This window comes from Narcine bancroftii, chromosome 7 (genome assembly GCF_036971445.1).
Source record: "Narcine bancroftii isolate sNarBan1 chromosome 7, sNarBan1.hap1, whole genome shotgun sequence".
Classification (NCBI taxonomy): domain Eukaryota; kingdom Metazoa; phylum Chordata; class Chondrichthyes; order Torpediniformes; family Narcinidae; genus Narcine; species Narcine bancroftii.
Window position 1 is genome coordinate 196,026,476 of NC_091475.1, and position 144,179 is coordinate 196,170,654.

The 144,179-nt window shown below is 41.8% G+C and overlaps 1 protein-coding gene across 1 annotated transcript; it reads left to right on the top strand.

The window, feature by feature from the left end:
* The first annotated feature begins 1,204 nt into the window (after positions 1 to 1,204).
* Positions 1,205 to 102,209, top strand: gabra5 (gamma-aminobutyric acid type A receptor subunit alpha5). The gene is made up of 11 exons (XM_069892501.1): positions 1,205 to 1,211; positions 1,530 to 1,696; positions 3,485 to 3,759; positions 4,390 to 4,511; positions 4,866 to 4,933; positions 5,017 to 5,237; positions 46,350 to 46,432; positions 64,085 to 64,228; positions 78,987 to 79,139; positions 93,168 to 93,379; positions 101,607 to 102,209. Exons 1-11 carry the CDS (start codon positions 1,205 to 1,207, stop codon positions 101,898 to 101,900), a joined length of 1,746 nt encoding a protein of 581 aa, XP_069748602.1. The 3' UTR covers positions 101,901 to 102,209.
* The last annotated feature ends 41,970 nt before the right edge of the window (positions 102,210 to 144,179 follow it).

The following is a 144,179-nucleotide window of genomic DNA, read 5'->3' on the forward strand; positions in this document are numbered from 1 at the left end:
AATTCTCTTACTATATAAAAATCTATTCAACTTTGTCTTAAATATATTTACTGAGGAAGCCTCCATTACTTCAATGGGCAGCAAATTCCACAGATTCACCACCCTCTGGGAACAGCAGTTCCTCCTCATCTCTGTCCTAAATCTATTACCCTGCATCTTGTTCTGGTCTCCCCCACCAATGGAAAGAACCTCTCTCCCTCTAGCTTATCCATGCCTTTCATTATTTTATGTTTCCATAAGATAGCCTCTCATTCTACGAAATTCCAGTGAGTACAGTCCCAGGCAACTCGATCTCTCCTCCTAGGCTAACCTCTTCATTTCTGGCATCAAGTTAGTGAACCTCCTCTGCGCTATAAACGCAGCAGATCTCGAAAATTGAAATCCAAAAGAAGAAATGCTGGAATGAATCCGGATGCAGGAAAGGAGAAAGAGAGAGTAAATGTGCCCCAGACACTCCTTATTTTACTACTAATGGTGCTCCAACCTTGTGCTCTTGAATTGGTTCTTTCTCACTCTAGATTCAATGAATAGTTAGTCTATAGTCCTCTTGAGGGAAAGTTACTGCCAAATTCATGTTGGGTTTTAAGGAAACGTATTGTGGGGAGGTTGAATATTGTGGCCTCACCCTGACCTCTAACTTCCCGTCCTCAGTCATGGAGAGATGCACAAGGCCTGCTTGCCTTCCTCGAGTTCAGTGCATCATTGCACCGTGCAGCCTACGCCATGCGGCTGACTCCCACCCCATCTCCTCGCAACCCCAGCCCCCTCTTCTTTCTTTGCCACTGGGGACGGTCCAGACACTTGAGCACTGGAGCACGCGGCGCGCCGGGGTGAGCACGGGCACGCGCGCCCGCGCTCCCGGCCTCCAAGCAGAACAGCAGATCCCGAGGAGGAGGCGAAAGCAATATCAGCAGTAGGCTCTCTCTCTCTCTCGCTATCGGCGTGCAGGAGACTCAGCGGGTCCCCCTGCGAGGCGCCCAGCCCCGTTCCAGCGAGCTCTCGCCTCCGCGCCGCAATGAGGCAGGCAGGTGGGGCACCGAAGCTGCCCACCAGCCACTGACTGAGGAAGAACCCGGCGAGGACTTGAGGCATATCTCCCTCCTCTCTGGCCGGGGCAGGGCGGGTTTTTCAACTGGTGCTGAAAGGACAGCGCAAAGTGACGGTCTCCTTGCCTGAAGGTATTTAAAGTTGGACGGCAATCGGAATGCATGGTCTGTTTGAGTGATTGGAAAGATCTGAGTATTGATTGAAAGCCTCGTCCTCTAGCGCACTGTACACACACACACACACACAAATCTGCAAAGAGAGGAGTTGGCCAACATGATATCCGGCTCTAATGTTGCCCTTAATTATGTTCCAGTTGCAGGTTTTGAACAAAGGCTCGGATCTCCAACATCTTTTGTGTGTGTGAGAAGTCTGGTGCTGGTGCCCGAATTGTTGGTCGTTTGCGTAACGGAGCCTTGTCCAACTCTTGTTACACAAGTCGTAGTTGACTGATCCACATTAATCACTGCGTTTATTGGTCTCAGATCTATTGAACGCTGCCTCCCTGTCGGATTCAGCGAGGGACGGAGACGTGTCAAGCCTTGGTCTGGAGTGGAATCATTTGAGGTCAACGCGCCGTGGACATGGGCGGTGGCAAGTGGTGTGGACCGAGCATGTGGCTCCTTGTGTCAAGTCTAACCTGGCGGCAGAGGTAAGCTCCGGCGTCTCCCCAACCGATGCAAAGTTCGAGGCGGGGATCGATCGGTGTAAAACCCGATGAGCGACGTTGGTAGCAGCACATGGTTAACATAAAGAGCACGGGGACAGTTCAATTTGTGGTGTCCTTTTGAGCATAGATGGAAAATAAATCTTATCCGTTCAAGATCATCAGCTTGTTCGAATCCTTTGTTTGCATCCATTTTATAACAACCTTAAGCATTCATGTCATCTTAGGAGTGAAACTCGGCCCTTGAGCCCTATATTTAACGCTCAGCTAACCCCCAACTAACCCAAAATAGTGCCCTTGCTCGAAGCATTTCTTTCGAGAGACAACTGCATCTTTAGTCAATCGTCTCGGGTCAAGCTAACTGCATCTTTAGTCAATCGTCTCGGGTCAAGCTAACTGCATCTTTAGTCAATTGTCTCGGGTCAAGCTAACTGCATCTTTAATCAATTGTCTCGGGTCAAGCTAACTGCATCTTTAGTCAATCGTCTCGGGTCAAGCTAACTGCATCTTTAGTCAATCGTCTCGCGTCAAGCTAACTGCATCTTTAGTCAATCGTCTCGGGTCAAGCTAACTGCATCTTTAGTCAATTGTCTCGGGTCAAGCTAACTGCATCTTTAGTCAATTGTCTCGGGTCAAGCTAACTGCATCTTTAGTCAATCGTCTCGGGTCAAGCTAACTGCATCTTTAGTCAATCGTCTCGGGTCAAGCTAACTGCATCTTTAGTCAATTGTCTCAGGTCAAGCTAACTGCATCTTTAGTCAATTGTCTCGGGTCAAGCTAACTGCATCTTTAGTCAATCGTCTCGGGTCAAGCTAACTGCATCTTTAGTCAATTGTCTCGGGTCAAGCTAACTGCATCTTTAGTCAATCGTCTCAGGTCAAGCTAACTGCATCTTTAGTCAATTGTCTCGGGTCAAGCTAACTGCATCTTTAGTCAATTGTCTCGGGTCAAGCTAACTGCATCTTTAGTCAATCGTCTCGCGTCAAGCTAACTGCATCTTTAGTCAATCGTCTCGGGTCAAGCTAACTGCATCTTTAGTCAATCGTCTCGCGTCAAGCTAACTGCATCTTTAGTCAATCGTCTCAGGTCAAGCTAACTGCATCTTTAGTCAATTGTCTCAGGTCAAGCTAACTGCATCTTTAGTCAATTGTCTCGGGTCAAGCTAACTGCATCTTTAGTCAATTGTCTCGGGTCAAGTTAACTGCATCTTTAGTCAATTGTCTCGGGCCAAGCTAACTGCATCTTTAATCAATTGTCTCGGATCAAGCTAACTGCATCTTTAGTCAATTGTCTCGGGTCAAGCTAACTGCATCTTTAGTCAATTGTCTCGGGTCAAGCTAACTGCATCTTTAGTCAATTGTCTCGGGTCAAGCTAACTGCATCTTTAGTCAATTGTCTCGGGTCAAGCTAACTGCATCTTTAGTCAATTGTCTCGGGCCAAGCTAACTGCATCTTTAATCAATTGTCTCGGGTTAAGCTAACTGCATCTTTAGTCAATTGTCTCAGGTCAAGCTAACTGCATCTTTAGTCAATTGTCTCGGGTCAAGCTAACTGCATCTTTAGTCAATTGTCTCAGGTCAAGCTAACTGCATCTTTAGTCAATTGTCTCGGGTCAAGCTAACTGCATCTTTAGTCAGTTGTCACGGGTCAAGCTAACTGCATCTTTAGTCAATTATCTCGGGCCAAGCTAACTGCATCTTTAGTCAGTTGTCACGGGTCAAGCTAACTGCATCTTTAGTCAATTGTCTCGGGCCAAGCTAACTGCATCTTTAGTCAATTGTCTCGGGCCAAGCTAACCGCTACAACGAGGAAGGATTAATGCCCCCATTTGGTCTGTCCTGCCACGGTCAAGGTCTGATCTTTCAATTGCTGCACCATCCCTCGTCCAAGTCCAATAGCCAAACCCATCTGAACTGCAGATGCCGGAATCTCGAACGAACAGAGGTCGAATTCAGAGTCTCGACAAAAGGGTCCCAACCCAAATCGTTGAACGTTCATTTCTCTCTCATGGATGTGGCCTCGAGTCTTTCCAGCTTCTCGCCGCTCGCGTAAAGAGTTGGTTTAAGAGGGGACGGGTCAATTGCAATATATTGATAATGAGTCTCAACATAGCACAAGCTGCGATTTATTGTTAACCAAGGGTTAGGGTTTGGATTCGTGTTAGGGTGAGGGTTCGGGTTTGTGTTAGGGTTTGGGTTCGGGTTAGGGTTTGGGTTTGGATTCGTGTTAGGGTTAGGGTTCGGGTTAGGGTTTGGGTTCGTGTTAGGGTTAGGGTTTGGGTTCGGGTTAGGGTTTGGATTCGTGTTAGGGTGAGGGTTCGGGTTTGTGTTAGGGTTTGGGTTCGGGTTAGGGTTTGGGTTTGGATTCGTGTTAGGGTTAGGGTTCGGGTTAGGGTTTGGGTTCGTGTTAGGGTTAGGGTTTGGGTTCGGGTTAGGGTTTGGATTCGTGTTAGGGTGAGGGTTCGGGTTTGTGTTAGGGTTTGGGTTCGGGTTAGGGTTTGGGTTTGGATTCGTGTTAGGGTTAGGGTTCGGGTTAGGGTTTGGGTTCGTGTTAGGGTTTGGGTTCGGGTTAGGGTTTGGGTTCGTGTTAGGGTTTGGGTTCGGGTTAGGGTTAGGGTTTGGGTTTAATTGGGAACACATGGAGAGATAGGAACCTTGACATCTATATTCGTTCCACAGTTTTTCGCAGAGCGTCGCTCCCATTAGGAATCTGCACAACAACGACAACATCACCATCTTCACTCGAATATTGGACGGGCTCCTGGACGGATATGACAACAGGCTCAGACCAGGTCTGGGAGGTGAGTTCACTTACTTATTATTGCCCCACAAACTCTAGCCGACGGCCCAGGATCGGATCGGATGATGCTGAAGCGTGTCCCCTCCGTGGGCGGGTTGGAATCGCTGCCCTCAAGCTGAGGGATCGCCACAAGGGAAGGGCACACTGACAGGACCGTTGGGTTGGGGGGGGGGGTGGTGCGAGAACAGTACATGTTCCATCAACCTAGGTGGAGCAGGCATGTTGGGTCAATGCGGGGATCTCCAGTGCTCCTGTGGCTAAGTGCTGAAGTTGGGGGTTAGCAATGTGGAAAGGGCATGAACGAGATGGATGGGTCGAACGACAAAGATTTACTTTATGGTTTTGTACTTTGTAGAAAGAATAACCGAGGTTAAAACTGATATCTACGTCACCAGCTTCGGCCCAGTATCAGACACTGAAATGGTAAGTCATCAGATGTTATACTGTAGCTTCTTTCAGCCTGCGTTTGACATTTCCAATAGTCACCAATTCCTCCATCCCAACAGGAATACACCATCGATGTATTCTTCCGCCAAAGTTGGAAGGACGAGCGATTGAAGTTTAAAGGGCCGATGCATCGACTGTCTTTGAATAACATGCTGGCCAGTAAGATCTGGACTCCAGACACATTCTTTCACAATGGCAAGAAGTCCATAGCTCACAACATGACCACTCCAAACAAATTGCTCAGGCTGGTGGAAGATGGTACACTGCTCTACACCATGAGGTAATTACTGAGGGGGGTTTCAGGAGTTCTGGTGGGTTCTCAATGTGAAAACAAATTCGATGATTCAACCATAATCATCTTGGCTACATAGGGCGATTATGTCAGTCTACTCCAGAATAATAATGAATGACAATAGACTAGCACCATATAACATTGGGGTTTTGAGGAAATAAATATTACATTAGGCAAATGTCATGAAAACCCTCCTTTAAGCTGACTGGATGTTGTTTTTAGTAGATCGTTTTTTTTTAAATTGTCTGAATGTTGGGTCTGCATGCAGAGAAAGTCATTCAAAATTTATTCCAATGTACTTATCATGTCTCAATTGCTGCAATATAAACAAAAGTAAATAAGGTTAATTGTATGATATAAAATCCAAAATAGCCCATGTCTTTGTTAATTAATAGCTCAGTTCTAACCAACAACTAGTCGTTTCCATATAATTTGAAATAGTGATTTTTAAGATGAAATCCAATATGACAAATTAAATCGTAAGCACTTCTGCACAGGTGCTATTAGTGAAGGAATGCTTTGTCAATAGATGTTGAAGTGCCTGCTAGTTAAAGAAAGATGCATACACTGAGATTTTCTTTGTCTGAAGTACTGGTGCCCTACACATTAGTTGCCACAGGATGGCCCCCTGTTTTCAAAAATGAAAATAACTTTACTCAGTAGTGCTATGTGTCACTAACACAATTTCCAGTAATGTGTTTTCGTGAAAAGAAATGAGAGTAATTCAGGGCAATTTACCAACTTAAGAAGAATTCCTGCTCTGCCTTTTCAAAGATGATAACATCCTGTCCCATTCAATTCTCATCAGCGGTTAGTGTTTGATTGCCAGCTACATTAACTTGTCTCTATTATTTGGATGTTCGGCAAATTCTCTTTTTTTTGAGAAATCACTACATACATTAAACCGACAATGATGGAATATTCTGACTCATCCACGGTTTTAGTTCAGACTAGAAGATCAGCAATCTCTAATGTATCCCTGAGCATGTATTGTTTACATCTTCCATTTCCTCGTTTGCAAGACACGCCCCAGGCACATTGATTTGCTATTAATTCTTTCATGATATCTGCCTTTACTACTCCCCAACAACAAGGAATTCTAAATTACTCTCTTGTTAAGGAAAGATGATTTGTTGTGTTCAAGGGACAGGATTCAAGGCAGTTGGTGAGGAAGGAGGATGGTGTCTTTATTGCAGGATATGTAATAACACCTGTTTATCAAACCCAATGAAAGTATTTACAATGCAGTTTTACAAAATGCAGTTGAAATAATTGGTAACAATGTGGGCAATTTGCCCAGAGTGAGATCGAGTCATAGAGTGTGGAAACCTGCCTTTCAGCCCAACTTACTCTCACTGACCAAAATATTCCATTCACTCTGGTCCTACCAGCCTACGTTTAGCACATTGCATTCTTAACCTATCTTATCTAATGTATTCATCCATTTGTTTTTGTAAACGATCTTCATGTAAAATGCCAAGATAATCTGTGGCATGCTATTGATTAGGGATAAATATTGGCTTGGACACGGAGAATTCCTCTGGTAAATGATGCCACCAACCCTGTGCAATTACAACACATTGGAATGTCAGCCTTAAACTTTGTCTGCAAGTTTCAGTTGTGGGCTTGGAACTCACAACTTTCTTACTCAAGGCAAATGCTTTTAAAGCTCCAAATTAACCAAATACCCTTTGGAATTCATGCCTCAGATTGTGTTTAGCCTACATATTCATTTTCCTGCAGGTGTTCACCAGAGGCTAAGCTGATGGGGAACTCAGTGGGCCAATCAACATCTGTGGAGGCAAAAGTAGCCTCTGTATCAGATTATAAAATGTTGACCATCCCTCTGCCTCCACAGATGCTGCTTGATCTGCTGAGTTCTTCCAGAAGTTCTTCTGGAATTAAGTTCTTAATTTTTTGCTGCATTATAAAATCCAGATGGGTGTTGTTTATTGTCTTTCTTATCCACTGATGAGATTTGTGGATATCGCTGGCAGGGTCTGCATTTATTTGCCCTGAACGTTGTGAACTTCTTGACCAATGGTTCGCAACCTTTCTATATCCTTTCACATACCATTTTAAGTAATACTAAGCATCTATGGCATCCTTAAGGTGGTATGTGAGTGGGGGGGGGGGGGGGGGGGGGGTTGGGGGATAAAAAGGTTGAGAACATACTGCACTAGATTTTTCCAGAGGGCAATTTAGAGTCAACCACATTCAATAATCTGAAGCTAAATCCAACCGAAAACTGCTCAAAATGCTCTAAGTATGCCTTACAAATCCTCAGCATAATATCCTTAATTTTATATTTTAGTCCTCTGCCTTTATTGCAATCTGTAAGGTCACCTTTAGGGAATCCTGCACAAGGATTCCCAAGTCCCTTTTGACCACCCCTCTTTGAATTCTCTCCCCATTTAGAAAATAATCTGTGCTTTTATATCTTCCAGCAAAGTGCATGACCATGAACTTCCCTTATGTCACTTCTTTGCCCAACCTTTGCAGTCTCTCTACTTTCTCAATACTACCTGCCCCTCTACCTATTTTCATGTCATTTGTAAATTTGGCCATGAAGCTATTAATCCCATCAATGATGCTATTAACATGTAATGTAAAAAGTAGCAAACCCAACACCGATCCCTGATCAACACCACTAGTCACTGGCAACCAGTAACTGGCTTTCTGCCAGTTAGCCAACCGTCCATTGTGTCCCATAATTCCAAAATTATTCCCATAATATCTTCTTCAGTAGCCTCATGTGCGATGTGTTGTCAGTGGCTTCTGAAAATGTAAGTATGCAATATCCAAGGATTCTCCTTTGTCTAGCCTGCTTGGAATTCAAACCCATATCTCCGAATATCAGTTCAGCTGTCCAGGAAGCCAGTTCAGTCAGTTAACCATGGAACTTCCACATGCAAAATGATGCAATTTGATTAGATGATAAAACTCAAGCTGCAAAGTCAGGAGTGAGCTATATGGTCAGTGTCATGAGTGCTTTATAAATAGAACCCATCTCTATGTATATCTGGCTGGTCATGTTGGCCCCAGGAGGCCTAATATAATTAGTACAGGTGTGAATTGTATGGTGCAACTGCCTTTGAGTGTGACCTCATTCTATTTGTAGTAACTGTCAAGCAAAGTCATTTAAAGTCACCTCTCTTGAAACCAAACCATGTGTCAGGGAAAGAGAATAGTACTGGAGAAAAAATGAGATAGATACAACTTCCCATATATTAAATGCATCACAAAGAGTAGAAACTCGGACTTGGCTGCAATCAGATTCGAAGGTGACTACAGGAAAATCAGGTGATATGAACAAGAAAAACATAATCTGCTGGAGGAACTCAGTGAGTCACACAGCATTAGTAGGAGAGAAAGAATGGTCAAGACTGATGAGGGGTTTTGATGTAATGTCGACAATTCTTTTTCTCCCAGTGATTCTGCTCAACCCACTGATTTTTTGTTGTTGTTGCAATCTGCATGTTTCAAGATTCCAGTTCTATTTTCTAGGTTCAAAAGCTGGGGGGACATGATTAGCGTAGCGGTTAGCAGAATGATGTTAAGGTGCCAGCGATCGGGACCGGGGTTCAAATCCTGCACTGTCTGTAAGGAGTCTGTACGTTCTCCCTGTGTCTGCGGTTTCATCCCACTATTTGAAGCGTACCAGGGGTGCAGGTTAATTGGGTGTAACTGGGCGGCATGGACTCGTGGGCTGAAATGGCCTGTTACCATGCTGTATGTCTAAATTTAAAATGTAACTGATCTCAGGGTCTTGAAACTCCCTTAACTATTGTACTACTCCACAACCTCCCGCGCGATCTGTCTGCACTATTGAATCAGCTTTTTTCATTTTAATGACTGCTACAGTGAACATTTAACTATCCTTTTATACCTAGTACTTTCTTTTCTCTTGTGGATTGTGTTAATTTAATTTATACTTATTATTTGTTTGGATGTTTTACATAACTGTGTAGCTGAAGTAAGCAAGAATTTAATTGCATCTGTACCTTGCACACATTTGACAATAAACTCATCTCAACCTGAGAAGGAGCAGGCAGGTGTCAGAGTGCACATAAGTGGAAATGAGATGGAACAAAGCAATCATGAGAGCATGGATATGAACCTGGATGTAGATTTGATGGGAGATTTACAAAGAAAAGGCAGCAAAATAGACTGGATCTGAAATAATGGCGCAAGTTGCTCAGAGGGTTTGGATGTATCTGTGGAGAAAGATAAGAGTTAGTATTTCAGGTCAATGACCTTTCAGACTCAGGAATGGTGGAGCTGTAACACTTCTAAAGATACAGAGAATTAGAGATTGGTGGGGGGGGGAGGTGGGGGAAGCAGAGTAGGCAAAATGTCGACAAAATTAGGGCAGCAAGGTTAGCGTAGCAGTTTGCGCAATGCTATTTCACTGGCAGTGACCATGGTTTGAATTGTGCACTGTCTGTAAGGTGTTTGCACGTTCTCCCAGTGTCTGCATGGGTTTTCCCAATGTGCTCCAGTTTCCTCTCGCCCTTCAAATTGTACTAATTGGGTGTAATAGGCAGCACGGGCTTCTTCTTATGCTATATGTCTATGTCTAAAAGCTTCAATGTATTGCACAATAGTGTATTAGTTAAGTAGATTGAAAATTGATGGTGTAGAAAGAGTTCAAGGATAACCATAACAACTGGAGAATTTAAAGTCCAGCAATCAAACAAACAGGGTGCAATAAAACAAATATCACCAATACTCATAATGATTCTGCTAGATTGTTATGAAGGCACACCTAGTTCACTACCATCTGTAGGGATGGAAAATTTTCCATTTGTTGTATTGCGACTTTAAACAACCATGTGGTTGACACCCAGTTGTCTTTTGAGATGGTGCAGGTAGGTGTTAAGCTCAGGGTCTGTGGCGGGCAATACACACTGAACTCGCCACAGCTGTCAAACAATTTTAAAATATCTCACCATTAAAAAGATGAACTGAAGAATAAAGATATCTAGATAAGGGACAATGTGAAATCATGGCTCTTTACTGCTTCATAAATACTTAATGTGCTTCTCTCAAACCTTTCTTTGCCTTCTACCTTAATGGGTTTGAAACAAACAAGTAAAGATCTCCATCAAAGTGCAGGGCGGTGAATTTCATTACAAATGCATTAAGTGTTTGCATGTTTAACGCTCAGAGCCCAATTTTATCCAATAGAGAAAATCAGAGCTAAAAGCTAGTAATAAAAGAGAGAGTGACCTTAAATATCAGCGTGGGAACTAATGGGTCAGATGAAATTAATTTATAAAATACTGGAACGAGAATAATAACAGACCCAATAGCAGAACCCCAGCACATAGTTGCAGAGAGGCAATTTAACTTGTGGGTGACACATGACTATTTCAAGTCTCAGCAATTGAGGGTTGTTCTGCAAACCAGGTGGATGTTGTTATGACTTAACACATTCAACAAAACAAAATCTTTCTGTTAAACCTCACTTCCATTGCATAAGGAGGAATAAAAGAAAGGATTTTACTTGTACATCCCTTTTCACAATGTCACGCTTCCCAAGGCAATTCAAAGTCAAGAAAGTACAAAGCCACTGTTGTACCTTAGAGAATGTCGCTGCTCGCTCGTGCGCACAAGAACTTTGCAAAAATGGCTTTACATTAATGACCAACTCCTACTGGATACAAAACACCCAAATACAAAGGAATGATATTTCACTCTCCTTTTCTGGAGTACACTGAAAAGTGACCTCACAAAAGTGATTCATATTTTTTGACCAAAATCTTCTGACCTAAGCATTCATTGTAAATGACAGGAAAATGGATAGATTAACTTGGCCAATAGATCAGTAGATGAAATAATAGATTTAAATTGCTTAAAGAAATAACGAACTCCAAAAACAGATCGAAAGTTGAAGTGAGAAATCTTTCCAAAGTTTCCTAAAGCAAGGCCCCCCCCCCACTTCAAAAAATTAAAAGTTTATTAAATTGTTTGGATAATGAAGAGAAACGCAGAGACCCAGAAACCGGATCACTGACGTCGCTGATCGTTATCCATTTGCCGAGTTTTGAGAGCTCATGTTGTAGGGCGTTATTTGAACTCAGAATTTCCTGACTAAGGGGCAATTGGCTTTTATAGCTTCCAAATAAGATTTGCACAGGTATAAAATCAAATTCCAACTTAACCACAGCCGATCTGAGCCTGAGGATACCTAAGCCAAATCAAACCCAACATCTATTTTGTAGGGTTCTATCGGGTGTGCGCCAAGGAGCCAAACTCTAAAACTAAAGATTACAGTTGAAAAATAATAATCATACTTGGAAAAACTCAAAAACCTCTTTTGTATAATAGAGTGGTCCTGTAGATACATATTCTACCTTTGTATTTACTATGCAGAAGTCGAAGTTATGCAGTTCTTACAAAAATGCAATTTGAAAAAAAGGCCAATGAATTTGTAAATATTAGCAGATTGATGAGATTAAATCACCACCTTAATCCTCACTACTGTTCTCAAGGCAACCTATCAACAGTATTCACTTCACACACAGATCCTGAAGTACATCTTAAAATAATAAACGGGGTGGCATAGTTAGCGTAGATGGGTGGGATGGTTAGGGTAGATGGGTGGGATGGTTAGCGTAGCAGTTAGGGCATCACTACCAGGGTTTGAATCCAGCACTATCTGTAAGGAGTTTGTACTTTCTCCCTATGACTGTGTGGGTTTCCTCCAGGTGTTCTGGTTTCCTTCCACCCTTAAAAAATTACCAAGTTGTAAGTTAATTGGGTGTAATTAGGTGGCACAGAGATGTGGGCTGAAAGGGCCTACAGCATGCTGTATGTCTAAATTAAAAATGGCTCTCAAATAACTTCATTACTATAAAATGCAACTCCACCTCACTAAAATAAATACTTTTAAAGATAAAATTTAGCTGTTCTTTCCCTCCAGTCAACAACTCCCGATACAAAATGTTGATTTTCTATCTTCCATTATTCATTTACTTACAGCGAAGAATGATTCTGAAATCTTTTAACCACTTTCCTCCTTGTGAATTTATGATGCCTGTCATGGAGGAGAAATCCTAGAGTCAATCCTAGATGAATTTGACAAGAGCAGGGTACACTATAAATGACAATTGGGGACATCAGACATTGAGGAAGCATTACTCAAAATGAACTCTCGCCTCTCTACACACTAATGTGAGTGAATTGTGGCCATTCTAGTAGGTGCTGTTTAGTTAACTTTGCAAACCCCAAGCAAGCAAGGATCAGTATGCATGAAGGGGAATGATGTTACGTGGTGTCAGTTTCCAATTAGTGAGAGTATTCCCACTGTGAAATTTTGATTGTTCCAAGTCCAATACCAAGATATGAGTCAAACTTTTGGTTGACTCAAAAGTGCCACAAAGCATTCTATTCCTTTCTCTTAATTTCTCCATCTCCATTGCATCTGTTCCCAAGATGAGGTCTTCCAGCCTTCTGTAGGGACTGCTCCCTCCGTGACTCCCTCGAACAGTCATCCCTTCCAATGAATTCCCTCCCACCAGAACCTTCCCCTGCTGCCACAGGACATGCCGCACTTGCACCCACACCTCCTCCCTTGTCACCACTAAACAGACCTTCCAAGTGAAGCAACACTTTACTTGTGCATCCGCGGGAGTCCGCTACTGCGTCCAGTGCTCCCATAGTGGCCCTCTATACATTGGAGAGATGAGATGCAGATTGGGAGATCACTTCACTGAGGACCTCTTCTCTGTCTGCATCAATGAGGGATCTCTCAGTGGCCAACCATTTCAATTCTGCACCCCACTCTCGCACTGACACGTCTGTCCATGTACTGTCGAACCAAGGCCACCTGTAAAATTAGAAGCAACATCTAATTTTCCAGCTCTGCACTCTCCAGCTGGATGGCATTAATGTCGACTTCTCTGGTTTCTGCTTGCCTGCTTCCTGTTATTCCTTTCTTTTCTATCCCTCTTCTTCTTTCCTTCAGCTCTCCATGCCTTTCCATCTCCTTTCAGAGCCATTGCCCTCCCCTTGTTTGTTGGCATGCTCTCCCTCCTTATCTACCTCTTGCCTCCTGCCCGTGGGACTGTGCTCCTCCACTGTACTCTTCCCCACCACCATTTTGTTCGGGCACCTGTCTACATTTTGTCCATACCTTGATGAAGAGATCGCCCAAAACATTGGTTATGTATTTTTATCTTTGCTATATAAAATACACTGTTTGACTGCTGAGTTTCTCCATTATTGTGTTTTTCATCTTAATGACAGAAATACATTTGAGATGTGTTTTTTAAAAAAAAGACAGATTTTGAAAGACAGAGTGGAGTTTCAAGATGATACGAAACTTGGAGCTGAAGTAAGAACTGACGATGATGGCAGTCAACCACTGGGGGACATTGATAGGTTAGCAGAAGGCAAGAGATGGATAGATTTTAATGTGTGCTGCTTCATTTTAGCAGAGGTTAGGCTTAATTGGTTTAATAAACAGGATGTAGGAACAAAGGAACCTCAGATACATTTGCACAGATTTTAAAGATAGCAAGACACATTAAGAAAGGAGCTGGCAAAGGATATAGGAGCTTGAGCTTCATAAAGCTTGATAACCCACGTCAAGAAGTCCTTATAAACCTCTAATTAGTTCATAACCAGTGCGTTGCACCCACTTCTCGTCATCACACTCAAACTTCTCTAACTAAGGCTGACATAGGCCTACTCTGTTAACAGTAACCATTATCTAGATGCACTGTGCCTCTGCACCTGAACACATTATGGACTTTCCAATCCTGCTTCAGAGCTGGCTGCCTGCTGGTATTTAAGATTTAAAATGATCTGAGCTCATAGGTTGTTCAGTGGCTGGAAGACAGATCGCAAAGCTTTTCTTTGTCAGTAGTAAGGCTGCGGAGGTGCAATACCATCTCACACTGCTTCGTTAAGTTGGATTTAATACATAGAACGTGTCTGTAAGGAATTTGTATGTTCTCCCCCTGTTTGCATGGTTTCCTCCATGTGCTCCGGTTTCCTCCCACCATTCAAAATGTACTGGGTTTGTAGGTTAATTGGGGTATTTGAGCAGCACGAGCTCGTGAGCCAAAAGTGTCTGTTACTGTGCTGTTTGTCTCGAATTTTTAAAAATTAAATGTTACAGCACAGTTCAGCCCCTTTGGACCACAATGTGCTGATGTATGTAAGCCTACTCAACAATCGAGGGTTTAGATTCTAAACATTCCCTACCTCACACAGTAACCCTGTATTTTTTCTTGCATCCACATGCCTCTCTAAGAGTCTTTTAGAAGTCCCTATTGTACCAACCTCCACCACAAATCCTGGCAATGCATTCCAGTCACCTACTAATGTCTGTGTAAATATTTTTTTTTAAAATCCCCTGAACTCTCCTTCCCTCACTTTGTACAGATGTCCTCTGGTTTTTGCTACTCTCACCCAGGGGGAAAAAAAAAGAGCTCAATATCTACCTTTCACAATTATGACCTCATAATCTTGTAAACCTCTATTAGACACCAATTTGTGACAATTTTCTGCCGACATCTGTACAACCCGACAAAACAGTGTTCTCTGGTCCTCGATGTAAAACGTGCTGACATACAACCAGACATGAAACATCTGCATAACACAAATAATACATCTGCAGGACATGTATTTTATCCATAAAAAATTATAAATAAATCATATTATATTTAATAAATAATTTTCCATCTGCTCCCCATCCAAATCCAGAGAGAAGTTTTTGGCTGGCCAGTAAATGGATGGATTTTGGAGTAATGGGTGTCCTTTGTTGAGGAGTAATGTTTGTTAGTTGCTAAAGAAGTTCAAGTTCATTACTATCATCGAATTGTATAAGTTTAACTGGACGAAACAGCGTTCTTCAGTCCTCAGTGTAAAAACACATGCAAACATGTATATAGACATTGCACATAGATTTACAGGCGAATTATATGCAGTACATATAAAAATAAATAAATATTGTTAAATTAATGGTAGAGTCTTGGAGGGATTGTATGAGCAGTTCATCAGTCATTCAGCAATCTCACTACCCATTGGAAAATGCTGTTCCTCAGCCTGGTGGTTCTGGGTCTGATACTCCTGTATCACTTTCTGGATGCGAGTAGATGAAAGATGCTATGTACAAGGTGGAAAGGGTCCTTAACATTTTTGTATGTCCTCTTCAGACAACGATCCAGGTAGATCACATCAAATGGGTTGGGGGGGGGGGTGCGAGAGAGACTCCAACGATCCTCTCTGCTGCTCTTATGGTCCTGTGGATTGACCACTGATCCAATGCCCTACAGCAACCGTACCACATTGTGGGGCAGCCGGCCAGGACGCTCTTGATAGAGCTCCTGTAGAAAGTTGACAAGATGGTGGTTGGTAGCCTTGCCCACCTCAGTCTTCTCAGGAAGCCCAGTCACTGTCGCACCTTCCTGACCTATGGCCTCTTATCTGTGAGCCTTTGCTCCTCCCCCTGCCCCTTCCCCCACCGGTTTATTCAGGTGCTTGCCTACTTTCTCCTCATACCTTCATGAAGGGCTCAGGCCCAAAACATCAGTATGTATCTTAGCCATAAAGAACGCTGTGTGACCTGCTGATTTTCTCAAGGATATTTTTAAAAAATGACAGTTGTATGTCAATGTATAATTAATACAGACCCCAATGTTGGTGTGTGTAGGCTAACATGAGAAATGAAGAGAAGCTAGGGTAATTATAAAGAATTAGACACAAAAAGAAATAAAATGTTCAAACTCCCTCCAGTGTTAAGTAAATTGAAAGTGACCTCTCAGATCTGCGTAGGTTTTTCCTTAAGCCAAATTGATTTAGATTGTCAATTTTTGTGAATTTCTAGTTTCACAGTGGTTATAGATTATTCAGCTACAACTAAAAATATTTATGTGTCCTTGAACTTGACTTGGGCATTAAATCTTGTCAACTTTCTACAGGAGCTCTATCAAGAGTGTCCTGGCCAGATGCCCCACAATGTGGTACGGTTGCTGTAGGGCATTGGATTGGTGGTCAATCCACAGGACCATAAGAGCAGCAGTAAGGATCGTTAGAGTCTCCCTCGCATCCCCCCCCCCCCCCCCGCCCATTTGATGTGATGTACCTGGATCGTTGTCTGAAGAGGGCATGCAAAACTGTTAAGAACCCTTTCCACCTTGTACACAGCATCTTTCATCTACTCCCATCCAGAAAGTGATACAGGAGCATCAGTGCCAGAACCACCAGAAGATAGAGGAGCAAAAGTAGGCCACTTGGCCCAGTGAATTGCAAAGTGTAGAAGAAATGTTCCCGTACATCATTGGTTACATTACATAAGATCTAATGCTTCATTCAATAGCCCATGAAGTAAAGGACATTACATTATCAGCCTCTTGTTTGTTCCCTGTGTACATTCCCATTTCTCAAGATGGTACCGATTGTATCAATGGAGAAATCCAAAAGTAACAAACATTGGGAAGTGATAGGATGGCATGGTTAGCACAATGCTGTTACAGTGCCAACAACCAGGATTCAGATCTGTAAGGAGTTTTCACATTCTCCCCATGTCTGTGGGGGGTTACCACCGGGTGCCCCGGCTTCCTCCCACTATTCAAAACATATCGGGGTTGTAGGTCAATTGGGTGGCACAAGCTTGTGGGGCAAAAGGGCCAGTTACCATGCTGTATGTCTAAATTAAAGAAAATTAAACATTTCACTTTCATCCAAGACTGTGGATAGGGCCTCAGTTTAGCATTTCATCCAGACGACAGGACCTCAGATTGTGCAGACATCCCTCAGAGTCACACCACAGTCTGAGCCTCAATATTTATGTCAGAGATTGGAAGGGGCTTGAGACATTTGGAAATCCTGGAGCAAGGGTAGGAAGTTATTGCTCTTGCAGACTTTTGCTGCTGTCAGTTTCAGTTACGCTAACAAATGCAGTGAGAAATGCTTTATTCGCCACCAGGGTATAAAATTCAGCTTGAAAGTAGTGGCTTCAAAAATAGTTGTTACCTGACCTGTTACAACTTTAGCAGATCCTTTTAAAACTGATGCTATCACCTTTTGCACACCTTGTAGATATAATGTGCCATTGAGCTAGTATATTTCAACCAGCCATTTCCTCAGTGCAATTATTTGTTGATAGTAGTTATCTTGTATCACAGTTGTGCATTCTGTGCATTTCCATGCCAAATTTCTTCCAATACTTATTCCTGACCTCTTCCCTCAACTGCTTTTTCCCTGCAATAACTCTATTCTTTGAACCAATTCCCTCCAAGCTCTGCTGAGGATTTTTATTTTACAGCACGAGAAACGCCTGAGGCAGGTGAGGCAGGATCTGAGAAGAGGCTTCTATCAAAGATGCCATCAATCCAAAATTGTTGACCTCTCCTCCCTTGATCTGCTGCACCAGCATTTTTTCATTTTCATTTTGGATTTCCAACATCTGCAATATGTTGTTTAAAAAAAAAATTCCACAGTCTGCCAGGCAGCAAAATAGACTGCCTGAGCTGCACTTCTGAAAGGTCTCAGAGCCAAAACACAATTTGTAAAGATTAAAACCAGAAAATCTTCACAAACTAAACTTCAAACAAGCTCATTTGAATTAATTCACTGGTCCAGTTAGAACCATAGAACGCTAAAGCACAGAAAAAGGCCTTGCGGCCCATTTAGTCAGTGCCAAGTGATTATTGTGGATTGTCCCATTGACCTGCACCTGGACAATATTTCTCCATACACCTCCCAGTCATGTAACTAACCTCTTTTTAATCGAGCCTGCATCCAACACTTCAGCTCGTAGCTTGTTCCACACTACTACCACTCTGTATGAAGAAGTTCCATCTCACGTTGCCTCTAAACTGGGCCATTTTGGGTCCAGTAAGGTCATTAGCTTCAAGTTAATTATGGAAAATGATCAGTCTGGTCCTCATGTTGAGATTCTAAATTAGAGGAAGGAAAATTTTGTGTAAATGAGAAAGGATCTAGGAAGAGTGGATTGGCATCTGGCAAGGGTGTGTTAAGTAAGCTGACTTTTTGAGAGTGTTCCTGTTAGGATTAAAGGCAAAGTTAACAGGCATAGGGAACCCTGGTTTTCAAGGGATATTGGTGATCTAGTTAAGAAGAAGAGGGAGGTGTGTAGCAAGTATTGGCAACAAGAAGCTTATGAGGTACTTGAAGGGCACAGAAAATGTAAAAAAAACCTCAAGAACGAAATCAGGAAGGCAAAAAGAAGACATGAGATTGCTTTGGCAGATAATGTGAAGGTAAACCCGAAGGGTTTCTTCAAGTATATTAAGAGCAAAAGGATAGTAAGGGACAAAATTAGTTCCCCTAGAGGAAATGGTGGCGAATAAAGCATTTCTCACTGCATTTCTCACTATATGTGGAGCCTCACGTATTGGGGGAGATCTTAAATATATTTTTTTTTGCATCAGTATTTATTCGAGAAACTTGCATAATGTATAAGGAAGGAAAGGAAACAAACAGAGCAGTCATGGGCCATATGGAGAATGAGGGGACTCACAGTGAATAAAGGTAGATAAAGACCCTGGGCCAGATGTAATATTCTGGATGAGGAAGACTAGTGTAGAAATTTCAGGAGCCCTGGCAGATATATTAAAAATGTCTTTACCATGGGAGAGGTGCCAAAGGATTGAAGGGTAGCTCATGTTGTCCCATTGTGTGAAAAAGGCTCTAAAAATAAGTCAGATAATTATAGCCTGGTGAGCCTGATGTCAGTAATAGGTGAATTACTGGAAAAAAGATCTGAGAAATAGTATTTGACAGCGATGGGCTTAGTGCATGGTAGGTCGTGTTTAATGAACCTTATAGAGTTTTTCGAGGAGGTTACCAAGAAGGTAGATGAAGGAAAGGCTGCGGATGTTGTCAACATGGACCTTTGTAAAGCCTTAGACAAGGCCTCACATGAGAACTTAGTTCAGAAGGTTAAGACTCTAGGTATTCAAGGAGAGGTTGTAAATTGGATTCGAAATTGGCTGAATGGGAGAAAACTGAGAGTGATGGTGATGGTTGCTTCTCAGACTGGAGGCCTGTGATGAGTGATGTGCCTCAGGGATCTACATTAGGACCATTGTTGTTTGTTGTCTCTATCAATGATCTGGATGATAATTTGGTAAATTGGATCAGCAGGTTTGCTGATGACACAAAGATAGGAGGCGCTGTGGACAGTGAGGACATTTTTCAAAGCTTGCAGAGTGATCAGGGCCAACTGAGAGAATGGGCCAAAAAATGGTGAATGGAGTTTAAGGCAGACAAGTGTGAGGTGTTCCACTTTAGAAGAGCAAACCAAGGTAGGACATGCCCTGAAAAAGAGTGTGAAGGAGCCAGGAAATCTTGGAATACAGATACATTGTTCCCTGAAGGGAGTGTCGCAGGTGGACAGGATCTAAAGAAAGCTATTGTCATCTTAACCTTAATAAATCAAAGCATTGAGTACAGGAGTTGGGATGTTATACTGAAGTTGTTTAAGACATTAGTGAGGCCAAATTTGGAATATTGGGTGCAGTTCTGGGTGCTAACTATAGAAAGGATATTAATAAGATTGGAAGAGTGCAGAGAAGGTGTACTAGAATGTTGCTGGGTCTTCAGGAATTGAGTTACAGGGAAAGATTAAACAGGTTAGGACTTTATTCCTTGGAGCAAAGAAGAATAAGGGGAGATTATGAGAGGTAGAGACAGGATGGATGCAAGTCGCCTTTTACCACTTCAACTGGGGGAGATAAATACGAGAGGTCACAGTTTTATGCAGAAAGGGGAATGGTTTAGGGGGAACATTAAGGGAAAGTTTTTCACTCAGAGTGGTGGGAGTGTGGAATGAGCTGCTATCTGATGTGGTGAATGCAGTTTTATAAATTGGATAGCTACATGGATGGGAGGTCTGGAGTATTATGGAATGGGAGCAGGTCAATGGGGCTAGTGCAAAAATGATTGGCACAGTCTAGAAGGGCCAAGGCACAGACTAGAAGGGCTGAATGGCCTGTTTTCTGTGCTGTAGCATTCTATGGTTCTAAACATCTCTCCTTTCACCAAAACATTCGTTATAATATCATTATCTTTGCTATATAATGGATACTGTTTGACCTGCTGAATTTCTCCAGTGTTGTGTTTAACTTCAATCATGGAGTCTGCAGACTTGCGTGATTTCCTCTTTTTCTTGTTCCTTCCACACCCAACCTCAGTGGAAAAAGCCTGCCTCCATTTACCCTATCTGTAGCCCTCATAATTTTACCTAGCTCTATCAAATCTTCCCTCATTCGTCAATGGTAAAGATGCCTGTTTTATGACCTTATTATTTCCCTCAGATGGGCTTAAAAGCAAAAATTAAATAGAAGCAGATTGCATCTTGCCCAAGCTCTGAACACAGCAAATGTGGGCATGTTGGTGAAGAAACACAAGACCTGCAGATGTAGATGAGACGTTGAAGGGAGTCAGCAGGTCAGGAGCACTTATGAATAGAAATGAACAGTCAGCATTTCAGGGCACTTGAGAAAGGAGGCTGATCTGAAATGTTGACTGTTCATTTCTCTCCATGGACATCACCGGACCTGCTGACCCTTCTGCTTCATTTTTTTGTTCCTGCATAAGAAGTGGGTAAGCAGGGAATGTGCCTCATGTCATCCTTTTATGGATGTGCATACATATATTTTCCCCTATACCAGCCTTAATATATGTGTAAAGTCAGGGGGTGAGGCAGCACAGAAACAATTCCTCTTTCCAACTGCACTTCATACTGTTACGAGCCCAGAGGACCCCCAAACCCAGCAGCAATAGATATTCACTAAGACAAATGGGTACTTAAACAAAGGTTGCTTTTAATTATCTTTAAATATGAAAACAGAATCAAACTTTAACTTATCCCTATTGACTTACTTCACCTAACTTAACCCCCTTCTAATTCTAAGCGCACATGTATGTCATGTGTGTGTTAAGTTCAGAAAGGTTCTTTGGCTCACAGTCCAATCTCATTTCCCATTCCTCCAAGTTCACTGGTTGCAGGCTATTCTTATACTGTGCTCAGAATTTAACATTTATAAAGTTCACCAGGCTTTGGTGCTTGAAAAGTGAATGGTTACCACTTACTTTTTGTCAGTTTTCAGAGAGAGATTTGTTGTACGATGGACACCCAGCCACTTCAGTGTCTTGCTGATGAAACTTGCCCCATCAGGGTTCTCCAGATGACAACCTCTTTCTTTCAGGGTGCCTTTTTGTTTCTCTTAGTCCAAGTGAAACATTAGACAGCTGGTCCTCTCCTCTTGCATGAACCACAAGCACTTACAACCCATCTTCCACATAGGGGTTTCCACAAGCTTTCCAGCTTGTCCTGTTCCAGTCCCAACTGCTGTTTCTGGCTGTAACACTGTAGAAGTGATCTCTCTCCCGCTCTCTCTCTCTCTCTGAGAGAAAGCCTGTTTGACTCTCTCTGCTTACAAAACGACATGACCCTCTTAGAACAGCTCCAGACAATCTGCGGCTCCAACAATATCTTTCATCTGTTGCCTTTTTGTAAACAACAATCCATTAGTGAAGTCTCTTGGTCACTCGCCAAAACTCTTGCAAAGACTGTTGACACCAATGTGTCTAGCATGGGGCAGAGCTCCAGTCTTTTAAATAAGATCTGCTTAAAACTGTTTGCATGTGACCTACTCTAACAAACCTTTCCCAATTTATCTCCCAAAAACATATCTATATACATATCATACAATAACCCTGTTTTTATTCTCCCTTCATTCTGCCGACTCACCTCTAGATTCTTCAACTCAATTACATTTCAGGGGCATTTTACAAGAGCCAATTAACCCAACAATCTGTAGGTATTTGCGAGATAACTCGTGTACCTGGAAAAACCCGAAACCGAGACAGGGACAATGTGCAAACTCCACACAGACAGCCTGTACTCTTGGATCTGTGAGGCAACTGTTAAACTCGCAGTGCCACTGCAGCATGTAAAATGTACACCTGTTACAATGTCCATCAAAAACTAAGCAATTTTCCAGTCATGAGAATGCCATGAGTCTGAAAACAGAGGCCGGTGCAAGAACTTAAAGTGACCACCCTTGACATTTTAGACATACATGCATAGGTCCTTAATGATAACCAAGATTAGAATGATTATGGCCATCCTGCTGGCTGATTCCTGCACATGCCCTCCCTCTCTCCCCCCCCCCCTCCCCGCCCCACCCCTGACCCCACTCAGGTGTTAAAGGATGTGCTTGCTCTGGGCAAACTGTGAAAGAGACTTTTGTCTTGATTGGAGCATCTTAATTATAAGGAGGGATTGGATAGGCTGGGTTTATTTTCTCTGGATGGGTCATATTACAAAATTCTGAGGCGAATAGAGAGGGCAGGTAGTAAGAATTTTATATCCCATGGTTTGACGTGCAAAAGTAGAAGAAATGGGGTTAAAGAGAGAATGCTTAGAGGAAATGTGGAGGGGATTTTTATTTTCACCCAGAGAATGTTGGAATCTGAAATGTGCTAGGTGAGGCGAGGTGGAAGCTAGTACTCTCACAATATCTGCAAGCATTTGGTCAAGCACTTGGATCATCAAGGCATAGAGGGCCACAGGTAAATGGGAGTAGCATAAAGAAGGACAATGGTTAGCGTGAGCAAGATGGCCCAATGGACTATATATATATGTGTTATATAACTCCATGAATCTTCAACTCTCTTCAGATAATTTCATTGTGGTTGTTGTAGAGAGAAATGACAAGCATTTTATGCATAACATTTAGTGCACAGAAACCATTATTTGTATCAATCGGTTTTTATCAACCCTTGTTAAGGGATAAATATTGAGGGAGGTTCTATTCCTCCAAATCAGTAATGCTTCTATCAGAGAAGCATGGTTTCAACCATTCCTTCTTCCCTAAACAGCGGAGAAGGCATAATTGTATCAACGTATTCAAGCACAAACCTGAATGCCACCGATTAAATCTATTCAACTATATCGTTGAACATTCAAAAAGATATCTCTGTATGGTTTATACAAAATTTTCTACGCCTACCCTCTTTCTTAATGGCATGACTTATGAAAAAAGTCCTTTTGCAAACTCACTGTGTTTTATCTGTTCTGCTGACTAATCTTGAGGATTAACTTGTTTGTGTGAGTACAAAATAGGTAGTATTTTAAAGTGTAATGTATCTGACATTAAGGAGAAGTTCTCAGATGTATTCGTTTGAACAATTATTATTTGGGACATTGAATAATCAACTCGTGTTGGCGAAATACAGTTGCATACTGAGAATCCAGTAGGTGGCAGCACAGCCATATAATATGAAGAGTTCATCAGCTGCACTAACTTTGATTGCTCAGGTCCTCATATGGGAAGTTTGACTTCACCGAGCTGTTAATCTTAACAATGCTACATGATAGAAGGCATTCCAGTCCACAGCACCCGTGCCCGTGCCGCTCAGTTACCCAACCAACCCTGTACTTTTGGGAGGATGGGGGGAAACTGAAGCCAATCGAGAAAAAACCCACATAGGTCATGGGGGTAACGTGCACACTCCTTACAGACAGCTGTGGATGAACCCGGGTGGCTGGCACTGACATAGTACTGCACTACAGTGCTCCCCTCATCTTGTAATTTTATAGATTCACCTTGTGTTTAGAGTAAAGTTCTCTCTACTGTTATTGCAAGTATGCATCAAGGAAGTGCAAACAGGAATGTGCACACATTCTGCAATCAACTCATTAACAGTCTCTTGGATATTTGGGCCCATGTATATTTTACATTCATTCTGGAAAGTTGCAACGATTGCAAAAACTGCCGCTTGGGTTTTATATCGTATACGAGGCAAATTTTGGAAATGGCAGTAATCAGACTGAAGTTTGTGATAAATTGTTTACACGATACTGACCTAGAGTATATATGTAAGAGATTGAAGTCTATTTGAGGAAAACTTTTAAGTCACCCCTTTCAGTTGCATGATGCTTGGGTAATCAGCCGTTGTCAGTGTCATGGCTCACACACGAGTAAAATGCCACGTTAACCTTTACTCCAAAGCGATCCATTAATGCCAGGGCCACCAGGGGAGATGGAAGAGTGAATTTAAGCATTGAACAAAGGTCAATAAAAATAATTCCCATCAATTGTCTTTCTTTTAATCATAGTTGATTTGACGGGCGACAAAAATAATTATGGTGCATGACAAGAACACAAGGAAATTTGTTGCATAAATGCAGGCATTTCCATATTTTATCCAAATATAAGCAATGTTTTGGATCTTCCTTGCATAGTCCACCCAGAAGATCTTGGCTTTATGCTTTAGGCTAAGGGTGACTTGTCTATCAGTAACTCTATGGTCCATAGGATTAAGATCACAAAGTAAAGGTAAAATAATGCTATTGAGTTCTCAATAATTGACCAGGCCCCTCACACCTTCCCTGTCTCTGCTTCCCTCTCTTCCTTGTGGATGTGAACAGGGCGCGGACCACTGGCTTCTCAAAGACCATTCCTTTGCATTTTAGGTTGGAATATCCAAAGTGATATTTTTTTTAGATTGGGTGATGAATACCTCTCAGCCTTGCTTCCTGTGATTGCTGGACAAAGGTTCATAATATGGTCACTGTTAATTGGAAATTGTAATAATTCTCTTTCCATATATTTGAGAATTGTTCAATTTCTCTACAAATAAACTGTTGCCTTGGGTGAGAGTTAGACAATAGACAATAGACAATAGACAATAGGAGCTGGAGTAGGCCCTTCGGCCCGTCGAGCCAGCACCGCCATTTTACAGATCATGGCTGATCACTACTATCAGTACCCCTTTCCAGCCTTATCCCCATAATCCTTAACTCCTTTGCCCACTAGAGTCTTATCTAACTCTCTTTTGAACATAGTCAGCGAATCCGCCTCTACCACACTCTGTGGCAGAGCATTCCACAGATTCACACTTCTCTGGGTAAAAAAATGTTTTCTCATCTCCGTCCTAAAGGGCCTACCCTGTATTCTTAAACTATGCCCTCTAGTCCTCGTCTCCCCCACCATTGGGAACAAGAAATCCGACTTCACCCTGTCTATCCCCCTGATCATTTTGTATACCTCAATCATGTCCCCCCTCATCCTTCTAAACTCCATCGGATACAAGTCCAGTTTTTCTAGCCTTTCAGCATATGTCAACCCCGCCATCCCTGGAACTAACCTTGTAAATCTGCGCTGCACAGCCTCTATAGCTAGTATGTCCTTCCTCAAAATTGGAGACCAGAGTTAAGATGCCTGTAGTGCCCTAAAATGCCATTAGGTGGTGGATTGTACCAACATTCTGCATCAATACTGAGCTTGACGACTGACAACAAGTACAGAAGTCTATGAACACCTACTAACAGGTGGAGCAGGCTGGAAGGGTAAAATGGCTCCTATTTTCTTTGTTTCTCTTGTTCCCAAAATAAGGGCATGGTAAGCAATTTCAGGACAGGACAAATCTGTTGTGCAATAATCTGAAAGTTGGTTGAATTTCATTACTGTGCAACTGGTGTCTGAAAAAGGCTCTCTATTTTATTGATAATATGCAGAGAATAATCTCAAATTATTGCATTTGCTTTGTATATGCAAATATATCTCTTCGCAAAAGTTAACTATATTTGAAAATAATCAACATTATTTACAATCAATGTCCTTGTCACAGAAAATTAATTGTTAGAAATCTGGAACTTGACGCCTTCAGAATTTAGCATTTTAGTATTTTTAAAATACCTTGTGTAAAGGGTTTTTGTTAAACACAATAAAAATATTTTAAAAAGAAAAAGGATTTTTTAAATGTCAAATACCTATATGGCATTTTCTTCTTACATCAGTTTTCTCTCTCCCTTGATCTGATCTTTCTTTTACTCTGTATAGTTTCCTTTCTGTCTCTATTTCAACAATGAAATTGCGAACTCAAACATTAGAATAATTTTATTCTTAGGCCATAAATATTCCAGTCCTTCACTGTTTGCTTGATGAAAAATGTGATTGCAATCTCTATTCATTCAGGTCCCAGATACCCAGTATCCTGCATTGACTGTCGTCTATTGGCACTTCCCTTGCATAGAAAAGTAAAACCTTAAATAAGGTACATATTCCTGATCAACAAAACTTAAATTAGAGGAATGACATATATAAATCATACAAAACTTGTTGTTTTTTGCATAAATTAAATTAACATGGTAATATATAGTTGTGTTCTGCTTAGGGACACATCTGGAAGCCAGTTCTGGTAACAGTAAAGCAACTGAAAATGGAGGGATGACTCAGTACTTAGTGCAAATTACATGCAGAGCAATGTGCAGATTTGTCTTCAGAATTCGACAGATCATGGGTATGGACAGAATGGTCCACAGCAGTCGCTGGTCACGGCAGAGTGGTGTACAACAGTTATTAGGTCATGGGTAAAGTGGTCCACAGCCTTCCGCCCATGGTAGAGAGGTTTACTGCTGACCGCCCATGGGTAGAGAGGTTTACTGCTGTCTGCCTATGGGTAGAATGGCCCACAGCAATCCATCCATGGATGCAGTAGTCCACAGCATTCAATGGATGTAGTGGTCCACATCAACCCATGGATGCAGTGATCCACATTAACCCATGGATGCAGTAGTCCACAGCATTCAATGGATGTAGTGGTCCACATCAACCCATGGATGCAGTGGTCCACAGCAGCACATAGATGCAGTGGTCCACATCAACCCATGGATGCAGTAGTCCACAGCATTCAATGGATGTAGTGGTCCACATCAACCCATGGATGCAGTGGTCCACATTAACCCATGGATGCAGTAGTCCACAGCATTCAATGGATGTAGTGGTCCACATCAACCCATGGATGCAGTGGTCCACATCAACCTATGGATGCAGTGGTCCACAGCAGCACATGGATGCAGTGGTCCACAGCTGAATGCCCATGGTTAGAGTGGTCTAAAGCAAACTGGCCATGGGTAGAGTTGTCCACAGATGTCCACACATGGATACAGTGGTCCACAGCAGTCCATGGATACAGCAGACGACCCATGGGTAGAGGTGTTCACAGCAACATGATCTTGCTTGCAAGTTTAAATATGCTCATGGTGAGAAGCTGCACTTCTCAGTATTTTGACCAGCATTCTCAAACATTTCTGGCTATGGCCCCCTTGGGACTCTGCTTTAAGTTCATGGGCCCCATTCCCTTTGAAGCAGTCAAGTTTAGTTGGTTTCTTCCGTACCTCTCTCCTCCGACTAATTGAAAAACATGAAAACTACTTTATGATTTGAGTCCATAGCCCCCCTCAAATGTGCTTTGGCCCTCAGTGGATGGTCGAATGGCCCCCATTGAGAATGCCTGATTTAGACTATTTGTGGAAAATTTAACAGGATGTAACGTGAGCCTCCATTCTCCTGTGGTTCTCTGGACAAATGCCTTGGCCTTCGTTCTATTTGTGAAATCCTTTTAGTTTATCTATCCCCATTCCTGAGAACACATGTTGACCTGGAATTCACTGTCCGACTTTATTACCAGCCCTTAGGTTATCCCTGAATTTATTCCTGTGTTCAAATATACATACAGAATCAGTTTTTATGTGTCACTAAATGTGTTGTATAGGGGCAGCAGTATGGTGTGTTATAGGTGTATAAAAATTGCTATAAATTACATTTCCATAAGTTCACTATTTAAAAATAAATAATTTGTTCAAAAGAAGAGAAAAAAGTGAGATTGTGTCTGTGGTTCACTGTCCATTCGAAAGTCTGATGGCAGAAGGGAGAAAGCTGTTTTTGTAACATTGGGTGTTCATCTTTGGGCTCCAGTACCTCCTTCCTGATGTTAGCAGTGAGAAAAGAGTATGGCCTGGGTGGATGAGGGTCCATGAATGATAGAGGCTGCTTTGCTGAGGCACCGGCTCTTATAGATTTGTTTAAAGGAGTGAAGACTAATGCCCTATGATGCTTCTAGATGAGTTTACAATCCTATGTGAACTTTCTTGCCCTGTGCATTGGCACCTCCATGCCAGACCATGATGCAACCAGTCAGAATGCTCCCCACAGTACATCTGTAGGATATGTGAGATATCCTTTGGTGACATATCAAATCTCCTCATATGGCCACTGGCAATCCATAATTACATCGACATGATGGCCCTAGGACAGATCTTCAGAGATATTGACATCCAGGAATTTGAGGTTTTTTACCTTTTCCACTGCTAACCCCTCAATGAGGACAGGGTTGTGTTATCTTGTTTTCTCCGTCTTTCCCGTAGCTTTGCTAACATGTTGATATGATGCCATTCAACGAGCTGATCTGTCTCCCTCCTGCTCGCTTTTTCATTGCTGTCTGTGATTCTGCCGACAACTGTGATGTCATCTACAAATTTGTAGATGGAATTGATTCATTCAAAAGTAATTAGCAAGCCCAGTGGAATCTAATTGGCCCTTGCCCATCAGACATTAAGAATCTACAGTAAGACAGGGAAATGGTATTCAACTAAAGAGCAAGGGAGTGCAGATTGCTGGTAATGACCATTAAAGGAGGAAAGAAAAATGTGGTCCAATATTTGAAATTGGCTTTTCTGCAGAAGGCAGAGGGTTGGTAGTAAATGGAGCATGTTCTGCACTGTCGGTCACAAGTGACATTCTGCACTACAGATCCCTTCTCCCACTTTAATACATCTTCCTCCTCCTGGACACCTCGTTCCAGTCTGGACCTTTATATTTCCAACTGTTGCCGTGACATCAACCACATTGACTTCACTACTCCCCTCACTTATTCTAATCTCATCCTCTTGGAACGTCTAGCCCTCCACTCTCCCTGCACCAATCCGAACTTCGCCATCAAACCTGCAGACAAGGGTGGTCTGGTGCATTGACCTCTATCTAGCTGAAGACAGACAACAATTCTCAGACACCTCCTATTTCCTCTCCAACGGGACCCCCCCCCCCCAAATCTCAACAAAGCACTGTGTCACGCACCATCTCTGAACTCACCACTTCAGGTCACCTTGCTGGCACGGCCTCCAACCTCTTTGCTTCCCAACCCTGTAAACGACCCCCCCCCCACCCCCATTTCTACCTCCTACCCAAGATCCTCAAACCCAATTGTCCTGGCAGTCTCCTCATATCCACGTACTCCAGCCCCACCGGATTTGTCTCCATTTACCTTGACTAATTTTTTTGTCTCCCCTGATCCAGTCCCTCCCCACTTACATCCAAGACACTTCACACGCTCATCATTTCAACAGCTTCCAGTTCCCTAAACTCGATAGCCTCATATTCACCATGGACATCCAATCCCTATGCACCTTCATTTCCCATAATGAAGGGAAGGCCTCAAAGCCCTTCATTTCTTTCTCCGCCACCATCCTCCTCCAGCCAGCAGAACTTGTCCTCACCCTCAATAATTTCTCCTTTGACTCACTGCACTTTTTCCAGGTTAAAGGGGTAGCCATGGATATATGCATGATCCCCAGCTATGCCTACCTTTTTTTATTGGCTAGGTGGAGCAATCCATGCTACAAACCTACAGTGGCAAGGCCCCTCAACTCTTTTTCTGCTACATCAATGACTACTTTTAGTGTTGCCTCATGTACCCACAGTGGCATATGTAGGTAAAATAGCGCCTATGGAAAGCACTGAAATTGTGCACCATCCCCCCCCCCCCACCCTGTTTGAAAAAGAGCACATAAAGTTGACAATTGGGAGGTTCTCATGCACAATTGGGCTAGTTTTGAAGATTGGGTGCATGTGTATTGGGCACTTTCTCAGAGGTCATGAATTTCCGTTCCCTAAATCAGCACCATTCCTCACGGCTGGGTTCATTGTCGCAGGGTTAGAAGTGGGATGGGGCAAAGGTTTTTAATGGGAAGTAAAAGTCTGTCTCACTCTCTCCCTCCTTCCCCTCCCCTCTGTTTAAAGCCTCTGCGTCTGCCATGCGATTAGACTTGGTTGCTTTGTTCAAGAAACCAGCGTGTTGAATATACAGTATATTGACATGGAGCCATTCCAGCGCCAGGCACAGGAGCATGTTGTCTGGAGAGCTGCAAGCTGCAAACACATCGCTGTTAACTGTCTTTGCTGTTAACTGTGCCGCCCCTCCTGCACCAAAGACCCAGCCAAATTGGCCTGATTGCGGTGCCGAGATGGGCACCCTGGACCTGAACTTCCGTTCTCATCCCGGATTAACTCTACCCGGCTTCAGTGGGGAACAGAACATGCACATGGGGCATTAGGGTTAACCCTTGAATTCTCACTGCTGCAATTCCCCGCTTACTTCAATGAAAGCTTTGACTTTACCTTTGTTTTACAAGAGTCTGTGGCAGGCCATGGATAACACAAGGGGTCTCCTGGTGAGTATAAACATTGGGCAAGTCAGGTGCAGGTTTTTTTTCCCCCGCTCCACGCATTTTCTCTTTCCTCTTGCACTTTGTGGGATTCAAACATCAATGTTGCAGCCACTTCAGGGTGTAATAAAGTTTACTTGCAATTGTTCAGAGGATCGCCAGTTCTGAGGTCTGGTTCACCTGATGGTAGTGCCTGTCTTGGGTGCAGTGCTGTTGGAATCTCATCGGGCTGCTTCGAGGGCACTTTGGGGCCACACCGGTATCTAGCTTAATGGGTAAAATGGCCATCTTTGCTCTGCATTTCCTTGGTACTGGCCTTGGAGCCAGTATGGGTTATGGGTAAGGAAAACAGCCATTTTGCCCATTGATCCTGCATTGAGCGAGGTTCCAGAGTGGCCTGATGCGATGACAACCAGGAGCAGCCTGGTGAGGTGCCAGAGTGGCATTCCAGGGTGTTCAAGAGAACCCCAGCAGCATTGCACCCCTGGGATGGAGATTCATTGTTAGGCTAGGGACTTGCAAATTGGGTGGGAAAGACGAGGACATTGGCACCCCCTTGCAAATGGCGTCCAGGGCATGTGCACTAGCTGCCATATCCTTGATAAACCTATGTGTACCCATGATGACCTCAGTGACTTCATCCACTTTTCTGCCAACTTCTACCCCAAGCTCAAATTCACTTGGTCTATCTTTCCTCAAATCTCTCTGTCTCCATTTCAGGAGTCAAACTCTTGACAGGCATCTTCTATAAACCTACCAACTCTCACAGCTACCTCAACTACACCTCTTCTCACCATGTCCCATGTAAGGATTCTATTCCATTCTCTCAATTCATCCATTTCCATTGCATCTGCATCCAGGATGAGGACTTCCATGCCAGATCATCAGAGATGTCCTCCTTCTTCAAACAATGTTACTTTCTCTCTACTACCATCAATTTGGCACTCACCCATATATTCTCCTTTACCTGCACATCTGCCCTGGCCCCTTCCACCCCAATGCGCAACAAGGGCAGGATTCCTCGTATCCTTAGCTACCACCCCAACAGCTTTCACATCCTCCTCGATTTCTGGCACCTACTACGTGATCCCACCACTAGGCACATATTCTCCTCTCCTCCTTTCAAAGGGACTGATCCCTCCGTGGCACCCTGTCCAGTCCTCCCTCCCCACCAATCATCCCCTTGAGAATTACCCCTGGGACCGCAGTAGATGCTCCATTTGCACCCACACTTCCTCCCTCCCCACCAATCATCCCCTTGAGAATTACCCCTGGGACCGCAGGAGATGCTCCATTTGCACCCACACTTCCTCCCTCCCCACCAATCATCCCCTTGAGAATTACCCCTGGGACCGCAGGAGATGCTCCATTTGCACCCAAACCTCCTCCCTCACCACCATTTTGGGGCCTAAACAGTCCTTCCAAGTGAAGCAACATTTCACTTGTGAATCTGCAGGGGTCATCTACTGCATCCGGTGTTCTGGTTGTGGATGCAGACTGGGCGATCGCTTTGTTGAGCACTTCAGCTTTGTCCACCACAATAATATGGATCTCCCAGTGGCCACCCATTTCAGGTCTCAATCCCATTCACTTGCTGACACATCTGTCCATGGTCTCATAAATTGGAGGAATGACACTTCATCTCCAACTGGATGATTGACTTGTCTTGCTTTTGTTAAATCCACCCCCCAGCCCCTTGGTTTCCCAGCCTCCTTTCGCACAAACATGATAAATTCCACCCTTTTCACATCCAATTAGCAACTTTTGTTGATTTGGATTCCTCCCCCATTGTTTGAATTCGGAGACTATGTGATACATCCTGATTTTTTGCCTTTTCTGATATTTTTCCCTTGAAGAAGGGCTGAAGCCCAAAACGTTGGCAATATTTATTTGTTTCCTATTGATGCTGAATAGATCAGCTGAGTTTCTCCAGCATTTCAGTGTTCTTTGTACAATCACAGCATCTACAGCCTATCGTGTCTCTCCACATTCTGCAGGGAACACTGGTCTTTGAGATTTTTGTAATGAAGTTGGATGAATAAGTGGAGGGATGGGTCAGTAGGTTTGCAGTTAACACAAAGGTAAGACGTGTTGTGGATATAGACAGTTTTCAATGTTGGGTGGAGAAGTGGCAGATGGAGTTCAGCCTGGAAGTGTGTGAAATGATGTGTCCTGGAAGGTCAAACTTGGAGACAGAGTATGTGATTAATGATAGAATCCTTAGCTGTGTGGAAGAACAGAGGAATCTTATTCAAGTCCATAGATCCTTCAAGAATGGAGTGCAAGTTGACAAGGTGGTTAAGAAGATGTTGGCCTTCAATTAGCAGGAGGATTGAAGTAATGTTGCAGCTTTATAAAACTCTATAAACACCTAAAGTAATATATTTTGTTCGGGTCACCTCATTATAGGGAGGATGTGGAAGGTTTAGAGAGGGTGCAGAGAAGATTTACCAGGATGTTGCCTGGATTGGAGAACATTTCTTGTATAAAAAAAAAAGTTGATCATGTGTGGATTTTTCTCGAGATACAGCAATAGAAATGAGAAGCAATAGAGGCAGAGATAGGGAAGACAGCCAATACGTTTTTCCCAGAGCAACAGTGGCCAATACCAGAGGACATCCATTTAAGGTGAGTGGAAGAATGTTTAGAGATCTCAGAGGTAAGATTTTTTTAATGGAGAGAAGTGTGTGCCTGGAATGCATTGCTGGGAGGGGAGACGGAGGCTGGTACACTAGGGAATATAAGCATGGATGCTTGAAAAATAGAGGGTTATAGGTGTGAAGAAAGAAAGGGTTAGATGAATGGTGGAATAGGTTTGTGTGGGTTGGCACAACATCATGGGCCAAAGGGCTTGTACTGTGCAGTATTGATCCATGTTCTATTTTCTCTGTTCTAAGATTAAGTATAGAAACAAACCCAATTGAAGATATTCCAAATCTTTGCCTTTTATGCTCTTTGACAGTAATATGCCATATCTTTCAAAACAATGCACTGAACACTGCTATATCACTGAACATTGCTACTTCAATGTTAACATACCAAGCAAAGGATATTAAGTGAAATATAAACCTCTGAAGCAGAAAGGAAGAATTGCTTCTCTGGTATGGATGAGTTGTACTCTTTAATCAAGAGGATTAGAAGGAAGCCTAAAAACACAGAATAGGCCATTCTGCCCATCAAGACTCTCTTATTCAGTAGATTATGGACAGACAATGCTCTATCTATTTCTCGACCAACCCAACCACTCTAGATGGAGAATTGTCAATGTTGCAGAGGTTCAAGAAGGTTATTTCAGCGGCAGTCCTGGCTGCAGAGTAGATGCTCTATTGCCACTGATGCCAAGATCTCAAAAATGAATGGAAAAACTTTGTATCAACTATAACAACTTGTAGGAGTCACGTGATGGAGTAGTGGCTGGTCGAGTAGAACCAGACCTCTCCTGAGGAAAGAAAAACAAAAGTTTGGAAAAAACAGAGCTCAATAAACATAAAATACAGGAAGAGAAAGAGAAAGTTACAGAAGATGGCACCCAAAAGAGAGAAAGTAAGAATAACAGAGAACAGGGAAGAAGGAAAATCACTGGAGAAGAAAGAAGAAGGCCTTACCTGCATGTCAGAGCAGGGAGCCACCATGGAGAGGAGCGGCCAATCTCCGATGTTGGTGAGTCCCCAGAGGAGCGGTGTCCTCCTGACCAGCGGACTTCAAAAATGGCTCTCAGAGCCAAGAAAAGGTGCGCAACCGCAGGGGGAGTTGCACATGCGCAATGCGCAAGTAAAAGAAAAGGTTAATGCCGGTGGGAGGGGGACTCAGCTGAGGAGCGGCCAGCTGCGGAGCGGCCAGCTGAGGGATGCCCAATATCAAGGCATTCTGCTGGGGGAAGCAAGCAAGAAAGAAGAGTGGTGAGAAAGAAGGGCTGGAAGAAGATGAGAGGCAACAGGGTGACTGGCAGGGGGACGACCTGTGGTAGGAGGCCCAGCAGTGGGTCGGCCTGCAGCAGGGGGCCCAGCAGCGGGTCGACTTGCAGCAGGAGGCCCAACATTGGGTCGACCTGCAGCAGGAGACCCAACAGCAGGAGACACAGCAGCTGGAGGCCCAGCAATGATACAGAAGCAGCTCATCAGAGAAGGATGAAGATACACTGGTACATAGAAGAGAGGAAGATGACACAGACATAGATACAGACACAGAAGAAGAGGAAGAAGACCAAAAATTTCAAAAGAAAGAAGAAGGTAAAATAGAAGGACAAAATTTAGATAAAGCCTTTTTTGAAGAATAAATGAGGTCATTAAAAGAATGGCCATCATTGGAATTTAGTTCAATCAAAAGAAAAATGAAAAGCTGAAGACAGAATGAAAAGCTTAGTTGGTCATGACTGAAATAGGGAAAAGAATAGAAAATGTGGAGGAATGAGAAGCTGCTGTAGAAATGGAGATAAATGATTTAAGAGGGAAGTTGGAAGAGAGCGAAAAAGAAATTAAAGAAACACAAAAAATTGACGTATTGGAAAACTACAGTAGGCGAAACAACATAAAAATAGTGGGCCTGAAAGAAGGCAAGGAAGGGTCAGATATGAAGGAATTTATAAAAGGATGGATCCCGAAGGTGTTATGAATGACAGATTCACATGAAGAAATAGAAATCGAAAGGGCGCATAGAGCGCTAGTACCAAAACCGCCACCACATCAAAAACCGAGATACATATTGGTAAAATTTCTAAGATATACGACAAGAGAGAAGATACTGGAGTAGGCAAGAAAGAAGGTTAGAGAAGACAATAAGCCATTGGAATATAAGGGACAAAAAATATTTATTTACCTGGGCATAAGGTTCGAAATTTTAAAGAAGAGGAAGGAATTCAACACGGTGAAAATGATCTTATGGAAGAAAGGTTATAACTTTATATTAAAACATCCAGCAGTACTCAAGGTATTTATTCCTGGGGAACGGAATAGACTGTTCTTGGACACAAAGAAAGCCCAAGAATTTGCTGAACATTTGCAGGACAGGAGAAGAGAGGAGGAGGAGGAGTGACAAGAAGGAAGACAGGCAAGAAAATATACAAAAATATGTAAAAATATAAAGTAAAGATAATGTATATATAAATATTTAAAGATGGATAAGAGAAGGGGAAGAAGGGGAAAAAAGAGAGTTTTGTTATTAATGTGTACGAAAATAGTGATCTCTGGGGGGGGGGCTGGGGTGGGAGAATAATGGTCACTGCGAAATCGGTTGACACTTGCGTGAAAGTTTGCAAACCGAATGGAAAGGGGAGTTGTGGTTGCCTTCAAGGGACAAGGGGCAAGCCAAGGTGGGGGGTATATCTGGGGTTAAAGGGCTATTGCTTGTGGGGATTGTTGGGGTATTTCATGTCTTAAGTGAGTTGTCATATATTGAGATTAAATAGGAAAACTTAAAAAATAATAATGCAAAAAAAGGGGATGGAGGTGGTGAAGAGGCAGAAAAGAAGTGAAAATAAAGATATAAGATGGCCACGTTGGACTATATGACTATAAATATTAAAAGAATATATAACCAAGTTTAAGTGTATCCTATTGGGGAAAAAAAATCACATATAATTTAAAAGACAAAGTTACAATGTTTGAAAAAACCTGAGAACCATATATGGAACATAACAGAAAGAGCAGTAGATGACACGTCTTTTTTGTTTGTATTCCTTTTGTATAAAGATATTGTTTTATTGTATTTTATATGTTCAATATCTACTGTTTTTGGAGGGGGTGGGGAGCGAGGGATGGGGGAAAAAAGAAAAAATGTCACTGCAATTTTAAAGAGTGCTATAAATAAAGAATTTTTAAAAAACTATGACAACTTGTATGGCTCAAATACAAACTAAATGTCCTAAATATTTTAACTTGAGTTAAAAAAAAATACTGATTTGTTTTTAAATGGTCGAACTGCAAATAGAGATATCGAGACAGGAGAACAAAGATTTGGTCCATATTACATTTTATGATCCATCTTAAAAGTGTGATTATTTAAATAAAAATATCAGTAATTCAGAAAGATTCATGCACCATGCAGATTTTTTGCCAATTACTAAGAGGAATAGGACAGTGGTTCTTTGAAATTGCTATCTCCAATTCCAACCCTACCCCAAATGTGTTTGAAACAAACAATATTTTAGTTTCAAATGGCTTCATTTATGGCACATTCTTGCAGAAGTTTTTTTTTTAATTTTATAACCAAGGCTTTTAACATGTGCTAAAATCTTATCGACTCGTTTATCTCATTATTGTTGCTGAGGGGAAACTATCTGCTACATTTCCCGTTTGATAAAAGTAACTGCAACCTATAACAAAGTCAGAGAAATTTAAGGAAGGAATTTGAGACCCTCAAGAAGACAATGAAAAGAACTGACTCAGTAAAATTTCTTGTTTATTTTTATTAAGTGACAACATTGTTTAACGGGTTTAATGTATCTTATAGACTGAACTTCAAATAAATGGGAAAGGGGGTGAGGGAGGGAGGGAAGGGAGGGGGAAAAAAGGGGGAGAAAATGACACTGTATATATTCAAGAGAAAAAATGTCTGTATGTATCTTGGTCAGTATGGTTTATAGTGTGAAAAAAAAGGACACAGGGGTAATTAAGTTCCAAGATGAACCAGCAGTGTAACTCAGAGATGTAAAAGACTCGTACATTAGAATTGGTGATGTGAGGACATGGTAGAAGTAAGCTAAGGAGTTCTTCATGCTGTCAAACTCAATGGAAATTTTTAAAAAAAGAATGCTTCAGATGCTAAAAATATAGGATAAAATAGGAAAATGCTGGAACCATTCAAGAATCGGTAGCATCTGCAGGAGACAAGAGTTTACATCTCAGTTTGCTTTCACTACCAGGAACTAAAAAGTTAACTCAGTTTCTTTTTCCCCTGATGCTACCAGACATTCTGAGTATCCCCAGCATTTTCTGATGTTTAAAAGCCAGCTTCATAATGTGACTCCTTTATTTAGAGACCTATTTTTGTAAAAGTTCTAAAACCAGATAACATCCATACTTTTTCTTCACAGGAATTCCCCCCACTGAGCCCATGCCAGTTATTAGTAGGAACAAGGAATGTTTTCCTAGAAACATAGAACGGGGGTGGGAAAACTTTTAATTTTTAATTTAGTCATACAGAAAATAAGCATGCCTCTTCGGCCCTTCTAGTTTATGCCTAACCATTTTAGTCCCACTGACCTGCACCCAGTCCATAGTGTACATACTTCTCCCATCCATGAACCTGTCCAAATTCTTCTTAAATGTTAAAGATGAGCCTGCATTCACCACATCAGCTGGCAACTCCCACACACCTACCACTCCACTTGAAGAAGTTTCCCCTCATGTTCCCCCAAAACTTTTCCCCTTTCACTCTTAACCCATGTACTCTGGCTTGTCTCTTACCTACCCCCCCACCCCCCCGTGGAAAAAAGTTATCTATATTTACTCTGTCTCTCCCTCTCGTAATCTTAAATACCTCTATCAAATGTCTCCTCATTCTTCTATGCTCCAGGGAATAAAGTTATAATCTCCTTAACTCTGTAACTCAGTTCCTTAAGTCAGGGCAACACCCTAATAAATCTTCTCTGCATTCTATCTATCTTATTGATATCTTTCCTGTATTAGGGACCAAAACTGCACATATTACACCAAAGTTGGCTTCACCAATGTCTTACACAACTTTACCATAATATCCCAACTCTTATACTCAATACTTCGATTTAGGAAGGCCAATATGCTTAAAACTCTCTTTACAACCCTATCCACCCGTGACACCTCTTTCAGGCTATTATATATTTGTTCTACTACACTCCTCATTTACCGTGTTGGTTTGTCCTTTCAAAATGCAACACCTCACACTTGTCTGCATTAAATTCCATCTGCCATTTTTCAGCTGGTCCAGATCCCTCTGCAAACTTTGAAAATCTTCTTCACTGTTCATAACACCTCCAATCTTATGTCATCTGCAAACTTGCTGATCCAATTTACCACATTATCATCCAGATCATTGATAGAGATGACAAACAAACAATGGTCCCAGCACCGATTCCTGAGGGACACCACTAGTTACAGGCTTCCATTCTGAGAAGCAATCATCCACCACCAGCCATTGTTGAATCTACTTTACTTCTTCACCATGAATACCTAGCGTCTAAACCTTCCTGACTAACCTTCTATGTGATGTTGTCCATGAGGACAACATCTACAGCCTTTCCTTCATCAACTTTCCTGGTAGCCTCCTTGAAAACCTCATATTACATTTTTTGTTAGCCATTTGGCTTTATTTGATATCCAGTCTGCCCAAAGGAATAGTTCCTCATTATATGAAGACCATTCAGATCAGATTACCTTCAAAGTCCTTGATTCCAAAGAGAAGACACCCAACTTCACCCGCCTACTCTCCAAAATGAACTCCTCTATCCCAGTTTCATTTGCAACCCATCACAAAGTGTAATGTTCACAACTAATCATAGAACTCCTCTTATGGCTGAGTCACTGTTGAAATGATTTGTCATGACTTTCTTGTGCTTCCAAATGATTTTAACTATTTATGCACAGATACCCTCGGGTCTCTCCCTGCCCCTGTGCCTGTTTCAAATTGTGGCCTTACACAATTTGTGTTTACAAACCAATTATTTACTGTTAAAGCCTAACATAAAATACCATGTTGAAATCACATTAGGTAAACAAAATACCTCTGATATTATTCATATCAAATGTATTCATAATTTGAATCCTGCTCTCACTGAGGGAATTAATACTGGAGATCTCAAGTGGTGCATCAGGACCTCCATTGTCAAACTCTTTCTCCTTCCTTATATCAAGAGGTCTCAAATTCCTCCCTTCCCTATGATGCACGATCAATTACCCCAAAACTGAAGTGGCTGAGACTGAAGGCTTTTATTTACAAGAGATGGACAGCATCCCTGTGATGGTCGCTCACACTGACCCAGATTTGAACTGGGGGCAGGCTTGTGGCATGAAAGCCTTTATAGGGAAGGAGTCACGAGCTGGCCAGCGAGAGCAGGGTCAACCAGGTAAGGTCATGGCTTTTACATACACAGTAGAGGTTCCAATATACCCTACTCTGCTGATCACAGAATCCAAGAATTTCCTCCTAAACTCTTGGGTGCAAAGCATCTAAATCAGCCCCACTGCCTGTGAAGCCATAACATCCACAAGCAGTTTCACCCATATGATGCTTACAGTACAATTTCAGGTGTATCCAGACCTCTTTTACGAATTGTGAACGGCAACCCATTTACATGACTTCCTCTCTTTTTCCAACTAACACAAAGTCACCACATCACTAGCTAATGTAGTCAGATCCTGAAAGCCGTCTGGAACTGAACCCATCAACATTAAATTTATTTTTCACTGCCACAGCTTAAGATGACAGCTCATTACCAGCTTTTCAAGGACAATTAGTAAGAAGTAATAAACATTAATGTACAAAGAGGGAGGAAAGTTGCAAAAAGATTCACTACAAATAACCAACTTTCTCAGGGTAATTATAATGTAACTTGCTTGACAGAAAACCTTCAGGTTTGGATTCATTTATCACTCTTATCTGACTCTACTCCCTACTGAGGTTGCTAGAGAGTAAATTTGTAAACAAGGTAAAATATATTCACGAATATCTGTGATGTTTAACATTGCTTATCTTGCATCAAGAATTGTGTACAATACTTAAAGTGTGGTCTAATGAGGTTTATATACAAATGGAACATAACTTCTCAACTTTTCGATCCTATGACTTTGTAGATGTGTTTGATTAATATGTTTTACTTGCATTTTAAACTGTATTTAATTAGACGTCCAGCACGGTAACAGGCCATTTCGGCCCATGAGTCCATGCTGCCGAATTTACACACCATTAACCTACATCCCTGGTACGTTTTTGAATGGTGGGAGGAAACCAGAGCCCTCGGAGAAAACCCACGCAGAGACGGGAGAATGTACAAACACCTTACAGACAGCCCAGGATTCAAATGCCCAGACCGGTCCTGATTGCTGGCGCTGTAAAGGCGTTGCACTACCCACGATGCCAAAAGTGCTGCCAAAATATATAATTATAAATATGTTACCAAATATAAATTTAATGCACAAAAATGCTGGAGATACTCAGCAGGTCTTGTGGCAGACATATATAACTAACTTTTCAAGCTTGAGACCATTGTCAAGGTATGAACAAAAAGCAAGCAGGTGCCTGAATAAAATGGTGGGGATAGGGGGAAGAAGGGGCAGGGGAGGAGCACAGGCCAAAAGCCACAGATGGACATGGGTAGGTGGGTGGGGGAGGGCAGGAGAGAACAGTGGAAAATTGATCAAGAGAGTGAGGTAGCTTTGTGAATGCAGAGCTGGGGGAAAGGGAGAGAGAGGCAAGGGGTGGGGAACTGGAGGAAAGGAGACATAGGGATAGGGAAAGAGAGAGATGTGGGGAAATAAGCCAAATGGAAATCGGAGAAGTCAATGTTAACGCCATCTAGTTGGAGGGTGCCCAAACAGAATACAAGATGTTGTTCCTCCTTGGTTTGGCAGTGCGTGAGACCATGGATAGACATGTCGGCAATGTCTCATGGAAACTCAGGGAGCATAGATTTTAAGAAATTGGTGAAAGAAAATTGGTGGAGTGATGTATCTGGAACTCACTGCCAGAAAGGATTGAAGAGGTAGAAATATCAAGTCAAGTTTATTGTCATCTAATTAGACAGGTGCAACCTGATAAAACAGCATTCTCCGGTCCTCAGTGCAAAACACGCCAACACACAAGCAGACATAAAACACATACAGACAAACAATACACATGCAGAGCATGCATTCGTAAACACAAATAAATAGATATTGTGTCAGAAATCTGGGAATCTCAGGTTGTTAGTGTGAGCAGAAATATTTAGCATGTTTAAAAAGTATTTGGATGAAGACTTAAAAAGCTGCGATCTATTCTCACAATTGTGTAGCCAAGTTTAGCTCCAATGGAATTAATAAATTTGTTGATGACACCAGCGTTGTTGGTCAAATAACTGTAAATGACGAGTCTGAATACAGGATGGAGATTGAGAATCTGGTTGTTTGGTGCCAGAACAACAATCTGGTTCTCAACATCACCTTATTGTGGACTATAGGAAGGCGAGACAGTGGCACCACATACCTGTCCTTGTTGCTGGGACAGTGGTGGAATGGGTTAGTTCCCGGGAGTCTACATATAACATAACAATTACAGCACGGAAACAGGCCATTAGGCCCTTCTACTCCGCACCGAACCAAACACCCCTTTCTAGTCCCACCTCCCTGCACAATGCCCATAACCCTCCATCTTCTTCTCATCCATATACCTGTCCAACCTTTTCTTAAATAATACAATTGACTCCGCCGCCACTATTTCTCCCAGAAGCTCATTCCACACGGCTACCACTCTCTGAGTAAAGAAGTTCCCCCTCATGTTACCTCTAAACCTCTGCCCCCTAATTCTTAATTCATGTCCTCTTGTTTTAATCTTTCCTCCTCTTAACGGAAATAATCTATCCACATCCACTCTGTCTATCCCTTTCATAATCTTAAATACTTCTATCAAATCCCCTCTCAATCTTCTACGCTCCAAAGAATAAAGACCTAATCTGTCCAATCTCTCCCTATACTCTAGATGCTTAAACCCAGATAACATTCTGGTAAACCTTCTCTGCACTCTCTCCACTCTGTTTATATCCTTCCTATAATTAGGTGACCAGAACTGCACACAGAACTCCAAATTAGGCCGCACCAACGTCTTATACAATCTCAACATCACCTCCCAACTCCTATATTCCATGCAATGATTGATAAAGGTCAGCATACTAAAAGCCTTCTTCACCACCCTATTCACGTGAGTTTCTACCTTCAGGGAACGGTGTACCGTTACTCCTAAATATTTCTGCTCTTCTGTATTCATCAATGCTCTCCCATTTACCACATATGTGCTATTCTGATTCTTCTTACCAAAATGAAGCACCTCACACTTATCAGCATTAAATTCCATCTGCCATTTTTCAGCCCACTTTTCTAAGCAGCCCAAATCCCTCTGCAATCCTTGAAAACCTTCTTCATTATCCACTATTCCACCTATCTTAGTATCGTCTGCATATTTACTAATCCAATTCACGACCCCATCATCTAGATCATTAATGTATATAACGAACAACAATGGGCCCAATACAGATCCTTGAGGCACATCACTGGTCACCGGCCTCCAACCTGACAGACAATTATCCACTACCATTCTCTGGCCTCTCCCTTTCAGCCAATGTTCAATCCATTTGACTATCTCAAAATTTATACCTCAAGACTGCACCTTCCTAACTAACCTTCCATGTGGTACCTTATCGAAGGCCTTACTGAAGTCCATATAGACAACATCCACTGCGCTACCCTCATCCACATTCCTAGTCACCTCTTCAAAAAATTCAATCAGATTGGTCAAACATGACCTTCCTCCCACAAATCCATGTTGAGTGCTCCCGATCAGACCCTGTCTATCTAGATGTTTATAAGTACTATCTCTAAGAATTTTCTCCATCAATTTACCTACCACAGACATCAAACTTACAGGCCGATAGTTGCCAGGCTTCCTCCTTGAACCCTTTTTAAATAACGGAACCACATGCGCAATGCGCCAATCCTCCGGCACTATCCCCATATCTAATGACATTTGGAAAATTACCGCCAGAGCCTCTGCTATTTCCTCCTTCACTTCTCTCAATGTCCTGGGGAAGATCCCGTCTGGTCCCGGAGACTTATCCACCTTTATATTCTTCAAAAGCCTTAAAACTACACCTTTTGTAATCTCTATATTTCCCATATTTACCCAATTTGCTTTTTTTATCTCACATCTCCCAATATCCTTCTCCTTAGTGAATACCGAAGAAAAGAAACTGTTCAATATCTCCCCCATTTCTCTAGGCTCCACACACAGTTTTCCACTCTGATTTTCTAAGGGACTGATTTTGTCTCTAGCTTTCCTCTTACCATTAACATATTTGTAGAACTCTTTTGGATTAGTTTTTACCCTGCTTGCCATAGTTTCCTCGTACCTTCTTTTAGCTTTCCTAATTCCTCTCTTAAGATTCCTCTTACATTCAATGTATCTTTCAAACATCTCCTTAACTCCATGCTTCTTATATCTAATGTACGCCTCCCTTTTTCTTCGAACCAAGTTTCCAATGTTCCTTGAAAACCACGGCTCTCTCAAACCTTTTGCCCCTCCTTTTAACCTAACAGGAACATAAAGCTTTTGCACTCTCAAAATCTGATCTTTAAAAGACTTCCATCTCTCTACTACATCCTGCCCATAAAACAAATTGTCCCAATGCACACCCTGCAAGTCCTTTCGCATCTCCTCATATCTAGCTTTTCCCCAATCAAAAACCTCAATCCTTGGCCCTGATTTCTCTCTTTCCATAATGACATTGAAGCTGATGGCATTATGATCACTGGACCCGAAGTGCTCGCCAACACTAACCTCCGTCACTTGACCCATCCCATTTGCCAACAGTAGATCTAACACTGCTCCTTCTCTGGTCGGCACCTCTACATATTGTTGTAAAAAACTATCTTCCATCCAGTCCTTTCACAGAATGTGTTTCCCAATCTATATGTGGAAAATTAAAATCTCCCATAATTACAACCCTGTGCTTATCACAAATATCTACTATCTCCCTACAGATTTGCTCCTCTAGGTCTCGGTCCCCTCCGAGTGGTCTATAATACACCCCTACAAGTGTAACCTCTCCTTTCCTACTCCTCAGTTCCACCCAAATAGCCTCCGTGGATGTGCCCTCTAATCTATCCTTCCTAGGCACCACTGTAATATTTTCCCTGACAAGCAATGCAACCCCACCTCCTCTTGCCCCTCCGACTCTATCACACCTAAAACAATGAAACCCAGGGATATTCAGTTGCCAATCACATCCCTCCTGTAACCATGTCTCACTAATCGCTACCACATCATACTTCCAAGTATCAATCCACACCTTCAGCTCATCCACCTTTTTTACAATACTCCTGGCATTAAAATATATGAATTTCAGAGATTTCCCAATTTTTAATCCTTGTTTTCCCTCATCTTTAATAACAACATTATTTACTTTTCCTGCCAATTGCCCTTCATCTTCTTCCAGAGCATTTCCCTTCTCTATCACCTGCCCATCCATATTCAAATACTTACTACAAACTTTCTTTGTTTGCATTCTAACCTTCTCCTTACTGCTCTGTACTATTTTGTTCCCTCCCCCCAACCATTCTAGTTTAAAGGATCCTGAGTAGCTCTAGCAAATACCTCTGCCAGGATTCTGGTCCCCCTGGGATTTAAGTGTAACCCGTCCTTACTGTACAGGTCACATCTCCCCCAAAAAAGGTCCCAGTTATCCAGAAACTTAAAACCCTGCCCCTTACTCCACCCCTTCAGCCACGTGTTAATCCTCCACCTCATTCTATTTCTATTCACACTGTCACGTGGCACAGGGAGTAATCCAGAGATTACCCCCTTTGCGGTCCTTCTTTTTAACTCCCTACCTAACTGCCTGTACTCACTTTTTAGGACCTCTTCTCTATTTCTCCCTATGTCATTGGTACCTACATGTACCACGACCTCTGGCTCCTGTCCCTCCCACTTTAGGATATCCGGGACACGAGCAGCAACATCCCGGACCCTGGCACCAGGGAGGCAAACCACCATCCGGTTCTCCTTGCTGCGTCCACAGAATCCCCTATCCGTCCTCTTAACTATGGAGTCTCCTACCACAATTGCCCTCCTCTTCCTTTCCCTCCCTTTCTGAGCTACAGGGGCCGACCTCGTGCCAGAGGCACAGCCACTGTCGCTGCCCCCAACCTTGATGTCCCCCTCAACAGTGCTCAACAGTGCTGAGTGCCCTATGCAGCTCGAAGGACCTCTCCTGGAGCCAGAATATAGAAGCAACTATGAAGAATCCTGAAGTGATTTGGCAATGGTGTCAGAGGCAGATATAATGGGATCTTTTTGGAATTGAGAAAAATTGAAGATTATGCAATAGGGAAGCTCTAGGCAGTTGTTTCAATAGGTTATTAGGTGGGAACAATACTGTGCTGTATATTTCTATGTTCTTTGTCAATGAAACTTCATCAGGTGTACTGTGGAAAGTATACCGACTGGTTGCATCACAGTCTTGTTTGATAACTCGAGTACTCTGTGAATCTGTACATTGTACTTGGGTACAGTAAAAAAAAAAGTAATGAGCACCAATGAGGATTGATAGATGCTGGATAAGTTTATTTGCCGGTTGCTTGAGATTGCATGTTACTGGAATGGTGAACTAACAGCTAAGGGATCAGTCCTGATGCTGCCATTTTATTTTCAAGATAATTTTATTGCTTGCATTTAAATTCCTAGTTGCAACAGAGAGACTCAAACTCACACCCCAGGTCGACTTTCTGGTCTTCAGGTGCAAGGACAAAACCTTAACCACAGCAATGTCTACAGGCCAAAATTTGAGTTGTAAAAGCAATCTTTAGTCAGTTAAAACATTTAGCTCTTAAATCTATTTTCCAAAGATCCTTAACCCGCCCTTAAACCTCATTCATCATTCATAATCATAAAAAAGTTCCATAAGAATTGGGTCCTGTGACACATTAATCCATAATTGCTGTATTATACACAATGATAATTAGGTCATTAAAAGCTGAATATCAATATCCACTGTGGCTAATTTACTGAGTTTGCAATGGGAGATTTTCAGACATTATTCTCATGCAGTGTCTTCAAGTCGTCTGTGCAGCGGATGGAACATTATGTGGGTTATATGTTCTGTTTTACAGGTTAACCATTTCTGCTGAGTGCCCTATGCAGCTCGAAGACTTCCCTATGGACGTTCATGCTTGCCCTCTTAAATTTGGAAGCTGTAAGTCTATGTGAAATCATATCTGAATAAAATTATCGAGATTCAGAGACAACAGTTTTGTACGACTGAAGGCAAGAGCACTGATGTTTCTTGTAAAACAAGACTGTCTTCCTGGGTATAATCATGCTTGGCAATTATCACTCATAGTTGCTTGCTAAGAAAGAGCCAAGGGTCATTTTGTGGGAAAACACAACAGCAATGTTTTGTGCACTTATGATCCAAAATGAGTAATGAACATATTTTAATGGTGTTAAATATTGGCCAAGACTCCAGAAGTATCTCCGCCTTCTTTGGAAAATGATTCAATTTTAAACATGATACAAACAAGTTTTTTTTTTAGACATTCATATCAGAATCAGAATTTATTGCCATGAGCAAATCACAAAATTCATTGTTTTCCGGCAGCGTCACAGTGCAAACATTTATATAAAACAACCTTACCAAAATATAAATAAATAAAATTCAAAGCGAGGCAGCGTCTTTGGTTCATGGATTTCAGGAATCTGATGGCAGCGGGGAAGAAGTGCCGCGGAGTGTTCGTCTTCAGGTTCTTTTCCCAAGGGCAGCAGAGTGAAGAGGGCTTGCCTGGGTGGACGGGATCCTTGAGGATAGAGGTTCCTTTCTTAAGACACCCCCTCTTGTAGAAGCATGGTAACAGGGCGGGATCCTTGAGGATAGAGGTTGCTTTCTTAAGACACCCCCTCTTGTAGAAGCATGGTAACAGGGTGGGATCCTTGAGGATAGAGTTTGCTTTCTTAAGACACCCCCTCTTGTAGAAGCATGGTAACAGGGCGGGATCCTTGAGGATAGAGGTTGCTTTCTTAAGACACCCCCTCTTGTAGAAGCATGGTAACAGGGCGGGATCCTTGAGGATAGAGGTTGCTTTCTTAAGACACCCCCTCTTGTAGAAGCATGGTAACAGGGCGGGATCCTTGAGGATAGAGGTCGCTTTCTTAAGACACCCCCTCTTGTAGAAGCATGGTAACAGGGTGGGATCCTTGAGGATAGAGTTTGCTTTCTTAAGACACCCCCTCTTGTAGAAGCATGGAAACAGGGCGGGATCCTTGAGGATAGAGGTTGCTTTCTTCAGACACCCCCTCTTGTAGAAGCATGGTAACAGGGTGGGATCCTTGAGGATAGAGTTTGCTTTCTTAAGACACCCCCTCTTGTAGAAGCATGGTAACAGGGCGGGATCCTTGAGGATAGAGTTTGCTTTCTTAAGACACCCCCTATTGTAGAAGCATGGTAACAGGGCGGGATCCTTGAGGATAGAGGTTGCTTTCTTAAGACACCCCCTCTTGTAGAAGCATGGTAACAGGGCGGGATCCTTGAGGATAGAGGTCGCTTTCTTAAGACACCCCCTCTTGTAGAAACATGGTAACAGGGCGGGATCCTTGAGGATAGAGGTTGCTTTCTTAAGACACCGCCTCTTGTAGAAGCATGGTAACAGGGCCTTCCAGTTCACGAGCCTGCGCCACCCAAATACACTCATTTGACCTGCAACCTCTGCACGCTTTGAAGGGTGGGAGGAAACCAAAGCACCCGGAAGAAACCCACGCAGACAGGGGGAGAATGTACAAACTTCTTACAGATAGCACCAGATTCTAAACTGAATCACTGGTGCTGTAACAGCATTGCACTAATGGCTATATTAACTGCAGCCATGATCAGGGTCAATCAAAAATATTTGCAGATGCTGGGAGCCAGTGCACTACACAAATGCACTGGAAAAACTTTGCAGTCAAGCCCAAAATGTTGGTTGCTTTTTACAAACTATTGGTGCTGCATGACGTTAGAGCGCGTCGAAAGAACCAAAGACGTTGATCCGAACCAAGGCTTTTATTATCTAAAAGACTGGAGGGTATCACAAGTAGGTCGACCAGTCCAGAATGACCTGGTCTGGCTGGGAGCAACCCTTTAAGACCTGCCAGTAGGTGTGGCTACACTCTCAGCCAATCACAGTCATCCCACACTACAATCTGTACTATCACAATGACCTGTTGAGTTTCTCCAGAACATTTGAGACTTACTCCAAGCTTCTCCCTTTCACATCTATAATCTTGATCCCTGTCAGACCACAGGTACTTACACCCCCAGCATTCACCTCTTTGTGTCAAATCTTCACTCAGAGAGTTGTGATTCTCCATCCCAAAAAGGTGTGGCTGTTTTGTTGTGGACTTTCTTGAATGGAAGAAGTCTCTTTTGAAGCTTTGGCTAGTACCCTCTCTCATTTAACACCAGCAAAACACATTGATTTATTTCACTGCTCTTTGTGGATTGTAATTGCACAAAACCCGCTGTGCTTGGTCACTTAATAATACAATAAATCACCCGTTATCCAGAAATCAAGCAACTGGCAAAAACATCCTGGAAAATAAATAGGTCAAGATATGAAAGTTTAAAATTGATTCACCAAGCACACAACCCACATTCTCAAGCAACCAGCAAATGCCCACTGATGCTGGATCCAAGGGGTTTTACTGTACTATATTTCCAGAGTAATTAATTGACTGCAACTGACAGTTTTTTTAGAATGTGCTCATTCAGTTGAGGGATGTTGTGATCAGATAGGAAACTAGATTTCAAGTGTAGGATCATTGGAACTTAGACCTGTTCAGGGCCAGGACTTTTCATCAGTACACACATGGGCCTCTTTGGTTACCTGCGAGTCAATTGAACTGGAGTGCAATCAGGACATCCTTGAATGCAAGGGATTGTGTAAGAAAAGAGGGCAATCTGAAGCATTTGGTGCATAGTTCAGCAGGGGAGTGGGATGTTAAAAATGCCAGCATTTATCATCTAGATTGTTCCACACAGAAATTAAAGACATGATGAATAATGAAAGCAGGACAGATCACCCACAGACCAATCGTTCATCCTTTGTTCTTTTAGTGTTGACTGACATTGCTGGATTGAAGGAACACAAAACTCTGCAGTTGCTTGAAATCTGAAATGAATGAGGAAGCTGGAAATACTCAGAAAGTCGAGAAAAATGGAGTTGATTTGACAGATTAAAGATCTTTCATCAGAAATGGACATTTCAGGTACATATTGAAAAAAGTCAGTAATCTGAAATGATTGAGGTCTGGTGAAAGCTTTAATTTTGTCTTTCCCTTTCCATGGATTCTGCCTGACTTGCTGAGTATTTCCAGCATTTCTACTTTAAGTCCAAATGACCAGGAAATGAATTGCAGTTTTAATTTGTATGCTGGGAAAGGTGTGGAGAAGACTCATGAGAATCTTGCCAGGACCTGTGAGCTTACACTACAAGGAGAGTCTGGATCGGTCAGGAGTTTTCTCCCTGAAGCATAGGACAGAATGGACAAGTTTGGCCAAAGGGCCTGCTTTAATGCCGTAGAACTCATCGACATTCCCTTTGTTCTCCCCAACCTCATCTTTCTCTGACATCCAACTCTATAAGTCTCAGGTGAGACCACACTTGGAATATTGTGTTCAGTTCTGGTCACCTCATTGCAGGAAGGGTGTGGAAGCTCTGGAGCGGGTACAAAGGAGATTTACCAGGATGTTGCCTGGATTCAAAAATATGTCTTATGAGGCAAGGCTAGCAGAGCTATGTTTTTTTCTCTTTGGAGCAAAGAAAGTTGAGAGGTGACTTAATGTACGATTATGAAAGGCAATAGATAGGGTAGACAGTCAACACCTTTTTCCCAGATGGGAGTAGCGACATATGTGCAAAGTGAAGAGAGAAAAGTTTAGGAGAGACATCAGGGGCACATTTTTTCTAAAACACGGAGAGTTGTGGATGCCTGGAATGCATTGCAAGAGATGATGGTAAAGGATGGAATAGGGGCATTTAAGAGACTCTTAGACAGGCACACGGATGAAAGAAAAATAGAGGGATATGAGGTAGCGATAGTTTTGTATTTTATTCGGTAGGTACATCTTGATCGGCACAACATTGTGGGCCGAAAGGCCTTTAGTGTGCTCTCATATTCTCTGTTCTAATGAAGGATTATTGGCCTGAAGGGGTTTCTCTCTGGAGAAATGCTGCCTGAATTCTGGATTATTTGTGGCATTTTCCACTTTATTTTTTTAATTTCTGGAATCTAGAGATAGTTTGAAATCTTCTGTTAGCTTTTATTCCTCTGTAATGATATTGTGACATGGAAGGAGAAGGAATACTGAGTGATCAGTCATATAAAAAAGCATATTTTGCCATATAGCACTCAGGATGGTAATTTTGTTTTCCTTTTAGCCCAAGAGTGATGTGTTTTCATGAAATAGACAAAATATAAGACTAAATTTGAATAATTGTCTTGGGGCTATTCATTTGTGACTTAATGTTGTATGTAAGTAAATTTGTTTTTTTTCTATTTGATTATTTCTCAATCTAGACAGTACAATTAATTTTCACGCTACAGCACTGAAAATTGAAGTGGTTCAAAGTTATTAAGTGGAACTATGAATCTGAAAAGATTAATAATAAGATTGTCTGGAGTGATTGGAGAATGGGAAAGTTAAATATCTTGCTTTTCAAGTGGAAATGCTTTTGTAAAATATGTTATCTAAAACACTACTGCGCAGAAACTGGCCCTTTGGCCCATCAACTTTGTATCAAACTATTATTCTGCCTCGCCCCATTGATCTGCATCTGGCTCATAGCTCTCCAAACACCTTCCATCCATGTACGTGTCCAAATCAAGCCTAAATTCACCTTTCAGCTTGTTCCACACTCTCACCACTAATGTCCCCTTTTAAAAATTCACCTTTAACCCTTCACCTAGAGTTCTTGCTTCACCCAACCTCAGTGGGAAAAGCCTGTGTGTATTTACTCTATCCATACCCTCATTAACATGAAAAATGAAACAAAAAACATCATGAAGGAACTGTTTAATTTTTTTTTTAAAACTGAGGATCTTCATCCAAGGACTTGCACAATGGGGAAGATAAGAATCAGGATTGCTCGTAACTCCAGGCCTGTAACTGATATATGATGTTCAATTCCAGATGTATCCAGGAGATCAACGCTATTGCATACACCATCACACCATCTTCAGAATGTAAATGAAATAAATAATGGAGCTAATGAGTTGATATAAGTAATAGTTATCAGGAAAACCCTTGGGAAAGAAGGCCACCTCCCCGCCTGCTATTTCAAGGTGATTCCAAACCCCAGAGTCATATGGGAGAGTTGTTGACTGTCGTACAAAATAGACAAATGAAGCCAGGCTATTCCGACAGCAAAGCCCAAACCCGCAACCTCAGCACCAAGATGGACAAGAGTGGAGGATGCTCCTCCCAGTCACATGCCCTCCCTGCTTGTCATCATATGCAAAGGCTGGAACACGCTTCCAGACAGTTCAGGGGGAGCGCCTTTCTAATAATTGCAGATTTCCCCCCTCAAAAATCTTATGCCCCCTCCAACATTGATTTCACACCGCCTTCCACCTCTCCCTTTCCATATCCTTATGTCTCCTGTCCTCCAGCTCTGCATTCATCGAGCCACCCCCTTTCCCTGTTTTATCTCCTGCTCTCCTCTCCGGGTTCACTTGCCTGTTGACCTGTGATTCTTCACCTTCCCCTTCTTACCCCTGGCTTTTTATTCAGACAACTGCCTGATTTTTGCTCTTACCTTGATAAAGGGCTCAGGTCTGAAACATTGGTTACTTATCTTTGCCCCCAATGGATGTAACAGAACCTGCTGTGTTTCTCCAGCACGTTTGTCTATTTATAAGATTTTCATTTCAGTGGGCAGTCACAAGTGGTTAATAAATCCCCACATTTTCTCTGATTTATGATGCGTTCAGGATCTGGGGATTGCTCCGAGTTTATCCCTTAAATCCCTTGAGAAGGAGGTGGTGAGCTCCCACCTTCAACCTCGACAGCCATTCTGTCACCTGTGCCAGCTGAAGAGTCACAGTTTTCAGACAGAGTGGTGGTGAAGAAATTACAAAAGATTTCCAAATCAGGATGATACTTGACTTGGTGTGAGTAAAGAAAGTAATAACAAGAAGAAAGAATCCTTCCACTGTTGAATAGAATGCGATTTCTCACAGCTATAAGAGGATCTGTTTGTTCTGGTACAGAGATTTGCCAATGGGTGGAAATAAATTTCAACCAAACATTGTAACATAGATTCTCAAGTCAAATACAGTTTAATTACAGGACATAACAATTGCTTCTAAAGTGCATGTTCATGGCAGCATCCTTAGTCAAATACACAAAAATGCTCGAGAAACTCAGCTGGTCTCGCAGGAATTAAAGGTATATTACCAACCTTTTGGGCCTAAGCCCTTCTTCGAGGTAGAAAGGTTCAGGCCTTAAACGTCAGTAAAATTTCCTTCTTTGCCTCTGATCAATGCTGCGAGACCAGCTGAGTTGCTCAAGCATTTCTGTGGGTTATTTTTCTCCACCATCTCAGCGCCTGCAGACTTTTCTGTGCATTTCACAGTATCGCGAGTCAACCAAGTTAATTATTAATAATGCCAAATTAAGTTCTAGAGACTTCCCACTACCAAATTACTGGCTGCCATGAATACGCTCCTACTCTCTGAAAGACACTTCTATTTCCCAGTCACCCCATTTCTGAGCCATAAAGTTTTAGACCACAGAAACAGGCCCTTCAGCCCAACGTGTTCATCTCCACTAAGTTGTCCAGCCAAGCTAATCCTACTTCCGTCCATTCAGCCCTATCCCTTCGAACCTTCTATCCATGCACTGTACCTGTTTGAATGTCTTTTAAATGATCCCATGTAGTTCTATCATTCCTCTGACAGCTCTTTCCAGGTATCCATCACACTCTCTGTCAAGAATATCTCCCTGAGATCCCTTTTAAATCTTTCCCCTCACCCTAAACCTATGCCCTCTCAGTTTAGATTCCCCTACTGCATCACAGTTAACACAGAGGTTAGTGAAATTCTATTACAGCACCATCGACCCAGCACTGTCTGTAGGGAGCTTGTACGGTCTCCCCGTGACCTGCATGGGTATTCCCAGGGGCTACGGTTTCCTCTCATCCTCCAAAAGTGCACGGGGATGGTAAGTTCATTGGGTTTCAATGGCTGAAATCACTTCTACCGTGTTGTAAATACATTTACATTTAAATTTGCCTGGAGTCAAAAATTATGATTATTTACCTTCTCTCTACCTGGTCATGATTTTATAAACCTTTATGTTCCTCCATAGCTTCAGTGAGCAAACCCCCAGTCTTTCCAGCATCTCCTTATAATTAAAGCTGACCAGTCCCGTACACTCTTGTGACATTGTTCTGCACTCGTAGTCCATCATTTATCTTTAGTACCATAAGCGCTTTAAATGAGAAAATCCCTCTGGCTTCCCTGTTCCATTTTTAGAGCTATAAGTAACATACTGAACAGATTGATCTACTCCTTGAAGTTAATGATTAACCTCTGGTATACTGACATGTGAGATTGGTGTTGGTGATGTACAGGGACAGAATGGGACAAACAAGTCAGAGGAGTGAATGGAGACTCCATTTGATATGAAAGACAAGAAGGTATAATTGACTGGGAAAGGGACAAGATGGAGGAAGGGAAAAAGGCATTGTTAGGACATCTAACAACAATAGGGCAGGAAATTACCTTGTGACATCTCATATCATATGAGGGTTTATTGTCATAGACCTAAGTACAATGCACAGGTTCACCAGGATTCTTACTTGCTGCAGCCAAATGGATAGGTAAATTACACCAACTACAATACATCAAATTGCTAAGACAGAAAAAGAGATCATAATTGTAAAAGGATGGGTAAAGATTCACTATTACAGTCAAATGTAAGAAATAGAGACGTTTCAGTAGTGCAGACAGATCTTTTGAGAGTCCCAGCGTAGTCTATGGTTTGAATAATAGGGGGAGGTTCAAAACCCTTTAAAATATTTTTGAGTTTAACATAACAAAATAATAACATGACAAATTTTAAATTCCATCCCTTATTATTAAATGTGATTGTCGATTAAAATTATTATACATATAAATCAGTTAAATACTATGATAACAAATCGTATTATAATCTTAATAAAATCTGGGAAAAAAGGATATTATCCAGGATCATCATAATTAAACCCCATAAATCCATTTATCTAAAATGAGACCTAAAAACCCTAAAACTAAATCCAACCCCTCTCTCTAATCAAGGTTACAAGAAAAATTGAAAGATGGATCAAGTTACGGCCTCCAGCAACAGACGGATCAACCCTAGAGCACCCACGTCACCTCAAACTGGCAATGAAGATAGCATTCTATAAATGGGCCCCATACCTTTCAAACTGAAACTTTTTATCCCTAATATTATACCTGATGCACAGAATACATCTGTCGAAACTCAAATTATCCCATTTCTTTGTGGATTTTGATCTATTTTGTGAAAAGTGTAACGTTTTTGAAGCCTCACTGATTCTTGTGTTTTACGAGTGTCCTAAGTTAGGAGAATATTGGCAGAATATTTTTCATTCTTTGTCAGTGATTCTTAAGATTAAATTAGATCCATGCCCTTTAACTGCCCTGTTTGGATTTTCATGTGATCTGGGTAAATTTTTATCGGCACCTCAAGAGAAGGTTTTAGCTTTTAACTATGTTAATAGCCAGATGAGCCATTTTAATGAAATGGAAAGCTGAATTCCCACCGACTCATGCTCAATGGTTACATGATGTAATGTCATATCTGAGCTTAGAGAAAATTAGGAGGTTCGCCACCCTGACAGCCTTTGGTGGGGGGGTGCGGAACTTCTTAAATCTGAGATCTTGGACTTTAGACTTCTCGAGCTTCTGCTGAGGGGAGCAGTGAGAAGAGATTATGACCAGAATTATGGGGGCAGCCTTCTTAGGACTGCGATTCACATAGATGTTTTCAAGGGATGGGAGGTCAGTCCCTGTAATAGACCTGGTTAGGTTTGGCACTCTCTGAAGCAGTGGTACTCAACCTTTTACTTTCCACTCACATACTGTAGAGCGTGTCAAAAGAATCAAAGGCTTGTTGATCCAAACCAAGGCTTTTATTAACTAGAAGATTGGAGCGTATGTTGATTAGTCCAGAATGACCTGGTCTGGCTAGGAGCAACCCTTTAAGATCTGCCAGTAGATGTGGCTACACTCTCAGCCAATCACAGTCATCCTACACTACCGTCTGTACATATACACATTGGTGATAGAATCTGTACTATCACACATCCCACTTTAAGTATTCCCTATGCTATAGGTGCTTTGTGATCAGTAAGGGATTGCTTAAGGTGGTATGAGGGTGGAAAGAAAAAGTTTGAAAGCCACTGTTTTAATCATACCTCATTGACTTTTTATGTGCATGGTTTCATAACTTGAAAGGAAATGGGCCAATGACAATTTTCTCAAGCAAAATATTTCAATAACATTTGGGTCAAGAGCAGTGGTTCTCAACCTTCCCTCCCCACTCACATCCCACCTTAAGCAATCCCTTACTAATCACAGAGCACTGATGGCATAGGGATTACTTAAAGGGAGGCTGTGAGTGGAAAGAAAAAGGTTGAGAGCCACTGCTCTTGACCCAAATGTTATTGAAATATTTTGCTTGAGAAAATTGTCATTGGCCCATTTCCTTTCAAGTTATGAAACCATGCACATAAAAAGTCAATGAGGTATGATTAAAACAGTGGCTTTCAAACTTTCTGCATTCTTGGGCATGAAAGTTTCCAAATCAGGCCATGATGTAGCCAGTCAGTTCACTTGACTCAGTACACTAAATGAAATATTTGATGACATGATTAATCTCATTAAACCTTTGAGAGAGTAGGGACAAGACTCAACCTTGTTTTCTCTCCCTTCCTCAAAACACAATATTGTCATTCCTTTCCTAATTACTCCCAACTGGAAGGTAGAGAGGACACTGGTCCTGAGCTTGAGGAGTGAGGCTGGGGTCATGTCAGGTAGGAAGAGGAGGGGATGCAGCAGGTATTCAAAGGACAAACTGCTCAATGTTAGTGGGATAGAGGTGAATGCAGTAACAAAATGAGGCAAAGAAAATAAAATGAGGAGCGTCATTCACCAACTGCAAGTGTTCCCTGTCCCCTGTGTGTTTGAAGACCCGTGACCAACAGAGCGGTGAATCCAATGCTGGATCATGGAATTAGATCTATTTTTCAGAGTCAAGTGATGGGCTGAAGAAGCTCCTTCAGTTTACTATGATTCGGGACTTCACAGGCATCTGGTTCAATCCCACCCACCATCTAAGATTGGCCTTCTATTCACAATGAACCATAACACCTGAGTGGAAGAAGGAAAATGGGAGAGAACCAAAAAATGTGACAGAGAAAGAAAAGGACAGGAAAAAAGGAAAAAAAAAGGTACAAAATGATATGGCCTACAGCTCCAGTGGACAAAAGAAGCTGGGGGGGGGGGGGGGAGTTGAAATAGAACCATAAAACCATAGAACATTCCAACACAGAAACAGACTCCTTTGCCCCTTCTAATATATGCCAAGCCATTTTTTTTGGCTTGGTCCCACAGACCTGCACCAAGTCCATAGCTCTCTCTGAATTTCCCATCCTGTCCAAATGCTTCTTCAGTTGAGCCCACTTTCACCACTTCAGCTGGCAGCTCATTCCACACTCCCACCACTCCTTGTGCGTTAAGAGGTTCCCCCTGAACCTTTCCCCTTTCACCCTTAACCCATGTCCTCTGGTTTGTATCTCACCTACCCTCAGTGGAAAAACCCTATCTACGTTTATTCTGTCTAGCCCCTTCATAATTTTAAATGCCCATCAAATCTCTCCTCGTTCTTTGGCACTCCAGGGAATAATGCCCTAACCTGTATATCCTTTCCCTGTATCTCAGTTCCTGAAGTCCAATATTCTCTGCACTTTTTCTGTCTAATTGCTGTCTTTATTGTAATTAGGTGACCAAAACTGCACACAACACTCCAAATCTGGCCTCACCAATGTCTTATACAACTTTACCATAACATCCAAACTCATACTCGATATTTTGATTTATGAACATAGAACATTACAGCACAGTTCATGCCCTTCAGTCCATGATGATGTGCCGACCTATATATCAACCCATAAAATACTAAACCCTTCCTTCCTCATAACCCTCTATTCTTTTCATCCATGTGATCTTTCTAGGAGTCTCTTCAATGCCCTGATTGTTCCAGCTCCAATACCACTCCTAGCAAGGCATTCCAGGCAGCCACAACTCTCTGTATAAAAAAAAACATCCCTGATATCTCCTCTCATCTTCCCTCCCTTATTTTGTACATGTATCCTTTGGTGTTTGCTACCCTCACTCTGAAAAAAAAAGGTGCTGACTGTCAACCTTATCTATGCTTCTCAGAATCTAGTGGACCTCTGTTATGTCACTTTTCATCCTTTGTTCCTTCCAAAGAAAAACGCCCTAGTTCTGTTAACCTTGCCTCATAAGACAAATTTTCCAATCCAGACAACATCCTGGTAAACCTCCTCGGCACCCTCTCCATAGCTTCCACGTCCTTCCTGTAATGAGGTGACTAGAGAACACAATATTCTAAATGTGGTCTCAATGGAGATTTATAGAGCTGTAGCTTCACATCACGACTCCTGAACCCAGACCTCTGCCTCATGAGGTGTGGTGAAGGTCATAATGACAAGTTTTCTTCTTTCATTTCCCATCCTAACTGTTTGCATTATGAATGTGAGCCATTGCTCTCTATAAACTTGCCGATTAACTAGGCAAGAGGCTGGTTACATCTACTTTGCAAATGCATCACTCTAAAGCATGGTTTGATCAAACTGTAGGAAGCAGCCAATTATACCTTCCAGGCAATTCAAAGACTGGCAGTAATTACATTGTAGGACTGTGTGAATAGGATTGTTATGGTGCAAGACAGAAAAATGTGATTCAAGATTATCGTAACCCACGCCAGCAAGGAATTGAAAAGGTGAACAGAAATTGAGACATTGTAACCATAAGGTTAGGTTGAACTCTCTCCCAGATATTCAGTATTTCCTGGAACTGATATTCATTAAATTTCCCAATGATGGGGAGAAGAAAAGTAATTTAGCCATCAGGTCCATGACAGTTTTTGGAACACACCAAACCACCTCGTTTCCAGTTCTCCTACCTGCCCATCAACTCTCCTCATTCCCCTCCCCCTCTCCCCCCACAATTATTCTTCCACCTACCTGCAGAAGGAACCATTTATAGTAGCCAATTAATCTACCAGCAAGTTTTTGAGATTTGAGTGGAATGCAGGTCACCTGGGCTGGAAACCCTTGAGATCACAGATGGTGTACTGACTCCAACGTCAGGACCAAACCAGGGTGACTGGAGCTCCGTGACAACGGCACTACCTGATGTGCCAGAGCTCAATGAACATAATGTTCCATCAATATCAGTCATACCTTTGTTGGAATCGCAAAATGTGCTAAGTAAGCATGAACGGTTGTACCATCCGTCTCTTCTGCTTCTCTTGGGAACTTCTCCAATAATGTTTCTTCTGCTTGTATCAAAATGTTATAATGCAGTTATAAAACAATTGATTGTGTGTTACTGTGGAAATGATGCAGTGGAAGATTAAAGCTTGGAAATTTATCACACTGTAAATGTATCAGTGAAAGAGTCTATAATTAGGCTTGTAAATCTGTGTAGTGCATTCATTATGATATATTTCTTCAGTAATCTATTTGAGATTTGGAAAATTAAGGTTTTCTTTCACAGGTTGAGTAATTGATTGAATATTTGTTGCAAGACTGAGCGAAGTGTTCACTTGGAACAGTGCATAGGATTGCTCTGTTCTTTTCAAAAGTTGAGGCTTCCATTTACTAGGTTTCCCTCTTCCCTTCTGCAGGCATCCCTTGTGCAGGTTACAGGCCACAAACACCCTCTACCACACACCATTGTTTATGTCCTAACCCAGAGACCAAAAGCTAAGGGTATAAGAAATAAGTGCAGGGCTAACACCATTTGACATCTTACCATTCAGCAAGATCACATCTGATCTCCCATTTTCCTACTCTATTCCTACATCCCTAGATTCCTCTAATCTAAATATCTATTGATCCCAGATTTGAATCCAAACACCCCTCTGGGATAAAGAATTCCAAAGATTCATCATTGAGCTGCTATTGATTATACATGATTTGCTGTATTAAATGCATGTGTATATATATATATACCCAACCCCAACCCACCATTTTTCCCCTGCAGCCGCTGCAACCGTGTCTGCCTGTCCCGCATCGGACTTGTCAGCCACAAACGAGCCTGCAGCTGACGTGGACTTTTTACCCCCTCCATAAATCTTCGTCCGCGAAGCCAAGCCAAAGAAAGAAGAAATTCCCAGCTGGATTACACATAAACAAGTTCCATCTCATTCACTTCCTAAAAGTAACTACTTTTATGCATCATTTCCACAGTAACTCAATTGTTTTATAACTGCATTATAACATTTTGATACAAGCAGAAGAAACATTATTGGAGAAGAGAAGAGACGGACGGTACAACAAATATAGAAAACTTATTTACACTTTCAGGACTTCCAAACTTATTATTTTGCCACAGAGTGTTCAAAGTCCAAACAGGTTCTGTGGACCCCCATATTTTCACTGTTGGACAATTATTTCTTTTCTCAATTACATCTTTTTAATTGCATTTGATTATTTGAATTGTCCTTTATTACACATTGAACAAAAATGTGCTTTGGTATTATTTGGATTGCTACTTAATTTGATGTGCTAGATCAGGGGTGGGCAAACTTTTTTCAAAAGCTTGCATACCACCTTCAGTAATCCCTATGCCATGCCCTCTATGATTAGTAAGGGATTGCTGAAGGTGGTACGTGAGTGGGAAGTAAAGTTTGAAAACCACTGTTTTAATTGTACCTAATTGACTCATTCTTCTTTGGCTTGGCTTCGCGGACGAAGATTTATGGAGGGGGTAAAAAGTCCACGTCAGCTGCTCATTATGTGCATGGTTTCATAACTCCAAGGGAAATGGGCCAATGACAATTTTTCTCAAGTAAAATATTTCAGTATTGGGTCAAGAGCAGTGATACTCACCTTTCCCTTCCCACTCACATATCACCTTAAGAAATAATCACAGAGCACCTATGGCATAGGGAATACTTAAGGTGGAATGTGAGTTTATTTTTAAAAAAAAAGGTTGCCTACCCCTCTGCTGGATCTTCCTGACCCAATTCCCCTGCTTGAAATCACCTGTGATACATAACCCTTACTGGGTCTGGATGCAGCAAGCCTAACTCACTGGTAAGAGTCCAGGGGTGTGTTGTGAACAGTAGTAGGGGCTTAATCCCCAGTGTCCCACCCGACGAGTCTCACATTCAAAACATCCCTAAAAGTCTTTGATGGTTAGCAAAGATGTATTCGCTATTTTTGCAAATTGCAGGTTTGAATATAATCCTGCTTCCCCCATAAAATCATGTATGCTATGTTTTGTCAAAAGGACAGTGTGTAATAATGTCAAGAGGAAATTATGTCAAAAATACAAGAGGTGACATCCAGCAATTGTAACGGTTTCTTCTGCAAAAATATAATTCTTTGGGTTCTCAATTTACCTGCATGCTTTAAATACAAATATCCAATAATTGTATCCCAATTATAATTGCCTGAATTCATCCCAAAGCATCACCCTCAGTATGTGCAATAAATCTATTTTCTGAAATATTATGGAAGATTCAGGAGATTTTAATGGCAACCTGGGCCATGTCTTCATAAGTACATTTGAGATAATATAAATTCTTCCTTAATTCATATGTTTTGGACCCGCCCTAGCCGAGAAAAACTTTGGAAGGAAGTTTTTCAAACATTATCGCCAATTTAAAATTTAAAATTGGAATCTAGCTCTTTCTGGAACATTCTGAGGAGATGATAATGACGGTAAAATGCCGAATTTTATCTTTTACTTCATTGATGACCAGGTGTGCAATTTTGATTAAATGGAAAGATAATACTCCACCTACACATACACAACGGTTAAGGAATATTATGTCTTGTTTAAATTTGGGGAAAAAATAGATATGCAGTTAATATTAAATAGATATGCAGTCTAATATTACATTTCAAATGATATGGGGTTTGTTCTTGGACTACCACAATAATCTTAAGATTTAATGTTAATCTGGAATCTTGGCCTTGTGTTGTCCCTCTCCTCTAAGACTGTGCCACTTGGATTTACGAATGCTAATCTTCAACCTTGTTTTGGGGCAGGGGTTTTAAAAATTATTATATTTTTCTTTTTCTGTTATGTACCATTTTAGTGTCTTGAGACCGTTGTAACATTTTTTTTGGACCTTGCAGCACACTTTATAATTTTATTGTTCAGCTTCTTATCAATAAAAATATTTTTAAAAAAAGATAATATGAATGAAATCAAAATGGTAGCTCAATTCATTCATGTCGCTCCCTGCATAATTCAGCACCTAAAGACAAAAGCAGTGAAATGACCATGTGTGGATTGAAGGGTTGAAATGATGGCCAAGTTCTTCATCATTCTTATGCTGCAAAATTGACAGCAACTTCTGAGGGATTACCGATGCCCCGACAGGAGGCATGGTTTCAGTGTTCCGCATATTTTGCTAAGTTTCACCTGGTTGTGCACAAACTGGCACTAAAATACTGCAAATATTGTCTTGTTAATGATTTCTAATGGTGAACAATCATATTTACTGCTGAACATTGCAATGGCCCTCAAAAACACATTATATAACTGAATTATTATTCCCTTCATGTTATAAAAAAAATCCCTGTTATTTAAAATATGCATTTAAATTTTATAGCAATTTCCTTTACACTTTAACTCCATATGAATATTTCAATCTTTATTTTGTTTTCTGTAATTTGAAAGTGAAAGTTTGACTCTACTTCTTACTTCCTGATTTGATGGCTGTGAAATCTGATTTGGTGCTTAGATTGTTTGATGACTCTTAACCATTGTTGATGCCACTCATTCTCCCGTTAATGGTTCCTAATTGAAATTAGCATCAGAAAAAGCCAGAGCTGCTGTCATGGGCGTGGACCCATGGGAATGAAGTGGTGTCACAGCGCTCCCACGGGGTCCAACCACTCTGTCCAACTGCCATCAGCTCTGAACAGGTTTTAAATGGCTTGTAAATGGGGCTAACAATGATTTGATTTAAAAATACTGTGACCGTGGGGTCCACGTCCAAGATGGCACTGTATATGATTGACAGCAGCAGCCACAAGAGGCTGCCGACTCCAGGGAAGCAAAGGACTGACCCCTGTTTTAGAAGGAGAAGCAGAGGAGATGACCCACAGGATGGTGTACATGGTGGTGGACCAGTGAGGGTTCTTCAATTGAAGAAACACACAGGCAGTGGGTGGGCTGTTGCTTACCCGAGGCGAGGAACTCATGCAGCTGGTGACCGCAGTCGAGGGATTCTTAAATTGGCTGCGGACTACTGGAGACTGGCTGAAGGGGTGTAAAGTATTGGAACCTGGATGCAAGAGGGTGCCGAGGGCACTGAAAGGGTTTCTAATTGCGTCAGAGGTTGGGTCTGGAGCTCGGATTGGTGATGGTTTAGACTGGACTCGGGCTGCAAAAACACTGGAGGCAAATTCACAGTCACTTGGTGACCGTAAGAGGCACTTCAGGTGATTTCTACCGATGGCAAATCTGTCTGCCTTATACCAGATGAAAAAAAATCCATATAATATTGCACTGTTTTTATTACATGACAATAAATTGAATCTTGAGATTAGGAGGAGTAGTAGAGAAAAACTACATGCATACTCTCATCTGCAGAACTAAGGACAACACACATTTTTCTGCTGTCTGATTTTTATATACATACTGTATACATCATTTTCGCATTCCAAATACAAACTGAAGGCAAGAATGTTGGAGCCAGACCGAAAGTTGGTGACACACCTTCCCATCTCCTCAACTCTCTGCCTTCCCCAGGAACTGCTCATACGTGACTCCCTCGTCCCTTCATCCTTCCCCACCCATGGCCCCTTGTTACCTATCCCTGTGACCACGGGAAGTATTACCCTTGTGCCCAACATCTCCTTCTTCACCAAAAAGCCCTTGAAGGAATACTTGACTTGTGAGTCTGAAGGGGTCAGACACTGCATTCTCTGCTCCCATTGTGGCCTCCTCTGCATCAAAGAGAGACAGGACACAGACTAGGAGATCACTTTACTCTGTCCTCTGTAATATCAGGGATCTCCCAGAGTCAACCCATTTCATTTCCCACACCAATCCCATGACAGCACGTCTGTCAATGGTCTCAAGCACTGCTAAACTGAGACCACCTGCAAACTGGAGGTCTGGGCACCCTCCAGCCAGATGGCATGAACACCCTCCAGTATCCATTAGCTCCCACCCCACCCATGTCTCTTTCTTTCCCTATCCCTCGGTCTCCTTTCTTCCAGCCCTGCATTCACAGAGCTACACCCCTCCCCCGATTAGTTCTCAGCTTTTCTCTCCAGCCCTTCTATCCACATCCACTCTGGGCTTTCGGCAATGGGCCTGTGCTCCTCCCCATTCCCCTTCTTCGCTCCTCTTCCCACCTTTATATTCTGGTGCCTGGCTGTTGATTTTGCGAAAGCCTTGACAAAGGGCATAGGCCAGGATCTTAGCCTCCTATGGATGCCGTGGGATCTGCTGAATTTTTGTGGCACTTTTATGTACACAGCATCTGCAGATTTTTCTTGCTTCACTTTCTTTAATCTCTTCTTCCTAATAGATGCATATCCAAACTCCGAAGTTACTTACACGTGGACAAATGAAACGGACAAATCTGTGGTGGTGGCTGAAGATGGATCTCGCCTGAATCAATATGATTTGTTAGGTCAAACTGTGGGCGATGAAATTATCAGATCAAGCACAGGTAATCAGGGAAAGCGGGCCTGTAGTTCTGAAGTCATGTAATGAGCTGCAATAGTACTGAATTGTGGTGCAGGTTGGACTGGCAGAATAGCCTACTCTTTCACCTATTTACTATGACTTGTTAAGGTTTTCACTTACAGTTGCTCAGACGAGATCTATATTTTAATACAGTACGTATTTTTATTCCAACATTATTCCGCCTCACTTTCCTCTGGTTTGTGCACAGAGTACGTATGTGGCTGTAATTATATTGATTAAACTACTGCTATTATCAAAAATATCTATTATATAAAAAGATTAAGGTTTGCATCTTATACTGCAATCTTTTGTGTTAAATGCACAAAGTGTTCAGATGGCCAGCCATCAGAGCACATTATGCTTTTAACAAAATCACATGGCAGTAGAGCAGGTCATTTCTCCCAGACAAAGTTGATTTTCTCCTTGTTTTTTTTTAATGAAGGGAATCAGAATGTTGTACAACTGATCTTCGCTTCGGTGAAGCATTGGCCAGTTCTAGCTGACAGGTCATTTGACAGCTCAATTTCATCAGGGTTCCAATCCCAGGAACTCCCTGCCCCGGGAAACGGCGTCATGTGTCAACAACCCAAACCTCTCTGAACCTCGGATTACGTTTGACGTCATTCTCTGCTCCTATTGTCTGTTAGCAAAGGAAAATCTCCCTCGCGCGGGCAGTGGTGTTTCATGAAGCCATTTCACGAGTATCACATCTGCAATTGATGCGCATAAAGCAAGTTAGTTTAAAACTTGTCTCACTGATCTATTTTGCAACATGGCTGAATTGAGAAAACTGTCTGGTTAATCTATGAACGGGAAAAGGCAAGTGAATTCCTGTTCACAGCAACGAAAATGTTCATAGCCATCAATGAAGCTGAGTATTACAAATGCACGGTAAAAATGGTTTGCATAATGTACGCAGCAGAGTTTAAAACAATAGGAGTGATTTTACGGAATACCATGATCTGTATTTAATCTCAGCTACAAGATCAGAAAGGAAAATATATATAAAGATTTTTGCCCCTGTATTATTTTTAAATATTGGCTTTAGTCTTTGCAGGATTTAGTGTTATTGTTGGGATAAAAAACCGACAGCTGACCCATTTCCGCTCCTGTTTAGAAAAGTGTATTTTGAGAATGTAATGTTCAACAAGCTCTGAACACAACACTCTGCCATCTCCACTCTGTTTACCCGTGTTTACCACGCTTGTTTTTGTGAACACATTCATCGAATTTTCAGCACGGAAACAAAACCTTCGGCCCAACGTGTTCATTCCAACAATGTTGTCTACGAAGACAATCCCATTTTCCTGCATGGGGTCTATATCCCTCTAAAGCAGTAGTTCTCAACCATTTTTACTACTTGCATACCACCTTAAGCAATCCCTACCATTTCCTCTGGCAGGTTGTTCCATGTACCTACCATCATCTGTAAAAAAAGGTAACTCTCAGGTCCCTTTTAAATCTTTCCCCTCAGCGCTTCAGTTTTAGACTCCTCTCATCGTGGGAAAATAAACGCTGACTATTCGCATATCTATGCCACTCATCATTTTATAAATCATAAGGGCTCCCCTCAGCATCCTAAGCTCAAAGGAGAAAACTCACAGACTTACCAGCCTCTCCCTAGAATTCAAGCCTTCCAGTCCTATTAACATACTCATGATTTTTGTCTGAACTTTTTCCAGCTTAATGATACCTTTCCTGTAGCGGGGTGACCAGAATTACTAACTGTGGGCTCATGACCTCCTAGCATAGTTATTACACAATGTTCTTGCTTCTGTACTCAATGCCCCGACCAATGAAGGCAAGCATGCCAAACACATTTTTCTTCATCATGTCTACATGTATCTCCACTTTCTATGTAACCCTAGTTCTCTGTTCTACCAAACTCTCCATAGTCCGACTATACATGCAAGTCCTGCCCTGATTTAACCCACAGAAGAGTCCTTGGATCACTTTCCCAGTTCCTCTAGATCCTGATATTATCTCAGATAACCTTTAATGTCTGATGATTTTCGTCAACCTCAAACTTACTAATCATGCCAATTTCAAGTACTGTTGTGATGTTCTCTCCAATTGCAAACACAACCCACCTCCTCCCTTACCTCCACCTATCTCATGTCTGTAGTATATATACACGATGCATTGAGCTGCCAGTCCTATCCCTTCCTGTGATAGTTATAATATCCCAGTCTGGCAGTCCCATGTGCTCAACCATGCCCTGAGTTCACCCACCTTACCTGTCACGCCTATAAATGCAGTTAAGGCCATCAGTCTTTCCCCACTTCCTTGCAATGCTCCTGCCTGCCCTGCCTACTGAACTTGCTCTCGGTACCATCTGTATTTACCTCAACCTTCTCATCTGCCACATCCACAATGCCACAACCTTCTCATCTGCCACATTATTTGTATCTCACCCCTTGGTTCCACTCTCCTTCAGGTGTAAACCACTCCTTCTGAAGAGTGCTGAAGCCAATGAGTCATTTGGGGCATTAACAGATGAGCAAAAGCTCCAGCTTTCCCTTAACATTAAAAAAAGGTTGGGGTGAAGAATTAATGCACGAAGACCCAGCGGATTGAACGTGTTGAAGATAAAACCAGCTGGAGAAAGACTACTGGAAGGAATCTCACAACCAGAACGTTGATGTACACAAACATTAGAGACCAATACAGAGGCAAGATTGTAAACCAATATTTTGCTTTAAACATCCAAGAATAGGCCACTTAATATTTCTGAGTGTTGTGCTTCTGTGAGCATAAATGGGTAATTCCTTCAACGGATTCAGAACCTCCCTGTAAGTTTATTACATTATGAGTGACATAGATGGGGTAGACAATCAGAAAATTTATTCTCATCTTGAAATATCGTTTAAATTGAAGGGAGAGTCAGAGGTGGAATTAATTTCTAATTTAGACATAACAGGGCAGGCCGCCCAATTTACGCCCCATTAACCCCCAATTAGGTTTTGAATGGACACGAAGAGAACCCTTCCCGATAACCGCGACGCCAATGCAGCAGACACACGTGAATATGGAGGGGCAGAGGGGGATGTATCAAGCAGTGGATATTTAGGTTAATATGACATGATATTTAGACATTGCGGGCCAAAGGGCGTTCTCCTGAATTGCAGATTTAGTGCATCTTCCATCTCATTCCTGCTCGTCTTTTACCTGCAGAGAAACAAATAAGACCGGCTGAGGGCGAACTAAATAGGATGTTTGGGGTCTTCGACCACCCTCCGCAGAGGAAATCATTGGAAATTTGACTGGGGGTGGGGGGGGATTTCCACGGGTGCACGTTGCCTGTTTCACTGCATTACCTGGTCTGTATTGACATCGTTTCTATTGAGCGAGCAAGTCGAGATACATTTATGGGTCCTGCTACTGCGAGTCTCCCGAGAGTTTCGCTGGCACATTCTGCAATGCAGTCTCTTGCACTCTGCGAACCTGCAAGTGAATGGGCCTCGCCGATATTTGGGGTCAGACGGAGACCCTTCCAGTTGCTCAATGCCCGCACAGATCCAAGGAGCCCCGCGTTCCAGCCAGACAAGGACTTACCAGTTGACAGTCATGGTCGCGTCGTTATCTCCTCCAAATGGGAATTCTCCATGGGCTTTCAACCACAAAAGGCAAACGGTGAAGCCAAGTGTTCCTAAATTCATCCTTCGTGGTTCGGGTTCCTTTGAAGAGGCAAAAAGAATGGGGGCAGGAGCCCGTCCCAAAATTAGAAGTCATTGATTAGATAGACATCCTTGTCGATTCCCAACTCATCTGAGATCTTGGCACATCCTGACTCTTGGCCGGGCGAATTGTCCCGGTGTCTAATTCTAGCGCCAATTGAAACTCCTGGTTCACACCGTTTAAATTTTATTTAGTGTCTATATTTATGTTTCATCTTGACCTGATGGTTCCAAAATGTCCACGTTGCTAACGTCAGAGAACTCTGTCCTTCATGATGTGCAGAGGCGAATCTGCCCAGACACCCATCAGTCACAGATTGCGGGAAGGGATTATTGGCAACACGAAATCGGATTTCCACCAGCGAGAGCTTTTGTGTGGTTGATCGGACACCGGTCTGAAGTGAACTCTGTGGTATCTCCCTCTCTTCTTAAAAAGAATAGGGCTGAGTTAAAAGAAGAGGTTGAAGAAAGGCAATCAGGAGATAGTGTGGTTTTTTTTGTTCAAAGTCGGCTTTGGCGCGCAATTTGTAACAATATTATTTCATGTGATACAATTTTGCCAACATCAGTGTAAATCTTAGCGCCGGCTCGTGTGTGAAACGTGTCGCAAGGGAGGAGTAATGAATACAATGCTGGAAGAACCCAGAGTACTTTGTATAGCAACGATACAGAACCAAGGTGTCGGGCTTGATTCAACCCCTACCTACTTGATGATGGGTTCAAGCCCAAAGTGTTGGCTATGTATTGTGGTGAGATGTAATTACACCACCTGGTCACCAGGGGTCATCCCGGTGACCTTGTCTATAAAGCAGTCCAGAGCTACAGTCTAGCCTTCCAGGTTCGTCTTGCAGAGAGACAAGGCCTCTTAGTGTACCTATTAGTTTATTAAAGCTGACTGATACTTGCACTGCTGGTGTGGTTATTGTCAGTGCATGTATCTTTATCTTTGCTCCATAAAATGCACTGCCTTCCACCAGCCGAGTTTCTCCAGCATTCACGGCGTCTGTTGTCTTTCGTGCTATCCTCTGGCAAGGAAGGGGCATCTCGCGTGACGCGAGGAGGGTGAGGCGATGAGCTGGCTGCCGTGGGAGGGAGCTTGCAATGCTGATTGTGTTGTGGCTTGGGCCCTCCGCAGCCAGGCTTACTGGCTGCCCGTCTCTGCTCCCATTAAAGGAAAACCTGACTATTTGTTCTTAGATTGTTGCCTAGCGACAGAGAAAACTAGGTTAGCCGGTTTATAGCCTCCAGTGGATGATGGCCCTGTGGCAATTATTCATGAATGTGGCTGCCATGCCAGGTGCAAGCAGAGGAGATTCTTTGCAGGTTACATGTTAAACGACATGACGGTTGTAAAATTTAACCAATGGAATTAGCACAAGTTCCTTGAATGCAGTCATTGATGTTTTCATGGGGAAACATTTCTTGGCTTGGCTTCGTGGACGAAGATTTATGGAGGGGGTAAATGTCCACGTCAGCTGCAGGCTCGTTTGTGGCTGACAAATCCGATGCGGAACAGGCAGACATGGTTGCAGCGGTTGCAGGGGAAAATTGGTTGGTTGGGGTTGGGTTTTTCCTCCTTTGCCTTTTGTCAGTGAGGTGGGCTCTGCGCTCTTCTTCAAAGGAGGTTGCTGCCCGCCAAACTGTGAGGCGCCAAGATGCACGGTTTGAGGCGATATCAGCCCACTGGCGGTGGTCAATGTGGCAGGCACCAAGAGATTTCTTTAGGCAGTCCTTGTACCTTTTCTTTGGTGCACCTCTGTCACGGTGGCCAGTGGAGAGCTCGCCATATAACACGATCTTGGGAAGGCGATGGTCCTCCATTCTGAAGACATGACCCACCCAGCGAAGCTGGATCTTCAGCAGCGTGGACTCGATGCTGTCGACCTCTGCCATCTCAAGTACTTTGACGTTAGGGATGAAAGCGCTCCAATGAATGTTGAGGATGGAGCGGAGACAACGCTGGTGGAAGCGTTCTAGGAGCCGTAGGTGATGCCGGTAGAGGACCCATGATTCGGAGCCGAACAGGAGTGTGGGTATGACAACGGCTCTGTATAGCTTATCTTTGTGAGGTTTTTCAGTTGGTTGTTTTTCCAGACTCTTTTGTGTAGTCTTCCAAAGGCGCTATTTGCCTTGGCGAGTCTGTTGTCTATCTCGTTGTCGATCCTTGCCTGATGCACCATTTCATCAGATGCAAGGCTGGGGAAACATGCCCATTGATTAAAAGTCCATATACTATACATCCCCTTCCTTATCGATTCACCAGCCATCCCTCTTCCCCTTGCTTGTTTCTGTCCCCTCCCTCCCTTCTTCACCTATTACCGCCTGTCTTTGCGATCAAGCCACCCCCCTTGCCATTTAATTCGGATGCCTGCAAACGTTTTTCTATTCCTTCACGAAGGGGCTCGAGCCCAAAACATCGGTTATGTGTCTTTATCTTTGCTATATAAAGAAGACTGCTGAGTTTCTCCAGCACTGTATTTTTACTTCAACAACAGTGTCTGCAAACTTTCGTGACTTATTTTTCAAGTTTATTGTCATCTGATTGTACAAGAACAACCCGACTAAACAGCGCTCTCCAGTCCTCAGTGCAAATTGCGCAGACACACAACAAGACATAACACACATACAGACAAACACATATGCAGAACAAGGATTTCATCCATTCAAATAAATAAATAAATATTGCTTCATGAATACAAGTCTCGGACGGTTAGTGTGAGCAGTTAGTGTCTGTTGGGAGAAGCTGTTCCTCAGCCTGGAGGAGCTGGCTCTGATACTCTTGTATATCTTCCCCCGTGGGAGCAGCTGAAAGATGCTGTGTGTGGTGTGAAAGGGGTCCCCAATGATTTTGTGCGCCCTCTTCAGATAATGATCCTGGTAGATCATGTAGGTGGGTGGGTGGGAGGAAAACTCCAGTGATCCTCTGTGCCACTCTTATGAGCCTGTGGATTGACCTCTCTGATCCATTTCTCTGCAGCAACTATACTGCATTGGCCTGGACACTCTTCATAGAGCCCTTTTAGATGGTTGACATAAGGGTGGCTAGTACCTATGTCTGCTTCATTCTTCCCAGGAACAGCAGTTGCTGTTGTGCCTTCCTGACAAGTGAGGAAATGTGGTGTGTCCATGAGAGGTCACTAGTTAAGTGAAGTCCAAGGAACTTGGTGCTTTCTACTCTCTCTACAACAGAGTTGTTGATGTGTACTGGAGCGTAATCGCTCCTGATCCTCCTGAAGTCCATGATAATCTCCTTTGTTTTGTCCACATTGAGACTCAGGTTGTGATTCTCACATCATTCCTTGAGATTTTCTACCCCTTAAACCATATAACAATTAGACCACAGAAACAGGCCAGTTCATCCCTACTAGTCCATGCTGAACACATACTCCCACCTCGTCCCATTGGCCCGCACCCAGCCCATAACCCTCCCGCCCCCAATCCTCTCTTGTCCATATACCTATACAACTTTTCCTTCAATATTAAAATTGAACCTGCATCTATCACTTCAGTTGGAAGCTCATTTCACACTCCCACCACCCTCTGAGAGAAGAAACTCCCCCTCACATTTCCCCTAAACTTTTCCATGACAGTCTCAATCCATGTCCTTTTGTTTGAATCTCCCCCACTCTCAATGGAAAAAGCCTGTCCACATTGACTCTATCTGTCCCTCTCAAAATTTTAAATACCTCTATCAAATCACCCCTCAATCTTCTATGCTCCAGGGATAAAATCCAAGTCTGCTGAACCTTTCCTTGTAACTGAAACCCAGGCAACATTCTTGTAAATTTCCTCTGCACTCTCTCTATTCTATATATCCTTCCTTTAATTCGGCAACCAAAACGGCGCACAATATTTCCAAATTTGGCCTCACCGATGCCTTATACAACTTCAACATGACATCCCAACTCCTGTATTCAATAATCTGAATTTTGAAGGCCAACATGCCAAAAGCTTTCTTCAGCACCCTATCTACATGTGGCTCAACTTTCAGAGAATTATGGACCAGAATTCCTATATCCCTTTGTTCTACTGCACTCCTCAATTGCCTACCTTCTTCTTTGGCTTGGCTCCGCGGATGAAGATTTATGGAGGGGGTAAATGCCCACGTCAGCTGCAGGCTCGTTTGTGGCTGACAAGTCCGATGCGGGACAGGCAGACACGATTGCAGCGGTTGCAGGGGAACCACAAATCTTCATATCATCTGCATACTTACTCAACTAATTTGCCACCTTATCATCTAGATCAGTAGTTCCCAACCTTTTACTTTCCACTCACATACCACTACAAGTATTCCCTATGCCATAAGTGTTCTGTGATTAGTAAATGATTGCTTAAGGTGGGATGTGAGTAGGAAGGGAAGGTTGAGAATCACTGGTCTAGTCCCAATTATTACTGAAATATTTTGCTTGATAAAAATTGTCATTGACCCATTTCCTTTGTCGTTATGAAACCGTCCACATAATGAATCAATTTGGAATGATTAAAACAGTGGTTTTCAAACTTTTTATTTCCACCCACATACCACCTTAAGCAATCCCTTATTAATCACAGAACACTTATAGCATAGGGAATACTTAATGTGGTATGTGAGTGGAAAGTAAAAGGTTGGGAACCACTGATCTAGATTATTAATATATATGACATACAACAATGGACCCAGTACCGATCCTTGAGGCACTCCACTAGTCACCGGCCTACAATTTGACAAACAACTTTCCATCACTTCTCTCTGGCACCTCCCATACAACCATTGTTGAATCCAGTTCACTGCATCAATAATGCACACATACCTAATGCTTGAACCTTCCGAACTAACCTCTTATGCAGAACCTTGTCAAAGGACTTACTAAAGTCCAGGTAGACAACATCCACAGCCTTCCCCTCATCAGCTTTCTTAGTAACCTCCTCAAAAAAACTCTATAAGATTTTCTGTAAACTTCTCTGTAGACTCGGTAACATAGGAGAAGCAAATCCTCAAGATTATGTTTATAAGTGAAATTCAAGATTGTTGATAGCAAATAGAAAAACTTTATTTTGAAGCACTTAATTGAACTTTGGAATAAGGTTGATAAAGAGATTGGGGAGGATATTTGATGTCATGGCAAATCCCGTTATTTCAAAATAGATTTATTCCTTTTTCTATGAGGAGTCAATGTTTAAGGATTTGGCAACGTCACAGTCGTAAGAAGATTGAGGATTGTTTTGAAGCTGGGAATTTATGAATTATTTAGAATGAAGGAAAAGTTTCTCTCTACTCCCCTGAAGGAAGTACAGGTGCCTGAAGGTGGACTCCCAATGGTATAAAAACAGTGTTCCCTCTGCCATCAGATTTCTGAATGGACAATGAACCACTGACACTACTTCACATTTTTCTCTTCTATTGCATTCATTTATTTATTTTAAAAATGTAATTTATAGCAGCACCTGCTGCTGCAAAACACTGAATTTAGTGATCATGTTCATAATGATAAAACTGATTCTGATTGTGTCTGCCTCTACCACTTCTCCTGGCAGCCTACTCCTGAGTAAAAGCACTTGCCATCCTCTCACCTTGAATGCATTTGGCATGTTTACCCCAAGAAAAAGGGTAAAAATTGTATGATTATGAATGCTATCAACATGACTGTCTTCCCGGCAGGATAATACACTATTTTCATAATTATGATGGTTCCTTTACAAGCAAAGACATTTTAACATAATCATTTTAAAAATGACTGCACATTAGTGGATACACTCAGAAGAATCAGGGCAGCAGCCGTGGCAAGAGAAAATCAAATGTAATGTTAATGATTTCTTATTAATGAGTGTTCATTCATAGTTCAACGTTAATGATCATGGCTTTTCATCAGAATTTAATTGTTCAATCTGTTAACCCCATTTATTTTCCAATCTTTATATTAAGTTTAAGCACACACACACACAAAAAAATATATAGAATGCGAGGCTGCAAATTATAAATCAAACGGATATAAGTCACAAACAGTAAATGATTCCCCACAGCTCTATTGTTGAAATAATTAAAAACAGTAGAAAAGATATATATTCTAAACTTGCTAACTAATCCTAAACTAAATTGCTTTATCTAACCCCCGAAACTTGAAAATTAAAAATTAGAAATCAGAAGTTGGGATGAATTAAAACAATAAAATTCAATAATAAACAAGAAGATGTTCCATTACATAAATTAGTTAACATGAAGGGGAAATCAATAATAAAACATATCATATTAAAACAGGTTTAAGAATCATGGAAAAAATTTATAAACAGGCGCTTCATTCTATCAAACTTAATATCGGTTATAGCACAATCTTCTGTAAGTTTAAACAAGCTAAAGTTTGGCACATCCACTGGGCATAGGGAGGTAGAATCAATAAAGAGAAATTATTGTCCAAAAAATCTGCGAAATTGATACCATATACGAAAAGTATGTTTAACCATGGGTCTCTTTATCATCTTATTAACCTTGGTTTAAAAAAAAAGTAAGGGCAGCACCAAGCAATGATACTAAAGAAAATTCCTTATTTGATTTCAATTCCAAAGTTACCCATAGAGGGCAATCTAACTTATCATAATATTGAATCCAAAAATTAACATAGTGAATATTAATAGCCCAATAATAAAATCTAAAATTAGGCAAAGCCAATCCTCCATCCCTTTTGGTGTTTGTAAGAAGATTTTATTCAATCTTGGCCAGATATAAGATGAAATAATAAAAACCAAAGAATCAAAAAAAGTTTTAGGCTTAAAAGTCGGGATTGCCTGAAAAAAATAAAGTAACTTGGGAAGAATGTTCATTTTAATAGCATTAAATCAACCAACTAATGCTATAGAAAGAGGAGACCATTTAGTCAAAGGGGATAAAATGTTCCTTAAATAAATTCTTGTGATTCTTCATAATTTTAACATCTAAGTACATAAAAAAATTAACTACCTTAAATGTGATGCTATTGTAAAGAGGCATGGAAGCATTAAAAGGGAATAGCTCACTCTTGTGAAGGTTTAATTTATAGCCCGAAAAAAACTAAAGCGCAACAATAAGGACCACGTGGTAGGGACAGATGTCTCGGGATCAGAAATGTATAGTAACAGATCATCAACATACAAGAGACCTTATGAACTCTGTCCCCTTTCTGAATCCCTATAATGTCCTCTGAGTCCCAAAAAGCTATAGCCAATAGTTCCAAAGCTAAATCAAACAATAATGGACAGAGGGCACCCCTGTCTAGTATCACAGACCACTGATTATTAGTAAGACCAGAAGTTATGGGAGAATTATATATCAATTTAATCCAGAAAACAAATCCTGGACCAAAGTTAAATCTTCTCAAAGTTTCAATCAAATATTGCCTTTTGACCCTATCAAAAGCATTTTCTGTGTCCAGGGAAATTACACATTCTGTCATTTTAGATGATGGTGAATAAATAATATTCAATAAATAGTAAATATTAAAATGTGAATAATGATTTTTAATTTTTAATAAGACCTGTCCTTTTATTCTCTCCATTCAGCCCCACCCCTTTCTCTCCATCTTAAATCTTGCTTTACTTGTCATTAGAGATGATTAAAGATGAAAAATTTCCAATCTATTAGCTAACATATTAGAAAGTATCTTTGCATCAACATTCAGTAATGAGGTGGGCCTGTAGGAGGCACAATCCATCAAATCTTTATTCTTATTGGGGATTTTAAAAAATTGAAGTTTCAGAAAAAAATGTGGGGAAGCTACCCTTACCTACAGAATCTGAAAGAACTATGTTTAAATAGAGAATTATTAAATGAATAAAAGATTTTAAAAATTCTACAGGATAGCCATCAGGATCGGGAGCCCTTCCCAACTGAAGAGACACAATAGCTTTGAAAATTTCTTCTGTAGCAAACAGTTTGTCTAAAAAGGTATGACTCTCGGAAGATAACTTGGAAATGTTTAATTTGCTCAAGAAGTTTTCCATGGAAATGGTATTGTCTAGAAATTCAGGTTTGTACAAATCAGAATATAATTCTTTAAACACATTATTTCTTTATGTCACATGATCCCCTTCCTTTTTACAAATTTTGGTAATCTGCCTCATAACAGAAGTTGCCTTTAATCGATTAGCCAAAAGCGTCCTCGACTTGTCACCATGTATATAGAACTGACTCACTTTTTAACAGCTGACTTTCTATCGGGTATGTCAGCAGTAAATCATGTTCAGCTTGTTTTTCAGCTCTTTTTTTAAACGTCTGGGTTTGAGAATAAAACATATTGCCTATCAATTTCCTTTAATCTGTCAACCAATTCCTTTAATTAGTTAATCCCATTTTTAACTCTACAGGTGTTGTGTGACCTCTAATTCTAGCACTTTACATTCTTTGCAACATTTTGTGTTTTTTTTTTAAATTTTGATTTACAATTTAGTAGATTTATTGTTCTTTCTTTGGCTTGGCTTCGCGGACGAAGATTTATGGAGGGGGTAAAAAGTCCACGTCAGCTGCAGGCTCGTTTGTGGCTGACAAGTCCGATGCGGGACAGGCAGACACGGTTTTTAAATACAGATTTATTGTATGAGAAGGTTATTTATACATTGGACCTTTCTGGATCCAGTATTGAGCTGTGTGATAAAATAGTCCCAGCCCTTTGTATTTTATGTCTTCAGAATTTATAATGGTTTTTAATCCTCTATCCCGTTCCTACTGATATTTCCACAATTCCAACAACATCTAACTGTAGTTATTTCACTTGTCTTTATCATTCACTTAGTTCCATCACCTCTGATCTATCATCTCTCCACCCCATCATATTGCAAACCTGCCCTTTCTTTTTAAAATATTTTTATTGATATTTTACAGTGTAACCAATTAAACAGTAGAATTATACAATGTGCTACTGGATTTTTAAAAAATACAAATATTCCCATGATAAGGAAATCTCGAGCACATTCATGACCAATGAAGTAAGATTTAACAACCAAAAAAAAAAAACCCAAAATATTCAAAACCTCTTCTTCTAAGCAAGGTTGAAAGTTGATATGTATGAATCAAATGATACCAACTTGGAGAGGGATAACACAGTGCCAAAATTCCAGAACAATATTAAATCTTATGATAATAGTCCATAAATAGGTCCCACATCTTTTGAAACAATATTTGAATCCTTGATAACAGAGCTAATTTTTTCCTAAAGTTAAACAAGACATAATATTCACTTTGCTATTGTGTATGTGTAGGTGGAGTATTATCTTTCCATTTAATCAAAATTACACACCTGGTCATCAATGAAGTAAAAGATAAAATATGGCTTTGAATCGAAGTCGGTAATACATCAACATTTTGAGGTGAGACCTGCCCTTTTATTCTCTCCCTTCACTCCCACCCCTTTCTCTCCATCTTAAATCTTGTTTTACTTGTACCTTTCCTCAGTAATCAAAACTTAATTATTTTCTCTCCACAGACCCACAGCACTTTTTCAACATTTTATTTACAAGCTGTATTATTTTTCTAAGTCCTTAAGAAAGGAATGGGAGGTTGGTAGGAAAATTGTGAGGACATTTTAGGGAGACCTTTCAACTGGTGGTGCATGAAGAACCAGTGGCAAGCAGCTAAAATGTTTGCAATCATGAGGTTAGTGCAGAATTAATTGGAACGGTTGGCGTAACAGTGAGCATAGTGCTATAACAGTGCCAGCACCCGCGTTCGAATTCATCGCTGTCTGTAAGGAGTTTGTATGTTCTTCCTGTGCCCATGTGGTTTTCCTCTGTGTTCTCTGGCATACAAAGATACAAAGATGTATGTGCTCACATGGGAGGATTTGGGCATATGGGTCTGCTTTTTTGCTGATCTCTAGATTTTAAATAAATGAGAACGAGGTGACATTCTGTCATGATCAGCTGAAAGACCGGGCAGGCATCACATGGCCGACTCTTGCTTCTGCTTTTTGTGTTTTTTTCCTATGGTAGCGGTGAGATTGAGAGGAGTTTCTTGGCTGCCACAATGGGGTGTCATAGTTAGAGAAGTGGTAGGCACACTCTGTTACAGCTTAGGCGACCCGGGTTTGAACCTGGCGCTGTGTTTATACTTTCTCCCCTTGTTTGCATGGATTTCCTCCAGTTGCTCCGATTTCCTCCCACCCTCCAAAAACATATGGGGGATGTAGATCAATTGGATATAATTGGGCAACATGGGCTCATGGGCCGGAAGGGCCTGTTACCGTGCTGTATGTGTATGTTCACTTCAAAGGCCTGTCTAATGCGATTTCAATGCAGAGCACTTGAGGACAAGGGACACTTCAAAGGTTGAAGATGGTAGGAAAACATTGCCTCTGCTTACAGGACCAGATGAAAAGTAAACTTCAGTGCCCAAGTCAATTTCATGCTAATTTCAAGCTTTAACTGCTTGAATTCAAACAAAAACTTGGAGCTGTACAAATCAAGATCATTTAGGTTTTCATCAATGTTTGAACTTTTATTCCTGGAGAAATATAAATTGTCTGATGTGGTATTTCTCCACAATTAATACAAACATTTGATTTTGTGAGCCATTTTGAGAGGAGAAGTAGCTATGATACAGGCATTGATGAAATTAATTTGACTGTGACATGTTTGCAGGAAATAAACCACATTTTTATATAAAAGGAATAATGAAAGTTGCCACTTCCTGTGAAACATGGTTCACAAAATTATAGCCCCTTTCACACTTGCCAGTGATCCCAGGAATCGAACGCCAATCGGCCTTTAAAGTGGCAAGTGTGAAAGCAAAATCTGCTCAACGCCAGCGTCAGATGACGTCATCTCACGCCAGGGATTGGCGGCCTCAACTCCTAGTACAATCTCAGGCAAGTGTGAAATGGGCAACTGCATTGCAGGCCCTTCCTATTAAAGGTAGAACAGACCAAATGCCGGGGATAAACCCTTGCAAGTGTGAAAGCATTCAGTGTTCCAGTTAGGAGTGGTCTAGTGTGAACAGCCAAACCCCTATTCCTATCCCGGGAGCCCGATTTACTGGGGTGCAAGCGTGAAAGGGCTTAAAAGCCCATTTCTCCCCGCTTCACTGATGATTTCTCTCTTTTGTATTTGCTCTATTTGTTGCAGGTGATTATGTGGTAATGACAGCACATTTCCATCTGAAGAGAAAAATCGGCTATTTTGTCATCCAAACATATCTCCCCTGTATCATGACTGTTATCTTATCCCAGATGTCATTCTGGTTGAACAGAGAATCTGTCCCAGCCAGAACAGTGTTTGGTAAGTAACATTTCAGATACACCTGGATTTAAAGTCTTAATGTGAAATTTGCCGTCATGCAGTATTTTGTCAGTATTTGCACATTTTCTGCTGAGAATATGATTTATTTTTGTAATTTGCTTTTTTTTTGCTGCATTCATTATTTCTCTTTGACCCTTCTATTAGTCGTTAGACAAGAAATGGAAGTAGAATTGTTGCAACAGAGTGACATTACTTGCAAAAGGCACAATAATTGATAATTTTATGGCCAGGATATAAAAGATCACATCATTGATCTACATAACTTCCCATTAAACAAAGAGCTCAGTAAAACATTCTTGCAAAAGGAGGCTCACTGCAGAAATTATGGCATAATTTCAGTAAAAAAAACACACACAATGAGTGGTGGCCATATGGAACGACTTGCCAGAGGAAGTGGTAGAGATGGGAATAATTGTTAATTTCTAAAGGCATCCAGACAGGGATAGGAAAAGTTTAGAGGAATATCGGACGAATGCGGGCACGTGGCTCTAGCTTGGATAGACATCTTGGTCGGTATGGAGAAGTTAAGTCAAGGGCCTGTCCTATGCTCTAAAATTTATGACTCATTTTATGGAGCATAATGTAGGTAAATGCAAGGTCATTCACTTTGGATGAAGAAAAAAACATTTAAATGGTGAAAGATGCTCTTGTGCAGGAGGTACGTGGGAGTGCTTGTGCATGAATCAAAGAAGATTGCTTTGCAGGTGCAAGGTGTAATCAAGGCAAATTAAATGTTGTAAATCATTGAATTTAAGAGCAGGCAGATTCTGCTGCAACTGTGAGACAAAAGAAAAAGGTTGAGAACCACTGATCTAAATGACAACTGATATCCTCAGGAGTTGAGATCGCTTTTATTATTCAAAGAATAATTGTATCTTTTTAAGAGGCATTTAGCTTATTCTTGACTCATTTCCTCATCCATGATGGGAGGCTCAGAATAATGTCTGCCTGGGAGTCTGGCATGAGGCATGTGAAGGATGTGGCCTGCCCAATCGAGCTGTCCGAATGTAGCATTGGGTATGTTGATCTGGGAGAAGTCGCTAGTGCTGGTTTACCTAACCTCCCAGTGTACTTGGAGAATTTTGCGAAAACAGTATTTTTTTATGCCAAAAAGACTCAGAAGCATTTGGGAAACCAGTGATTAGAGCCACCAGTTATAAACATAATCTTAATGGTTGAAAAAACACAGAAGTGCTACACGAACTCAGCTGGTCTCACAGTCTCCACATGAGATAAAGATATAAAAGACGATATCTTTACCTCCTCTGGATCCTGTGTAACCTGCTGAGTTCCTCCAGCATTTCCATGTTTTTAACACAATCACAGAGTCTGCAGACTTTCATGTTTCACTCCACCTTAGTGGTAGTTTTGAGGTCTGAATATTCAAGCACTCTTTTCCTTAGTTGGTCAAATGTAGCGATAGCACATTTGTGGTAATGTCTCCCATGTAGAAAGTAGTTCACATTTTCCAGGTCTTCTCTTGAACTACAAGGGGGAGGGGGGGGAGAGGAGGTGGGGGGGAGAGGAGGGGGGGGTGTGGGCAGCTGGAGCAGGATGGGTGTGGATTAAATTTAAATTTTAAATTTGCTGTTAAATTGCAACAAAAGGAAAACTATTCATGCAGGACATACTTCATTGAAGAGTAATTTTAAACTACATCTCTCATAAATCTTTGTAAATGAAGAGAAATTGTTAATGCAGTAGAGAGAAGTATTTACACGCCTGTAATAATGTACATGTCTAGCATTGCTGGCTAGATTGTTTTTCTATTTTTATTTTTATAAGCAAATAGCACAAGAGAACCACAAAGCTGGAGAAACTCAGCAGGTGAAATAATGTACTTTATGTAACAAAGATAAAGATACATAACCATCTTTTCAGGCTTAAGCCCAGCAAGAGGAATGTAGGCAGGTGCCCAAACAAAATGGGGGACGGGCAGGGGTAGGAGTCCTGGCTCACAGGCAGGAGATAACTGGTGGATAAGGGAGGGACAGCACAACAGCAAACAGGGGAGGGGATAAGGCTCTGTGAATGGAGAGAGAAGGGGGGGGGCATTGAGATCTGGAGGAAAGAAGGGGAGGAGAGGGAGAATGGGGAGTGAGTTAGCAGAAATTAGAGGTCGATGTTAATGCCATCTTGTGGGCTTGTGCTCCTCTCCCTGCCTCCCCCCTCCCCCACCATTATGTTCGGATGCCTACCTACATTTTGCTCGTGCCTTCATGAAGGGCTCAAGCCCGAAATATTGGTCATGTATCTTTATCTTTGCTATATAAAGGATGCTGTTTGACCTGCTGAGTTTCTCCAGCAGTTTGTTTTTATTTCAATCATAGCATCTGCAGACTTCATGTTTTACTCTTCACAAGAGAACTATCAGGATTTTCAATTATACTCTGGACTCATCACTGAAAAAGACCATTGGTCTAATGTGACTGAACTTTCAATTTCTTGCTCTACCCATGAGAAAATACAAGGCTTCTACTTACAACGGGACTCAGAATTAAGACTGAATCGGGAAGATCACCCCTATTCATGAGGCTTGCTGCAATTAGCTTGATAAGTAAGCATGCCCACCTTTTACTATCTGCTATCAATTTACATCCTCGCAGACACAATATTTTATTGCATTTTTCCGGGTCTGGTCAGCATTCACCTTTCTTGATCTTTGCTGGTTCTGACTGATCTTTGATCATTGTTGACATTCTTCGATGTGCTATCTCCTTTCATTGCAACAGGACACATGTTCTCGTATTGATCCAGTTCCTCGATACAACTCGGTTTCCTTTCAACTCTACAACTCGCGCAATTTGAATTCTGTTCCTAAACTTCTCACATTATTGCATTCCATAAGACCAAAACACATTGGAGCAGAAGTAGGCAATTCAGCCCATCGGATTTGGCCTGATATTTAATCATGAGCTGATTCATTTCCCCACTCAACCCCACTGGGATGTGTTCAAAATGATCGTGTACTAACCCAATAGCTTCACTTTATCCTGAATTTGCAGTTCTGGCTGGGGCAGCTTTAGAAACACCAACATTACCAAAGGTGGCATAACTGTTAAGAGCATAAAAAGTTTGGGCTAATTAGCTGCCTTGCACCTGATTTGTCCCAGATGCATTTATGCCACTTACCTTTAACCCCTGTGCCAATAATTCCTATTGACATGCTCTCAGCTCACATACTGGGAAGTCTTAACAATGGAAAGGAGCAATTACATGGCTCCTTATTCCTTATCACTTTAACATTCAAAGAAATATGCTTTTTTATTGGTTGTAAATATTTTCTGAACTTTGCCTGATGCCTTTTTTTCCCCTCTTATAGAAGTGTGGCAGAAATTCCTATTGTGTAAGTTTTTACTCTACTAGAGCCATATGAATACTATCCCTGTCCAGCCACATGCAATAACGAGAAGTGTTAGGTCACAGAACAATATTGAATAGTTAATAAATACAGCAGAGCACTGGCAGATGGAATTTCATCTGATAAGTGTGAAGTAAGGCATTTTGAGAGATTTAGTACAGGTAGAACATTTACCTTGAATGGTACAACCCAAGAAAGTACTGCAGAATAAAGGGACCTTAGAGTACACAGCTATAGATCCCTAAAAGCAGCAGTCCAGGCTTATAAGATGCTAGCCTTCATTACCAGGGCCATTGACTACAAGCAACGAATGAGCTGCTAGAGGAACTCAGCAGGTCAGGCTGCATCCATTGGTAGAAGTGTTCAATCAACGTTTCAGGTCAGGAACCTTTATCGAGACTCAAGTAGGAAGAGATGATATCAAGTATTCCAAGGGAGGGGTGGAAAGAATCTGAGGAGGGACTATGCGGTGATAGAATATTGGACAGAAGGTGGGAATGCCAGTGACACAGCTGGGAGGGAGGAGTAGAATGGAGTTACAATATAACTTTATAAAACTTTAGATAGCTCACAGCTGGTGTTTTGTGTGTAGTTCTGGGTATTATGAGGGGAATAAATAGAGTAGATAGTGAGAAACCTTTCCCCATGAGAGAAATGTGTAAAACCACCAGGCATGGTTTTCTGTGAGGTATAAAGAGTGAGAGGGGAATTAAGGCTTTCCTTCATCTGGCGGGTAGTCGCAATTTGGAATGCACTGCCTAAGAAGGTGGTGGAGCTAGGCACATGACAGCAATCCAAAAATAACTAGATGAACACGTGAAACACGATATTATAGAACACTTCTATACACCAAGAGGTGGCAATGGGCATATAGTAGGTGGGCCAAAAGACAATTTTGAATAGATGGATGTGGCTGATGGGCATGTAGTAGGTGGGCCAAAAGACTAGTTTAAATTTTAGGCATCTAAAACCTAATTTAATGACTCCATTGAGGTGTTGGATGGAGTTAAACAAGAAAGTCTGCCAATGTACTACAGAAGGGTGCTGGAGAAACTGAAATACCTTGTGAAGGGCTTTAGCCCAAAATGTTGGTTCTGTATCTTTATCTTTGAATTGTGTTTTTACTTCTACCATGACGTCTTCATGCTTTATTGCTGGAGAAACTTAGCAGATCATGCAACATCCATAGGAAATAAAGGGAAGCCAACACTTTGGTCCTGTGGCCATTCCAAAAGAGGACATGGTCATAGGTTACCATATATTACCATAAAACACACACACAAAGTGTGTTTTCATTTGTTGTTTTTTTTGCAATGCTGTTTAAATTAAATGATACTGCAACACACTAGTAACCTATGGCCATGTCCTCCTTTGGAATGGCCACCTTCGGACTCCAGGGCTCTTTGTCAAGTATAAGCAGGGTCCTGAATAAAAAAGAAGGTGGAAGAGGAGAGGAGAGGAATAATGAAGGAAGGGGCAGGGGACGAGAATAAGCTAACAGATAAGAGGTCATGGGTCGGATGGCATTGTCACAACTACACAGCAGCAAGATGGAGGGTGGCTCATGTGGAGAGAAAATATATTCCTTCCTTCAAGATGACAGAGGAATCTCCAGCATTATTGGTGTACTTGTGGGACACATTAAATGAAAGGTATTAACCTGATCAACTGGAGAAAATTGCCAGGGATTTTAACATAAGTAGTAAAATTATAGCAAAATCATAAACTGACAGGAAGCGCTAAAATCCCAATATTAAAGGGAGAAATCTAAACATAAATGATCTTTTTATAGTTTGTTACTAAGCATTAAATTTCAAGGTGCAGGTATGTCATGTAGGACTAGATGTTAATATCCCTTAATGCACTCCTGAGACTTGCTGCCTGGATTCTGCGGAGTAGCCAAGTGAGTGGTGGCATCTTCTGGGTATTAAGTGGGCGCCCTCCATCCTCAGTGTTTCACTGATAGGCCCACGATATCTCCGGAGGGTTCGGCAGTGAATCCCAGCGACCTGGGCTCATTCCCTAGATGCTATTCACTCACTGGGGAGTCCCAGATAGAATCCTTTCTCCTCATCCAGAGCCACTAACTACCCATTTCAGCAGTTCTGGAGAGATCTTTGACTGCTTGTCAGTGTGTCTTTCCTTGCACTCCCAACTCCTGCAGTAGCCTAGATGTCTCTGTGGCTACAAATCCTCTCCCGCCTACTTCAACCAGTCTGACCCTTGCCTTCCCGTCACATCAGCGGCAAGCTCAGCGTACCTCAGTTTCTTGAACTCATAGGACTCCTCCACTGCCTCCTCCCAGGGCCCTGCAATCTTGAAGATGTAAACCAGATGGAGTGAGCCGACCACAGCACAAGGTCTGGTCTGAGGTTGGTTTCCACCATTCCATTTGGGAAGTAGAGCCTGTGGCCTAAGTCTGCTGCCATCTTCCAATCAGGTGCCCGCCTAACCGCCCGGAGTGTGGCAATTCCGGCTTGACCCTCACCTTCCCGGACAAATGTTGCTAACAGCCAGCAGAATGAAGGGGGAGGTAGAGCGTTTACACTCATTTTCCAGCACTGCTGCAAGACACCGTAGCTCCTGGTTGTGACATCAGGTGTATCGGCCTTGAATGAGGCTGGGCTTGCAGCCCACCAAAAAGCAGGGAATGTGTGGTTAATTAGAAGATTTAAGTACTACATTACCAATGCTTTGCTTAAACAGCAATTAAGATGCTGTTTTTTTTCATTAATTATAACTTATATTGAAGAGTGAGATTAGAAAGGCTTGTGGTAATTGAAAAGATGTTTGTGTGAAATGGATAAATACAAATAGTTTAATTTTAATTAAATACTGAACCTTTTTCAAAACTTTAGCTTTTTCATCATTAATGTCTTTCTTGGTGCCATTTTTTTCAATAAAGTCCAAAACTCATTTAATTTGATGGAAGGCAGCCAAGTGCTTGACTGTTGTCGATTTACTTGCCTTCCTGAGTACAGAGATAAACATCAACAGGTTAACACTTGATGGTCAATGCATTGATTTCTACTTGCTAAGTGGTAGAATAGAGAATTTCTTTTGGAGTGTCAGTTCTCTTAGAAATCCTATCATATCAGGTGGCATTTTTGCACAAAAACTTTTGAATTATTCTGGAAAAAAACTATCAGACTTACCACCGGTGTTTCACGATGTGGTCATTTACACAGGGGCCCTTCCTGAGTTGCGAAGTTTGTCGGAGGGGAACGCCGTATTCATTAGGCCTGTTTTTTACGGAGTGGCTGTGGACACTTTACACTGTAGCCGCTCCGTCAAAACGTGTAACGGGGTAAGTGGAAAAATTATGGGATGAAATTTGCATTAAAAATTCCGCCCTGACATTTTTACACTTCCACCGGAGCAGAAATTTTCTGCTGTTCAGTGGATGTGTAAAAGTCCCTAGAGATGTGCATTGCCTCACTTTCAGAGTTCACCCTAAGATTAATCATTATCTTATTTCAGAAGTACTGGGCCTTTTAGGAAAATTGAAAGCACCACATACATCATTGTTCAAACCATTTTTCTGAAGTACTTTATTTTGTCAAATGAATAGGAAATTGCATTAGCAGAATAACTAAAAATGTAACAGAATAACTAAAAAAATATTAAATGTGGCAGCAAGTTTGTCTGAGTAGTTAGTGAAATGTTGTTACAGTGCCAGCGATCGGGACTGGGGTTTGAATCTGGTGCTGTCTGTAAAGAGTTTGCATGTTCTCCCTGTCTCTCCATGGGTTTCCTTCGGTTGCTCCGGTTTCCTCCCACCATTTAAAAATGTACTGGGGGCTGGAGTTCAATTGGGTGTAATTGGGGCAGCATGGGCTTGTGGGCTGACAATGCCTGTAGGTATAACTTTGCATTTAAACAAATATTCAGTATTTTTTTTGTGAAAATACCATTAGATCCCTCTTAGATCTACTAACAGAACAAAATATCTCAAGCACATATTTCAATATAATAACAATATAGATATCAGAAAAAGATTAAATGGTTCTGAGCTGAATAGAAATCAGAAAATTGCTAGCAGGGAGAAAGATTTCCCTGATGTGTCACCACCAAATTATATCTACCAGAGGATAGATGCAAAGCAAAGTTCCTCTCAATTTCATGTTTAATGCCATTGTAAACTTAGTCATTAACATTCGGATATATTAATTAAGTTTTCTCCAAATTTGCTTTAGGCTCCAATCTCAGGTGAGTGTTTTGGGAAATAATGCTTGCATTTTGACTTTTGTTTTCTTATTGTCAATAACCGCAAGGGAATTTAGATGGATTTAAACCCACTTAATTGAGGTAAAAGTACCCCGCTCAATCCGACTTGACGATGTCTTACAGTCCTCCTTATCAACCCTCCAATATAAACCTAAGATCGTATTCTTTATTGATGCTGCCAATTGAGCCTTAAGTCAAGTAATATTCTGCAAACCGAGAGACTCAACATTCAGATCTTTATTAATATTCAGGCTGTCCTTTGGAGAAATGTGCAATCATTTGGGTAAATGCCACAGTCTACAAAGCTCACATCCTTAAATATTATTAGAACTGGAAAAATAAATGTAGTCCCAATAGTATTATGCTTGTCTGCTATTTATCTTATTTGCTACTAGATCTAACTATTTTGTACTTCTCATCTAAAGAGGGATGTGGGTCAAATGCAGGAAAATGGGACTAACTTAGGTGAACAACTTGGTAAGCAAGGACAAATTGGTTGAAGGACCCACTTTCATGTTGTAAAGCTGACGCTAAGAATAATGTATAGATCTGCACCAAAGACCAACGATCAGAGGGAAACTGGGTGAGATTGCTCATATATTTTCAGTGCATGTTCAAGTTTATCATCACAAGGTAAAGTGAGAAATTTGTTTTGTAAGTGGTCCAGCAAGTCAATCCATACATAGTACATCAGTTAAAAACAGGGGCAGAGTTATAAACTCAGAGAGAGAAGTCAGATACAAACGCTTGGCTGTTTTCCCCATTTAAGTTTATAAAGGAAAACTAAAAGCTAATGTATTCACTGGGATCCCCTTTTCTGTCATTTTCCCATGCTGGATGGCCCTGGGTAAAATTGTTAACTAGGCACCATTGTTGCCAACAATGGCAGAACAGTAGTTGCGTTACTCATTTGGAATCCCAACGACCAGCATAGCACCCAGCTACTTCTTATTTTTCTTGCTTGAATAAAATCACGCGAACATGTGCTCTATTCTCCTCCTTCCTTATACCGCTGTTAGACCAGGGCTGATTCCTTAATTAATCACATGTAGTGGTTGATTATTCTCGCACCTTTGCCCGACATAATGCTCTCTACCCAGTTTTGATTGTATTTTGTGACAAAACAATAGGGGCGCCACGGCTGGCGTAGCAGTTAGTGCAACGCTTTTACAGCGCCAGCGATCGGAACTGGGGTTTGAATCCTGCGCTGACTGTACAGAGTTTGTACGTTCTCCCCGTGTCTGCGTGGGTTTTCCTCAGGGGCTCCGGTTTCCTCCCTCTGTTTAACAAATACTGAGGCTGTAGGTTAATTGGGTGTACATTGGGCAGCACGGACTCGTGGGCTGAAAATGGCTTGTTAGTAACATTCTTGGGAGGAGATTCCAGCTTTCCCAAACATTTGTGTGTAGTGATATTTCCTGGCATCAGCTCCTACTGCCACATCCTTCCACCAACACTGCAGGGGTTAAAATGGAACCACGTTTGTTTAGTTTTAAAAATCTCACACGAACTGTGGTTTTTGTTTGGACAATCTGCTTGTCAGTGGTGAATATTGAATTTTTTTTGGGGAAGGCCAACATTTTGATTTGATTGCAACAGCCTGTAAGGTTTGCCAAATTTAATTTTATCAGCTAGCTTCCCTGTCTGGGAGACATGATTAGGCAGAAGGCGACAAAGTACTGGGATAGGATGTTACATCCCTACCGCTGACCCTAATGGAGTGTTTATGATTAATTTATTAATATTAAAAATTGCTATAAAATTTGTTCAGGAACAGCTCAGTAAATCCTTTTGCAATAAGCTTCTATGGGCACCCAAACTAATTAGGGAAGGGTAAGGGAGAGAATAATTTGTTCATGTCTTCAACACGCGCCTTCTTGTATCTTCCATGATTTTTCATCACAGACATTTGGCCTAGGGTGGCCATTTCCAAAAATGGTCATAGATATATATATACACAGTGCATTTAAAAATATATATATTTTTAAAATAAAATTTAAACCGTATTGCAAAAACAACCAATGCAAACTCTCTGTGTGTGTGTGTGTGTGTGTGTGTGTGTGTGTGTGTGTGTGTGTGTGTGTGTGTGTGTGTATTATATATAATATATATATATATGACCATGTCCTCCTTTTGTAATGGCTACTCTAATTTGGCCTGTGGAGAGAACAGTCCACAAATCACCTGGGAGATTTGCTTTGTTGCAAATGTGACCCTGTCAGGTTCCAAACAACACTGCCAAATACACACCTTGGCAAAAATTATTCTTCATTCTATTAACCTATTCTGATGACGAGACCAACACTTCTTTGCCCCAATCCTCATAACAAAATTCAACTGGTTGGCAGCACCTCATTTTCCACACTGACCCTCTCCTCTAATCTCAACTCAACAGAACTCTAATCCCCTATTGATGATTTGCAATGCCTCTTTCCTTTTCTAGCTCATGCTCCAACCTTCCCACCATCCCTCCATCTGTGGGCCTCTCTTTCCAATCTCTCTTCATGCAAGAAAATGCTAACAAAACTCTTTTCTAGCTAAGAGATATGCAAGGCAAATATTCAGGGTTCTTTCAAGGTTTGAAGCAACAGGTTCTCAACAGAAATATTCATTGGCTAATTATTCCAGACAACAATGTCTATTGGAACATGGAGCATAGAACACTACAGCATAATACAGGCTTTTCAGCTCTCAATATTGTGTTGACTTGTATATTCCTACAAAAAAGCTCAGTCCTCCCTACCTCAGAACCCTCTATTTTCCTGTTATCTGTGTGCCTGACTAAGAGTCTCCTAAATACTCCGAATTTTTCACCCACCATCACCATCCCCGACACGGCAGGCCAGGCACCCACAACCCTCCATCTGTGTAAAAAATTAAAAAAAATACCCCTGATGTCTCCCCTAAACTTTCCTCCCATCACTTTGTAAAAATGTATTGTGGGAAGTTGGGTATCCTTGCAAATGAATCACTGAAAGTTAACATGGAGGTACCAGTAATTAGGAACGCAAATAGCACATTAACTTTTATTGGATGATTACTTCAGTCTAGGAGTTAAGAAGTGTTTCGTTTCACTAATGTTGGGTCTTAGTGAGATCGCAATAGAATATTGCGTGTCGGTCTTCTCTCTCTATTTGAATAGCAATAGAAATAGAGTAACAAAAGTCTATTATTCTGGTTCATTGGATGCCAAGTTTGCCATACGAGGTGAGATTAAGCAAAATAAGCCTATATTCTCTTGCATTTAGAAGAATGAAAGACGATTTCTTTCTTGGAGCATCACTGGAGCATTACAAAAGTGAAATCTGCTCTGCCACTGCTGTCCAAAGTAAGGGTCACTCATTCAGGACAGAGAGGGAAGAAATTGTTTCCCCCAGAACATCATGAATCTTTGGAATTCTCCACCCAAGAGGTTGTGGAGACTCAGAAAACTCAGGACAGAATCACGAGAGGTTTTTGATAAGCAAGTCGAGAACATGGCGTTAGTACAGGAAAATGGCAATGCATTAAAAATTAGCCATGGTATTATTGAATGGTGGGGCTGGGCTTCTGAGTGGCTGATTAAGCAATAAATGCTGTTGCATCAATCCTCAATAGGGCGGTATGGTTGGCGTAGCAGATAGCGCGACATCTTTACAGGACCAGAGATTGGACTAGGGTTTAAATCCCGCGCTATCTGTAAGGAGCTTATACATTCTCCCTGTGTCTGTATGGGTTTTCCCCAGGGGCTCTGGTTTCCTACCACTGTTTGAAACGTACCGGGGGTAGAATGTTAATTGTGTGTAAATTGAGTGGCATGGACTCGTTGGTCAAAATGGCCTGTATCCGTACTGAATGTTTAAATTTGGTTAAAAAAAATTAAATTTAAAATTAAAAAAGGAATTAAAAATTAAATATATATTGTACTTATTGACAAAGATGCCCCCATCTCTTGCCCGTGGACGTTCCTGAAATAAATTTATATTTGATATGTTATTCTTCACTAAGTAATTGGATATTGAAATACTTTGGGACATCTTACAATGTTAAAGATGTTTTATTAATGCAAAAAACAAATGAATGTCATTCCAGGAATGTAAACTTTAAGATTGGAATAATTTCACTTTAGCCTGAAACCTCTGCAGTGTGGGCAACATCAAAGCCAATAACTTTTAATTGATTTTAATGAATCTTGAGTTATGATTTCAAAATTGCATTGTGAATCTTACCCCTTGGCATCCCTTACATAAAGCAAATGCCCTTTAATAAATCATTCCCTTATAAGAATTGGAGTTGTTTTACAACTAAAGGATAAAAAAAAAGAAGGAACTGATATGGTGGAAACAGAATAAATGCTGTTCTGACTCAAATTATTTTCAGTATTACTAACACCAGCAGTCTATCAGAACTTTTCAGTATGCGGAGAGACCAGGGAGACTGGGATTATTTTCCTTGGAAAATTATATAAAATTATGCAAGGCCTAATTAAGATCGAGGTGAGTGTTTGCATTGATGGGGACGAGTAGTATTTGGGGATTGTGGCGGAACACTGTGCCCTTGATACTGTAACTCCTCCCCCTTCAGGATTCCTAATAAAGGCGGTACCTGTTCTATTTAAGACGAGGTTGGATAGATTTTTACATAGAAGGGGAATTAAGGGTTTTGGGGAAAGGGAGGTAGGTGGAGATAAGTCTATCATCAGATCAGCCATGATCTCATTGAATGGCCAAGCAGGATCCACATCCAGATGGCCGACCCCTGCTCCTATTTCTTATGTTCAAATGGCAGAGCTACCAAATTATGGGAGGCATGGAATGGGCAGAGAGAAGAAAGTCTTTTTGGACAGGAGTGGTCTCTAAGACCAGGGGGGGGTCAGAAATTTAGAGGGAATCTGAGGGAAAAATATCTTATCCAGAGGGTCACTGAGTGTGAAAGTGATGGAGATAAATACTCCCATCAAGCAGAAGAAGTATCTGGATGGGCATGTGAATTATCAAAGTTCAGAGGCTAGTAAGTGGGAACTTGATAGTTAGCATGGTGTGGGTGGACTGGAGGATTCTGTGCTGAAGGTCTCATCATTCCATAAGGTTGTGTGGACTAGCATAAACCTATTGGGCAAACCATTTGACCCTTCCCTCCCTTACTGTCCTTAACTTGCCATTTTTTTCATCCATCAATGTACCCATCCAAGAGACTTTCAAAGAGTCTGTTGTCTCGGCCACACCACCATTCCTGACAGTGCGTTCCAGGAACGTGCCACTCCGTGTGTAAAAGAAAATAAACACACACATCTGACTTCTCCCCTAAATCCTAAAGTAATACTTTATGCATGTTGAAGTGGACTTGCGAACACTTGGCAAACAAACACAAATACAGCTACCAAGCACTTTATTTTTGCTTTGCAAAGCGTAGGAACACCCTTAAAGAAAGAGGCACTGCAGCTGATCCCACTACAAGGGAGCCTGCTGCGTGGCTCACAAGTTGCATAATTATACAGACATATTTCCAGTTTTCCAGGACATATGAATATACTTTTCCATACAAATACGTTTCCCAAGATATTTCTTACGATTTGTTATATTGGGTCGTGTCCCTTGCCCAATGGTCAACAGTCCTCCCCTATCTTAGCCAAATATGGAGTTATTGTTGTTCTTCATAATCAGCTTTAATCTTGCTGAATTATCAAAACATACTATGCAATGTTCTCCACTATATTATTTTGGTTACTTCTTTAAAACTTACATTCTCCTACAGATAAATCAATACTGTCGAGCAAATGCAATGTCCTCGTATATTAAATGAGGATCTGAGGCTACATTTCAATAATCAATATTTTCAAGCTATTTTCTGATGATTCAGTGAGTTAATTCAGTGAAATGCTGACCTGTAGCAAGAAGGAACGTTGTGCATTCAATCACAACATCAATATTTTACATTTGCACACCATAAGTGAGGAGAGAAAAGTTAGGCTGTTTCCATTCTTTATTGCTTCATGAAAGCTCACACTGGAATGCATTGCAGTAAATCAGAGAAGGAGATCATTGGTTGGCCTCCGAAATATCCTGATATCGAATGCCTCCCAAATATAGGTGAGGTACGAAGCTGACTTGAACTGAGCTCTCTCTGCCCTCAGAGGAAGAGATAGAACTTCCTCAAAAGAAAATCACTGTTCAAGGAGAATATTTCACCAGTGTTAATAATTCTCAATAAGGTATCATAAAACATGTTCAAATTTACTTATATATTGTGCTATGAATTGTGATTCAAGACCTTTATATTTTTCAGGATTGAATTTGGTCTGATATTGCCACTCTGAATAGCCCGAAAAGTTTAGTTGGGGAAAGAAAATGGAAACATTTTGTTAGCTTGAAAAGATTTTGTAGAAATACAAGTTGCAAGTTCTTGTTGGTTGATGTTCCTCATGATTTTTTTTTTTACAGGTGTAACCACTGTGTTGACAATGACAACATTGAGCATCAGTGCAAGGAACTCATTGCCCAAAGTAGCTTATGCCACTGCAATGGACTGGTTCATAGCTGTGTGTTATGCATTTGTCTTTTCCGCTCTCATAGAGTTTGCAACAGTCAATTACTTCACCAAACGAAGTTGGGCGTGGGACGGGAAAAAAGCAATGGAAGCTTTTCAATCTAAGGTAATAATCTTCAATATGCAATTAGTACACGTAAAATAAAGCAATCATAGGCTCCAAAGCAGAGGTCTGGGTGCAAGAAATGTTAATGAAAGGTGAAGTAGGGTGAAATTCTCAGATAGTGCAAGAACATGCATAAAGTCATGGCTGGTACGACAGGATCAGACAGGGAGAAAGAAATACCATGGCTCAGGATTCGTGCTAGCAGCACCCACCCACCTTGTCGCTGACCTACACAGTAAGTATGAACTTGCCTTTGGCGGAATTGCCATCATGAAATTCCATCACCAAGATGGCAAGGAACTCTTGGTAGCTTAGTCTGGGGACCACAATTCAGATACCAGACTTTGACTACCAGGTAAGACATGGCACAGCTTAATGAGCTGTCATTTGACACAATCCTCTGAATGTTTATGAACGATCCCGATAATCTAAAATGTTTCAAAAGCCATAAAATGTTAAATATTAATAATTTTTTTGAGAACAAAAATAAAGCACCAGATGACATGAAAACCGTGAAAATATTTCAGTAACACAATGTAATAAAATGTAAATTACCCAGTACTTGTTGCTACTCCTCTCCATTCAAATTGTACTCTGCTACCAGGCTCCACCAGCTGTCACTGTCTGGGAAAGGTTGACCAATGAGCGTGAGTATTCTGGGTAAGTGTTATGAGCCCAAAGGACCCCAAAATCAAGCAGAAATAGACATTCACCAAGACAAGAAGTTACTTAAACAAAAGTTGTTTTTTAATTATCTTTAAACATGAAAACAGAATCAAATTTTAACTTATCTCTATTAACTTAACCCCCTTCTAATTCTAAGCGCACATGTATGTAATGGTGTGTAAATTTAAGAAAAGTTATTTGGTTCACAGATCAATCTCACTTCTCATTCTTCCAAGTTCACTGGTTGCAGGCAATTCTTATACTGTGCACAGAATTTAACATGTATAAAGTTCACCAGGCTTTGGTGCTTGAAAGGTAAATGTTTACTGCTCAGGAAGGTTCTTTGGAGGTTTGCAGAGAGAGATTTGTTGTTCCAGGATTTCCATAATTGAGGTACGACCATTAGTCACCTTAATGTCTTGCTGATGAAACTTGCCGCATCAGGGTTCTCCAGATGATACCCTCTTTCTTTCAGGCTACTACAGAGTTCCTTTCGGTTCCCGTTATTCCAAAAGAAACATCAGACATATAGCACTTCCAGCCATCTGCCACTCTGGAGCTTCTGTTTCAGTTCCAACCAGCTTCTCCTGCTTGTTTCAGCTGTGACTGTCTTTCCATTTCAGATTCCAACTCCGAACCACATGTCCTTCTCCCTCTCATTTTCAAAACCCCCCTCCTTCTCCAGCAAACAATAGGAGTCAGTCTTCTGCTCTCATCTGTTGTTTTTAGGTGAACAAGAACCCAGGAGTGACCTTTGAGTGAGCACTTTGCAGAGAGGTCAGAAGTCTTGTGAAAATGTTCAAGACAAGTACTGTCTCTAGTCCATTAATTTTATGATGTCATTTCAATTAGCACCTACTTGTGAAATGTGCATAGCATTCTCCATAGTTTCTGTAAAGTCACTGAATATGAATTCTTCAGTATTTCAAATAAGATCTGTTTTAAAATGTGTGTATGTATGTAACCTGCTCTAATTTTACCAATTTATCTCCCAAAATCATCTTCAAATATTACATTCACAGTAAGCTTATTCATCTGAATTAGGTGACACATACATGGGGAAATTAAAATATTTTGTTATGTGGAACTTCCCTAAAATCTGATTCCTGTGGATTTACACTCTTTATTTAATGATAGTTAGCCGACAGAATTAAACAATTGAAATAAATGCTGACTGTGGCAACATAAAACGAATTGGGATTTAAAAAAAAAACAAGATGAAATTGATTTATTTTACTGAAATTCTTCTTTTTATCCAATGTTTTTTCATGACCTCGAGGTATTTTCCAAGTGCAACAAAGCCAATGGATTAAAGATCCTATTGGTTTAAAAATGATCAATAAAACCTTTGTATTCAGCAAATTCCCATAAATGATGATAAAGTAAATAAACAATGGCCAAAAAGCAGTAAATGTGCAGATTCCGTAAAACTAAACTGCTGGGTAAGTGAATGAGGTGAGGTAGCTTGTGTAGAGGGCAAAACGAATTGAATGCGTTAGTTAATGAACTTTTATCAGAGTGGCTAAAAGTTAAAAATCAAATCGCGAGAGGCCTCAGGGGGTTGGAGAGACTAAAGGGTTCATGTGACATGTGTGGTAATGGTGCTGGACAGAGGGTGGTGAAGGCTCCTAAGATGTAGCTGATTTGTGTGTGTGTGTGTGTGTGTGTGGGGGGGGGGGGGTGTAAAGAGAACCTGAATGGGAATAGAAGAGGGAAATATTGCAATGTAAGATGCAAACCACCAGCTGTTAGAAACATGAAATAAAAGAGAATGAACAAAATACTTCACATGTCCGCAATATCCATAACCAGAAAAAAATGAGTTAACATTGCGTAGAACGGAGAAGAGTACAGCACAGTAAGGGCCCTTCAGCCCATGGTGTTGTGCTGGCTTATGTAAACCTACTCCACAATCAATCTAACCCTTTCCTTCCTCACAGTCCATAAATTTCCATTTTCTCACACATTGTTGTGGTTATCTAAAAGCCTTTTAAATAATCTATCGTCTCAGCCTCTCCCATCATCCCTGGCAGTGTGTTCTAGGAACTCATCACTCCCTGTATTTAAAAAAAAACTTGCACATCTGACATCTCCCCTAAACTTTCCTCCACTCACCTTGAACAGATATCCTCTGCTATTGGCCATGGCTGCCCTGTGGAAAAGGTGGTCCTGGATGTCCACTCTATGCCTCTCATAATCTTGTACAGCTCTAGTAAGTTACATTGCATCTTCCGTCACAAAAGCTCTGGCTTAGTCAATCTTCATTATAAGACATGTTATATAATTCAGGCAATGTCCTGGTAAATCTCCTGCTCTAAAGATTCCACATCCTTCCCATAAAGAGGTGAACCGAATTGGAGACATTAAGTGAGGCCTAACCAGAGTTCTATAGAACTGCAACATTTTCTCAATTCTTTTGAACTCAATCCCCTGATTAGTGAAGGGCAACTCACCATACACCATCTTCAGCACACTATTAACCTGTGTGGTAATGTTTGTGCCATCTAAGGACTTGGACCTCCACACTGCGAATCAATACTTCACACTTTTCCGGATTGAATTCCATCTGCCACTTCTGCTTTATATCCCATATCAATGTAAGAAAAACTTCAATACTATCGACCACACCTCCATTCTTTCTGTCTTCTGCAAACTTACTGACCCACCCCTCCATTTCCTCATCCAAGGCAAAATAAATATATAAATATCACAAATTATGAAGGTCCCAGATGAGATCCTTGCGAAATGTCACGTTACCTCGTTCCAGGCAGAATATGCTCCATTTAGTTGTACTCTCTTCCTTCCGTGAGCAAGCTCATTCTGAATCCACACATGACTTTCTGGATGAGTCTACCATAGGAAATCACAGACTGATAACTTTTCAATAGGTTCAGTCAGTTCTAGCACAAAGTGAAAATTATTTTATACAATGCTGATTCCTGAAGCATGTATTACATCCAGTTGTTAGATATCAAGCTAACATTGGAAAGTGCAGGTGTTTAATGGCTGAGGGATCAGAGTGGAAGCAGAATGGAGAATTAGAGGAAAGGGCAATTGGAATCTTATGGTTATCCTTGCAGACTGAATGGAATTGCTCTGCAAAACAGAGACCAATCTTGTTCTCACATGCAGAGTAGCCTGAAAGTTGCATACTAAAGCAGAAACTGTTGCTTCCCCTTGAAGGGCACCTCATCTCCTGACTTGGCTTATTACAGCCCTGAGAGCTGACCAATGAATTCACCAATGCTTGCAATTAACTACCTATTTCAGTGACATCAGAATTTTCCAGATCCAATGAAGCGTCATCAAACTGCAATATTAACCTTTCTCTTCACCGATGCTACGGGACCTGCTGAGTATTTCTAGCATTTTCTCTTTATTTCAGATTTCCAGTAGCTGCAATGTTCGGCTTCTCAAAGTTATATCATTTTTCCTTTTCTCTCCGTTCTTATTCATGACCGTTTTTACCTCTTCTCCCCTCCCCCCCATAAATCACCACCCTCTTTCAGTTGACACCACCTCCATGTATGTTATTTGGCCTCCATCCAATCACATTCCTTTTATTCCTTCCACCACCCCCACCCCCCTCTGCAACTTAAAACCCAGGTCCAAAACGTTGGTTATCCTCGACTTCCTGTAGATACTGCCTGACCTGCTGAGTTTCTCCAGCACATTTGTGTATTGATTTCTAACTTTTCTTAAAACAGGAACCCCTTCTTTCTCCATAGATGCCGCCTGTCCCTTTGAGTATTTCCAGCATTTTCTATTCTGATTAAATAAGCAATGAGACATGGGAGGGACTCAATGGATCAGGCAGCATCTGTGGAGAGAAAGTGACTGTGAATGATTTTTGGTCAGAGCAAGGGAGTCCATTTTAGGTATGTTAGCTCAGAGAGTAATATATATTCACTTCAATAATGTAAAACTCCACATAATATTGCAGAGAGAATTTTTAAAATTTAGACATACAGCACCAAAACGGGCCATTTCAGCCCACGAGTCTGTGCTTCCCAATTACACCCAATTAACCTACAACCCCTGGTATGCTTTGAATGGTGGGAGGAAACCTGAGCTCCTGGGGGAAAAGCCAAGCAGACAAGGGGAAAACTCCTTACAGCCAGTGCAGGATTGGAACCCAAGTCCCGATCGCAGCGCTATAACAGTGTTAGGCTAACCACGTCACCCCAATAATTTATAATTTGATACTTAATTTTCTTATTTAATTCAAATTCTGTTCCAATTCCATCCACATTAGCAAGAAAGTTGAGGCATTGAGTTAGACCATGTGAAAACAGGCCCTATGGCCCAAGTTGTCTATGCTGACCAAAAGGTCCTGCCCAAATTAATCTCAGCTGGCTGTGTTTGGCCCATGTATCTCTAAACCTATCCTATCTATATATTGTCCATTTCTTTTCTTAAATATTGCAATAGTACATGCCTCATTCACCTCTTCTGGCAGCTCATTCCATACACCCACCACTTTGTGTGTAAAAAAAAAAAGAGGCCACCACTCAGGTTCTCATTAAATCTCTCTCCCCTCACCTTAACCACATATCCTCTGGTTACTGATTTCCCCTTCTCTTGTGTTCATTATTCCTTTCATGATTTTGTGTACCCAAAATTATCATAATGTGCCTTGGTATAGTTTTCTCATGTCTCCTTGACGTGGTGTGCTACAGGTTATTCTTAGTATTGCACACATCCCTTCAGCTTTCGTACTCCATCGAAAGCCTTCATATCAGAACCAATTTTATTTTTATCAGTGCTCATTATTTAAGAAAGCTTTAAGAATTTTGATCAAGGAATTTAAAAGGAAGCATTTATTTATGATGGCAAGCAACAATGAATGTAGTTCTAAGTCAGATGGAGAAGAAAAGACCTAAGTTCCAGGTTTACTTTCACCTTAATGAGCTGATCTTACTTCTGGTGGTAGAGCAGTGTGCAATGATTAGCTTCCGCCAAGAGCTCGGGTTTTCTTTCTCAGTGAATTCAAGAGCCACCTTTACATTGCAACAGTTTGGGACTCTTCCACTCGTACCACTTAATGGAGGTCAGTGGTTAGTTTTGAAAGACTTACTGTCAACAGAAGTGGTTCAGGGAAATGTGGCAAAGATAAATCTTGAAGTTAGGTCAAGAATCAGACATGATGTCGCTCAATGGCAAAACAGACAAGTTACTGAACAGCTACTCCAGCTTCTTACAATCCTCGATTAAAGGTGGGAGGAAAATCAACTGATGCAGATGCTAAAGAGATTCAATGCATGTTAATTTAAATTGGATGATTTCCAACTATTGGCACTGAACTGAAATTAGAAATATTTCCTTTGGCAAAATAATAATTCACAATATTTTCACTATATATTAAAATTGGATTTATAAATCTGTGTTAAACAAATTAAGTCAATATGTAGCTAAAGCAACTGCTAATTTTAATGAATGATAATAATTCCCTGTTGTGACTAAATTTAACTCCACTGGATTTATTGGTATATTAGCTTTAGCTTCTTTTATATTTATATATCCTTCGTACGTTATGAATATTGGGGACATATTCTTTTATCATAATTTAAACCCAAACAATTAGCCACCTCTTGCCCAAGAAATACATTTTTCTCCTGTCTGACATCCGACATTTTTTCTTTCCCTTCGGCAGAAACTTAATTGTCGCTCAAGCCTGTTTGTTATTGTCTATTTAGTCAGTTTTCTTGGTAAGCTACTTCCCGGTAGGTCAACCAAAGAAATTCAACCCAGTTTTTCTCCTAACTTCCACCTAATTTTCTAACTTATGTCTATATTGTTCATACCAGCGGGTCGTAAACAATTTGCTTGCTTGAATTTTATCATCTCCTATCTAAATTGCAGATATTTTATTCTCCCATTTTGTCTTGGTTTTGACCAGGTTTTAAGTTGCATTTCCAGTTTTTGTGAGATGCTATTCATTAAAAATGACACGACTCTGCCCAATGAAACATCATTAAGCTGGCCTGTTGGAAACTAGAGTCAGGAAATTTCTATCAGCAATCCCCTGCTCACGTATCAAATTCCTTTCTTTATTATTTTGACTGAGCCATTAACCTTTTTATTATGACTAACTGGTTTAATGTGGCTGTGAACATTAAAGAGCTTGCATTTTAACATTCTTACAGTAACTTTATCGACAACCAGTCCTAACCTATACTTTACTCATCATTTTGAACTAAGTCATTTAATTGACTATACATTTGAAATTAATTACAAATTTATGACAGTTCTATTGAGACCGTGTTAAAAACTGAAGCTTTATAAATAGCTAAGCGTAATAATTATATTTTGGCTTGCAATGTACACTGTATAGAATGATAGCTCAGCCATTGAATAATGTCCATTTAAGAATATAAAATGTAATATACGTGGCATTAGCTAACCTCAACTTTATTTGTTCTCTCTATAACTCATAGATGGGTGAGAAGTCTTGTTTGAGATTCAACTCCAATTAAACCACTGTAACAAATACAAATACCGTATAATTAAATGTGACTAACATGCACCATTCCCAACCTTCACAATTTTAAGGACATTTTGATTTAATACCAGTAGCTTCATGTGCTGCTCAGAGGAAAGAGAGCTAGCTGCCTTTGCTTTGTTCTTCAGTGTCATATTTTCAATGTTAATTAACTTCATTGTATGCAAAGTTATGAATGCTGGCAACATTGGATATATAATTGATAAATAAATGAACAATTTACAAGTGCGCCACATAGAAATTTTAAGTGTGATCTAATTTGTCACACTATGACCAAAAAAATGTGGGTCTCATCTTACTGAAATGTATTTATTGTTGAATTCTGTCAGAGTGGAGGTGGAGAGGATGCCTGTTTTGGGAAAATCTAGAACTAGAAGTCACTGATTTAAAAATAAGGAGTCGCTCATTTCAGATAATTATGATATTAATTTTTTTTCCTCCCTCACAGAAAATCATGAAACTTTGTAACATCCTCAAAAAAGGGGTAAGGGGAGGTAGAACAGAGTATTTAAATATTTTTATTTTATTTTAATTAAAATTGAAAATAATGCAAATAAGCAAGGGGGTGAAACATCACAAGGGATGGGCATGAATACAGAGTTGAGGTCTTAATCAGATCAGGAATGGAGCAGGTTGAATTCCTAATTCACAGTCTTTTTTAATCCAACCTCCTATTTGCTTTGTGCTTCAGTAAAACAGGGTAAGGGTGTTAAGACAGTGAACCATGTGTTTAAATTAACTTATTAAAAGCATGTTCCAAAAGTATAGTTAATATTTGCGAATGTGACTGTGAAATCAATGGATTGTTGTGAAATCCTACCTGGATTTTTGGGTAGAAAATCTGATTTCCTTAGCTCAACCTGAGCCTCACAACAGTGATTAGCCAAGAAATTAATTCTTTTTGTGCACGTTATGTGCAGGATAGAATTGAAGTTGATGAAATTTACAATCAGAAGATGAATTCAGTATAAATCAGGCATGGTTATAAACAAAGGTCAACGCTACATAATTCATAAAACACAAACCTTGTTATGACAAGCATATTGTGTTGTTTTCCAGAAAAAGGACGCCTTGGCAAAAAACATGAACAATGCATATGCAATTGGAGGGATGACCTACACCCCAAACATTACAAAGGAACCTGTCATACCGAGTATTTCAAAGAGTACCACGGTGCAAATGAAGGCAGAGGAAAGGGCAGCTGAGAGCAAAAAATCCTACAACAGCGTCAGTAAAATTGATAAAATGGCCAGAGTTGTGTTTCCTGTCTTCTTTGGAATTTTCAATTTAGTGTACTGGGCAACCTATCTGAACAGGGAGCCAGTTATAAAAGAAGCCATTACTCTAAATTAACGATCCAGGGAAGTTACTGTTCAGTGCTCAATCTGTTGACCTTGCCCTGAGACACTGATGTACGCAGGGAAGATTTTAAGCGCTTGACACTTTTATACTGAATGATTATACTAAAATATTTCAGACCTTTTTAATAGTTCTTGCATGTCAGAAGCAGATGATGCCAGATTTCCTTGGACAATTTCTCGATTTAGCGGCAAATGAATGATGGCATAACAATTACTTTGGGAATGCCACAATTCAAGAACAACGATACTGAAGTTTGATTTTTGTGTATGCAGGCTAAAAATAAAGTACTGTAAATACTTATGGAATTCAGTGGCATAATTTATACTTTGCAATTCCCTTTGAAGATGATAGGATGCATCGATAATGAAGCTCTTCAATGTTGTTCACTGCATGGAGAAAGGAGTGGGAGGATTAAGGGAGAAGGAAATGCCTGGAGACACAACACGCTGCAGATGCTGGAATCCAGAGCAAAGAACAATCTGCTGGAGGTACTCCCGCATCAGTGGGGAGAAAGGGAATTGCGCATGAATTGCAAAAGGTTGGATGCAGCAGGCTATTAAGATGGCAAAAGAATGTTGGCCTTCATTGCTGGAGGGATGGCATTTAGGAGCAAGGAGCAAGGGTACTGGTAAGGCCGCTTCTGGAGAACTGTGTGTAGTTCTGGTCTCCACACTTGATGAAAGATGTACTAGCTTTAGAGGGAGTGCAGAGGAAATTCCCCAAGTTGATTTCAGAGATAGGGGGTGGGATTAGCCTATGAGGAGAGATTGAGTTACCTGGGACTGTACTCGCTGGAATTTAGAAGAATGAGAGAGCAAATTTTAGAAATGTATAAACTTAGGAAGTGTATAAATAAGATAGAGGTAGGTAAGTTGTTCCCATTGGTGGGGCAGAATAGAACTAAGGGACGTAGCCTCAATATTCAGTATATTAGATTTATTATGGAGATGAGGTGGAACTGCCAGGCTCGGCATCATGGGAGGGCATTTGTGGATCATGCCACCCCATACGAGTTAAAGTGCCACGCTCTTACATTGCCATCCACCCCAATTCAATCTAATGCTGCCTATTACAAGTTTGTCCATTCTCCTCGTGTCTGCATGAGTTTCCTCTGGGTCCTCTGGTTTCCTCCCACTCTTCAAAACATATAGGGATTATAGGTTAATTTGGGTGGCACAGGCTTGTGGGCTGCAAGGGCCCATTACTGTGTCTGTGCATCTAAATTTAAAGTCAGGCAGCTTCTGAGGGCACATGGAGATGGTCTATGATTTGGGTCAAGACACTAAAGTAGAACTGAGCTCAAAGGAAATTTGCCATATGACAGGTGGAACCTGGTGAGGGGAGGGGGTTGGTGGGTGAAAATCAAATGAAGCCAGGCACAGAATGGGAATGGGGAGGGGGTAAATATGAGATGGAGGCTGATGGGTATTAGGTGGAGAGAAATGAGGAAAATTTGGCAGATGGAGCCAGATGGGAGTAGGGGTAGAGAAGTGGGAGAGGTTGAGATAGAGGTAGGTGGATGGAGGGAGAGAAAACCAAGACTGGCCAGTAAAAGTGAGAAAGGAATGTTGTGGGTGCTGTTGACCTAAAATTGGATAATTCATTGATCATACCCTTGGCAACCCAAGTAAAATATGAGACGCTCTTCCAGGTTACCTTCAACCACACCGTGCCAGTGGAGAAGGTCACGGACAGAGAGGTCGATGAGGAAATGTGAAGGGGAATTGAAGTGATGTGCAAATGGAACCTCAGGATGGGTGTTGTAGGCAGAGCACAGGTGCTGTGCAAAATGTTCACCTGATCTCACCCATGTAGAGGAAGCTAAAAATCAAGATTTAGTGAAAGGAATAGTCGAGGTTGCAGGAGGTGCATGCCAATCTCTGCTTCACTTGGAAAAGCGATTTAGATCCCTGGATGTAAATGGCTTAGTGTTTAGAAACAAGCATGGTAGTTGGGGATGGAAAGGGAAGGAAATAGCAGACTAGGGATACATGGAGAAAGCAGAAAGAGGGAGGGGGAGATTAGAAAATGCAGCTGGCAGTGAGATCCCATTGCTGCTGGTAGAAAGATCAGCAGAGCTTCTGTTCTGTCTTGAAGAGGCAAGAAGAGAATTCCATCAACGATAGAAGAGAAGCCACCATTCCTTATAAAACCTCATTTTGAGAACTGATGCTGTGGAGACAGTGAAGCTGCGATGGTGGGTGGGTGGGGGGGGGGGGGCGATTCCTTTATTGTCAAGTACATAAAATTTATTAAATTACTTTCCTTCGTTTACCCTATAAAGACGCACAGAGAGATACCACTATCAGGACAAGGTAAAGAAACAAAAGGGATAGAAGTAAAATACGAAAGTCTGCAGACACTGGTTGAAGTAAAAACACATTGCTGGAGAAAGTCAGCTGGTCAAAGATAGTAAAGATAAAGATATATAACCAATGTTTCGGGCTTGAGCCTTTCATCCAGGCATGAAAAAATTACGTTGTCATGTCTGGATGAAGAGCTCAAGCCCGAAACATTAGTTATGTGTCTTTATCTTTGCTCTACTGAAAAAAGAACTTAGTTTGTCCTGTTGAGTTTGTCCAGCATTGTGCTTTTACTTCCCCCCCCCCCACATCGGAGATAGAGAGTCCCTCGACCCACATCCCCCTCCCCCCTCCCATAACCTCCAAAACTGCATGGCTTCCTGTCTGGTCCGGGGTGAACGTCAGTTGAGTCCTCCTTATTTATTCTTGTAGAGGAATAGTCAAGTTAACTGCATGGGTTCATTGTGTTTATAGTAAATGGATATTTTGTTTCCCAAGATGGAGACAGAGAGATCCAGAAAAAAAAGGAGAGGCATTTAGAAACAATGCAAGTGAATTTGAGGGAAAGGTGGAAATAGGTGACAAATATGATAAAATTAACAAGCTCTCTCTGTGGGTGAAGGATGAAATCATTGATAAGCTGAGAATGAGTTGGGGAGTGATGCTGGAATAGGTTTGGAACAAGGACTGTTCTACATGCCATTATAGACAGGCATAGCTGGAGCCATGGTTACACCTTTGATTTGTACAAAGTGAGAGGATGTGAAAGGAGTTGTTGAAATGACAAGATATCGGAGTGGAATTAGGCTAATTTGCACATTGACTCCACCCCACCAGTTCATCATGGTTGATTTACTATTCTTTTCAACCCTGATATCCTGCCTTCTCTTCATAACCTTTGGTCCTTTTCCTTGAATGTAGGAACAAGTCTGACACAAATGTACTGTCATCAGAAGGAGCCTCCTTTTCATACCCTCATGCCAACATCTCAATGAGTTCCATGCCTGACTTGATATCGAGCTCTTTGTTCATAACATCTGATTCTGGACCCATTTCTTTGGCAAGGAGTTCTCACTCTGTACAATCAGCTGCTTCTTGCATCTCCACCCTTTCCCTTCTGGCCTTTTACCCTCCCTTGATATCTTCATTTCAAATTGCCAATGTGACATCAATGTGCCTTGACTTGTCCACTCCAACCTCACTTCTCAGAATAAGCAGCTCTTTGCTCACTCTGAACCAATCCCAGCTTCGGCATCAAATCCATGGACAAGGGCAGCGCCATGGTTGTCTGGTGGACTGACTTCCATTTTACAGAAGCCAGATGGCAGCCCTCAGTCACCTCCTCATACATTTTCCTTGTCCATGACTCCAACAAATGTCATCAAGCCACTCTCCCCTGCACAGCTTCAACCCTGCCATGCATCCCTCATTTCTACCTCTTGCCCAAGATCCACAAGCAAGACCATCAGATTACACAAATTGCTTCCACTTGCTCTTGCCCCATCAAATCAAACACGTATCATGACTCTATAAGATCTCTCACCTCCATCATGGATACCTTTCATGTGCTCCATTATTTTGACAGTTTCCATTTCTCGGTCCTCAGCCTCCTTACATTCATATTGTAGAAGTGGAAACAATCAGGAAGGGTTCATCTTTAGACATACAGGCCATTTCAGCCCATTCTGACCAATTTGCACTCAATTAACCTACATCCCCAGTAAGTTTTGAATGGTGGGAGGAAACCAGAGCTCCTGGGGAAAACCCACGCAGATATGGGGAAACATATCAACTCTTTCAAGACAGCGTGGGATTAAAACCCCGGTCCTAATCACTGGCGCTGTAAAGGTGCTGCGCTAATTGCTACGCAAACTGCGCTGCCCTTTTAGAAGTACCTCCTGGCACACACCTCTCCCCCATGTAATCATCCTTTGCCACTTCTGCCAGTTGTAATAGGATCTTCCTTCCAACGCATCATACTTTCTCCCACTGTTTCTGCTTACCACAGGCACCACTCTCTCCACAAGCCCTGATCCACTCATCTCACCCCATCTCCTTTCATTTACAACCACATCACCTCCCTCACTAGTATCCAAGGGTCCTAAACATCCCTTCAAGGTGAGAGAGTTTGTCCTTCAACCTCATTGTTTTCAGGGCTCTCAATGTGCCCTCCTTTACATCGGCGAGATCAGATGCCCACAAGGAGACCATTTTGCAGATCTAGGTCCACAATGGCCATCCTGAATTTTCAGTTCCATATCCAGACAAATTACCTTCCCATTCCATCTCACCTGTCTATCCTCAGCGTTCTCCGCCACAGTAAGTCCAAATGAAAACCAGAGCGGCACTTAATATTCTCTCTGAGCACCCTATAGCCCCCATTGTGTAGATGTGTTACCCTTCCCTGGCTGGTACCATTTACTCATTACCCACATACCTATCCACCCATATTTCTTCTCTCCAGTCATATCTATCCTATCCCCTCTGGTTCCATTCATCCATCACTCCCCCCTTATCTGGTTTCACTCATGTCCTTCCAGCCTCAGTCTCTATCTTTCCCTCCCCATCCTACTATTCAACAGATGTAGTGTTGATTGTTAGGATGAATCAGAACTGATCTTGATCATATTTTTGAATGTTCAAGTAATAACAGGGTGATGGTGGTGATAACTGGGGATGCTAATCAGAGATGGAGAAAGTGAGCAAATACAACTTCCTTAGAGTCACCAACTTGTAGGATTTTATCCCAGACTCAGCATGCTAATGGAATCATGAGTTTGCAGAAGTTTGGTATTACATCGAAAACCCTGGTAAATTTCTGCAGACGTGAGGTGGAAATTGTGCTGATTGGCTGCATCATGGTCTGGTAATGGAGACGCCAATACACCTGAGTGGAAAGCCTTGAAAAAGATAGTAGATGCAGCCCAGGACATCTACAGAGAGTGCTGCCATCAGAGAGCAGCAGCAATCATCAAGGATCCACGCCACATAGCACACTCTCTGTTCTCGCGGCTGCCATCAGGAAAGAGGTGTAGGTGCCACAAGACTCGCCCCACCAGGTTCAGGAACAGCTGCTACCCCTCCACCATCAGACTCCTCAACAACAAACTCAATCAATATTATTTAAAGGGTGAAAAACTACAGCATGCTGTTGTTCCGAGGGACTTGGGAGTGCTTGTGCATGAATCGCAAAATGTTAGGTTGCAGATGCAGCAGGTTATTAAGAAGGCAAATGGAATGTTGGCCTTCGTCGCTAGAGGAATTGAATTCAGGAGTAGGGAGGTAATGTTGCAACTGTATAAGGTACTGGTGAGACCGCACCTGGAGTACTGTGTCCAGTTCTGGTCTCCATATTTGAGGAAGGATATACTGGCTTTGGAGACGGTCCAGAGGAGGTTTACTAGGTTGATCCCTGGGATGAAGAGGTTGACTTATGATGAAAGATTAAATCGTTTAGGATTGTATTCGCTCGAGTTCAGAAGAATGAGAGGAGATCTTATAGAAACATATAGGATTATGAAGGGTATGGATAGGACAGATGTAGGAAGGTTTTTTGAGCTGGCCGGGGAAACTAAAATGAGAGGACACAGTCTCAAGATTCGGGGGAGTAGATTTGGGACAGAGATGAGGAAAAATAGTTTTTCCCAGAGAGTAGTGAATGTTTGGAATTCTCTAACCAGGGAAGTGGTTGAGGCTGCCTCATTAAACATATTTAAAATTCGGTTAGATAAATTTTTACATGATAAAGGAATTAGGGGATATGGGGAGAAGGCAGGTAGGTGGAGTTAGGTCATAAATTAGATCAGCCATGATCGTATTGAATGGTGGAGCAGGCTCGATGGGCCATTTTTGGCCTATTCCTGTTCCTACTTCCTATGTTCCTATGTACCTATCAGGGACTCAATTAAGGAGTTTATTTTTAAATTTTTTTTTAGCCATACAGTTTGATAACAGGCCATTTCGGCCCACCAGCCATGCTGCCCAATTACACCCTACCAACCTACAACCCCCAGTATGTTTTTGAATGGTGGGAGGAAACTGGACCCCCTCTTGGGAAAACCCACACAGACACAAGGAGAATGTCTATGCTCCTTACACACAGCATGGGATTTGAACCCGGATCATGATTGTTGGTGCTGTAACAGTGTTAGGTTAACCATCGCACCAACCGGGCCACACCACTTTTGCCCTTCCCTATCTTTTCACACTATTGCAGTCGATTGTTTATATTTATTTACTTGTTTACATGTATCTGTTTGAGTACAGTTTTTGCACCATTAACAAGTGGTAATTCTGCCTCACCCACAGGAAAAAGATTCTCAGGGGATGTAATATGATGTCACATATGTACTCTAACAATAAATCTGAACTTTGAACGGGGAGTAGGAAATTAGGGAGGCTTGGGCTTGGGTGGAACACATCTGCTCTTCATGGGACATAAGCAGTTCTGAACATCTGTCCATTCCCATCTCCCTTCAACTGCTTGGGTTCTCAAAAGGACTAAAAGTCATATTCTAAAACTTTAGAAATATTGATTTGGAGACCAGAGATTACTGGAAATACAACCTCAATCAGTGGAAATGTATTGTTACCATAAAGTCATGTTTGTACTGTTATGAGCACAGAGGGCCCCAAAACCCAGCAGCAGTTAGATATTCACCAAGACAAATGGTTACTTAAACAAAAGTTGCTTTTAATAATCTTTAAACATGAAGAGAATCAAACTTTAACTTATCACTATTGACTTACTTAACCTAACTTAACCCCCTTCTAATTCTAAGTGCACGTGGGTGTAAGTTCAGAAGAGTTCTTCGACTCACAGCCCAATCTCACCTCATTACTTCAAGTTCACTGGTTTCAGACAATTTTTAGACTGTGCACAGAATTTAACATTTATAAAGTTCACCAGGCTTGGGTGCTTGAAAGGTAAATCGTTACAGCTCAGGACGTTTCTTGTCGGTTTTCAGAGAGAGATTTGTTGTTCCAGGACATCCACAATGGATTCCTTTTTAAATCAGCCACTCCAGTGTCTTGCTGTCGAAACCTGCTCCTTTCAGGGTTCTCCAGATGATAACCTCTTTCTTTCAAGTTACCACAGACTACCTTTCTGTTTCTCTTATTCCAAGTGCAACATTAGACAGCCAGTCCTGCCCTCTTGCATGAACCACAAGGGGTTTGACTAGGCTGAACTAAGCACTTACAAACCTGTCTTCCAAATGGGGTTTTCCACAAACTTGCCAGCTTGTCCTGTTCCAGTCCCATCTGCTGTTGCTAGCTGTAACACTGTAGAAGTCATCTTGTGTGTGTGTGTGTGTGTGTGTGTGTGTCTCTCTCTCTCTCTGTCTCTCTCTGTCTCTGAGAAAAAGCCTGTTTGACTCTGTTTGCAAAACCACATGACCCTCTTAGAACATCTCCAGACAATCTGCAGCTCCAACAAGATCTTTCATCTGTTACCTTTTGTCAACAACAATCCTTTATTGAAATCATTTGAACACACTCCAAAGCTCTTGCAAAGGCTGTGGGGCCGATATATCTAGCATTAGCAGAGCTCCAGTATTTCAAATAAGATGTTTTAAAGTGTTTGTATGTTATCTTCACGAACAAACCTTTCCCAATTTATCTCCCAAAAACATATCTATATCCTCTGTCACAGTACATTGTACACGGTCTTCAAGACTGAAAACTATTGAAATCAATGGAATGAATTTCAGAGACAGAATGCAAAATATGTTTACATGTATTTCAATGTAAGAACATGATCTATCCGGTTATGATATGCCCTCATGGAGGCCAACACCACAGGATCCAGTCCTGAAATCTGCTGTAAAATATTCTGCCAGGAAATTGAACCGTCTCGGGCAGCACGATGTCGTCACTTTCGGCTCTGTGTGGCGTGAGGTGGCTGAGAGTCCAGGGTTTTAAAAAGTGCGCGGGTCCAACAGTAAACTGTTGTTTTCTGCTTGAACTCCATCTGACAACGACTCTTCATTTCGCCACCTCGACACAGTGATCACGTTGGCAGTAATTTCATCAATGCTTACTCCCTAATGATTTCTACACATCACAAGTTTACGGACATACAATTAGGGTGTGCTTCTAGCATGCAGAGAAATTAATTTATCAAAATAACATTAGAGAAACTTTGACCACAATTGAGTGAAAGCAGAATCATTAAATATGTATGCTGAATGTTCAAAGCCTTCTTTGAGCTATTTTCTTATTCGAACTCTAGTGACAGAATAAATTAATTGCAATTGGTTCTACAAAGGGTTCCTGTATTAGAATGACAACTTGCATTTATTTGGCTCCTTTAATACAGAGAAAACATATCAGTCTACTATTACGCTTGCTGATCCAAACAGTGAGTGAGCACATTAATGTTCAGAAAAACAAGTTATTTTAGTAATGTTTGCTCAAATGCTTAAAGTAAATGGATTATTCCTTTTTTTTAAAAAAAAGCACACCTCAGGAATCCTCAGAATTAGAATTTATTGTGATTCATTTATTAAAGGACATGTTTCACAAAATCTGTTCTTTTGCAACAGCATTGCAGGTACAAATTTGCTATAAATTACATTTTTAAATATTAGTACAGTGAAAGGTGAGCAAATGTCTGTGGTTACCTGTCCATTCAGAAATCTCATAGCAGAGGGGAAGAAGTTGTTTTAATACCATTGGGTATTTATCTTCAGGCTCCTGTACCTGCTTCCTGATGGCAGCAGTGAGAAGAGGCCATTGTCTGGGTGGTGAGGGTCCTGGACAATCAATCTTGAGACACCTCCCCTTATAGATGTTCTTAATGGATTGGAAACTGATTCCCAGGTTGGGGCTGGCTAACTTCACAACGTTCTGTCGTCTTTTCCTGACCTGTTCATTGCCACCTTGATATCAGACAGTGATGCAACCAGCCAGAATGCTCTCCAAGGAACTCCTGTAGATATTTGCAAGTTTTTGGTGACATACCAAATCTCCTCAAACTCCTAACGAAATATAGCCACTGGTGAGCCTTTTCATGATTGCATCAACACTAAGTAACATAAAAAACAAAGAATTTGGAATTGATTTGGAGGATGCACAAAAAAGATTTGTTAAGATAGCCCTAGCCGTAGCAAAAAAATGTATTATGTCAACCTGGAAATTGGAAGATCATTTGAAAATACAACAATGGTATATAGAAATGAATAAATGTATTCCATTAGAAAAAATAACATATAGTTTAAGAAATAATATTGAAATATTCGAACAAGTATGGGAGCCTTACATTAAATACAATAGCGAAAACCTACCGGGGACAAACATTACCCAAGTTGATGGAAGGAGAAGGAAAGAAAAGAATGGACTCTGTAGAATTCCTGGTGTATTTTTGTTGAATGACAACATTGTCTGACTGAATTAATGCAACCTAGATTGTATACCTAAAATGGATGAGAGGGGGGGGGTGGGGGGTGGCTTGGGAGGAGGGAGGGGGGGGAGAAAAAGTCACTGTAAATGTATGAAAAAGAAAAAGTGTATATCATGGCTAATGTGATTTATGGTGTGAAAAATAAAAAATTAAATAAAAAAACATGATGGCCCCACGATAAATCTTCAGAGATGATGACATCCAAGAATTTCCCTTTCCATTGCTGAACGATCGACAAGGACTGGTTTGTGTTCTGATTTCCCTCTCCTGGTCCACAATCAGTTCCTTAGGTTTGCTAATGCTGAGGGCAAGGTTGTTGTGACAATACTTAACCAGCTGATCTCTATCACTCCTTTGCATTTCCTTTTTGCTGTCTGCGATTCTGCCAACAACTGTGGTGTCATTGACAAACTTGTATATAGATCACTAGGACATTTTAAGGCACCTGCATGCTACACCGTGCACCCATTTTGTGCAATATTACGTTAATAAGTAGAGCAAGTCTTGCAGCCAAAATGAAATCAGACAGTTTTTAAAATTGCCGATATACACTCGAATGTGACCTGACTGAAGAACAACTATAATGATCATTCTGCATTAACCACAAATGTGGTTATAACTGTGTTCCCCGGCTACATGACTGCATTTCACAGTGGATAACAGTGCATAACATTTTCCAATGTATGAGGGAGAAACAGTTGTAGACCACTTGCAAACAGAACAATCTGAGCATCAATCCTTCATTAGTTCATCATCATCTCTTTCTCAAATCCCACAAAGACCACTCAAATGTGATCCAGTAAACTAGCTTCTCTTCGGCTTACTTTACAGTTTGCTAGGTCTCGAAAGGATCTTGGGGACTACATTGAAATAACGTACAACTATTTTGATGTCCCTTCTTATTCTGTGTACATGGTATAACTGTCCTAGGTGACAACATGAGGTGTATTCATGTTACTGCTTCATCTTCCTGGTCATTTTTTCTACTTCAGATGAGAGGCCCCTCAAACAACAGCAGAGGGATTAACGATAAGGTGCCACAGTGGTAGCAATACTGCTAAATAGAAAATTGTCATGTCTCTGTGTTTCTTAAATAACGTAGAGATGCAAGGTTCAAAAAATAAAAGAGACTTTACTTACTGATACCTTCCACCATCTTAGGAAACTGTTCTCACACACACAACACAGTGGTTCACTACAGTTACTACAGTGAGAAGGGTGTATACTTACGTGGTTACAAAATATTTCATATTATCCTGACTATATAACATCCCTTCTTCTCAAGATAAAGAAAAAAAGTGTTATCACTTTCTTTCCAGTGCAACGTAAGTAACTGAACTTTTACACTAGTTTATTTACACAATTTTAAAATAGTTCTTATTGATATTGGATTGGCGGCAGTATGTTGTTTCGCCATCTTATGGATTTGGCTGCGACCATTGGGCTCTGTGTTGCTGGGACATGTGTAGGTGATGTAGCTGACAACTGCTGTGTTGATGTTTCAATATTAGTGGTTATGGTCTCTTCACTTGATATTGGTGTTGCTGTTATTAAAGCTTTCTGCTTTATCACATCTTGTGTTGGCCAGATGTGAATTTTGTTCCTCCTCAGCTGATTGCCAGAGTCTGTCTCAACAATGTAGGATCTTAGTAGCTCAGCTTTTCTGATGGCCTTTGCTGGGGTCCATGTTTTCAACATAGGCTCTTGAATGTGCACGTGCTGCCCTCTGAAGAGTGCAGGCAATGCTTGTGCACATTAGTTATAACGCTGGCATCCTTCTTCTTGCATGTCAACCAGTCTTCTGGTTTCCTCCTGGTCTGCTGGAGGGTGTATTTTGCTTGGCAGAGTTGTTTTATATCTCCTGCCATTTAGAAGTTCTGCCGAGGACTTCATGTCAGCCCTTAAAGGAGTTGCTTGTAATAATAGAAGAGCTAGGTATGGGTCTTCCTTTGTTTCACGACACTTAACTAGTGTGCGTTTCACAGTTTGCACTCGTCTTTCAATGAACTCATGACCTTTGAGGTAATACGGGAATGATGTAATGATAACAAACCAGCTTTCTGAATTCTTGTAACATGAACGGTGTTCCATTATTACGTATTACTTGCTCAGGCATTCCTTGTTCCGCAAAAAGTGCTCTCATATCTGGGGTGATAGTTGACACTCTTGGGTCTTTCAACCTTTTGATGAATAGAAACTTTGAGTAGTAACTGGATACTATTAAATACCACTCCATTCTTGGTGAACAAGTCTCCTCCCACTGTGTGACATGGCCTGGCAAGTACTTGTGTGGAAATAATTTCCTCTTTGTTCTGTGTTTTTGTACTTTTGGCATATTTGACATGTAGCCACCAGATTTTCAATGTCTTTGTATTTACCAGTCCAGTACACGGCCGACTTTAGTCTGAGATTTCATTTCTACATTCCAATGTGACCTTCATGTATTTTCTGGAGAATCTCTTACTGCATTGTTTCAGGCATAATCAGTCTTAATCCAGCCAGCAGAATATCATTCTCCAATGATATATTGTCTCCGATAGACCAATATTGACATATTAAAGGCTGTATCTGCTTTATCCTGTCTGGCGATCCTTGCATTACTTGTTGAGAAAACATTTGCAACACATCGTCCTTACCGGTTTCTTCTCTGATCTGGCTGAATTTATTACTGGTCACTCTGACGATGATGTACCTTGATCCCCATGTCTTTCATTTCATATTTTTCATTCGGGGAAAATTGTGGCAAGAACCATCTCTTTATCTGGAATGTATTTTAATTTGAAGTTGTAACATTGTTGTCTAGAAGTAATCTCTACAGTCTAGCTGGTGCCTTGATTAGATTCTTTCTCTAGATGTGTTCCAGTGGGCGATAATCACTTTCCACGATAAACTTTCTTCCGGACAGAAACTTGTGAAACTTCTCACATCCGTATACAACTGTCATCAGCTCTCTCTCTCAATATTGGCATATCTGGTCTCCACTGTTGTTGGTGCTTTTGAGCAAAAGTTATTGGTTTTTCTTGTACTAATGCTGTACCAAGGCCTCTGTTAGATGCATCTACTTGCAGAATGAGGGCTTTTTCTCTATTGTAGTATCTCAACTCCACTTCTCTGCAAATTATTTCTTTGAGTTGGTCAAAACTTCTGATGTGATGGTGAGCACTGAAATTCCACATCTTCCTTCAGCAACTCTCTGATGTTTGCTGTGTAGTCTAACATATGTGGTAAGAAGGAACTCATGTATTGGACCAACCCAAGGAAACTTCTAAGTTCCTTTTTGTCCTTCGGATGGGCTTGGCTTTACCCCATCAGGAGTGTACACCATTTTGAAGAAATGGCATTCCTTCTCTTTTATAATCCATTTGTCTGCTTTAAGTTTAATTCCAGCTCCTCTTGTTCTCTCCATGGCCTCATGTAGATTAAGATTATGAGCTTTTCCACCTCTGCCAAAAACCTGGATGTCGTCAACAGCACCTTTACACCCTTTGCCGGTCTCATCGATCTTCTGTTCGAACACGCCCTGGCTCACCTTTAGGCCAAAAGGTGGTTGCATGGACTGGTAACAACCAAATGGATTATTGAATGTTGTTAGTAGTGTTGATTCCTCATCTAGTTTCAAATTCCACTATCCAATCTTAGCATCTTGCTTGCTGAACATTCTGGATCCTGTCAGTTCTGCTGTGATGTCTTCTAGTGTTGGTGTTGGGTACTGATTTATTGGTTGATTTAAGTCTTTAGGGTCCAGACATATTCTCAAGTGGCCATTTGGTTTTTCTCACGATGGAATTTACCCAGTCAGTCAGCTCAGTCACTTTGGCGATGACTTTCATCCTTTCCATCTCCCTTAGTTCTTGCTCCAGATTCTTCTTAAGCTCTAATGGTACTTCCCTTGGAGTATGGACGACTGGTTTGCAGTTTGGGTCTACGGCGATGTGATATTCAAAGTCTCCAAAGCATCCTACTGAATCTTCAAAGCATTCTGGGTATATGCTCATGAGCTCAGCCTTGATTGTGACTGGAGGTCAGTTCCCCAATGGAATGTCTGTCTCTGTAGATCCTTTTGGATATCTTCTTCATTTGGATCTCATAATTGACAGAGATCCATTGCAACTCCTGGCAGCTATCCAGACCTAGAATTGCTGATCCATCTGCATCTACCATGTAGAATGTACAGAAGATGTTCTTTCCCTTATGGAAGCCATTGATCTTAGCTCTTCCTAGCTACATAATCATGAGTCCACCATAGGTTGTTGATGTGACATTTGCTGTTTCCAATGCACCATCTTTTGGATAATCTTGTATTATGTTCTCTGGGAACATCTGGTGGTGATCCAGTATCCAGCTTTATGTTAAAGGTCATTGGCTTGTTCACGATTGTCCCCTGTATTTGGGATCCTTCTGTGAAACTCACCTCACCCAACATCTCGTGAAGGTGAACGGATTCTATGACCAGTATCTGGGTGTCAGAGTCCTCATTGTTGTTTCCTTTTATGTGGTGGATCTTCCTATCTTTTTCTTCACTGGTATGACTGTTTTCTTCATACCAGACTTGTACATCTTCGCCCAGTGGTTTGCTTTAGCACAGGCTCTACATTGAGGACCGTATTGGGAGGGGGAGGGTGCATTTTTTAGGTCATCGCAGGGGTGTTGTCTGCCACACTTCCTGCAGGTCTTGGGGGGGGGGGGGGTTTGCATTTTTCTGATTGTGTTCTTTATAGCATCAACCCTTCCTTCTCTTTGCTGTGGTTGGGTCTGTAGAGATAGGGATTTCATTTGCATCCTCGTGGCCTCGAAGGCTCTGGCTGTTTCTGCAGCTTCAAGCTACACTTCCCTATAAGAGACTTTTGCACTTCGGGATGGCCATTTCCCCCATATTAGCTGATCAACTAATCTTTCCTCTATATCCTCAAATCTGCATTTTGCAGCAACTATTTTTTGTCTAGTGAGTTAGTTATCAATCATTTCGTCAGTCTCTTGCATTAAGCCTTGAAATTCATAGCATTTAATTTTATGATTAGACCTGGGTTCAAGGTGAGAAGCAAACTTTGCAAATATCTGCCCTGGATCATTTTTCTCCACTTCTGTAAGCTCCCAGCTATTAAATAAGTCAAGGCTTTGCTCCCCTGCCCAGGGACGTATATAACTGACTTTCTCATCTAAATTGCACTTCTGCTGAAACTTTTTAAATGTTTTGGCAATGTCTTCAGCCTCCCTGTCCATCACTGGGTGAACCGCTGTTATTCCAGCCATTTTGTTCCAGTAATTTTTTTTTCCTCTTCATCCCCTTCATATTTCAGTGACTTACAATAAATTGTATGGTTTTATTCCTGTTCTCTTATACCGCTGCACCACGTTAGGTATCGGTGTTACTTGGGAGGGCTTCTTAAATAACTTAGAGATGCAAGCTTAAAATAACAGAAGAGATTTTACTTCCTGATGCCTTCCACCATCTCAGGAAATTGTTCACACACTCACATATACATACGCCCCACAGTGGGGCACTACAGTTACTAGTGAGAAGGGTGCATTCTTGCGCGGTTACAAAATAGTTCACATTTCCTGACTACATAACAAAAGTGAAAGTGTGAAGAGACTTTGAATGGTTTCTCTTTTTAAAATAATTTGTTGTGAATAAGGTCTATTTTTGGTTAACAAGAACCTCAAATGAAAGACAAGCAGGAAGCAACTTTCATCAATGGGGGTTCCTGACATGACAGCAGTTTTGTCTCCCTTTCTGCTGCTTTAGAATATACCATAGAATCTCTGATTCAGCATGTTGGCACGCTTAAATTTTTCATTTCCAAAGTGTTTAAGGTTTAGTGGTGCAAAACTGATAACCCCATTTACTCCTGCTCCATTTTTCAAGCATTCCTTTTAGATAACCAAGGAGCTATCACTGAGATTAACGAGGCCTGCGTTCTCTCATTCCTGGTTGCTTAGCACACATCTCACCTTGAATACTGCTCTCAGAATCATAGACAGACACAGTCGTACATCAGGTCCTTCATCCCAATTTGTCCATGCCAACTGTTACAGAGTTCTGTGTGTATTGGCCCATGTGTTGTGTGGTTTTGTGTAGGAAAGTGACAGTTTGCCTTTAAGAGCCAAGGTGAAGGTGGACTGCAGAGAGAGTGGGAGACGGAATGGGCATGTGCAGAAAATGATCTTGAAATTTCTGGACTTGGAAGACAAACCACCACTGGGGGTGCTGTGGAGTGGAAGGCCCAGAGAATGAGTCATGGTCTAGAGGACAGTTTAGAATGTTGGGCATTTTAAAAGGGATAAACATTCTAAAGGCATCCAGAAGGATCTGGACCAAGCCCATGGTTCCTCTCTCTGCAAGCAACACAAGAGAACTTTGAATTTTGTGCTCTCTCTCAAAGATCTTTTGGCTTCAGTTTACCAAACAAACTGAATTTTGTTTATGATATTTGCTTCAGTTGAGATCAAAGTTTTGTGAGTCTTGTGTGTTTTGTGTCTAAGTTTTTCTGTGGGCTGGTTGGAAATATAACAGACTTTAATTGCATATGTCATATTTAGGCTGGGAAATTTATTAGCTTGACACTGATATAGAAATTTGCATAAGTAACCAGTGGGCATTATTATAAAGGGGGGGGGGGGGATTTTGAATTAAAGTTTGAAGGTGAATTTTTTTTGTTAATAAAGTAATTGTTTATCTTTACCCCTGTGTGATATGCCTTCTTTGTGGTTGCTGGTTTGATCTTGTAACACCAACCAACTTAGATTTTCAAATTCTTCCTATTGACTGATGTGTCCAAAGGTCTTTTGAATGTTGCTCTTGTAACTTCTGTTATATTTACCATATGTTCCATTGTATCTCTGAATCTGTCAAGTATTTGTGTATTGATATTGCATTTGGGATATAATTTATCCTTTTATGAAGTATCTAATAATTCATTTCTCTTCACACACTAACTGATGTGGATGTCTAATCCTTCGCCATGAGCAAGGAACATACAGAGTTTTGGATTCATGCAGGATCGAAATATTCCAGCCCATCAAGCATGTCAGTGTCCTTTATTTAGCAAGCATAAGGATACATAACCAATGTTTCAGGCTCAAGCCCTTCACGGGAACTCTCTTGGTTCTCTCTCTGACTGGAAGGGGTCCTGTGCTATTTATGCTAAAAGCAAACCTCTGTCTGCCTTACTGTAGACCAAAGGAAATTTTGTGTAATATCACATTGTCTGCTTTATTTTATGACAAATTTATCTTGAAATTATTGATCAGGGTGAATCTGAGCATCTCCCCAACTGATCAGGATTGGACAGAAATTTTGAAAAAACATGTCACCTCCACCATTAGCTTAGAAAGATCTTTAACAAAAAAAAAAAGCAGCATGGCTGGCACAGTTTACAAAATGTAGTCAGTGGCATTGCTAAAAGATTGAAGAACAGTGATTTACAGAAGTTCTTTTGTCAATCAAGGTGCTGATTAAGCAGCCATTAGTTAAATTAAAAGTCCAGGTACTCCCCAAATTATGACCGTCATGGGGACTGAAGAATTGGTTGCAACTCGGATTGGTCGTAAGTCAGACTCAATCCACCATGCATACCCAAGAAAAATGGAACATTCCACAAATGAACCTCAGGCTGATGTGGAAACAGGGACCTCAGGCTGCCAATGGGGACCACGGACCACAGTACTTTTAATGCAAAATATGAACTTATACAGTACTTTTAATAAACATTAAAAAAAATTTGGTCATATGCGCAGGTGTAAGTAACTTGCATAGGTTGGAAGTAGAGGACTACCTGCAAAAAGTAAAAAAAAACTTTTTTTTTGAAAAATGCTGGAGGAGCTCAACGGGTCAGAGAGCACATCATCGATGAATCAGGCCAAAGCCTTTCAGCCCTGACCACAGAAGTCAGCAATTTTCACTGTGCTCCCTCATGCCTGAATCTTCCACAAAGATGCTGACTCCCCCTGCAAACCTGTATGGAGCGTTTTCCTGAAAAGTAAATAAGCCCACCTCACTATCAAAAAGACAAAGGAGGAAAAACCCAACACCCAACCCCAACCCACCAATTTTCCCTTGCAACCGCTGCAACTGTGCCTGTTCCCTTGCAACCGTGCCTGCCTGTCCCGCATTGGACTTGTCAGCCACAATCGAGCCTGCAGCAGACGTGGACATTACCCCTCCATAAATCTTCGTCCGCAAAGCCAAGCCAAAGAAAGAAAACCCTGCAAAATGTATTGTGCCACATCCCATTTTAAAAAGAATGTCAGGCAGGGTAGCACAAAAGCAACAATCAAATTGTGCTTGAACTGTGGATATTTTCAAGCCAGTGCAAGAGTTCATGTTTATAAAATTACTGAACATTTTTGTTTCCAACATGGAGGAAAGTAAATGCTGATAAAAATAACAGCATCAGTATCCTACAAGAACAAAAGTTGTAGGAGAAGAAATAGGCAATTCAGCACGTCGAGTCTGCCCTACCATTCAATCACGAGCTGAATCAATTCCCCACTCATCCCTTTATTCCCGTAATCTTGGATGCCCTGGTTAATCAAGAACCTATCAATCTCAGACTTAAATTTTCCCAATGATCTGGCCTCCACAACCACCTGTGGCAACAAATTCCACAGATTGGCCACCCTCTGGCTGAAATAAAAAATTCCTATGCATTTCTGTTCCAATCCACTTCAATCCTGAAGTGCCCTCTACCACGGTGCGAAACAACTTTTCTACATCTACTCTGTTCACGCCTTTCAAAAGGTTACAAGGAAATCCCCCTCATTCTCCTAAATTTCCGCCAATACTGGCCAAGAGCGGTCAAGTGCTCCTCACGAGATAACCCTTTCATTCGCAGAATGAACCTCCTATGAACCCTCTTCAACCCAGGTTCAAATCTGGCGCTGTCTGAAAGAAGTTTTTGCATTCTGCCCATGATCATGCAAGTTTCCTCCCACCCTCAAAAAAAATTGCTGGGGGTGAATTGGGTGATGTGGGCTCATGGGCCAGAAGGGCCTGTTACCGTGCTGTATCTTGAAAATTAAATTTTCTTTTTAATTTTTAAATTTAGACCTACAGGCCCTTTGGCCTATGAAAACCCATGATGCCCAATTACACCCAATTGACCTCCAAACTCTGGTACGTTTTTGAAGGTTGGAAGGAAACTGAAACCCCACCCAGACACAGGGAGAACATCCAAACTCTTTACAGACAGCACGGGATTTGAATCCCAGTGCCAATTGCTGTCGCTGTAATAGTGTTGCCCTTAGAGCTCACTCTACTGCATTAACAACGAGAAAAGGAACAACAAAAGGTTAACCCAACAAAGGCAACCACATGCTATTTGATTGAACAATTACTCAATCACCGTCATTTGAAAACAAGGCTCTCTTTATGAGGAGACTGCTACAATTTTGTAACTCTGCTCCACAGCGAGAATCACCTGTGTACCTGTGTTGTTCAATTAAATAAAGCAAAAGACAGCAATGGATGGGACATATTCCTGTGCTGTCATCCTGACAACAACGCCTGTTGAAAGCAATTCAGAACAAAAATGTGTGCAATGTGTCTCTTGCATTCAAGCTGATGTTCAAGCAGGAGCGAGATTGCCATACCAACACAGCGAGTAGAACCTTATTTGACAGAAATATTTTGTCCTGTCCTTTGGCAGCTGAGGATTAGGCTGGCCAGGATTAATTTTCCATAAATGTTTCAGTTCACAAGTAGGCCATTCAGCCTATGGAGTCTGCTCTGCCGCAAGTATTCAGACTCACTGGCACATTGTGAGCTTTTGAAACTTGGTTCTAATTTTTTGAGAAATGCAAAACTCTCATACATTTCAGTGATCTTGTAATGTGGGAGAGTGGTGATAATACAGCAATTGACTCAAGCAATGACTGGAGATGGTAAACTCAAACATATCACTATTGGGGGCCACTATGCCATCGACTGTATTATGCGAGTTGAAGCACAATTCTGAACCCTATAAAATACTTTAAAGTATTTGTACAGATAAATATTGATAAATAATTGGTCGAGTTAACATTACCAGGTATAGGATATGCAGGGCGCAACAAAGACAGGACTTTGCATCACTATTTTGTACCTTTAAAGGATTTGAAACTTTCAGATTGCAAGTTTGGTACTTAATTCTCCATAAAATTGAGTAAAGGTTTATGGAACACAAATCAACAAGACAACAGTCACTTGGGAATTGTGTGTTGGGTGAAAGAATGGGCTTTGCACCCCTGGAACGGAAGTGTAGATAGTTCACTAAGTATTCACTAATGCTGTCCACATTAATGGCACTGAAGTTGGGCAGGATGACTGGTGCAGCAGTTAGTGCAATGCCTTTACAGCTCCAGCGACAGACCAGACCTGGGTTGGAATCCCACACTGTCTGTAAGGAGTTTAAATGTTCTTCTCATGCCTGCATGGGTTTCTTCCAACCATTCAAAACATACCGGGGTGTAGGTGAATGGAGTGTAAATTGGGAGGCATGGACTCGTGGTCGAAATAGCTTGTTACTGTTCTGTGCCAGATCAAACACCATACCTTTAGTTACTTGGAAGAGAAAGGAGTTCAGAATGTCTTCCTCATCTCTTGCTGAAAGGATTGGACAGAGTAGGTGTGAAGAAGATGCTTCCCTTGGTGGGTGAGCCCAGTACTGGAGGGCACAGTCTTAGAATTTGAAGGTACCCATTTAAAACAGAAATGAGGAGAAATTTCTTTAGCCAGAGGGTTGTGGATTTGTGGAATTCGTTGCTCCATACAGATCATGGGGTTGGGGGGGAGGTGGAAGTTTTAAGGTGAAGATTGATACGTATCTAATTAGTCAAGGTATCAAGGGATATGGGGAAAAGGCCAGAAATTAAAACTAGATGTGAGAACAGTTTAGCTCAGGGGAATTTGTAGAGCAAACTCGATAGGCGAACAATTTCTACAGGCACATCAATGCAGAATGGATCACAAAGAGGTCTGGGTGCTGCTCTGCTCAGGATCGGAAGAAGTCGCCGAATGCAGCTCAGAACATAGCACCAACCTCCTCCCCACCATGGACTCCATCAACATCTTTTGGTGCTGAAGAAGGGGAGCCAACACACTGAAGGAAACATCAGATCTTCTTTCCTCCCATTGGAGAGAAGGCTTAAGTGTGTGAAAACACACACCAACACGCAGTTTTTTTCTTGCAGCCATCAGGCTCCTGAATGATGCCCCAACAGTGTTCTCATACTCCCGTTTTCTTGATACTAATTGATCTGCCTTTCCACTGCAATCCTAAAGGTAAAGAGGTAAAGGTTCCATTATTGTCATGTTATACATTTAGCATGTAACATTCCTGAAATGCTTTAACTTTTGTCTACTGTAAGGCAGAGAGTCATCACTTTGTCCAGCACCCCTCACAGAAATCTACAGCACATGGTGTTCCTAGGTGGTTACCCCTCCCAAGTACTAATCTGGTTAGTTTCCAAGATCAGACAATCTCAGGCATATTCAGCCGACAAGTGCTGTACTCCTGTACTCTGTAATTGTGCCTTTTCTGTGACTGTAAGAAAATACCTGTTAGACTGCTCACAGAAGAACCCCTTTCACTGTACTTTGTGACAAAAAAATTTAAGAGCAGTTCACAAGCAATCAGTACATCAGTCTTAGGAGTTTAATACTGAGACAATACTAAGTTTGTTGCACTCAAAGATAATTGGACACCTGAGGCCATTTTGACATCTTGGATAAAATGTGCTGGACTTGATTTTCTTAGAATCTGTAACATCACTGATGAACTGAATTCACAAAACACAGACTTAATCAAATTTGATGTGATTGCAGAACTAAACAAGGGCAAAAAAAGTTGCAGAGAACTGGAAACAGAAGAAATATAAACCAGTTTATTCTGCTTAGCATGAGTTTCAAGGAGTGATGAGAGGACAGAAAATGAATCCTCTTCCAGAGTAGTTTGTTGGGATCGAAGATGGCTTGTTTCTACTCTGGTTCCAGGGATTCAGAGGTAAGAGGTCAAAGTATCTTCTGAAGGTGGGGCAGAAGGAGGCTGTCAGGGCAGTCCAGTTTGTGAGATGATCTTACACGGAGCTTCACAGTGCTCCTGCTACATGAATTTATTTTCTGCATGCAACTCCAAATCTTTCTCCTACACTCAAGTATCCAGGACCCAGGGATTTCCAGGAATAAGTGGCAATGCTACCTTTTCTCAAAGGGGTTTTTAAGCGCATCCATGAATCCCTTCCGATGTCTGACTGACAATTACTTCCCACAACAGATCTTGGAATAGAGATTTTGTTTTGTGTCCCAACACAAAAGAATGATTCAGGGAGTAGCTCTTTGATCACAATGAGACAGCTGAAGAGAATCTTTATGATAACTTACCATGAAGCAGATAGTATGGAGACCTTCCGTATTTACCACAGTTCGGTCACAATTATGGTACTGTTGATGTCTAAGATATCCTAAAGTGTGAGGGAGATGAGCCAGAGGTCATGGTATATGGTGGTATCAACAACGTAGGGAGGAAGAGAGAAGAGATCCTAAAAACTGAGAGTACAGGTGGGGATCTGAAAAGGACAGCAAAGGGAGTAATTTCAGGATTACTGCCTGTGCCACGCCACAGTGAGAGCAGGAATAGAATGAGGATAAATGCGTAGCTGAAGGGTTGGAGCAAGGGGCAGGGATTCAAGTTTCTGGATTACTGGGATTTTTTTTGGGGGGGGAAGAAGATGGGACATGTACAGAAAGGTTAGGTTGCACATGAATCCAGAGGGACCTGGATCCTGGCAGGGACATTTGCTAAGGCTACTTAGGAGATTTAAACTAAAATGGTTGGAGTGGGGTGGGGGGGGGGGGTGCGGGGTGTGGGACAGATCCAAATGGAGGAAAACAGCAAGGAGAAGATTAGATTGCAAATTTAGTACAATTTTTGACAAGGTCCCATGGAGTTAGCAAGTCCAGAAGAGAATGACACATGGATTCCTGGGTGTTTTGGCAAAATGGATTCAAAGTAGGTTTGGTACTTGGCAGCAGAGGGTAATGGAGGATGGCAGTTTTCTGACTGGAAATCTTTAACCAGTGGTGTACCTGAGGGGGATCAGTGCTGAGATGTTTGATGATTGTGACATTCATATGCATACAATATATACACATATGCTTGTGGCATGGTTAAGAACATTTGTGGTCTGATAAGCAAGTTTGGTCATGAAGCAAAGATTAGTAGAGTTATAGATCAGGCAAATTGTTGTTTGAGGATACATTATTCAAACAGTTGTTCAGAGTGGTTGCAAATCCAGTCAAATGAAACAATACTGGCAACACTTATGCAATAGATGGCAAGGATCTTAGAAGCATTGATGTTCAGAGGAACCAATGGGTGCAAATCTATAGCTTCTTGAAAATGGCAATGAAGGTGGATAGGGCAGTGAAGAAGCCATCCTGTTTGCTTGCCTTGAGAGGAGATGAGACATGGGCTTGACCACATTTGGAATATCAAGTGCAGTTCTTGGTACCAGTCCATAGAAAAGATGTGGCTGTGTCAGAAAGAGTACAGAAGAGATTCTGTAGACTATTGCCTGGAATAGAAGACTTTATTACAAGGAGAGTTTGGATTGTTCTCTCTGGAGAGGAGGATCTGAGGTGGAGGGGTTACCTTGCAGAAGTTTATAAAATTATAGGGGCAGAGATAGGGTAGATCATCACAGTCAATTTCCAAGAGTATGAGGAATCTAGAACTGGGGACAGTAGGTCCAAGATGAGAGACATACTTAATGGAGATCTGAAGGGAAAGCTTTTCCATACAGAGAGTGGTGATTACATGGAATAATCTGGCAGAGAGTATGTACAATTGCAGCATTTAGGAAAAATCATTTGGGCAGGGTTGTGGTTTGGAAAGGAATAGAGGGATGTGGGCCTAATGCAGGAAAATAAGATTAGAGTAGGTTGGTGTCCATGTAACAAGTCACCAGGTTTGTGCTCCACTAAGCATCCTTTAGATTGCAACCTCGGCATTCAAGGAAGAATGGTGCCTGGAGGTTTGTACCAGTCCACAAGGTCCTTGATATCCACTGCAAGGACAGCCTGGTTTGGGAATTTGTCAGTCCACGAATGCTGAAGGCTTCAGATGGCGACAAGCAGACTCAGGTCCATCACAGGCTCTGACCTCCCTGAATGCATCTATGTGAGGCATTGCCTCATGGTATCAGCCAAGATCACAAAGGACTCTCATCACCCTAGTCCCAACGAATTCTCACTGCTGCCTTTGGGAAACTTCAGTTTCAAGAACAGTTTCTATCCAACAGCGATCAGGCTTTCAAACCTGGTTACATTAATTAGGGCCACTCTGACACCACAAAATGACATTTTGCACGATTGAAAAGCGAAAGTGGTTGTTTCTGAAAAATACCGGAGAGAGGTTTGTCAACAATTTTTAAAATATAGATTTGGTTCCAAATCCTTTGGCGCTCTCTTCGGTTCAATGGGAGGGAATGATTCTTCTTCATCTCCAGTTCAGATTAGAGTCATCTCTTTGCCTCTCTTTTGGCGAGGCATGTGATTTTACTTAAATGGAAGGATGCTGCCCAGCCTACTCATGATCAGTGGTTGCGTGACAGCATGTCTTGTATGAATATGGAAAGATTTGTTATTCAATGAATAATTCAGATACAAGATTTCAGATACAGTGGTGGTCATTTATTTTATAATTTCCTTTCAGTGTAATCAAATTTTCTGATTTATGTCTTTTCCTCATTCAAATTTTTTCCCTTCTCTTAGTTTTTCTTTTCATGCTAATTATATATTAGCATCTGGCCACACTGGTCAGGAACTGTTCTGGTTTATTTTTTTCTTTTTGTTTTGTTTTTTTTATTATTTTCCTTTTTTTTCTTTTTTATTAGTTTCTGAAAAAATGCTACCTGGACTACAAATTATGGATAAGTTTTACAATTTATGTTTGTTTTTGATATACTGGTTGTTTTATTAATCATGTGTTAATTCATATAATTGTAGTAGTATAAACTTAAATTTTTAAAAATACTTTAGAAAGTCAGTGTTTCTCTGCTGCGTGGTTTCATGATTCCAGTATGTCGCTGAATTTGTGTGCGATTTTCCGCTGTGAAGTGCTGGCATCTGGATAAGAAAATTGGGGTAGATTTCCTCAAGCGGCCTTCTGTTCCCTGACTGCCTCAGCTGGGAAAAGTCTGATGCCTCAGTGTTAAAGGAGCTATGCAATGCTTGGAGATCTTAAATCAGTGGTTTTCAAACAGCCCTCCTAAACTCACATTCCACCTTAAGCAACGTCAATGCCATAAGTGCTCTGTGATGAGTAAACCATTGCTTAAGGTGGTATGTGAGTGGGAAGGAAACCGTTTGAAATCCATTATTATTCATACCTCATTGACTCGTCATGTGCAGGGTTTCATATCTCCTAAGGATGTGGCTCAATGATGATTTTTCTCAAGCAAAATATTTCAGTTACAATTTGTCCTAGAGCAGTGGTTTTCATCCTTCCCTTCCCAATCACATGCTGCCTTAAGCAATCCGTTACAGAGCCCTGATGGCATAGGCCTTGCTTAAGGTGGAATGCGAGTGGGGGGGGGGGGGGGGTGGGCAGTTTGAAAACCCCTGTCTTAAATACATGTGATCCTGATCTTTTTCTGTGCTATAAGATACTCTCACTAATGTTAGAGCATAGAATGCTACAGCACAGAAAACAGGCCATTCAGTCCTTCTAATCTGTGCAAACATTGTTCAGCTAGTCCCTAAACCTCTTCCCATTCCATAACCCTCCAGACCTCTCCCATCCATGTATCTAACTAATTTATTCTGAAAGCTCAAGATCAAGTCTGCACCCACCGTAGAAACCCTCTGGTAATTTTGTCATATATTGGCACTTAAACTAAGACATGAAAGAAGCTGTCATTACATGGCCTAACACAATGGTAATCATGTACTATTTGCTCAATTTCACTCAAAAAAATGAACAATTGCATCTACAACTTTCAAGAACAATGTGGAGCTGAAGTAAAATAAAGCAGCTAAATTATAACTCTCTCATAATCATCTTAACGATGTGCCAGAAATTGCAGTCAACCTGCAGTGTGGAGTTTTAATCTGAAATGCTTCATTTGGAACAGAGATAGAAGCCTAAACCTCCTTGTTGCCCAAAATACAGCCTTTCAATATTCCTGAAATGGGTAATGGAAGGACATTAATGACATTTTTCCAATCCCAAGTCACAAAATAACTTTTCAACTGAAATGTGGCAGTAAACAGATCAAAGAGGAGGAAGTGCTCGCCATATTAAAGCAAATAAAGGTGGAAAAATTCCTAGGGCCTGACAAGACATTCCCTCAGACCTCAAGGGAGGCTAGTGTAGAAATTTCAAATATTTTTGCTGGAGTCCCTGCAATGTCTTTAGCCACAAGTGTAGTGCCAGAGGATTGGAGAGTAGCACACGTTGTTCCGTTGTTTAAAATAGGTTTCAAAAGTGACCCTTGAAATTTCAGGCCAGTGAGCCTGACATCAGTTGTAGGAAAATTATTGGCAGGATCATATATAATTTATATGAATAGCTATGGACTGATTATGGATAGTTAACATGGCTTTGTGCTTGGTAGGTCCCGTTTAACCAATCTTATAGAGTGTTTCAAAGAGATTACCAGGAATGCTGACAAAGGAAAGGCTGTGGGTGTTGTCTACATGGATTTTAATAAGGGCTTTGACAAGGTGCCCTCAAGAGATTTGACAGGAAAAATTCAGACACTAGGTATTCATGGAGAATTAGTAAAATGGATTCAACAATAGCTGGACTGGAGAAGCCAGAGAGTCGTGGTGGATGATTTCATTTTAGACTAGAGGCCTGTGATTAGTGGGGTGCCTCAGGGATTGGTGCTGGTAATCTATATCAGTCATTGGGTGATAATGTGGTAATTGGATCAGCAATTTGTAGATGTCACTAAGATCGGAGGTGTTATGAACAGCAAAGAAAGTTTTCAAAGCTTGCAGACAGATCTGCAAAATGGCAGATGGAATTTAATGCAGACAAGAGTGAGGTGTTGCTTTTTGGAAGGACAAACCAAGGGCATACACAGTAAATGGTAGGGCACTGAAACGGAGGTAAAAACCAGAGGGATCTGGGAATACAGATACATAATTCCCTGAAAATGGCATCACAGATGGGATGTAAAGAGTTTTGGCACATTGGCCTTCAAAACAAAATATTGAGTATAGGAGTTGGGAAGCTATGAATGTTGAATAAGACATTGGAGAGGCCGAATTTGGAGGATTGTGTACAGTTTTGACCACCTAACTACAGGAAAGATAAGATAGAAAGAGCGCAGAGAAGATTTACAACGATATTGCCTAGGCTTCAGTAACTGAGAAGGGTGAAAGTGAAAATGTTTAAGGTGAAGAGGAGGGGAAACTTATTCAGAGTGTTCAAGAATATTCTTTCTCCACTGGACAAAATCAGTGAACCGGTGCGGACTCGAAAGGCCGACATGGCCTGTTTCCGTTCTGTGAATGGTTATATGGTGGAAATGGGGAAGAAACTGCCCACTGAAGTGGTGAATGCAGGTTGAGTTTCAGCATTCATGAAGAATTTTGACAGGTACGTGGATGGGAATGATATGGACTGGATATAGGTCAGCCCGAGTAGGCAAAAAAATGGTTCAGCACAGACGAGAAGGGCCAAAGGAGCCTGTATTTATTCTGTAATGTCCTATGGTTGTACGTAGAGGTGTGGGTGAGGCCTTACTTAAATAAAGAGCCTAAAACAGTGACCCATACTCTAAGGAAAGATGGGATGGCATGGGAAATCATTCAGAGAAAATTCACAAGAATGGTTCCTTGAATGAAGGGATTGGTATATGAGGAACATCTGATAGCTTTTGGGCTGTAGTCCTTGAAGTTGAGAAAAATGAGGGAGGAACCTCAGAAGCATTGCAAATGTTCAATGGCCTGGGCAAAGTATATATGCCAATGTTGTATCCCATGGAAGGGGAAGTCAAGGTCAAGAGGGCACAATTTCAGGATTGAAAGGAGCCCATTTAAAACACATGTCAAGGAATCTCAAGCCAGTGAGTAGTGAACCTCTGGAATTTGCTACTCTTGGCACCTGTGGATCCCAAGTCATTGTGTGTGTTTAAGGCTGAGATTCTTTCTTTTTCTTTGGCTTGGCTTCGCGGACGAAGATTTATGGAGGGGTCCGTCCATGCCTGCTGCAGGCTCGTTTGTGACTGACAAGTCCGATCCAGGACAGGCAGGCATGGTTGCAGCGGTTGCAAGGCAAAATTGGTGGGTTAGGTGTTTCCTCCTTTGTCTTTTGTCAGTGAGGTGGGCTCTGCGGTCTTCTTCAAAGGAGGTTGCTGCCCGCTGAACTGTGAGGCGCCAAGATGCACGGTTGGAGGCAATATCAGCCCACTGGCGGTGGTCAATGGGGCAGGCACCAAGAGATTTCTTTAAGCAGTCCTTGTACCTCTTCTTTGGTGCACCTCTGTCTCGGTGGCCAGTGAAGAGCTCGCCATAGAACATGACCTTGGGCTGAGATTGATTGGTATCTAAATAGTCAAGTATCAAATGTTACAAGGAGGAAGGGGAGTGGGGTTGAGTTGGAGAATGGATCAGCTCAAGGTGGAATGGCAGACTCGATGGATCAAATGGCCTACTTCTGCTCCTGTATCTAAAGGTCTAATATTGATTATCTGTTTTTTTTAAATTTATTGTCTATTTTTAATTCAATTAATTACATATTGCAGTTTTCTTTGGCTGTTTTTGTAGTTGGTGCATTTTAAAGTACATGTTCAGCTGTAGCAAGTTAAAATAATAGTAGAATGAATACGAGTTTAAATTTATTATCATTACTGCTTCTTTTTTCTAGCACCTCGAGTGGATGTCTTCTGCCAGCAATGCAATGAATGTTCAAGCCACTGTAACGAGACATTAGGGATTTTTAGAGTGCAGGTATGTAACGGCACACTCAGGAATTTTGCCAACGGGCCGTCTAAAAAAGAATGTGCTGGAAATTTTGAGTCAATTCCAACACCGTGATTTATCCTGCAGGACTCCTACAACTTTTTGGAGGAAGCCTATAATGTTAACCATACCATAAAAATTTGTCGTCAGTCATTTAACTCTCCTGCTCGTCCAACCACCAGAACTGTTGCAGTCAGGTACTTGCAGTCTAAAAAGGTGCCCGGTGTGAAGGACCACATGGGCAGTAATTATGTTAATTTTTTTTTCAGCAATTTTCCCAACATTGCAGTTTAAAAACAAATGATGAAGTGGAAATGTCCCTCACTGTCACCCTGGAAGGTTTGAATTTAAACACTGTAGACAGCTCTGTGCATTGTTAGTGGCAGAATCTTCCATGGTCATTCACATTCCCTTCAGGATCTCGGGTAGGTCTGCCAATACACAATGCATTTTGTTATGTATTTCCATTCTGCTGCAGCCTGGTCCATTGGAGGAGAGATTGGACTGGCCCAATTAGTTTTCCTCGATGTGGAAAAGGTTGAGAGGGTACTTGCCAAGTTTACAAAATTGTATGAAGTGTAGGTAGGACAGACAGTGATAAATATTTCACTAGAGCTAAAGTGTCAATAGCCAGAAGACATACTGTAGCAATTGTTGCAGTGTGAAATGAAGAGCAAGAAAATGATCAGATGTAGTCAAGTCAAAGTTCAGTAAAAGTTGCTTACTCAAACAGTCACGCACAGCTTTTTAAAACCCCACGCATTCCAAATGACGACATTGCATTGTGACGTCATTCCGAACCTCCCAAGCTGGTGTGATTAAGCCTCCGGTGAGCCGCTGCAATACCAAAATACATAGGTGCAGGATTAGGCTATTCAACCCATCGAGTTTGCCCTCAGAAAGAGCTTTGAAGGGTATGCAAGGAAGAATTCTTTGTTCCCCCAGGTGGTGGTTGGAGTTTGCAGCCTTGGAGACTCCCAGAACATTGAAGTATTTATGCAAGCATTTGAATTATCAAGCCATTGAACACTTTGTCCCAAATGCTATAAATAGGTACACAATGGTCAGTGTAGATTTGCTGGGTCAAAGCTACTGACCATTTCTGCAGGCGTGTGGGAGCCTCATTTTAATGGTGCGATCCTTGACAGAATTTCAGTCAGCGGATTCAGATCGGCTTTTGACAACACGGGATTTAATACTGGTTTTTCACTTTTGATTGGATGAAGCGAGCAATTTTCAACTCCCTTACGAGTGCAAAGCAGACTCTACGAAAAAATTCAACTGTTCTCATCAGGTCTAAATAAAGAACAGGAGTACCATAGCAACATCTATTGGGAAAACTGTCTGGCATCAGCTGCTATACAAAGCTTTTTTTAAAAAAATAAATCTCAAATAAAAATCTGCAGGAGAGACAGTCAAAAATGACGAGAAGAGGAGGAAAACTCGGGCAATAAATATCAATCCAATCATTAATATCCAAATTACCTGCTTCCTGTCAGATACCCAAATCCAAACTAATAATGGTTCAGAGGCCTGGAGTGAAAATATTTCTCAGAGAAACAGCATCCCTCTGTTGACAAGAGCTGGAGGAAAAGTATTGTTTACAAAGCTTTTTCTGTGGGAAAGAAAAGTGCTGGTAGTGTGTGGAGGAGGTCGGAGTGTGCAAGCAGAGGAGTAGCTCCCCATCACAGTACAATGCAAAATGTGCTGGAGAAACTCAGGAGGTCACCCAACCTTCAAAGGAAGCAAGGACCACCAACATTATGGGTGTGGTAAATCACTATTGTGCCATGATTGGCTGCTGCCAGCTGAACACTCCTCTCGACACTGATCCTACCCATAGGCCCTTGCACATTCCTTTTTGCTTTGATCAGTCAATGAGGCCGATGGTAGTTCCGGTCTTTATTTAAGAGGAGCCTGATCATTTCACAATATCAGCCTTTTGTGAATATTGATGGTACATCAATGCTTATTTATGATGCAGGTCCCAAGTCTGAAACGTTAGATACCCAACAGCTGCGGCAGGACGCAAATAACAATCCGCTGCGAAACCAAATTTAGTGCAGTCGGAGAGAGCAAAGCTTACTCCCAGATGAACTTGATTTCCAAACCCTGTTTGACCACCAGAGCAAGGAAGAACCATTGCGCACACCCACATCGCCGATGATCCTCTACTCTGTAGAGGAGGATAACAAATGGGCTTCCTTCAGGAGAAGGAATCTGAGGAAGGCATCCAGTGCAGGTGGAGTACTGAAAATCTGCACGAACTGACTGGCCAATGTATTCACAAATATCTTCAACATCTCAGTCCACCTATTTCAAACTGGCCTAAACTTGCCTGTGTCCAAGAAGAGTGGTAATCTGCCTAAACAGCTACCAGCCAGTAGCACTCATATCAGTGATAAAGCATTTTGAGAGTGTCCATTGTTTGGATGTTGCTCAAACTTCAAGCTGCCATGTGACTTAACGCTACAATTTTAAGATCCTTAATTTATTTGTTCATTCATTCATCTGCATAATTTATTATCGTCACATATACCAAAGTATAATGAACAGCTTGATTTTGCATGCCATTCAAAGCTTAGCAGAGAGCTCAGGAGCCATCTTGCAAATAAAAAGTGTCCCTTCAGAGACTAAGCGGCAAGGATCACAATTGCATTTCTGATGTAGCCTGCAACTGTAGCCACTGACCGCTAATTTCCCGTAGCCACCATCACCTTATCTCATTGTCCAGTACACATACATCCTAACTTGAGGAAAGATGTGCTGGCTTGGAAGGCAGTGCAGAAAAGGTTCACCGAGTTGATTGTACAGATGAGAGGGTTCGTCTACGAGTTGTCTGGGACTGTACTCACTGGAATTTAGAAGAATGAGAGGGGATCTTATAGAAAGAAATAAAATTATGAAAGATAAAGGTAACAAGAGGCTTCCGCTGGTGAGTGAAGACTAGAACTACGGGACATAGCTTCAGAATTCAGCATATTAGAATTAGGACAGAGATGAGGAGGAATGGTTTTCCCTCTTCAGAGGGTGATGAACCTGTGGAATTTACTGCCCATTGAAGCATTGGAAACTCCATCAATATTTAAGACAAGGTTGAATAGATTTTTACTTAGTCGGGGGATTGAGGAATATGGGAGAAAGGCAGATAGGTGGAGATGAGCTTATCATCAGATCAGCCATGATCTCATTGAATGGTGGAGCAGCTTTGACGGGCTGGACAGCCAACTCCTGCTCTCATTTCTTATGTTCTTATAACTGCACATGCTATTCTCGTACAACTATGCAGAGTGGACTAATTGTGTCACCTTTGATTGTTCAATGAAGAAGTGACCTCCAAGGCTGCTATTTGGAACACAGGAAACTGAAGGAGTTGATCACCAGCTCTCTCAGCCTGCCTCATCATCCAACATAATTGTGGCTGATCTCAACTCTTTAGTGTCATTTCCCTTCATCCTCAATTCCTTGATCATCACTAATCTAACCTCTATCATCTTCAGAAGCAGAGATTTAGAGATAGACCTGTCTCTGAAAGAAAAATTTACAAGCATCAGTTTTAAGTGATCAGTCTCTTAGCTTAGAGCATTGTCTCCTTCTTCCAGATTCTCCCACAGATGGAAATATCTCAATATCTACCCTGCTGTGCCCCATTAGGATTTTGTGAAACATGAAAGACTGTAGACATGTGATTGTAGTAAAAACACAGAAATGCTGGAGGAACTCAGCCAGTCTCTATAGGAGACAAAGATGTATTACCAACGTTTCGGGCCCAAGCCCTTCTTTATGGTACAAAAAAGTAGGAAGGCAGATGAATAAAAATTGGAGAGAGAAAGGAGGAGTCCAGACCAAAGACAAAAGGTGCTAATTGGATACAAGAGGAAATGTCACTGTGTGGCAGCACATCTCTGTGAGCGAACTGGCCCTGTTTGTACCGCCATGCTGGTGGGGCAGCTGCCGAAAATGGCACCGTCAAGGTTTACTCACTGACTCGTGGCTTAGACCACTGCTCGTGCCCCACTACGCGGAGCAGAACTCCCATTGGCCTTAAAGGGGCGCACACGAAATTCAAATCGACAGTTCTACTAGACACCCCACCGAGTCCAGTGGTGTTTTTTGTGTGTAGCAGCCTCTACATTGGTGACCCCCGACAAGCCCAGACAATATCTGGTCTCCAAACATGAACTTATCAGCAATCAGCGTCGTCTCAGTGAAGTTCCCTCCCTTCTGGGCCCACCGACCCCCGCACGTGGTTCGGGCAGGCAAAGGGTCAGTTTTGACTGACAGATCACCTCGGACTCCACCATTTTCTACCATATGGTGAGTGTCCACAATGAAGAAATGTCAGCCAGAGTGGACGACCTGATCCACAATCCTCCTGATGAGGGCAAGTACATGACCCTCAAAACAGTTCTACCCAGAGCCCATATTTCAATATGTATGCCCACATACAGGGAGAGAGCAAGGGGTAGAGCACACGCAGAGAGAAGGCTTCATTGAGAAGGGTGGGGCAATTAACAGAAACCAGGGAAGTCGATGTTAATGCCATCCAATTGAAGGGTGCCCATAAAGATGAGGTGTTGCTCCTCCAATTTCAGTCTGGGATTGTGCGAGACCATGGACATACACACCAGCAATGGAATAGGGTGGGGAATTAAAATGGTTGGCCACTGGGAGATTCATACTATTGCAGCAGACAGAGCCAATAGCATCTTAGAGGCTTGAGTAAGGCCACACTGCATTCTTCTAAGCTCTAAAGAATACAGACTTCAGCTGTCTACCTGAGGAAGGAAAAGAGTATGAAGGATAGAAGGAGAAAGATTTATAAGTCCCATCCTGGGGAAAAAATATAAGGGTAATGTTGGAAAGACACAGGTTTGGGGTCTTATGAATGCTCTGGTCGGATGTAACACCAGTAATCTTTGTAACGATTAGAGCATTTCAGGCTGGAATTTTGGGACTTCAGTCAATATGGCAGATGCTCGAGTTTCAACTCCTGTCCTCAAAAAGCCTGAGATACAGAGGGAAAACATTAAGTTGAAAGGGGAAAGACTCAATGGGGACCTGAGGGGCAAGTTCTTCACACAGCAAGGAGAGGGTACTTGAAATGAGCTCCCCTGTTGGAGAGTGTTGGAGATGAGTACAATTGCAACATTTAAAAGACATTCGTACAGGTACGTGGATAGGAAAAGTCCAGAGGGATAATGACCTCATGAAGGCAAATGGGACCAGTGTAGAATGACATTTGGTCAGTGTGGACATTGGGCCTGGTTTCCATGCTGTGAACTTAATAAATCTATAATCTATGGACAATCAGCTCAGCAAAGATCAATTGGTGGTTGGATTTATAAATGTTGAACCTTCTCTACCATGGGTGACCAATGCTGGCCACCACTTTTCTTTGTCACTTCCCCAATCTTCCAAAAATTATTCCATCTCCACCTTAAGTATTTCTAAGGATTCACTACCTTGGTAAAGAGGACTCTGTAATTCTGGTTACCTTGTGGAAGCTGCCAATAATAGTGAAGGACACATCCCACCTTTGCCCCACTCCCATCAGGTTTTAACATGAACCTCCAGCCGCAATGACAGTTTCTTTCCTGCAGTTATCCAGACGTTAATTGATCTCTCATCAGCAAAGGGGATAGTGTACCTGCACTGCTTAACTGCACTTTGCGTTGTTAGCACGATACCTTGCACTCTGGCCGATTGGAATACTATACCATGCATTTGTTTCATCATTGCGCTACCTGTTGTACTCAAGTAGAAGTTCACTTGACTGGGGAGCACACAAAACAAAGCTTTTCACTGTATCTTGATAAAGAATAAATAATTCAATTCACATTTTTATGTATAAATATGATCTTAATTTCAAACAATTGAATAAATCTGGTTAAAATGGAAGTATTAGGAATGTCACGACCAGATTGTTCTAAAATTTAATTTGGAGATACAGCAAAAACCATGAACAGCCCAACTGATTCAATGTTCCTCCTCTGGGAAGGAAATCTACCACCACTGATCCTGCTTGCAAGTCACTCCACACTTGCCAAAATGACTGACATGTGGTAACTATAATTAACTGGCCAAGCATGCCTATTGGCCAAGTGTATCTGTGGCCCCTCCCCACAGGCTCCAGTACAAAGGTGACTGTTCCACAGCCCCCATTACTCAGCGCAGGACAATCTAACAGTGGGGTTATGCTAAGTTCTCAAGTGAAATAAAAGCCTATTTATTGGTTTCTCGACAATAGTCTTTTGAGTGATTGATGGTGCGTCACGACTCTTCATTACCATCTCAGTGCAGGCAATTAGTGAAGGATGACAAATTTCATCCTTGACATTGTCAAGTCTCATGAAAAAAAGATGCACAAAGGAACAGCACTGTTTACATGGATTCACATTTGCAATGCAGGCAGATTTGCACTTCTCTTATCATTATGTTGTGAGCATCCAAAGAATGTTTCACCTCCAATGAAGCTCCTCTAAACCAGACACCATAGAGGCACCCAAAGTAACCTGCCTCCAGTTTGTATCTATGACAAGGCAGGATTATCCCATTGCTTTGATGCACCTCATGAGAATGCCATCAATTATAGCAGTCACATTTTATTCATTGACTGGTAATTAGAATCCTAATGTAGGATAGTGGCTGCCACAGTTAACTCCAAAATTAATATCTATTGTGGATTTCTTCCTCTAAAGAACTCTACAGATGGAATTGATGAGCAATGAGCTCTAGGATCAATGGCTACATTGATTCTTCCGTCTTAGTTTAAAAAGTCCCGAACTGAAACATTGACTGATAATTTCTCGCCAATGGATGCTGCTTGGCCCGCTGAACGCCGCCAGCTTTTCGTTGTTTGTTCTGATATTCCGTCTCCATAGGTTATGATCTACAATAATCACTGCTTCTCCTTTCAGTCATTCCACTGACCTTCTTGCTGGGTACTTTGTGTCAAATAATGAATCCAATTGATTTTCAGACAGTACCTGCACTCAATAATATATTTGCATTGACAACGATAGAACTCTACAGCACAGAAGCAAGCCCTTTAGCCCATCTAGTTTGTGCTACTTAGTCCCATCGATCAGCACCCAGACTACAGTACCCATACATGTACCCATCCAATCTCTAATTTTTTTTTTTTAAATATACAGCATGTTAACAGGACCTTGCAGTCAATGGACTGGTGCCCTTGAAATACACCAATAAACTAACAAACGCTGTTGGCTTTTTTGGAGGGGGTAGAGGAAACAAACACACAAAGGAGGCCCATGCAGGTCATGGGGAGAATGAACAAACCCCATAACGGATTCAAACCTGAGTCACTGGTGTTGTAATAGCATTGCATTAACTGCTATACTAACTGTGCTGCCCCACGTTTAAATCAAACCCAGTTCCATCTCTTCAGCTGGCAGCTTGTTCCACACACTCGCTACCCTGAGTGAAGCTGGACATCATGTTCCCCTTGATTATTTCACCTTTCACCCTTAATGCATATCCTCTCGTTCTTGACTCACCTAACCTCAGTGGAAAAGCCTGTTTGCATTTACCTTATCTACATCCCTCACAACGGTGTAGGCCTCTAAACAAACTTCCCCTCACTCTCCAATGTTCTGAGGAATAAAGTCAGAATTTATTGTCTTGAACAGGTCACAAAATCAATTTTACAAAATCAGTGTAAATATTGCTATAAATTACATTTCAGAAGTTAATAAAGAGTTCAAGAAAATAGGATAAAGTGAGGTTGTCACTGGTTCAGGGTCCATTCCGAAATCTGATGGCAGAGTTGAGAAGCAGTCCTTATGCTGCTAGTGTGAAACTATTCAAACTTTATCACTCAGCTCTTAATTCTTGCAAATTTTCTCTGCACTCTTTTGATCTTATTGACATCTTCCTTGAAGGTAGGTAACTAAAGATGCACGCAATGTTCCAAATTTGGCCTCACCAATGTCTTGTACAACTTCAACATAACATCTTAACTTTGGTACTCAATACATTTTTCACTTGATATGTTTTTTAAACTTTTGGGCTTTAGTGCCTTCTACTTGCACATTCAAAATTATTTGAGAAAGTGTGGGTATCAAATATTCTGCCTTTGTGGACGTGCTGGAACTCCTGTACGGGCGCCCTGATGTGCCTGTGCACCTTCGGCGTCTGGCAATGGGTGTATATTCTGGCCCAGCCCGCTATCTGCTTCCGCAGCCCATGCCATACGAACCGTTCTGCCACCATCCAGTCCTTGAACCTGATGGACGGATGTGAAAGGTCGTGGATGTGATGGAAGACCTGCCTGCGCCACTGCTGGGGAACCACTGGCCGCAGGGTGCCCAAGGAGATATCGCACAGGATGGTGCCTTCACTGCTCAGAATCAGGAGGTCTCGGAACCGCAGGGCGGTGATGGCGGTGTTGAAGGCCCTCGTCTCCTCATCAGATTCCTGGTCCTGGGAGAGCTGGTCAAAGTCGAGTGCACAGATGGGCTGTTGCGAGAGTGCATCGGCAACCACATTGTCCTTTCCCGCCTTGTGCCGAATGTCGATGGTAAACTCTGACATGAAGGAGAGGTGACGCTGCTGGCAGGATGACCAGGGATCCTTTGCCATCACGCGTGCCTGAATGAGGGGTTTGTGGTCGGTAAAGATGGTAAAAGTCCTCCCCTTCAAAAAATTAGCGGAAATGCCGCACCACCAGATGCCCAGTAACTCCCGGTCGAAGGCACTATACTTGCATTCCAGCAGGGGGAGCAGGTGGCTGAAGAATGCCAGCGGCTTCCAATGTCCATTCACCTGCTGCTCCAGGATGGCACCGACAGCTGTGGCAGAGCCATATGCAGGTCTGTGTGGAAAGGGCACGTAGGTGGGCCTTGTGTGGCACCCGGTCCTTGCTGGCAACGAGGATGCTATCCAAATAAATAAAGACAAAATCCAAGTCCCTGCCCACAGAGTCCATGAGGCACTGGAAGGTCTGAACGGCATTCTTGAGCCCGAACAGCATGCACAGGAATTCGAACAAGCCAAAGTGGGTGATGATGGCCGTTTTGGGCATATCCTCAGGGTGCACCGGGATCTGGTGATATCCGCGCACCAGGTCAACCTTGGAGAAATCCCTCACACTGTGCAGGTTGGCCATAAAGTATTGGATGTGAGGGATGGGGTAACGATCATGAACGGTTGCCTCGTTGAGCAGTTGATGGTCTCCGCAGGGACGCCAGGCGCTGGAGGTTTTCTGGACCAGGTGGAGGGGTGAGGCCCACAGGCTATCGGAGCGCCGAATAATCCCCAGCTCCAACAGGTGCAAAACTCCTCCTTCGCTACCTGGAGCTTGTCAGGCGGGAGCCAGCGTGCCTTGGCATGAACTGGCAGGCCCTGGGTGGGGATGTGGTGGAACACCCCATGGCACGGTGAGGCAGTGGAGAACTATGGCTTGAGGAGTGTCAAGAACTCGTCCAGGATTCGCTGAAACTAGTCTCTGGGCGTGCTGATCGTGACCATCTGCGGTTGCTCCGAGCAGGAGGTGTTAAGGCGAATGGCCTGGAAGGTACAGGTGTCCACCAGGCGCCTACCTCGAATGTCCACCAAAAGCCCATGTGCGAGGAGGAAGTTTGCATCCAGGATGGCAGTTGGGAGGGACGAGATGGTGAACCTGCACGCAAAATTCCATTGGCCAATCTAGAAGTGGACTGTCTGGTCTCCATACACCCAGATTGCCATCGCGTTGGCTGCATGGAGGGGAGGTCCATGAGGTCGGTTCCTGGACTCAACAGCCATGGCTGGGATGACGCTGATCTGGGCTCCAGTGTCAACGAGGAACCGCCAGCCGCTGACTGAGTCCCACAGGTAGAGGAGGCTGTGTCATTGGCCGGTCGCCACAGCCATTAACAGTGGCTGGCCTGGTTGTTTCCCTGGAACAAGCAGGGCTGACGACACTTCTGAGCCTTGGCTCCCCAGCGCTGGTAGTATAAGCAGAGGCCAGGAGCGGATGCTATGGCCTTGATTATGCTCTTTGGGGCCCCTGCTGGGGCCAGGTGCTCTACTGCTAAAATGGGCTTGGCATGGTCGTGCCAGTGCCTCGTGACCTGCTGGACCACTGAATCCTCCGGGAATCGTGCAAGCCACAGCTCTTGAGCCTTCTGGGCAACCTTCCTCAGGTTAGTGAAGTCCTCCTGGACCAGCAGCGACCAAATGTCCCTGGGCATATGGTCGAGGAAGATGCGCTCAAAAAGTGGGCAGTTGGTGTGCTCACCAATGAGTGTTAGCATCTCGTCCATCAGCTCCATTGGGGACCTGGCCCCCAGGCCGTCGAGGTGCAGCATCCGAGCTGCACGCTGGTGTCTGAATAGTCTGAGGGACCCAGTAAGCACTCTCTTGATGGTTTCGTATTTGTCCTCGGCGGGTGGGTGCTGCACGTGTCTGGCAGTGGCCTGGTCCAGGGCAGCGACCACACGGTAGAATTTGGTCGTGTTAGCCGAAACGTGGCAGAGGTGAAACTGAGCCTCCGCGTGGCCGAATCAGGTCTCTGGCTTCTGAACCCAGAATTCAGGCAGTTTCATGGCTATAGCGCTGATCCCAAGCTTGCTCATGATGGGTTCAAAGACGTTTGAACCAGTCGGGGTCACCAATTGTAGCGGCAGCTACTCTGCTCCTGCAATAACACACACAACCAGACGGGTTGAGCTCAGTGAGCAGACTAGTTTATTGCAAGCTGCTGAGCTGTACTTATACTCCCAGCCCGGACCTGGCTGAGAACCGCGCTGGAGGTCGCTGACGTCACCCAGGCATCACATGGTCCCCCAGCGCGGGCTTCTGAGCCCTGTGCTGGGAGGAAGGGAACACCTCCACCAGCGCCATTTTGGCCTTCCCACCGCGTGGCTTACAACTGGAGCAGGTTCGCCTGCCTAGTGGTGAGCTACCACAAAATCATATATAGCTAATATCAGCTTTTCTTAAAAAATTCGGTTTATACTATAGGATGATTTATAAATGTCCTGAGGAAGTCTCATCAATAAATTATTTCAAAAAAACTCCTAATTTGTAAGTATCTAAAGAAGTGGTCCTTGGGTCATTTGAATTTAGAAGATAGTTGCTCAAATGAAGCCAAATTATTATCAATAAATAAATCTTGTAAGGATTGGATACCCAACTTAAACCATTCACTCAAAGCCAAATCAAAGACCTTTCTCACGGCTTTGACTTCTCATGTCACCCACAGCTGTGTTATTTTTCAAGTATATTTATTTATTTTTTTGGAATATGCTGGTCCTGCACCCTCCTTATTTCCTGTAGAAACTTCAGCCACTGCTGCTCTGCTGTCTTTCCCCCACCCGCTCGTGGGCCTTTCCAATGAACTTTGACCATTTCCCCTCTCCTACCACTGCGGCCTCCTTTATTCTACTGGTAGACTGACACATCTGATTTTAGTTTTACCCTTCCAAACACTGACATTATCAGGTTTTCTCAGTTTTTTTTTTAAAGCAGTACTTTCACCAGATAGAAGAGCAACTGGACCCAAAAATGGAGTTCTGATAGAGATGCAAAACATGGAATGTTTCCACGTTTCTGGCAAAGGAACATTCTGAAAATGTGAGTGTACCAGTCTAGCAATCTTCTGCCTTGTAGAAATGAATAGAACATTACAGCATCATACAGGCCCTTTGACCCATGTTTCACCAACCTATATAAACCTTCACAAGAATCACATCCTTCCTTTACTCACACCCATAACTCTATTTTTCTACCCCATCTAAGAATATTTTTTTTTTTTTTTTTTTAAATAACTGTTGTACCAGCCTTCTCCACCACCCCTGCAATGCATTCCAGGCTCCAACCAATCTCGGTGTGAGAAACTTACCTTTGATGTCTTCCCTAAACTTATCTCCATTCATTTTAAACAGATATCCTCTGATCTTTGGTAAGGTCACCAGAGGAAAAAGGTACTAGCTGACCAGCCTATCTATCCCTCTCAATCAGTCACCTCAAAGAGAAAAGACTAGCTCTGTTAAACTTGCTTCATAAGACATTCCTTAATCCAGGTAATCTCCTCCTGGACATAGCTGACAAATTCTGCTCCATTTGAAACTTTTGCACTATGGAAATGCCAGTAAATATTCAGAAAGTTGAAGTCTTCCATTATATCAACCCTGTTATTTTTGCACCTTCCTAATGTTGAAAAATTTTGCAGAGTTCCTGAGATACTTCTTCTTGGCCTCTGTCAGTAGTGATCGAGCATGGGTATTACACCCCTGGTAGTCACTGGTTTGTTTAGTGGCGTCAAATGTGGCTATGAAGGTCAACTTGGAACAGTAGGCTCTGCCACAGTTGTTGCAAATATAGGCAATCATTGAATTGTTGTCCGCTTTGCTCTTTGCCTAGGTCTCCATTCCTCAAACCAACTCAAGATCACTCTTTCAACACCTCGAGGTGTTGAAGAAGAGTACCTTGCAATTTGTTGCATCATTTCTGCATTGTCCCAGCAATGTGCAGATTTTCAAGGCTTTCATGTCAAAAGTCCTTGAAGTGAAGCTGGGGTCTACCATTGTTCCTCTTGCCCATTGCTCGTTCTCTGTAGAGGATCTTTGACAGTCTACCATCCTTCACATGGCAGATATGGCCCAACACGCACATTGTGCGTGGTCTTAAAAGTATGAACATTGTAGGAAATCTAGTTCATGAGAGGACTCAGAATGTTGTCTTTCCAGGTGATGCTGAGCACATGGATAAGGCTGTACAGGTGAAAAATGATGAGTTGCCTTTGTCTTGGAGTAGATCGTCCAAGTCTTGCTACCATACAGGAGGGTGCTGATAGCAAATGCATTGTACACAGCAGTCTTGGTTTTTGTAGCAAGTTCCAGATTCTCCCAGACCTACGAGGAGAGTTGAGCAAGGAGCAATGCTGCTCTGCCGATTATGGCTATCGATTTCAGCATCAAGGGAAAGAGTGCCGCTAATAGTTGACCCCTAGTATGTGAACTCATGGACCACTTTGAGATCATAGCTGTCAATGGTAATGACTGGCATCTCCATGTTCTGAGCAAGGAAATTTATTTTCTTTAAGCTGATGGCATGTCCAAAGTCCTGGCATGCCTTAGAGAAGTGGTCCATGAGAATTTGCAGTCGCTGCTTGGTGTGCAAGGTTATAGCAACATCAATCGGCAAAGAGCAAACCGTATAGCAAGATCTTTTGCACCTTTGTGCTTGCTCTCAAGTGCACAGGGTTGAGCAGCCACCCATCAGGTCTGGTGTGCATGTACATGCCTTCTGTCAATGTCCCAAATGCATGGTTCAATAGCAGAGAGAGAAGAGGATGCTGAATAATGTTGGGGCCAATATACACCCTCGTTTGACTCCATACAAAATAGTGAAGGGCTCTGATGAGCTGCCATCGTACAGAACAATAATCCTCAAATCATCGTGGAGTGACTTGATGGGACTAAGGAGTTTTGGGGAACAGCTGATCTTGGTCAAGTTGAGGAAAGCAACATAGCAGGGTTTCTGTTGTTCCCTGCACTTCTCCTGGAGTTGACGGAGTGAGAAAATCACAAGAGTTGAGCTTCCTGTGCAGAATCCACATTGAAAGTCAGGGTAGACCTATTCTGCCAAAGTTTATTGGCACAAGAAAA

Excerpts from the sequence above, each read along its gene's own strand:
- gabra5 (XM_069892501.1), top strand. Across the intron at positions 1,697-3,484 it reads AGTCTAACCTGGCGGCAGAG|TCAATTGTCTCGGGCCAAGC; the intron begins GTAAGCTCCGGC and ends CTGCATCTTTAG. Across the intron at positions 79,140-93,167 it reads CCCAGCCAGAACAGTGTTTG|GTGTAACCACTGTGTTGACA; the intron begins GTAAGTAACATT and ends TTTTTTTTACAG.